Below are 144,179 nucleotides of genomic sequence, written 5' to 3' on the forward strand. Positions count from 1 at the left end.
ATTTTGACAAGCTGACCTGTGATAGAAGTGACCCTTTCATGGCTTGACAATCCCCTTCCTTTGCTGCTTTCTTTGCAGCTTGGTCAGCTAACTGGTTGCCTTTCATTATATGAGTTTCACCCTTTTGGTGGCCTGGGCGGTGCATTATGGCCACTTGTGAGGGCTTATGGACTGTTTCTAAGAGTGACAGGATTTCAGAAGCATGTTTTATGTCTTTATTGTTCAAAGTGAAGCACCCCCTTTCTTTCCAGATTGCCCCGTGAGCATGCACCATGGAGAGTGCATAGCAAGAGTCTGTGAATATATTTACTTGCCTGCCTTCAGTGAGAAGTAGGGCTCTTGTCAGAGCAATGATTTCTGCCTTCTGAGCTGAGCTCCCTGGGGGCAGGGCTTTTGCTTCAACAATCTTTTTAAGGGTTACCACCGCATACCCAACGTACCACTTACCTTGGGCCGTGAAGCTGCTTCCATCGGTGAACAGTTCCATGTTCTGGCTCGGCCAAGGGTTGTTAAGTCTGGTCTGCTAGAGTACATGAGCTCAATGACCCATAGGCAGTCCTGCTCTGGGGTCCTGCTCCCAGCATCAACTGGGAGCAATGCAGCAGGATTTAGGGCTGAAGTGACCTGAGGTCCTACATTGAGATTGTCTAAGAGAATGGCTTGGTACTTTCCCATTCTCCCAGAAGTCAGCCAATTGCCCCCTTTTTGTTCCAGTAAAGAAAGGACATGGTGAGGGACATACGCAGTGGTGGGTTGCCCCAGGGTAAACTGCTCAGCTTCCTGAAGTATGTCACAAGTAGCTGCTACAGCTCGAAGGCAAGGAGGCCATCCCTTAACAGTCTGTTCTAGTTGTTTCGAGAATTCCCCAGAGTTTGAATTAACACCCAGAGATTTATGCCTTGTCTCTCATGGACATAAAATTTGAAAGGTTTCTGTAAGTCTGGTAGTCCCAAAGCTGGGGCTGGGACTAACTTTGTTTTTATTATTTCAAAGGCTATTTGGCACTTTGTAGTCCAAGTAAGGGGCTCAAAATCATACCTCTTTTTTTTTTAATTAATCTATTTATTTTTATATTTATTTTTGGCTGTGTTGGGTCTTCGTTTCTGTGCGAGGGCTTTCTCTAGTTGCGGCAAGTGGAGGCCACTCTTCATCTTGGTGCACGGGCCTCTCACTGTCGCGGCCTCTCTTGTTGCGGAGCACAGGCTCCAGACGCGCAGGCTCAGTAGTTGTGGCTCACGGGCCTAGTTGCTCCATGGCATGTGGAATCTTCCCAGACCAGGGCTCGAACCCGTGTCCCCTGCATTGGCAGGCGGACTCTCAACCACTGCGCCACCAGGGAAGCCCTCATGCCTCTTTAAAGCTTCATAGGGGGGCTTTACTATGAGCCCATATTTCGGGATCCAAATCCGACAGATTCCTGCCATTCCCAGAAATCCCCTCAGTAGTCTGCGAGTCTTGGGTGTTCTCAAGCCTGCCATTGCCTGTTTTCTATCAGGCAAAAGACCCCGCTGTCCTTGGGAAAAGACAAAACGCAAATATGTGACTTGTTGCTTACATACTTGGGCCTTTTACTGGGAGAACTTATATCCACAAATGGGCAAATAATTCAGGGTTCTTATGGTATTTTGTAGACACTTATCATATGTAGGACTTGTTATGAGCAAATCGTCCACATATTGGAGTAAGAGTCCTTCATCCAATATTAAGTTTCTAAGGTCCCTAGCCAACATTTCCCCAGACAAAGTAGGGGAATTCTTAAATCCTTGAGGCAGGACTGTCCAACAATACTGTTGGACTACCTGTGCTTCTGGGTCCTGCCATTCAAAAGCAAACAGCTGCTGTGATTCTTCTGTGGTAGGAATGCAGAAAAAAGCATCCTTCAAGTCCAAAACTGAGAATCAGCTGTATTCTCCCAGAATAGTTGTAAGCAGAGTGTATGGATTAGGTGCCACAGGGTACAAATCTTGGACTATTTCATTAACAGCCCTCAGGTCTTGGACAAAGCAATACTCTGCTGAGTTTGGCTTTTTGACCGGGAGGATAGGGGAGTTACATGGGAACCTGCAAGGTATAATCACTCCTGTTTTAAACAACTTTTCAAGAATTGGCTGTATTCCCTTTTGGGCCTCTTGCCTTAGAGGGTATTGTTTTAGATTAGGTGTCCCAACATCCCTTTTTAAAAAATTAATTAATTAGGCTGCATTGGGTCTTAGTTGCGTCATGCAGGATCTTCATTGCGGCACGTGGGCTCTCTAGTTGTGGCTTGTGGGCTCAGTAGCTGCGGCATGCGGGCTTAGTTGCCCCGCGGCATGTGGGATCTTAGTTCCCTGACCAGGAATTGAACCCGTGTCCCCTGCTTAACCACTGGACCACCAGGGAAGTACCCCAACATGCTTTTTTAATGAGATTTGTATTGACCATGTGTTTTTGGCCTTCTCTGGGGTGCCATCAACCCACACTTCTGGCCTTACCTTTTCATAGACCTTGGAGGTTGGGGGAGAGCTCTGTCTCCTTTTCTGGGGCGTCCATGAGTGCCACATATAGGCTTATAGCATGCTCTGGTGGGAACCTGATGTCAAGCTGTCCTGGCAAAAAAGTTACTTGAACATTTAATTTACAAAGGAGGTCTCGGCCCAAAAGAGGGATTGGACACGCTGACATAGATAAGAAACTGTGTTTCAGGGTGAGGTCCCCTAGTTGGCATTCCAGAAGTGGTAAGAAATAACAATTTTGTATTTCTCCAGAAACTCCCATGACCAGGATGGATTGAGATGTTTTCCGTGCCACCTTGGTGTTTACCATGGAGTATGTTATACCCATATCTATCAGAAAGTCAATCAACTTGTCCCCCACTATCAAAAGTTACCCAGGGCTCCTGTGGGGAAATTGGAATTGGACACCTCAAGTCCAAAGGAGCCCCCAGGCCTCTTCATTCATCATGAGAGTGTTCCTCTTTTTCTAACATATGAGAGGTTCCCATCTTTCTTTTATTGTTTTCTTTCTTATTCTTTAGGCTAGGTCAATCATTTGTTCCAATGCCTGTCCTCCTTAGAGGAAGCACATTGGTCCCTCCATGATGATGGCTTACCTCTCTTTGGGTTACTTGCTTTCCCGGAATCCAGTGCTGATGCCAGAAAAGTGGCATTCCATCTTGCATCCTCTTGCTTCTGTCGTTGTTCCCTGTTAAGGTTGCTCCAACTGTTGTTGATCACTGTAAAAGCAACATCTACCAATTGAGAAGGGTTCATTCAAAATGCACCATCTAACTTTTGCAATTTTCTTCTTGTATCTGGGGGTGGTTTGCCCAGTGAAGGCCATATTTACCATTCTCATATTTTCTGGGAACTCAGAATCTGTATCAATGTAGCACCTATAAGCTTGATAAATTCTTTCTAGAGACTCTGATGGATCCTCACTGGGTTTTTGGTGTGTCTCCTGAATTTTGTTTAAGCTCTTTTGCCTAGGTACTCCTTTTCAAAGACCCGCTAAGATACACTTCCTATAATGTTTTAGGAGTGGCATATCTCCATTATTAGGATCCCAGTCAGGCTCAGCAATAAGAACTGCCAAATTTGCTTCTGGAGTTCCATCTGGATCTGCTAGATGAAGCTGGTATGCTTCCTCTCTCGCCTTGTCAATGATGATTCTTCTTTCATCCCCAGTAAGCATCATATTCATAAGAGTGTGAATGTCTGCCTAAGAGGGATGGTGAGTGGCAAAGACAGAAGTGAAAAGTTCAGTCATATGGAGGGGGACCTCTCAGTACGTAAGGTTATGGTTTTTCCAGTTAAACAGATCTGAAGTTGACAATGGCTTGTGCATCCATAGAAACCTAGCTGGTTGGCCATCTGCATTAAGGCCTCCCACAGGATATCAGCACAAGGGAAATTGCCCTGCTCCAGAAGTGAATCCCAGTCCAAATTGGATGCCCTGTTGGGTCTTATATGGTAAAACCAAACCAGGCCCCTGTGCCCCTGGGGTTAACATAGAAACTTCTAATTGATGCCCATAAGTAGGGGAAACAGGAGGCAGTGAATATGTTGGTGGCATGGGGGCGGTCGGAACAACTGCTGGTGCAGCCTGCTTGGCCAGTGGGGGAGTCTGGTTGGCTGGAGGGGGCGTTTTAAGTTTTGGAATAACATGTCCTCACTCTCACTTTCACCTTCTCCCTCTTGAAGAGCAGGTTTTCCCTTGGTTTTCCTTTCAGACTGCTGTACCATAAGGTGGGAGCCTTCTGACTTCTTTTCCTCCTGATGCAATAGCATAAATGCTTCTATGTAAGGAATCCCATCATTTTTACCTTCTCTTTCACAAAACAATTCTAATTGCAAGATTGTATAATAATTAAGTGAGCCATTCAAGGGCCATCAGTCTCCTCAACCTAACATATATTGGGCCCACACACAATTACAATAGAATATCCTCTCTTCCTTAGTCATAGGCCCACAGCTATATTTTGCCCATTTATTTAAGATACACCACAAAGCGCTTTCCTTAGGGACAGATGGAATATTTCCCATATTTATAAGTTCAAGAACAACAAAACACAAAAAGCACAAGCAAATTCCAATACCAAAAACACAAACAGATTCCATCATGAATGAACTCAAAACAAAAGCCAACAAACCGGTTTACAAATCAGGTAGAGTCCAACAATAATTCCCCCCTCCAACAGGGTACCCCAATCAAATGAACAAATTGGCTTTTCCCTTAAAGGAAAAGCCCTAACTGAGGAGAAAATATTCCCAGTTGGCAGTTCCCAGTACATACCGGAGTGACTTACCCTACTATATGGGGCCCATTGGCTCCCAAATGTTGATTCCTTGCTCCAACTGCCAAGCGCTGGGGGAGCTGGTGCCACTTCAGGGAATTTCAAAGGGAAAACCCTCAGGACAAGTGGTCCTGGCAGCTGCTAGGGCCTTACATGAAAATTCCCCAACTAGGGCTGGCAGGTCACAAGCAGCAGCGCTCCTGGCTGGCTTCGCCAAAATTTGTTACCAAGCTTGGGCTCAGTAACATTTTTATCCTCTTCATTTTTAAAGTCAGGATTTTGTATTCTTCTAATCTGATTTTATTGGAATTATTTATGCTCAGATGCTTTCTGAAAAGCTAAAACATATTTTTCAAACCTCCTTATGTTTTCAAGCATGTAAGTTACTTAGCTAGTATTCAACATTCCCATCACTTATGCTTGCTACTGACAGGAAGACAAACTTTGGTTTTTTTCTCTGCTTTCCATTGAACCAGTGCCATTATGTCCTATGAATTTTGGTTGATTAAGACCTCAAGATATGTATTATCGTATATCACATCACTTTTTAAAACTTGTCTCTTGAAATAGAAGTTAAGAGCATAGTCTTAGAGGTCAGATAGACCTCTGTGGCAGTGAACAAGTTACTGAAACTCTGTAGGCCTCAGTTACCTTGTCAGTAAAATAAGGATTATAACAGTTCCTACTGCATAGCACTGTTATGAAGATCAAATAAGAAAATGTGGGTTGACTGTTTACTAGATAGTAAACACTCAATAAGTGCTAGCTTTAGTTATTCTTATGATTACTTTTGTTAGATTGTAAGCTTCTTGAAATTAGGAACCATGTTTCAAATTTTAGTAAACAATGAGTGGTTAATACAAATTTATTATTATTCACTTATATAATAGTTATATTTAGTGATAAGAATTCCAGAAAATGAAACACACTGGAATTAAGATTACTAGATTTGATTCTGATTTCCTTATGTTACACTTCTTTATTTCCCCCCAAGTTGGTGGGTTGTTTTATTTCTTTCTTCTAATCTGACTTCTTTTTTTTGGCTGTCACTTATTTTATTTTTTTATAAAGTATTTTATTTTATTTATTTTTAAAATTTTGTTTATTTGTTTGCCTTAACTGCAGCAAGCGAGCTCCTTAGTTGTCACATGCGAACTCTTAGTTGCAGCACGCATGTGGGATCTACTTCCCTGACCAGGGATCGAACCCGGACCCCCTGCACTGAGAGGATGGAGTCTTAACTACTGCACCACCAGAGAAGTCCCTGACTTATTTTTTCCTTTTGGAAAAATATTACTCATTTCTAAATTTTCTTTTGTCTTTTCTCACTGTAGGGGGATTCACATTCAAATTCCATCAGTCTTTTAAGTATCAACTGGGCCAGGCTCTGTGCTATTTGCTTGAAGATACCTAGATTTTATCTCCATTTCATAGAGAAGAAAACCAAGGCTCAGAGAGTTCAGGTGAATGGTCCAAGATTGTACAGTTAGTAAGTAGTAGCTCAAGAATGACCAATTAGACTTGACCATAAACCATTGAAAAGAACTCTAGGAGGAATATGACTAAGTAGTTTGATGTACAGAGAGATAGAAATGTTTTTTTCTTCAAAAAGGGGTGAGGAGGAGAGTCAGGGAATTCTTTGTGAAGATGAAATTACTCTAAGAGATGGCCAGTCAATCCATGGACAATTGAGAGCTGACTAATCTGGAACAAAATTTTTTCTTTCACTCCTTCTATTCTCACTTTAGGTATACATAACAGAGTGTGTTTATGGCATATAAATGCTAAGTAGAGGGGTGGGATAGGGAGGGTGAGAGGGAGACGCAAGAGGAAGGAGATATGGGGATAAAGGTATATGTATAGCTGATTCACTTTGTTATAAAGCAGAAACTAACACACGATTGTAAAGCAATTATACTCCAATAAGGATGTAAAATAAATAAATAAATACATTCTAAGTAGATAAATTGCCATTATTTGGACGATAAAATGGTAAGCATGGGAGAAAAACATTTTATTTGATGGTATGTGGACCATAAGTAAATTCACAGTCTTTTAATATATAAAGAATAGATCTAGTAGAAGAAGATACCATATCAGTGTTGAAAATGATAGCACATATGTCCTTTCACCAAGTTTAGTTACAGTTCTCATAATATAAAACTAATCCTTGGAATGCTTGGTAAATATGCTGATTCTGGGTACAAATGAATCCTCCACTTCTGAAGGCTTGGTGTGGGCTCCGATTTAGGTCTCCAATACATGTCCAGCGATTTTTGGTGCCCTTTTGGGAAATACACCATTTGGCATGATCCTGATAAGAGCTGAAATAAGATTGTCTAGATAACTTAATTGCTTTGACATTGTAGACATGGTAAGGAAGGGAGCAGTTTGAAGGAAGCTCTTGTCTCTTTCGCTGCCAGGTTTCTGTTAGCAAGTGAGTCTTCAACCGTTGAGCCATCCAGGCTGCAAAGATGTCTAGAGTTTATAAAGAGAAAAATAGTGAGGTTAGTATTTAAACTTAGATAAATCCCTGAAAATATCTCAGGAATAGGATCATCACGCACCCCTGATATGTGGATGTCACAAGCACAATAATAACAACATGACTGAGAGAGTGGATAGGAGAACATTTTATAAACGCTAAAGTGATATGCAAATAAAAGTTATTATCACTATTACTAGGATGATATTGGTCTCTGAAAACGTCTTCTATTCCACACATACAAGAGAGCAATATAGGCTTTTGTCCTGAAAAGACCTTTGGAAAGAATAAGGATAGAGCAGTAACCAGAGGCCAGCATCTAGAGATCTTTATAAACCATGCCAAAGTGTTTGAATTTTCCTGAAATCAATGGGAAATTTGTTAAGGAGTGTTATTGGGGGATTAATAGAAACTGCTTTATGACCATAAATATCAATTGAGAAGCAATGTGCAGGATGAATTGGGAAGGCTACATTAGATTGGAGAGAGGAAAACCACCAGCTTGTCACAATAAGTGTGGTAACAAACACAGGTGTGAACCATGGCCATGGCAGAAAGTTTAGAGGGGGTAAGATAAATGTGAGTTATTAAGGACTGGGAACTGATTTAATTTGATGATTTGATAAGGGGGAAGAGAAAAAAAGAGGGATCAAGAGTTCTAGGGGACCATGCAGAATATGAGAAAAAGAGTGAGATATGTTAGGAATAATGATGAGATGAGTTTGGTGTGTTGAATTTTGTGTGGCTGTGCCACCCTGCGAGCAGAAATGTCCCACTCACTGATGAATACTTCTGTCAGAACAGAGGTCTAGGGTGGAGATCTAGACTTGGGAATCACCTAGGAGGAATATGTATATGCGATAAGGGTAAGTAGAGGACCACAGGGCAACCTAGTCACATAAGGAGTATGCAGAGGAGGAGGACCTGGCAGAAGAGACTTATAAGAAGTGGGAGGAAGACCAAAAGACTGTGTACTTCCAAAACTCAGGGAGGAGAATGTTTCAGAAAAGAAAGGGTTCCAACTGTGCCAAATTCTGCGGAAGCTATTTTTGTCCTGTTAATTTTGGGATCTCTAATGCCTAACACAGGCAAGTAGTAGGCATTCAGTAAATTTTATTCAATATTAAAGGAAAGAAGGAAGTTAGGAAGGAAAGAATGAATGAAGGAACGAATGAAGTAAGTTAGGAAGGAAGGAAGGTAAGAAGTTAGGAAGGAAGGAAGGGCGGAAGGAAGGAAGGAAGTTAGGAAGGAAGTTAGAAGGAAGGAAGGAAGGAAGGAAGACAGTGAGGTCAATTAAGATGGCCATTGGTGACTGGAGAGAGACTGTAAGGTCTACAGACAGAGAAGCAAGACTGTAGTCAAGGAGCAGTGAGCAAGTAAAGACCCTGAAGAGTTTTCTAAAAGTAAATTTAGAAGAAAAAAAAAACAGAGATATAGGGAATCTAGAATTGAGGGAGGGTTTTTAGGAATGTTTATATTCTAAGGGGCTTGTAGAGCAGGAGAGCTGAAGTAGAAGAGGGAGAACAGGTTGAGTTTATGAAAGCATTCTGAGGCTGGGATAGGTTCCAGGGCACGGAGTGCACTACTTCTGTTTGGATGAGAGAAAACTGGTAAAAAAAGAATGAAAATAGCTTAGATTGTTGAGGGTGGGGTGTGCTCTTGAAGTGGTTTCTTTCTGGTGATTTCTATTCTCTCTGTGAAGGAAAAGGTGAAGAGGCAGGACTTGAGGGTAAGGAAGGCTTAAAATAACTACTTAGGGAGTGAAAGAAAAAGGAGACAGCTTGGTTCTGTGCCCAGCTGAGGCTGGAGACTGAGTTTTTACTGGCCTCTGGCTAGATGGTTGTGAGATACTTTTGTGGTTGGATCAGCAACCCTTCTATTCAAGTGGCTAATATTTTAATTGGCCCTTGGTGTCCCTTCTCCCTTTCCTTTCTTTGTACTCCCTCCTTTTCTACTTCTACTCCCCTGAATAATCAGAATATTTCCTCTTTGCAATCCAAAGTGAGTCCAGCAGCAGTGTAATAGCATATTGTTTGATGATGGGCTTTCATACCGTCAAGAAAATAATCAGACTTTGCAAAATGGAGGAATTTTTGTCCCTGGGCTGACTGAAGTGTGGTGAGATGCCGGCCAGGGATCTCTGATGAGCTGGATCTGGCACACAGCTGGGGCATGTGAACGAGCTCCTGGTGAAAGGTTACTGGGATGGAACAGCTATAAATGTTTGGGTTGCAGACCAAGAGCTGAGAATCTGAATCAAGAAACAATAAAGAAAAGTTGAGAATTAAGACACAAATGGAAATGCTTGTTGGTATTTTAGGTCTCGTTGTGAATTAAAAAACTAAATAGAATGAAAAACAAAAGCAAAAGTATTCCCTTCTTTAAGCCAATAGCCTTCAAACTTTTGGTTAAAATAGTTGACACTCCCTACTTTCCAGGCATTATTATGTGGGTTTACTAATTTAATCAGAACAACCTTATTATTAGGTAAGTTCTTTTATCATTATCCTCATTTTATAGATAAATTAATGGAGAATTTATGTCACATGCCTAAGGTTATAAGCTTGTAACTGAAGGAGTTGGTATTAAAGCCCAGGCAGTCTGGTCTTGGAGGCCATGTGTTTTTTCTCCCATGTGTACACATACAAAAGTAGAGAACACCCATGTACTGATCATCCAGCTCCAAGAATGACCAACTCATCAGCATGCACACCTAATCTCTATGCTATTAAGCTCTCTAATCATTATAGGAACTCAGCTAGTTAGACTAGGGCTTAATTTGGGTGAGAGGCTCAATAATCCTTTCCATAAGATGGAAATTTGATAAAAAACAAAAATATTCTAAACCTCCTATATCCAGAGGCAAATAATCACTCTTTACTATTTAGCAGCTTCCTCAGTAAAAAGTGATTGGTAAAATACCATTCCTACTTCTCTTCCCTATTCCTACTCTGGATTTTCCAAATCCAAGTATTTTTGGCCCTTTGAGCTTGAGATCTTAAGGGAAGATCATCTGGTTTATGCTCCGAAGTGTCATGTTGGTGGCCTATAGGCAACATGAGGTCGACACAATTTAAAAAATAAATAAGATTGAGACCATATTTGAAAATCAAAGGATCTATCTCCCTCTTTCCTTCCCTCTCTTGTATTCTTACATCCTCCCCTAGGTTTCTGCTTCCTCTAAAAAATATGGAGATGTAGGTCTGTATTCCCACAGAACCACAGTATAATGAAGCTGAAGCTTTTGAGGGAAGCTAGGGGAGAGTCAACAACCCAGTTTGTCACTGTCCCCACTGCCCATGCAATGTCCACCTGTGTCACCCATTTTTGTTACCTGCCTGGCCCCTGTAGACATTTGAAACTACTGTCTCTGATCAAGTTCAAAGACTTCATTGGTGGACCAGGAAAGCAAGGTCCAGTAAGTGAGCCTGCCCGAGATCTCACCAAAGCCAATATTAGAATCTAGGTATCAGAGGGTTTATGAATAGAGAAGCAAATGAAGTGATAAATTTATTAATATATTTCCAAAGCCCTTCTTCAATATTGTTATCTCTCTTTCTCTCTCTCTCTCTCTTTTTTTACACACTCTAGTGTTACCTATTGCTTCATACTGGTTGTACTTGAAAGTTATGCAGATGCCAGTTTGTCCATTTCGTCTCCCTGTGGGTGGATACTCATAGCCTTCTTCAGGAATTGGAGGAAAATGGGGAATGGAATGAATCAACCAGAACCCCTGGATTCTGTTCCACAGAAGTAAACCTACCAAAGATACAGTAAATACAGATAAATTAGAAAAACAAAGCTCCTTTAAAAAAAACAGAGTTCAAAGCTACAACATTTAAGCCCTTTATACTTCAGGCTAATTTTTTATTAGGCTAATAATTACAAGGATCACGTTTTTTTTCAATAATTTCAGAACCAATTCAGGTACACATCATATTGCCCCATTACTGTTAATAACCCACCACAAAAGGGAGCTAGGGCAGCCACCCTGTGAAGAGTTGAGAGGCATTTCATGTTGAAACTACAAGGAAAATTTGTTTTGGCAGAATGCAAATTTGCTAAATTGGTATTTGACCTTGTTAGACTATGTAGTCACCTGGCAAGCTTCAGATAATGTCTTTACTGCTAAGCAGCTAAGCTATTTTCAAAAGCCAGCTAAAAAGCAGAGTTGAAAGAGAAAATATCAAATGAAAACATGTACTTGCAGTAATTTATTGTCAGAAACTGATGCTCATTTATGTGCAGAATTCACCCAGTTCCACAAGATTGAAAAAAGAGGCAGAGAGAAAAAAAACAGGGAAGCCATGTTCTAAAGCACCCCAGTTAATAGTATTTAGTAAAAATCTCTAGAGCAGACTAACATGAAAGCCAGAAAAGAAGAAAACAGAAAGATTTTCATCATCTTGTGACATGGCACAAAGAACCCTGTCCAACAGGCATCTATGACTATTTCTGTGTTTATAAATATATCAAGACAGTTTTGGTATGCTAACTAGACTTTCCAGTTTGCATACGACCATGGAGACATAAAAGTCATGTTTGCCTTAGTGTTAGAACAGAAACCAAATGCCTGCCAGTTATTTCTTTTTCAAAGAACACACTTTAAGGAAGCAGGGTATTTGTCAGTGGCTATGGAATCAATACCTGTGTCGAGATGGAAAATGTTCAAAGTTCAGTTGCCTCACAGAGCTGGATGATCTTCATGGACTCTCTTCAGCCCAGATGAGTATTGCTGTTTGTCTGAAATCCTAACTTCCTGGTACAAATGCCACAGGATGTCGGGACACCTGTTGGCAGGGAACTCCCCAATGTGACATCAGGTCCCACTCCTTTTCCAGCCTTTTTTCTAAACCCTTGTATCAACTAACAGGGTGGAGCGAAAATGGTGGTGGGCGGTTGGTAAAGGAGAGGTTGCAGAATGCGGCATGTTATAAAAATTGTTGGGTTCCATGCAAATAGGACCATCAAGAAGGCAACTTAGCTAAATCAAAGGCTTTCAATGCTCATGACATTTGACAGCCATTACAAATGATATTCTTAATCAGAGGTTGCAAACAGGCAGCCCACAGGCCAAATCTAGCCTGCAGATACATATTATTATGCTTGCAGAGTATTTTTTAAAACTTTGAATTTATTACCAACATTTAAAAACTGGGGAGATTTCCCACAACCTCTAATTTTCTCTGGAAAAATTGCATTCCCACAAGGCAAGCTGAATAGTAACTGCTTCCTTAGAGCAAGTATATACTCTCCAGTTCTCTAGTTACCTGCCAGTTCAGCCCCCTTGGCTTGCTGACATCACTTGCCTGCCTCTGAAGACATTTGAGTTTGGAACCTTCTGAAGAATACTTGTTGCCATGGAAAGTTATTCATGGTATATTAAGTTGAAAAAAGTTTGAAGTAGTCATTACAGTAGTTTTATAAAAATGTTTCAAAATATGTATCATAGAAAAAGTAGAAAGTATTAAGTGTAATTATCTAATGAGTATTAATTAGGATTACAGATTTTTTGTTTACTATCATTTTGAATTTTTCAATAACATATATATACATAGCTTATAAATTGAAAAATACCAAAAATCACTATAATAAAAATTATTATAATTATAGAACAAAATATATAACAACAAAAATTACTATAATATAAAAAATATTTTTAAATACTTTTTCAAAAATGTTTACTGTATTTCAAATGGAACTTGACACTAAGAAGGGTGAATTTTACTCTATGCAAATTATACCTCTATAAACCTGACTAAAATGTGTGTACAGTATACACACACACACACATATATATATAGTCTGGCTGGTATTCCCAGTAGTCAATATTGGATTTCTTCTTTAAAGTATATATTAAAAGATACATTAAGAAATAAAATGGAATTTGTGAGAAGCATATTGCAAAGTCAAAGTATATCATTATAACCTGTGATACAGAAATCACTCATTTTGATAACTCAGACCATTAAAAAGAAAAGCTATCTTTTTAGTATGGAGTATAAGACTACTGAAGATGGAATGTTTACAAAAATACTGATTTCCAGTAGGAAAGAGAAAATAAGAGCCTTTGTCATACCTTTGGTGTGTCCATACTTTCTGCTGTAATTCATGGATTTAGGGACTCCATCATTGTATATTAGATAGGCTGTGCTGTTATCCTGCAGGGACATTTTAGGGTTATAATGGCATAAATCTTTCACTCATAAATGCTCACAACATTTCTACCAGCTACCCGGCCTGCAATACAGAACTTTCATTAATACACATGAGAAGTCATCCGTTCTAATAGGCAGCTTTCCCATCGATATGAATTCTGTGACATGCAAGACAAGGGACAAGAAGTCCATTCTCAACCACACATGGTCTTGTCTTGTGTGACAGGAGCCCTGTGCATTGTGATGTGTGTGTGAGGGCAATATTCCTATTTCAGTTATTTTGGACCCATGTTTCTGATCTGGCAACTAGTGTATGATAAAGGGGTACTTAAATATTCATTCAGGAAATGCCGTAGGAACAACCAGCCAAGGATTACAGCTAAGTTTTCTCCATTGATATTATAGGCACAATGCGGAATTGGCTGTCAGGGTCTGATTTCCTCTGCCTACTTTGTGTTTCACTGCTTGGTCATAGCTTCCTGTTTAATCAGGTTTCCTCATTCTCTGCTTCTACTAGCTCCCTGATAGGGGAGGATTTTTCTTCAATCCATTTCTCCTGTCACTTCACCTTTTCAACTTGACATTTTCCTGCTTAAAAAAAGTGGTATAGTTGAATGTGATAATGGATTTCCTCTGGTAAGGCAACATGCGAGTACATTCCCCAAACAGTTGGTCAAATCTCTGAGTCAAAGTGAAGCTATTATTTTGATAGTATCTCTTTGTCATGTTTTGGAAACTTGCTTATATTTTTTCTGTGTCGTTCCATTTCAATTGTGTCATGATGCAGTGACTTTTAATGAAGCCAATGATGTCAATATTAAAAAGTCTCAGTGACATAATTAAAAGCAGGAAAGGACAACCCATCCCCTTAAAAAAAGACCCTTTCTTGTCTCTTAGAAAAAAAAAATCAATAACTGAGTTTCTTACAGTTGCTTCATTAGTCGATATAATCTAAAACCATTTTTTAAAAAAGGCACAACATAGTCTCTACAGCATTCTTGGCTACTATGTTTAGGAATATTTAGGAAATTAAGCTGTTTTCTTACCTGCATTTTCTGTAATTGACCATCGCTACCGTTGGCGTTCAGATTCTCCACTGGAGAACTCTGACAGTTATCCTGTGAGCCTGTATGGAATGCGGTAACAAGGCCATTGTGTGCCTTTGGGGTACAATGTGGAAGGCCTCTGGGAAAATTCAGTAAGGAACTTAATTCTTCTAATAGATGAAGTTTAACATTCTAACCAGAGGTATAACAGCCAGCTAAGGTAAATGGGATGTAGCTCTAGTGAAAAGAAGCTCTCTCATAAAGCGAAAAAATCATGACCTAAGAATAGGACCTGGAGATTATCATACTAAGTGAAGTAAGTCAGGCAGAGAAAGACAATATCATACGATACCGCTTATATGCAGAATCTAAAAAAATTGATACTAATGAACTTATTTACAAAACAGAAACAGACTCACAGACTTAGAGAACAAACTTATGGTTACCAGTGGGGGAAGGATAGTGGGGAGGGATAGATTGGGAGTTTGGGATTGACATGTACACACTGCTATACTTAAGATAGATAACCAACAAGGACCTACTGTGTAGCACAGGGAACTCTGCTCAATATTCTGTAATAACCTAAATGGGAGAAGAATTTGAAAAAGGATGCATGTATATGTATAACTGAATCACTTTGCGGTACACCTGAAACTAACACAATATTGCTAGTCAACTATGGTCCAATATAAAATTAAAATTAAAAAAGAAGAATAGGCAGACCTAGGCTTGTGCCTCTAGACCTTTTTTTTTTTTTTTTTTTTTGGCCTCGTGGCTTGCAGGATCTTAGTTCCCCACCAGGGGTTGGGGTCCAACCCAGGCCCCCAGCAGTGGAAGCATGGAATCCTAACCACTGGACCACCAGCAAATTCCCAGGACATCTTTATTCCTTTAACACTTATGTTGGGTATTATTTTGACTACTGGATGTTGAATAAGAAGGGTACGGTCTCTGACCCCAGTCTAGCAGGGAATAGTCAGGTAAATATAGGCAACTGTGATATAGTTTGATAAGTGTTATTATCAAGGTATATGGAAGGTTCTCATTTACAAAGGCAAAGAAGGGATATTTTCCAACATAACCCCAATATTGGCATAACTTGACATTTGAGATTTAAAACCAGTTGGTCTGATCTTGCATTCTACTCTCTGTCAGAAGTTCAATTCCAGATCAGAAGGTGGGGAAGTTGTGTTCTCATGGTCACTTCTGGCACATAGTTCCAACTTCCAGAGAACACTCAGTCTTCTTGGTTGTTCTTCTTTGGGCTCCATGCCAATCAGACATGGAAATCAGCCCCTTTACTGCCATTTTCTTCCCAGAATCCACCACTCAAGACATTGCGTGTGAGCAGGTTTTACAGAAGGTATGAAACATTGAATGGTTTTACATCACCAAGCTGACCTGCCTCCAATCTCCCTCCATGTTCTGTATACTTTTATTTCCTAGCTCCCATCTACTCCTTCTTTATTTTGTAGAGCAGTTTAGCTCTCACGCCCTCCTAGGCTCTGGGGCTACTTTTGCACTTCCAAAGATCATTATTATAGTTTGCCAAACGAAGACCCATCTTCCCCAAATAAGATAAATGACAGAGGCTGCAATGTTGCTCTTGCCTTTCTCTTCTTGGACAGTCTGCAATTGGGAGGGGAAGAATGTGTTTATTTTCTCACTGATGGGTTATACTCCAGGCTTTCCATCCCCAACCTTGGAAAGCAGAAGCAGCTATAGGTAGTTTTGCTTTTATACAATAATCGACTAATTCAAAGCAGGGATGTTGCTGAGAATGAACAATTTCTAAAAGCCTCTAGGACAGTGTTTGGAACATCACATGTACTCAAACAGCTTACAAATAAGTTTTGACTTTGTAACTTGGCTCCGATGGCTGGTCTTAATGACAGGTGAATAAAGTGGATATTTGTGCACAAGGTGACAGCTCTCTGCATATTTTCAGTAAATGTTCAAATAGTGGTGCTAGAGTCTAACTCAGTATTGTTGTGGGGATTAAATTAGTTGACATATGTAAAGACCCAGCACGTTGTAAGTGCTGAGTTATTTTACATATTTACTTCTCTATAAATTATTGTTAGGAAATGCATAGATGAGTATAATTGGATGTTAATTATTGTTCGATTTTACTTGTCACCCCTGGTTGAAAAGCAGTATCTTGTCACTGAACAGCAGATGGTGCCTGGAATGTTGGGAGACTGCCCACACTGAGGTAGTTAACTCATTGCCTGATGGAGTCCAGATAGCAGGTTTAAGCTCCATATTCAGGCAAGTTAGTTCCAGGGCCTTGAACTAGAGCCCTAGCTCTCAACCTACTATTTTGAAAATGATTAATTAAAAGGAAGACCAAGTGGAACCCTTTACTTTTCCCACCAAACTCATCCCACCATGGCTTAAACAACCCATAACTCATGGCATATTGATCACAGATCTATATTGCATTGTAATAGGAGAGGGCTCTTCTCTCTATTTCCATTAAAGGAGTAAGATAGCAAGTACTGAGCACATTGGCAGAGTTTGGCAGCCAAAAGATTTCAATATGTAATTAGTTCACACTTTGCCCAGTGATGCCATTGGACATAGTGCCGAACATATCAACAATTTGGCATTGCTATGGAGTATGTTGATGTATTCCCTAAGGTCTTAGTTAGATTGATTCAGATTCTGAGCTAGCTTACTTCCAGTTGCTAGGATTGGGCACTGGGTAGACAAGGAGTTAAAATCTTTTGGAAGCCTTGGAGTCTGTATATGATTCAAATAAATGATAACTATAACATACCTCGGAAGCATATGCTTCATATAGCTGTTGTAATGTCCTTCCCAAAACACTCTTGGTGGTATTCATTAGTTGCTTACTCCTTCTCCAGCTTCTGGTTGCAGAGTCTAGGTATAGGTACTCTACCCCAGTCTCTCTACTTTCCTTGTCTTGCCTTTTAGGCAACTTATAAAATGTAAACCTAACAAAAGAAATAATTATGAATTACTAACATTTCCTAACTCTTTCCCTGATGGCAGCCACTGTGTCAAGCACTTAAACGTATCATTTCACTTATGTTTCACAGAAGGCCTCTAAGTCTAAGGAAGGGGATTTGCGCAAGCTCTCTGCCTCTCTTTCCACCCTTACTGTTGCTCCTTCCCAGTGAAGGAAATGCAAATCTGACTGTACGTGTTCTAAAAACATTTACTGGCCTGGGTGGTGGGATCCCCATAGTAGAAGTTCGCACACTTTGAGAATGGCTTCTCTGTTCTTTCCTTTCCTTTCTCTTCTCTGTTTTTCTCTGCTGCCTTAGGTGCTTGGCATGCTCATCTCTTTGTAGTGGGCTGGCTGGGTCTGAGGTTTGGGTTTAGTCATCAGAGTCAGTGGAGGCTTTCTTGAGCCTCTGGCCTAAGCCACATTCTTCAGCTCAGTTTATCAGAATGCTCTGCATTGAGGATTCAGGTCCAAGACCAGCCAATTGAGTAAATGCCTTGCTTTCTTTACTGTTGTCTCCTATCTGTATATCTCCTTTGGTTATCTCACAGGGAGGTGAGGTTGTTAGACCCGCATGGCATTCAGCCATTCTTGGATCATCTAACCCAGGGTTTCTCAGTGTGCTGTATTCACATTTTGGGCCCCATTATTCTCTGGGAGCCTGTTCTGTGCATTGTAGTATCCCTGGCCTCTTCCTATTAGATGTCAACAGTACTCCCCAAGTCGTGCCAATCAAAAATGTCTCCAGACATTGTCAAAAGTACCTGGAAGGCAAAATTGACCAGTTCTAGCCAAACACCCTTTAATAGCACAAACCCCACAATTAACCCTCAAATACTCACACTGGACCAAACATTGTAATGCATTCACTATTACCCCACAACAGTGTCTCACACTGCTGAGAAAAGCTTCAACGGTCACTTGGTTCTCATCAGTCTCATGCTTCCATTTATGCTCTTTCCTGCCCTGTCCAGGCTTTCTTACTCTCAGGGCCAGGTCCTCACACATGGCAGGAAACATGAAATTATTCTTTGATGCTGACCTCACGTTCCTCTGCCCTTTAACTCTTGCAGGTAGTTGTAGCAGCTCGAGATTGTGCCTCCCTGTCTGCTTAGCACAGCATTCTCTCTGACAGATATTGCTAAGTAATATGTCCATTCGGTTGTGGCAAAAATAAATTTTATATATTGATCACAATTTGGTGGCCCACCAGTGAAATGTTTGTCAGCTATCATGGCATACCAATTAAGGACTAGTGCTTTTAAACATTTTCCTTGGGTGACTATCTCCAATTATAATCTGAAGATTTCTGAATCTATTTCTAGCCCAGATCTCTATGCTGAGGTCTAGATAAGCCCAAATACAAAGATGTCTCAGAGACCTCCAACTCCATATCTTCGAAACCAAGTTCACAATATTTTGCGACAACTCTACTCATCCCCTGCTCTTAGGGAACACATCCACACAGTCACAGAAGCCAGCAACCTGCAAGTCTTTCTTAACTTCTTCCTCTCTCCTACTCCCCTGTGCCTATCCATTACCAAGTCCTCTCAGCGTGTTCCTCCTCTCTATTTCCTCTTCTTTAACTTGGGTCCATACTTCTTCTCACCTGTAACACTGGTGAAGTCCTATTGGTTTCCATGACTCTAGACTAGTCCCCAGCCAGCTGGCCTTCAGAGTACTGCCAGTGGGCTTTCTAAAATGCAAATATGACTTTATCAAGTCCCCATCTGAAGTCTGTCAGTAGCTCCCTTTCATGGTCAAGTTCAGACTCAGCAGTTCAGCACATGAAGCCCCTCATGACCTGGCTCTCACCTATCTCTCTAAGCTCCCCTCTCCCCTCCTGCCATTTCCCCACGTTCTCCCGAAGCGCCAACTTTACTTAACTGCTTCCAAACTCTCCCCATTGCTTATTGCCTCTGGACCTCCTCATTGCTTCTTCATTGACCTGAGGTGCCCTTGCATCTCCCTTGTTTTTATAACTAACTCATAATTCTTCTCAAAACTTAGCTCAAAACTATTGGGTTGGCCAAAAAATTTGTTCAGGTTTTTCCATGCGATGGTATGGAAAAACCCGAACAAACTTTTTGGCCAGCCCAATACTTCCCCAGAGAAGTCTTCTGGGCTCTATCCTCCCCAATGCCCCATCTAATGCCCCATATATGCCTTTACCACATAACGATGAGCTCCTCGAGGGTAAGAACTATGTTTTGTTCATATTTGTATTTTCAAAACTCAGCACAGGGCTGGTGTGAGCTCAGTAACTGTTTGCTGAGAGACTGATTGAGTGGATCTATGTTCTCTAGCCTGAAGTTTACACAAAGCTTGATGCCAACCATAAAGGCTAACCTAAACACCCTAATTAAAGAGTGAAAAAGTGATCAAAGCTTTCGGAGAATCCATGACTGTAACTCAAAGCTGTGTTTCATCTCTTTGACACTGCAGGAGACTGGTGACCTACCACCCACTCCAACAGCTGTCTGTGCTGTCCAATAAATAAGGTTAACCAAACAGTGCTCTGTACCATCAAGCCCTCTTTCTCCTTCACATAAGGAGACGCTCCAGTGTCAGGGAAAAATTAACCTCTCTCCTTCATCAACTCTAAAAGGATGTTGGAAGGGTTCTGTTAGGAAAGCCACAATGCAATTAAAGGAAATTGCCAACTGAGAGAAGCTGTCAGCTCTAATGCACCTCTGTGGCCACCAGCCTTGCCCTGCTGAGAGCATGAATCAGGCCCATGAGGGGCTGCTAAGCTCTTTCTCAAAGGGAAGCTCTCTCATTCAGAAGCCTACCCCTATCTGGATACGTGGCTCATTTATACACTTCAACTTGCTTTCTTTTTAAGGGGAGAGGTGGAGTGGAAGTCTCCTGAACTTCACAGTGCACCAGTTAGCCACCAGTACTCTGGCTTTCTATCTGCACGCACCAAGCCTTACATTTCATTTACCTACCAATCCACAGCTTCACCTTCCTCGTTTCTGCACGATATTGTTGTCGCCTTCAGGATCCCAAAGAGGCCAAGGAAGAGCAAAGCCAGGGGTGTTCTTAGAAGTCTTGCTGTCATTTTCTATCTGGCACCTTTATTCCATGGCACAGCAGGAAACTTTCCCCATGGATCGTGGAGTCTGAGTTTCAAGTCTCTCAGACTGTGCTGGCTCTGACATTTGATTCCATTTGCTTCTGCCATTTGCTGTTTAGGCATTTTCAGAATGGGACGAATCCCATGTAATTGTGTGATTCTGTCACAACATGCCGGCGTGACTCTGAATGCCTTTGTGCTGAACTGTTGACTGCTGAATAGTTTGCAACGTCATCAAAAAGTCCTGGCAAGAAAAAAGGGATGTATCGTTAACTCTTGGGAGTAAACATCATGTAGTATGAAATTCAGTGGACAGGAGGACTCTGTATTGATAAATAGATGTTGAATAAAATCTGTTTCATGGTTTTTCCCTTATGATTGTCTCTCTGTGAGTGAGAGCAAATGTTTGTGGTTCAGACATTACACAAAAATGACAAAACTTTATATCTTAGTAATAATTAGGATCTATCACCTGTAATATTCTCTATCTTAAGGAAACATTTCCTAAAGGGTACTTCAAAGGCTTGCTTCAAAGAAAGAGCAAATTCAGTTGTATTTTACTGAAGATGTTTACATAGCCTCTCCACCTCCTGGTTTTAGCCACTCAGCATGGTGCTTGACTCCAAAGAGGCCTTGGTGTCCAACTGGTTGCAATGCAATCAGGTAAACATATTGACCGCTCATGCTTCAGATCAAATAAAAATGTTACAAGCATCTGTTTTGCCCAAATTATTCTTTCCCATTCTTGAAACTGAATCTGAAGTTGAAGGCAAAGGGAAAATGGCTCCTTTCCATGACTATACAAAGGTGAGACCATTCTCTTTTTGGAGGAGGGAAGAAGTAGATAGGCATATGAAAACATTTCTTTAAGTGCATGATGCCTTTGAATCAATTATTAAAGATGCTATAATAATAAATAGCAGTTTACTTTATGCCTGAAAGTCATTATGGCTCTGATCTGTCCCTTTGCTTATGGATCCAGATCAGAGTCACTTAGGGATTCAGACTAAATTGGACCCTTGCAAACTGGATCACTTCTATGGTTGAGCTGGTGTTGTTCAGGATCCTTGGGGTTCATAAAAGCGAAGGGCTTAGAGCTCTTTCTCCTAAAACAGAATTTTGTGAGGAATGTTATGGGCCACCTGCCCACATTTTCCTGTGGTGCTGGCAAAAAGGGACCTCAACCCAAACCTGCTAACTAAGAATTCTTCCAGTTGGGCTCAAGAATCTACATTATTTACAAGTTTTTTGGTGATGCTGCGGCACCCTAAACTTTGAGACTTAATGCCCTGAGGCCAACGTTGTGCTGTATCTGGTTTCACAACCTACCGAACTGGTACACAGAGAAGCATTTTTCTGACCATTCCTCCATGGGTATCATTTTATTTAATGTATGTGTTTACTGCACTCAGAAAAAAAGGATTTCAGCAACCCCAAAATTTCATCAGTTTTTAAAAAAATTTCATAGCATGAAGTTTACTTTTCTAAGTTAAAGTGGAATAAATTTAATTTTATCTTGTGATAACTTTTGGTATTATAATGATAACAGGTGAGTACACTAGGCTTAGGATTCATTAATTCATATACAGAATGCAAGCAACTTGTTTTCATTTATGTAGGCTAAAGAACATTTGTTGACTAGGATATAAAATAATTCTCATTTTCTCCTCATTACACGCTTAGCACAGTGCCTGGCAAATAATAAATGATCCATAAGTGTTAGCTAAGATTATTTTTACTACAACCTGAGCCCTTCCTGTGATTGAGCTGCAGGATATGTGTATTAGGATGGTTTTGCTAAAGTCAATTTTATTTCAAGATCTGGAAAAATGCAATTAGGTTCTTTCCTTTCAGGTGTCACTTTCAATAAGCTTTCTTATCTCTCGTTGTTGCTGAACTGGTCATGCTGATGGTCAGTCAACAACCTTCCTTATGCAATCACTAGGTGTCAAACACTGTACCGGTGGTTGAGGGGTTCCAAGGATTTCAACATTACCCTAAAGCCTAGATTCCAGTCCTGGGTTTTTACTAAAATCAGCAAAGCAATGTCGTGGAAGGAAGCACAGTGAATTCGGTGGATGGAGAAAACACAAACTGAGCAGAATGTTTTTCACATTACCCACTTTTGAAGCCCAATTGGTACAATATTATGAAAATATCACGTCTCCTTCACAATATGATTACCTCTATATAGTAGAACTAGTAGAAAATCCCTTCATTGTAATTTGGCCAAGTATAGTGAACAAAGACGAGTACTTTACTTGGTAATGAGCTTCTTTTTTAATGGTTGAAAGTTTGCATTCATTCATCCAATAATCCTAGAAAATCTCAGTCTTTTTTTAAAATTTAATTAGAGTTTACAGTGTTGTGTTAATTACTGCTGTACAGCAAAGTAATTCAGTTATACATACATATTCTTTTCTTTTATAGGCTTTTCCATTATGGTTTATCATAGGATAGTGAATATAGTTCTCTGTGCTATACAGTGGGACCTTGTTGTTTATCCATTCTCTATATAAAAGCTTACATCTGCTAACCCAAACCTCCCACTCTATCCCTCCCTCAACCGTCTCCCCCTTGGCAAGCACCAGTCTGTTCTCTATGTCCATGCTTCTGTTTCCATTTCATAGATAGGTTCATTTGTATCATATTTTAGATTCCACATATATAAGTGATATCATATGGCATTTGCCTTTCTCTTTCTGACTTACTTCGCTTAGTATGATAATCTCTAGTTGTGAAAATCTCAGTCCTGATCTCTTCAAATTTTGCCTCTTCCACATTCTCTCTATCGTATGTTTCTAGTACATTTTTAATACTATTCTTTAAATTTTTCTTTTAATTGTAGTTGATTTACAATGTTGTGTTAGTTTCAGGTGCACTGTAAAGAATATATATATATATCCTTTTTTTAACATCTTTATTGGAGTATAATTGCTTTACAATGTTGTGTTAGTTTCAGCTCTATGTATACATATAACCCCATATTCCCTCCCTCTTGCGTTTCCCTCCCACCCTCCCTATCCCACCCCTCTATGTGACCACAAAGCACCAAGCTGAACTCCCTGTGCTATGCAGCTGCTTCCCACTAGCTATCTATTTTACAATTGGTAGTGTATATATGTCCATGCCATTCTCTCACTTTGTCCCAGCTTACCCTTCCCCCTCCCCGTGTCCTCAAGTCCATTCTCTACATCTGCATCTTTATTCCCGTCTTGCCCCTAGGTTCTTCATGATTTTTTTTCCCCTTAGATTCCATATATATGTGTTAGCATACGGTATTTGTTTTTCTCTTTCTGACTTACTTCATTCTGTATGACAGACTCTAGATCCGTCCATCTCACTACAAATAACTCAATTTTGTTTCATTTTATGGCTGAGTAATATGCCATTGTATATATGTGCCACATCTTCTTTATCCATTCATCTGTCGATGGACACTTAGGTTGCTTCCATGTCCTGGCTACTGTAAGTAGTGCTGCAGTGAACATTGTGGTACATGTCTCTTTTTGAATTATGGTTTTCTCAGCGTACAACATGGACCTACTGTATAGCACAGGGAACTCTACTCAATATTTTGTACTAACCTACATTGGAAAAGAATCTGAAAAAGAATATATATATTCTGATCCAGATAAAAGTCAATGTTCAACTCAAAAGTAGCTGAATATATATATTCTTTTTCAGATTATTTTCCTGTGTAGGTTATATTACAAAATATTGAGTAGAGTTCCTGTGCTATACAACAGGTCCTTGTTGTTTATCTATTTTATATACAGTAGTGTATATATGTTACTCCCAAATTCCTAATTTATCCCTCTCCCCAACCTTTCTGCTTTGGTAACCATAAGTTTGTTTTCTATGTCTTTGAGTCTGTTTCTGTTTGGTAAATAAGTTCATTTCTAGTACATTTTATGTCTCTTTCATATATTCTATCTCATGTGTGTCTGCATTAATCCCCGATTCTTTATTTGGATCAATTTCCCAGTTCTCTAATTCTCTCTTTGGCAAGATTAATCTGTTACTTTACCTCTTACAAATAACTAGTTCTTTCTTCAGTTGTGTTCAATCTGTTTCTTAATCCACTTATTAGTGCATTTCTAGAAGTTCTGTTGGGTTATTTTCCAAATTTTCTTTGTCTTTTTTTATAGTGCCTTATTTCTTGCTCCAGAGAAGCTATTCAAACTTCTCTTTCATTTGTGCAAAAATATTAAATATATGACTTTTATTTTGTGTCTGATAATTCCAATCTTTGCTGGTCAGACTTTGCTACCTGTTATTTCTATGACTCTCTCTCATGATACTTTGCTACCATGTGTACCTTTGATTTTTGATTATGAGTTCATGTTCCTTAAAGCTTTATGTGTGAGAATTTGAGGTTGAAATAAAGTTGGGTTTCTCCAGACCCTGGTCTGTGCTGGCTTCATCAAAGTGCAGTCATCCTGTGAGGTCTCCTGGGAGTTAGACTGTTGGTTTTATTTATTTATCCTCAATAACTTTTTGAGGTATGGTTTACATACCATAAAATTTTCATATTTAAGTTCAACTTTATTTTTGTTCAAACTGTTAAAAGACTGTTAATATACAGAGTAAAATCTAGAATGTGACAGAAAGTTGAATGCTTGTTGCATCATTATTTTAATGAAATGAGATGAGACAAACAAAATGACTCAGGCATTTGTAAAATAAAGAATTGTTCATGAAAAATGTGGTTAAAGGGAAATATAAGTAGAATAAGTGGAAGAGGACCAGACAGTTTTATTTGGTTAATTCCTACTCATCACTTAGGGGGCTTTGTGGATACCAGTTCCTCCTGGAAGCCATCCCCCATCTCTCTCAATCCAGCTTAGGTGTCCCTTACAATATAGTCCCAAAACCCACTGTATTTTTTCAATTAGAGTAATTATCACAATGTGTTCTAAATACTTGGTTTCTTTTCTGAAGTTCCTCTAGAAAGCAGAGGTCAGCAAACTCCTGTGGGTCAAATCTGGCCCACTGTCTGTTCCTGTAAATAAAGTTTTATTGGAATACAGTCACACTCATTCATTTATGTACTATGTATAGCTACTTTATGCCATAATGGCAGAGCTAAGTAGTTGCAACAGAGATCATACAGCCTGTAAAACCTAAAATACTCTTTGATTCTTTACCAGAAAAGTTTATTCTACTCTAAAGTTTGTTCTACTCTCTATCAGGGCAGAATAGTGACTGCCTTGTTTGCTGTTTATCTCCAGCACTTACCACGGTGCTTGTCACTAGAAGGAATTAAATAAATAGAGATGAATGTATGGATTGAATGAAAAAGGTTTCAGAGACTTCAGTTTTGGGGTTATGCAGATTTTAGAATGAATTAAACCTAATCAGAGAAACAAATAAATGTGGGGATGTAGGTAAAATCCCATTATAAAGAACTTCACTATAATGTTATATCAGGGAGATAGCTGAGTATCATAAAAATAATCAGGCAAACCTGGGTTCCATGCCTGGTCCTACCTCTCATTAACCATGCAGTTTTGACCAAACTATTTAAGCTCATGAGTGTCAGCTTCCTTTTCTGAAGGTGGGACTCATGAGCTGCACCTTTACAAAATGCTATCAGGATTCGGTGAGATGCTGTGTACATAGCCTCCAGCACGTAACTGGTGCTCATTAAATGTTGGTTCCTTCTTACCTTGTTTCTTTTCTATCATGATGCAGTTACTTCTTTGTCCTTGCAGATGGACTGAAAACAGTCCTTTAGTGATATGGTTCTACTGACTACAAAGAAACCTCCATTACTCGTGTTTTCAATGGTGCTGATCCAGAAAAAAGTCAATGTTCAACTCAATAGTGGTGCCACATTGTTGAAGGCACGAAGCTGAATTTTAATCCTGCCCCAGAGGGGAAGCACCCTTCTTTCCTTCCCCTATTTCACAGTTTAAACAAACCTGCAAAAAACACAGAATTCATCTGAGCTTAGAATTTATCTGTAATTTAGAAAAATGACTGAAGTGCTAGAAAAACCAATGGTTTGAGCAGGGGGCATCTCCCAGTTTTGGGTAAGTTCTGCCTAGTATAGTGTAGGTAGAATAACACTGTTCAGTCTCAGTAGGGCCCTTTACACTATACCAGTCTGCCTGTCAGCTGTGTGACTTTGGGAAGCTCACTTAACATCACTGATCTAGTTTATATTAAAATAAGTGTCCTTCCCACCGAATCACAGGGTTTTGTGAGGAATAGATAAGATAATATAGGTCTTTACTGGATAGAAAATTTTTAAATGGTATAGAAATGCAAGTTTCTGCAATAGCCTGCCTACTTCCCTCCTTCTGGGCGGGATCAGAATGCTTCCTTTCTCTCCCTAATGAGTGTAGGGACTCTGACATAGTGAGAAAGAGCGTCACTTTGGGGCAAATGGTCGAGGTACTCCTCCTCCCTCTGTCACCCAGGAACTGTGTGACCTTGGCAAGTTACCTAACCCTAGTGTCTTCCTTTGTAAAACTTGGTTAAGGATATCTGCTTCACAGGGTTCTTGTAAAGGGTTAGAGGAACTCATATATAGAAATTTCCCATCAAACCCTCACTAAATTGTTGCTACTATTATTTTTATTTTCAAGTCTTATACATTAGGAAAGAGAAATATTTCAGGGTATGCATTTCAGTAGAATTTCCTTCCAACTGCATGTTTGGAGGTCTCCATCAATTCTTCGTTGTGAGGTTTTCTGCTCCTATTCCTAGAGGCTCCTGAGACCTTGTTCCAGTTCCCTGCCCTAAGGCTCTTGGTACTATGGAGAGGCTGGCAAGAAGAAAATTAGCATTTCCCTTGGCATTTAGTGATGAGTCTCTCATCCTTTGTAATAGGCAGAAGTATGAAAATAACGGACCACCTGTAGATGGAGTCTTCATTAGGTGACAGATCGCCCTTTCTGCAATAATTATGCATATGAGTCGTTATATTATGCTTGAAACATCTGCTTGACAAGTCCCTTTGGAGCCACACTTTGAACAAAACTCAAGGCATATCCCCCCTTGATAGTAAAAATAAGCCACTCTACAGCCTAAAGCAACATGACATTTGCTAGCAGATATCAATATTTTTCCATCTGAGATTTAGTTGATCCTAAGCAGCCAAAAAATACCAGATGCCTCTAAGATTATTATTCATCATTATTGTTCTTATCTTTATGTATTATTAAGATCCAACAAAGTGATATTAAGATGGTTCATATGAGTGCCCCTTTTTCTCATATTAGTTCAGCGTTTTTCTCAGAAGTCTTCTTGTTCACAAATGTCCAAGAAAATAGCCGGGCAAAGGAAAAATCTAGGTGGAAAATTGAAAGGACTTCTCTAGCACATTCCAAAGATAGAGAGGGAGGCATGTCTCCACGCATAGTTCTTCCATCTATCGCTGCACACTGCAACTGAATTGATGTTTAAATATGTGTGATGGGTCCAAAATAGCTAGCACTTCTGTATTTCCCTCTGTTATGGAGGGTAGAGATATGCTTACAAAAGCTCTTCTAATACTTGAGAGAAAATTCTAGTCATTTTAAAATTAAAATTTAAAAAATTTTCCCTTATCTTTCCTAATATTTTTTCCACCTCAAATCCATCCACTGGGCCTTATAGAGCTTAAGAGACTCCAGGCTAAGAACTCCTAGACCTGTAGTGACAACCTACATCACTTTCAATATGACGTGGAAATAAGAGAACACTCAGTATCTAAGCGAAAATGCGTAAGATTCATTTAAAATCTCTGAGAGTTCTCTCCTACATTACTTGCAGGCAATCGATGATTCTCTATCCCTTTATATTTCAAGACATGTCTAAGAAAAGGGAATTTTTCTTGTGTAGAGCCAAGTATAGATTTACTCCTACTGACATTTACAAGTCCAGAGTATTACTCTAGGAAATTGTTTCCTTTTATGACTTTGTTCCCTCAAGCCACACAAGCCTGAGGAAAGACAACCAAAGTATGAAGGCAGAAGTAGGCCATATCATAGCAGCAGTCTTTGATTTTAGCCACCCTAGCTCTGGATTGGTGTACAGTCTGACTATTGCTCTCTAACAGTAACTGGAAGGACCCTTTGATGGAAAATATGACATATAATTATTATTTATCAATGATAATCATAGCTACATTTATTGAACATTTCTAATTTGCCAGGCACTTTTCTAAGTGCTTTATGTTTTTATGTCCTGTAATCCTCACAGCAATCCTGCTAGATGGGCACTACTATTAGTAATTTTATAAATGAAGAAATTTGCGGCCATTCACAGAGCTAATAGGTGGTGGAAGAGAGACTCACACTTGGCTTGTCTGACTCCATCCTCTCAGCTACCCGCCCACCCTCCAGATGAGAGCAACCTTGGGATTTTACTGTAGGGTTATCTTGGACATGGATCCCTGCCCTACACTGTGTGTTATTCACAATAGGATTCTGGCACCTACTTCCGGTTTCTCAGACTGCAGAACTGGGGAGGTCTTATTGAGGAGAACAGCCTCAGTCTGGCCTGGGCCATTATCTGTTCTGTCAGGTCCTGCTGAGGGACTCTTGGGTGTGTCCCACACCGTTCTTGTTCCATCCTGCTCCAGTCTCAGATGGTCATGTCCTCTTTATTCTTTTTTTTTTTTTTTTTTTTTTTTTTGCGGTACGCGGGCCTCTCACTGTTGTGGCCTCTCCCGTTGCGGAGCACAGGCTCCGGACGCGCAGGCTCAGCGGCCATGGCTCACGGGCCCAGCAGCTCCGCGGCATGTGGAATCTTCCCGGACCGGGGCACGAACCCGTGTCCCCTGCATCGGCAGGCGGACTCTCAACAACTGCGCCACCAGGGAAGCCCTGTCCTCTTTATTCTGACTCTTTTCTCAGTACACATGATTACTCAGCCTTTGCCAGAGCGTCACAGTCCAGGCGGGAGCTTGCTAAAGAGTGCTGACCTCTCCCACGTGTGTCATGCATGAACCCCAGGATAGCTGCACGGTGCTAGAATGCTCTGTCTTATTAGCAATGTGAACACTTTGTGCTGTGTCACTAACTTTGTCTACCTGCAATTCTCCCCTTCCTGGCCCTTTATTCTCCAGCCAGCTGTGCCTGTGATCTCCAGGCTGTGGTGACCAGAGGGCAGAAGTTGCTTTCCTCACTTTCCCAGGAAGAGGAACTTACTGATTGGGGTCTGAGCCGAAGCAGCTTTTCCTGTAATGCAATCTTTGGGGGATTTTCATGAACTATTCCATGTCACTACACAAGAGGTGCAGGTGTTGGGGCAGCATTCGGTCATTCATGATACATTTATTAAGCACCAATTGTGTTCCAAGCATTCTGCTGAGCACTGGGGTTGCCATGGCGACCAAGATAGAAATTGTTTCTGCTTTCATAGTTTACTATTTTTGAACAAATCAGACCCATGAAGAGGCTATTGTAATGTGATTTGATAAAGACTCTGATAAGGCAATAACAGAACATTCTGAGAGCACATAGAAGGGGCACCTACTCCAGACTTGAAGGGCTGGGGCAAATTACCTAGTGTAAGTGACATCTGAGACTCAAAAAAGTTGAGTCAGAAGAAGTTAGGCAGGTAAAGAGATTGGTATAGTTGGGTAGCAAGGAAGAGAAAGAATGTTCAAGAAAGAGGTAATAGCAAATTCAAAGGCCTACAGGCAAAGAAGAACACATGCAGGGCCTGGGTGGCGACAATTAGCTCAGGATAGCTGAAGTGGAGTTTGAAATAGGGTGTGGCAAGATATGAAGCTGAACTGATGAGCAGGGGTTGGGAAATGAAGGGTAGCTATCATTTAATCTTACTCTGTATCTCATGGGTACCACTTGCTTTCAACAGACTAACTTACTTGGGTATTTAGTAGCAGGGGATGGGACTGAGGAGTAATATTTGTTAAGTCCTGCTGTGTGCCGAGGATGATGGAAGGTCTCAGAGACCTTTGGTCTGGGACCTCAGCCCATACCATCCAGGGACCCCAAGCCAGCCAACTGCCTCCCTGGCCCGGGTAGAATCCCTTGCGGTTCGAGACATGCCAGAGTCTTCCTTCTGCTGTTTCCAGCAGTGCTCCCCACTCTAAAAACTAGTGCCCTTAATCAAGTTCCCCTCTGTTATCTCTTCTGCTGCTACATCCACAGCCAGGCCTGACATGGCCACTCTTACTGGGGTTGACCTCACTGTACCACCAGGTACCAGGGACTGAGCCAGCCCTTTCACATTCACTCTAACTTGTAGGGGCAGTTATCTCCATTTGTACAAAGCAGGAAACTGAGGCTCAGGGACATCAAATTATTTGTCACAAGCCACAAAGCTATAAGTGGTAAGGCAGAATTTGGACCTGGTCTGATTTCAAAGCCACTACAATCACACAGCTGTGCCTCTTTCCCTGTCAGCATTATACTTCTTATTAGGATCCTTTAAGTCTGCTCTTTAGGTTTTCTTATTGATACTTTTCTGGAAGATGAGTCCCCCATCTTGGGTCAGATGCATCCAAGGGGCCTCTCCAAGAGTTGTCCCTTACATGTGTCCCTCGTACAGAGGAAGCACTGAATTCAGACACCACAGACCTTCAGGGTATGTTCAATAACCAAGAGCAGCATGCCCTACCAGGCTCTATCCCCAAGATTTAAGACAACCTTCACTACCCCACTTTGATTAAGAATATGACAATAATTTCTGATGTTGGCTAGCATTTTTAAATTCCTCCCAAGGGATTTGGTGATTTTTTTATGCGGGTAGATATTTAGGCAACCCTTGGCCTATCTGAGCATATCGCCTGCATGGGATTCGCAGACGAGGTTTCTTCTTTGTGACCCTCCCCAGATTCTCACTGCATGTTGTTTTTGGTTTACTTTTATTTTTGTCACCTTTTCTCGTTACCATTTTAATGTTAATTTTCATGCTAAATAAAATAGGTTTTCCTGTCCCTCTGCTCCCTCCTGCCTCTTCTCTCAAACACCAATAAAGCCCAGGGACAAGTCTTACAGAGTCTAGCAGTGGAGATGGACGTATTCACTAGCGAGGGCTCCAGCTTCAGACAGGGATACTAATGAATCAGTCACAGGCTTTTATTAAGTGTTTCTTCACTAAAAGCATAGCTTTCCTTGCAGCGATTTGGCTCTGGCTCTGTACTGCTGAAGGTACTCTAGACCCTGTCACTAATTACTCTTCTTCCTGGCAGCAAGTAGAAAAAGCAATTTTCAAATTGTTTTTATTGCTCACAGGGCAGTTTCTCCAGAATACTACTCTCTATAAAAAAGGGGATATAATTATTTCCAGTTAACATAGTCAAAAGATTTTATAGACGAAGGCAGTTTATGTAGTAGTTAGAAGTACACAATTTGAAGTCAACAGACCTGAGGGTGAATTCTTGGCTCTATCCTTTACTAACTGGGGTAAGTCACTTAAATTCTTTGAACCTCAGTTTCTCCCTCTGCAAAATGGGAATAATATTAGTTCATAGGGCTGATATAAGGATTAAGTTAGTAGAGATTAAATAAGAGTAAATAGTTTGGCTCAGGAGGTATGGTTATTATTGTTGTTGCTTATTATTATCAAGAAAGCCATCTACCTGTCTGTCTTCAGGCCAATCTGATATATTTTCATCTTTTCCTTGTGATTCTCTTTTCTCCATACAAATTCTCATTCTCCTTCAAAGGTAGGGCATGACCTTTCTTTCAGGAATACTCTGACTCCTACCTTTCATGATTACATGATAAAATTCAGGTTTAAAGAAATTGCAGTTGACTTTTTGTTTTCATTTAGCCTTCTTCATTAAGATGACTGTTTTCATTGCAGAATGATGAGTTGGATCTTGTCCGAACTGGCTATGGGAAGGATATGGTAAAAGTTCTCCATATTCAGCGAGATGGAAAATATCACAGCATTAAAGAAGTGTCAACTTCAGTGCAACTTACTCTGAACTCCAAAAAAGATTACCTGCATGGAGACAATTCAGACCTCATCCCTACAGACACCATCAAGAACACAGTTCATGTCCTGGCAAAGTTCAAAGGCGTATGTGTCATTCTACTTCTTAGCTGCTGCCCATCTGGATGCAGAAATCACCGTACTATATTATGAGGATACTACTTGCTTATTTCAAGTTCCCTGTACTTTTTAACCCTATTTTTACATTTAAACCATTGAAAAAAATTCCTTTTCTAATTCTAAAAGTCTCAGCTTTACAGAAAATCTTGCTTTTTTTTTGAAACTCACCTCTTTATTCTCTTTTCTTCTTTTTTCCCCATTTGTTCTCTTTTCTTGTTTCTCAACTCACTACAACGTCTTTTAGGCAGAGAATCCTACTTGACAAATTTACATGTTATCTCTTAATTAGGATCATTGGCAAATCAAGGCCCTGAGAAGATTTCCAAATAGAATTTTACACATTTTTGTCATGCAATTATTTGAGTCCTATTATTTTTTTCTTTTAGAATGGTGTGCATTTATAGAAGAAAGTACCATTTCTCTTCTTGGTATTACTCTAGAAGAAAATCAAGTATAAGATACATTTCGAGATCTGTCCAACATTTAATACCTTCCTGATTTTCCCAACTCCGTGACCACTTAGCATCCACATTTGGTGGTAGTTGTACTTTTCAGAAGGGTCTTGGAACGGATAGACTCTAATCTCTTAGCACTTTTACCTCAGGTTTCTCTAAGTGTGAGTGAAACTGTGCTGGACGACCAGCAGATTTCTGGGCAATTCAAGATAATTCTTTTATTTGCTAAGAAGTCTAGAAAGGCAAGAAATGTAGACTGGAAAGCTTCTTTTCTCATGCTTTTGTGTGAAATTCATACCCATATTACACAAAATGAGCAAGCTAATTTTTTTTTTAGAAATTTATTTATTTATGGCTGCATTGCATCTTCGTTGCTGCATGTGGCTTTCTCTAGTTGCGGCGAGTGGGGTCTACTCTTCGTTGCAGTGCGTGAGCTTCTCATTGTGGTGGCTTCTCTTGTTGCGGAGCATGAGCTCTAGGCACGCGGGCTTCAGTAGTTATGGCTCACGGGCTCTAGAGCACAGGCTCAGTAGTTGTGGCACACAGGCTTAGTTGCTCCACAGCATGTGGGATCTTCCCAGGCCAGGGCTCGAACCTGTTTCCCCTAAATTGGCAGGCGGATTCTTAACAACTGTGCCACCAGGGAAGCCCGAACAAACTAATTGAAATATTATTTCTGCAAGGTCTGTCTACACCCTGAACCTTTCTCTTGCTAATCAGAATGGCCCAGCAAGTATAGGCAAGGCTATGGAAAAAGGCATTGCTTTCTTTAAAAATGAATTGACAATAAGCTCTGTACTGTGTTAGAGAAGAGGGTCTCTATATAACACAAATTCTTATATTTCCTGTACTATGTGAGAAGTTCAGAAAGAATGGACCTGGATGTTAAAAACAATTTAAATTTATTCATTGTAGATAGAGTGACTGCATAATTTCTTATCCAAACCAGGATACTTTTCAGAGTGAAATAGGATGCTTGTTAATAATTATTCTGAGACAACAGGTATAAAACAAAACTATCCTTGGGAAACCTATACAGTCTACCTTAGTTATAGGCAAAGCCATAAATAATCTTTAGACTGTACTAGGACCATAAAACATTGCCTAGAGATTAACCTGAAGAATTTGGATGGAAGTAGGGAGCTGCTTTATGGGGGTGGAGAGCTGGGGATGGTCAATAGAAGGCCTGTTTGCAAGGCAAGGAAGTTGAAGTGACCCTTCATTAACATTTTTCTTTGGGAAACTGGGAGGTCTGTTTCCCAGCCTCATGAAGAGAGCAGAGTGTTTTGAAGTATCCTGCAGTACTTTAGCTGGCATGGGTGTTGATTGAGCTCACCATGAGGAGAATCTGAACGTTAAGTTCCTTTTTGCTCGTCCACTGATGGATAGACACATCCTCTCCTGCACACAGTTTTCTTTCAAAAACAGGATAGTCTCACCTGGTGATGGTGATCCATTAACTACACTTAGGAGCCCTTGTGAAAAATTGGGATTAGGACCAATTCATCTCTAATTCTTTCTAATTCTTTGTTTCTCTGATTCTAAAAAACACTTTATCAGGAAAAAGAGTCCCATGGATATTTAAAAATGATTTTTAAGTAGGACAAGTATTTCTGATCATTTCACATTTATTTCTTTTTACAGATCAAAAGCATAGAAACTTTTGCTGTGAATATCTGTGAGCATTTCCTTTCTTCTTTTAACCATGTTATTCGAGTTCAAGTCTATGTGGAAGAAGTCCCTTGGAAGCGTTTTGAAAAGGTTACCTCACTTATTCGTGCTCTCAGTTTAATTAAAGAAATTGGCTTTATGACATATGTTGAAATTTTACTGGAAATATTTTTTTTTCTAATTTTCAGAATGGAGTTAAGCATGTCCATGCATTTATTCATACTCCCACTGGAACACACTTCTGTGAGGTTGAACAGTTGAGGAGTGGTGAGAAAATGTTTTTCATGTTTTGATTCTGCAATAGCAATTTCAGGGTTTTTTTTTTTCTTCTAAACAACTCTGTTTACTAACACCCAGGAAAACTGTAGAGAATTTTGAAGTCTTTTAAATCTGAGATGGGAATGAACAGTGTGACCTTGGATTACATTAAAGAACTATCTGCTTTTTATCTTAAAAATATAAAAATGAAATAATACCCTTTGCAACAAATCTGTGGGTTGAGTGGGGTAGATCATTTTTATTGCATGATTTTGAAGTGAGGGAAAAAAGGGCACAGGCTGACAAAAGCTCAAATCTCTGAATTTTCTGACCAGTAATTTTTGTACCATACCATGCTTTGATTATAATAACCTTTATAGGAAATACCTAGAAAATAACAATCACATTTCCTTGAAATTTTGTCATAATAATAAAACCACTGATATTATTATAGTTACCATAAAATAAACCTCATTTAAAAATAGCAGTGACAATTATATAATTCTTTCTATTTACCAAGAAATCTAAAAATTAACTGTGGAACATAATTACAATATAGACCTTATTAGTACTGATTATTGAACTTAGCAAAGTGTGTCTTCCACTGATTTGTTGAGGTTGTCAGAGCAGAGTTCAATAATTGACTAAGACTTAGACTAGAAGACCTCTAAGAACCATAGAACCACCATGGTAGAAATGTCTCTATCCTAATAAAAAATAAACTTTAATGATCATTATAAATTGAGAGTGTGGACTCTGAAATTTTTTCTTTTCTATTTTCCTTTTCTCTTTTTTCTTCTCCTTTCCTTCCCTTTCCTGCTTGTTTCTTTCATTTTATTTCTTTTCCTTTCTGTATCTCTTTTTCTTTCTTCTCTAGCTCTCTTTAGTAAGAATTTGAGGTGACATCTCATAAATGTCAGAAATTTTAAAAGGTTAATAAAATATAAGTTCTTCTCATTCTAAGTTCTATTGGATAATGCCTTCCCTTAGGAAGTCCTAGTGTTTTAGCTATCATTTAATATTTTTCCCTATCTGTATTAAATTCTAGACACAGCCAGGGCCTTTTCAGTGTTTGATTAACAGTTATGAAATTGTTATTATATAAAGGAGACTGAATAACTAGTTGTTAAGTTGAAAAGATAATGATTTTTTTAATCCTCCAAATATGTAGTCATGTGATATATTAACTTGTTTACTGAGCTGTTTGTTAGTTAAAATGTAACTTCCTTTCTTTCCTTCCTTCTTTCTTGCTTTATGTATGTGACTTTGGAGGAGAGAGGTTCCTGATTCCCCAGGCCAGTGTTTTCCTACCCAAATCACAGTGAATACCCCTGTAAAATTATAAACTTTAAACTGGCATTTCCCAGCAGAAATATAATGCAAGCCACATATCTAATTTTAAAATTTCCTAGTAGTCACATTAGAAAAGTAGAAACAAATTAATGTTAACAATACTTTTTATTTAACCTAATATATCCCAAATGCCACTTACATATGTAATAAATATAAAAATTATTAATGAAATAGTTAATATTTGAATTTATGTGTTTATTTTATATTTACAGGACGTCTCATTTCCCATTTACCATATTCCAAGGGCTTCATAGCCACATGTGGCTAGTGGCTGCCATATTGGTTAGCTTTAAACCATTTTGAGTGATTTTTGCAATACTTAACATGTTTCTCATTCCACTTTTAATTATGTAAAATAATAGCAGGGGCTAGAATTAGATTTCAGGAGAACTAACTAAAAAGATAAGAGTCTGTATAAAATATATTTATGTCATTGATTGAAATACTATTCATTCAATAATGATTTTGAGGACCTGTTAGGTATACTAGTGGTGGTAGATTCAGACGTGAATAAGACATTCTCTGACCCTCGTGAGTTCACAGTAGATGAATAGTAGGAGATAGACTTATAAATAGATTTATTGCAATATGAGGGGCTAAAGACCACTTTGAAGGAATTAAAGGTATGCTGTGGGAGTAAAGAGGTGCAGAAAACTAACTCTTTCTAGGGCAGTCTGGAAGGCTTGATGGGGGAGGAGGAAATATTCCAACTGACTTTTGAAAAATGATTCAGAATGTGCTGGACATAGAAAGGGGAAAGGAAATTACAGGCAGAAGAAACAGAATGTACATGGGTAGGAGTCATAAAGAGTGGAAGAGGGAAACAAATATTTCGAGCATCTGCCTTATGTAGATCACCATACTAGGCAAATGATTTTAGTGTTGAAAGGGCAAAGAATTTGAGCAACGGTAGTAGGGTTGAAGGGTTCAGTTTTTAGAATGTAAGGAGCAGAGATGAGGATGAAGAGCTTGGTTTGGGCCTAATGTACCATACTAGCAAGATTGGCCTAACTAGGGAATTCCTGGCGGTCCAGTGGTTAGGACTCTTCACTTTCACTGTTGAGGGCCCGGGTTTGATCTCTGGTCAGGGGACTAAGATCTTGCAAGCCATGCAGGATGGCCAAAAAAAAAAAAAAGTTGGTGTAACTAGGAGGCAGTTTTTGCATGGTAGTTAAGTCCATAGGTCTTGTCAGACTAGACTGTTTTCATTTTGTTTTTGTTTTTTTTTCCTGCTTTGCTATTTTTATTAACAGATTTTTTTAAACCTTTTTTTAAATTGAAGTATAGTTAATTTACAATGCTGTGTTAGTTTCAGGTGTACAGTAAAGTGATTCAGTTATACACACACACACATACATACATGTATATGTATATATATATATTCTTTTTCAGATTCTTTTCCACTAGAGATTATTACAAGATACTGAATATAGTTCCATGTACTATACAGTAGGTCCTTGTTGTTTATTTATTTTATATATAGTAGTGTGTATATGTTAATCCCAAATTCCCAATTTATCTCCCCCGCAACTCATTCTATCCCCTTTGGTAACCATACGTTTGTTTCCTATTTCTGTGGGTCTATTTCTATTTTGTAAATAAGTCCATTTGTATCATTTTTTTTAGATTCCACATGTAAGTGATATCATATGATATTTGTCTTTCTCTATCTGATTTACTTCACTTAATATGATAATCTCTAGGTCCATCCATATTGCTGAAGATGTCATTATTTCACACTTTTTTATGGCTGAGTAATATTCTTTATCCATTCATCTGTTGATGGACATTTAGGTTGATTCCATGTCTTGGCTACTGTAAACAGTGTGGCTGTGAACATTGAGATGCATGTATCTTTTCAAATCAGAATTTTCTCTGGATACATGCCCAGGAGTGGGATTGCAGGATCATATGATTAACTCTATTTTTAGTATTTTTAGTTTTTTAAGGAACCTCCATACTGTTCTCCATAGTGGCTGCACTAAATTACATTCCCACCAACAGTGCAGGAAGGTTCCTTTTTCTCCACACCCTCTCCATCTTTTAGTATTAATAGACATTTTAATAATGGCCATTCTGACCTGTGAGAGTGATACCTCATTGTAGTTTTGATTTGCATTTCTCTAATAATTAGCAATATTGAGCATCTGTTCAAGTGTCTGTTGGCCATTTGTATGTCTTCTCTGGAGAAATGTCTATTTAAGTCTTCTGCCCATTTTTTTTATTGGGTTCTTTGTTTTTTTGATATTAAGCTGTATGAGCTGTTTGTACATTTTGGAAATTAATCCCTCATCAGTAGCATTGTTTGCAAATATTTTCTCCCAGTCCATAGGTTGTCTATTCATTTTGTTTATGGTTTATTTTGCTATGCAAAACTTTTAAGTTTAGTTAGGTCCCATTTGTTTATTTCTGGTTTTATTTCTATTACTCTAGGAGGTGAATCCATAAAAGTATTTCTGCGATTTGTGTCAAACAGTGTTCTGCCAATGTTTTCCTCTAGGAGTTTTATACTATCCAGTCTTACATTTATGTCTTTAATCCATTTTGAGTTTATTTTTGTATATGGTATTAGAGAATGTTCTATGTTCATTCTTTTACATGTAGCTGTCCTCTTTTCCCAGCACCACTTATTGAAGAGACTGTCTTTTCTCCATTGTAAATTCTTGCCTCTTTGTCATAGATTAATTGACCATAAGTGCATGGGTTTATTTCTGGGCTTTCTATCCTGTAACATTGATCTATATGTCTGTTTTTGTGCTAGTACCATGCTGTTTTGATTACTGTAGCTTTGTAGTGTAGTCTGAAGTCAGGGAGCATGATGTCTCCAGCTCTGTTCTTCTTTCTCAAGATTGCTTTTGCTATCCAGGGTCTTTTGTGTTTCCATACGAATTAAAATTTTTTTTGCTCTATTTCTGTGAAAAATGCCATTGGTAATTTGATAGGGATTGTATTGAATCTGTAGATTGCCTTGGGTAGTATGGTCATCTTAACAATATTGATTCTTCCAATCCAAGAACATGGTATATGTTTCCATCTGTTTGTGTCATCTTGAAGTTCTTTCATCAGTGTCTTACAGTTTTTGAATTACAGGTCTTCTGCCTCCTTAGGTAGGTTTATTTCTAGGTATTTTATTCCTTTTGATGCGATGGTAAATGGGATTGTTCCTTAATTTCTCTTTCCGATCTTTCATTGTTAGTGTATAGAAATGCAACAGATTTCTGTGTATTAATTTTGTATCCAGCAACTTTACCAAACTCATTGATGAGCTTAATAGTTTTCTGGCAGCATCTTTAGGATGTTCTATGTATAGCATCATGTCATCGGCAAACAGTGACAGTTTTACTTCTTTTCCAATTTGGATTCCTTTTATTTATTTTGCTTCTCTGATTTCTGTGGCTAGGACTTCCAGAACTATGTTGAATAAAAGTGGCTAGAGTGAGCATCCTTGTCTTGTTCCTGATCTTGGAGGAAATGCTTTCAGCTTCTCACCATTGAGCATGATGTTAGCTGTGGGTTTGTCATATATGGCCTTTATTATGTTGAGGTATGTTCTCTCTTTCTGGAGAGTTTTTATCATAAATGGATGTTGAATTTTATCAAAAGCTTTTTCTGCATCAATTGAGATGACCATATGGTTTTTATTCTTCAATTTGTTAATGTGGTGTATCACACTGATGGATTTGTGGATTTTGAAAAGTCCTTGCATCCCTGGGATAAATCCCACTTGATTATGTTGTATGAGCCTTTAAATGTACTGTTGGATTCAGTTTGCTAGTATTTTGTTGAAGACTTTTGCATTTATATTCATCAGTGTTATTGACCTATAATTTTCTTTCTTTGTGGTATCTTTGTCTGGTTTTGGTATCAGGGTGATGGTGGCCTTATAGAACGAATTTGGAAGTGTTCCTTCCTCTGCAATTTTTTGGAATAGTTTCAGAAGGGTAGGTGTTAACTCTTCTCTAAATGTTTCATAGAATTCACCTGTGATGCCATCTGGTCCAGCAATTTTATTCATTGGGAGTTTTTAAATTACTGATTCCATTTCACTACTGTTAATTGTCCTGTGCATATTTTCTATTTCTCCCTGGTTCGGTCTTGGGAGATTGTACCTTTCTAAGAATTTGTCCATTTCGTCTAGGTTGTCCAATTTATTGGCATATTGTATTTCTGTGGTGTCAGTTGTAACTTCTCCTTCTTCATTTCTGATTTTGATTTGGGCCCTCTATCTTTTTTTCTTCATGAATCTGGCTAAAGGTTTATCAATTTTGTTTATCTTTTCAAGGAACCAGTTTTAGTTTCATTGATCTTTTCTATTTTTTTTAGTCTCTATTTCATTTATTTCTGCTCTGATATTTATGATTTTTTTCCTTCTACTAACTTTGGGTTTTGTTTATTCTTCTTTCTCTAGTTGCTTTATGCATAGGATTAGGTTGTTTATTTGAGATTTTTCTTGTTTCCTGAGGTAAGCTTGTATTGCTATAAACGTCCCTCTTTAGAACTTCTTTTTCTGTGTCCCATAGGTTTTGGATCATTGTGTTTTCATTTTCACTTGTCTCTAGGTATTTTTTGATTTCCTCTTTGACTTCTTCAGTGATCCATTGGCTGTTTAGCAACATATTGTTTAGCCTCCACGTGTTTGTGTTTTTTTGCAATTTTTTTCTTGTAGTTGATTTCTAGCCTCATAGTGCTGCGGTTGGAAAAGATCTTGATATGATTTCAATTTTCTTAAATTTACCAAGGCTTGCTTTGTTGCTCAGTGTGTGATCTATCCTGGAGAATGTTCCATGTGCACTTGAAAAGAATGTGTATTCTGCTGCTTTCAGATGGAATGTTCTATAAATATCAAGTAAGGCCAGCTGATCTAATGTATCATTTAAGGTCTGTGTTTCCTTATTGATTTTCTATCTGGATGATCTGTCCATTGATGTAATGGAGAGCTAATGTCCCCCACTATTATTATGTTACTGTCAATTTCTCTTTTTATGTCTGTTAACATTTGCCTTATATATTAAGGTGCTCCCATGTTGGGTGCATATATATTTACAATTGTTATATCTTCTTTTCGGATTGATCCTTTGATTATTATGGAGTGTCCTTTGTCTCTTGTGACAGTCGTTATTTTAAAATCTATTTTGTCTGATATAAGTATTGCTACTTCAGCTTTCTTTTGATTTCCATTTGCATGGAATACCTTTTTCTATCCCCTCACTTTCAGTCTTGTGTGTCTCTAGGTCTGAAGTGAGTCTCTTGTAGGCAGCACATATATGGATGCTGCTTTTTTATCCATTAACCAGTCTATGTCTTTTGGTTGAACCATTTAGTCCATTTATGTTTAGGATAATTATCAATATGTATGTTCCTATTGTCATTTTGTTAATGTTTTGGATTTGTTTTGGTAGTTCTTCTTTTTTCCCCTTTCTTCTTTTGTTCCCTTCTCTTGTGATTTGATGACTATCTTTAGTATTATGTTTGGATTTCTTTTTCTTTTTTGTGGGTATTTTTGTTTTGTGTTTACCATGAGGTTTTTGTATAGCAATCTCTCTATATATAGATACCTTGCATTTGTACTCTGCTCCCTTCATGATTACTGTTTTTGATATTATATTTTACATCTAATTGTTCTGTGTATCTCTTAACGGCTTATCGTGGATACAAATGAATTGACTACTTTTGTCTTTTAACCTCCCTACTAGCATTGCATGTGGATGATTTCCTAACTTTATTGTATGAATACTGAACTGTTTTTGAATTTGAGCTTCTCTACTTAATAACTTTGTGACTGTGAGCACATTAAATATACTACTTCAGTGTTTTTTTTTTTATTTCTAACATGAGAATAACAGTGCCTACCTCAGCAATTACCCAGAGAATGAAAGGAGATAAATGTTAATTTAACATTTAGCACAGTACCTGGCACATAAGAAGCACTCCTTGAAAGAAAGCTGTTATTATTATTATTTTGAATGATAATAGAGATCCAGGAAAGGTCTTTATGTGTATGTGTGTACTGTTTAGTAATTCTGACCAAGGTTATGGTAAACTGGCTGGAGAAACAGGCAGTAGTGAGACATTTGGAGACTTGTTGCAGAGATGAAGAAATGATGGAGTCTGAACTAAGGCAGAAGAGGTAGAGATGAAAAGACTACAGAAGTTGGGGAGAGACATTATGTGAGGCATTTCTGAAGTGTGCTTATAAGTCTGAGTATTTGAGTAAGGATGGAAGGTTAGAGAGAAGGAGGGGTTAAAGTTATCCTAAAGTCAGGGACTTGTGGGTGTTGACTAAGAATAATACATATAATGAGGAAGTTTCCAGAGGAAGCTGGTAAGTTTGGGAATAAGGGATGGATTTGGAGACTATCTATTTCCAAATTGGTTGGTGAAGCCATGGTGAAGAAGGAACAATCCAGAAAAACATATAAAGTGAGAAGAGCAAAGATGAGAGGGCCTGGGGGAAAATTCCCCAGTTTAAGTGTTGGACAGTTTAAAGAATGAGAGAGAAGAATGGTCAGAGGGACAGGCGGAGGCTTGGAGACAGTGGTGCCATGGAAGCAAAGGGAAAATACATTTCAAGAAATGAGGGATAGTTATTGAGATAATAGAATGCATAATAAGTAGGCTTATATGTAGTGGCTTCACACATGAAGTTTACAGCTTTTTGTAAAAGTCAAGTTCAGAGTGTGTGTGTGTGTGTGTGTGTGTGTGTGTGTGTTGGGAGGATGCTCCTCTCCGGGAAGTTATTCAGGAATCCAGGTTGATGCAACCAGACAGTTTTGATCCTCACTTTCTGGGATCACCTTCAGAGTAGATTCCGCATACCAGACAACGAGGAGAAGAAAAGACCTTCAAGAAAAAAAGGAGGAGGCGAAACTGCTCAAGGCCTGAAGTAGCACAGAGCACATCAAATGAAGAGAACCCAATCACACAGCCACACCTAACTGCAAGGAAGGCCAGGAAATGTAGTCTAGCCGGGGACCCAGGAGGAAGAGGACCTGCTAGTGGTCTCTGCCACAGGAAGGTTAAGAAGTTTGGTTTAAAAGAAGACTGAAGAGAGTGTGCAGTTTGGCAAGTAGGCATCATTGGTGACCTCCCTCTGCAAGAATATTTAGCAGACCCCTGGAGGTGGAAGTGCAGTGGCCAAATATAGGGCTCAGCTGATCATAGGAAGAAAACAGGCTGTTCTTCACACCCTTGTTCTTTCCAGGAATTACCAGGAGCTATCATCAGCCTGAATTCTAGTCACCTGGCTGCTACCGGGAGGAAACTAATCAACAGAATCAGGCCAAAGCTTTTTCTTTCTGCAGAAAACTTCAGGGTGTTGCGATCACTGTGGCAGTGTTCCCAGAGCTCCAGCTTGACTTGTCTGGAGTCCAGCACCTCCCCCCTCCCATAGCATGCGGGGGCTGGCAGGGGTCAGCAGGGAAGCAGGCATCTGCTGCCTTGGGTGTGTGCGGTATGTGTGCGCACGTTCCTGAGTGTGTGTATCTTCCTGTGTTGTCTATTTGAAGATGACATTTGTACTCTGTCCCTCTTTGAAGAGTAGGGGTCTATGCCGTTTTTTTTTTGGTAACAAAGTTTAATTCTTAATTTGCTTATTTTCCAGGAGCTAAAACTGCAGATATCATGAGGTGATTCAGTGTACAATCACTGTCATAAAAAATGCCCTTGCATAGGCTTAACTAAAGAAAATAATCATCTTACACAAACACACACACCCCAATTTACATGCTGAAGGCTGTTGTTACAAACCTCTAAGTAGGGCTTTTTGTGGGGGGCTGGCTAGGATAGTGAGAATTCTGCCCCCTCAAACACATGTACTTAATCACCCATTCAGCCTGCAAATTTTCCCAGCAGGATATGTAACTGGGTTTCTCCTGGTGGACTGGATTCATTCTTATTAATTGAACAAACATTTATAGAAAGCCTACTGAATCTGAAGCACCCACTTTAGGCCCTGAGAATTGCTATAAAACTCCCATTACACTATTTTTTCCTAGGGTATCTTTTTAAGCTACATCATTAAGTGTTCTTTTAGCTGTTTCAAAGTCTGCTAGTTCCATGGGAGAATCTGGAAGAGAGAGAGAAATTTTTTCACCAAAGGGATGAGGGCTGGTGTTATTTTTGTGATTTCCCCAGCTCCGAGAGGAGAGCTAGGCTCTGCGTGTGCGGTACAGGCTGTTGATGTAGGTGTTATATGGAACCTCGATCTTCCAAACTGTTTCTCTGTGAGTCTTTGTGAACTACAAGCTTAGCCAAGCCTTGAAGTCGCTGGGATGGTTGAGTCACTAATTTAAACTAGTTGAACTAAGCAGAGAATCTCCCCAACACCCGCCCCCCAAATACACACACACAATTAGAATTATAATTCATAATTCTTTAAGCATCAAATTTCTCTCAATCTGACACTAATTATAAAAATTCAACTAAAGCATAACCAAATAGAGGAATGGAAGATAGAGAAGAGGTTTCAAATAAGAGATACTGTCTTGTAGTGGTGAAAAAAAAATCTATTGACATGGAGACTAGTAGGGGTAGGAGGAAGATTTTAGGAAGGGGATTGATAAAACTAAAGTCCTGGAGGAGAAGAGATTTAAGAGGTGTCAAGCAGGGCAGATGGAAGAAATGAGATGGGGAAAGTGGGAGACTCAGGACAGAGATGGCCACTGCCAAGAAGGCTGCTTGTGTCATTTTGATATCAAGACTAAGACACTCTTCAGCTATTCCAAAATAAAAGTTCTTGGCAAGCACAAGATCTTTTAAAAATCATCTTGATCATCACCTCATTGTACAAAAACCCAGTTAACTTCCTTCCATCTGGGTGACATCATCTCTCCCCATCCAGAATTGCACACAGGGAGCTTTCAACCTACCTCCATGAGCTAAATGGACTCTCAAAGGCAAATGATATTTAATTGATCTTCACTTTTTCTAGCACTTTACAAATTTGAGGTTTTCTACTAGAATGATTTAATATAGTTTTAAAATATCCTCCTTTTAGCTATTTGTGTCCTTTTTGGAGGTGTTAAGTGTGGAAGCAATTATCCCCTTCATGACAGGATTTTTTTTTCTTGGCTCGGTAAAGCTTTGTGCTTTGTGACACCTGATGCGTAGGTAAGGAATCAGGCTTAGTTTCTATTAATTTGCAGTTTCTTAGAGACCTGAAGGGGTAGGATGTATGCTTCTCTGAGAGATAAACCACAGTCTGTTAAGTGTGTAGGAGGACACTGAAAGTTAGAAAAGATTATGTTCTAGCAAAGTAAAATGTGAAAATCTTCCTTTTGCGTTACTCCATAACCATGGCAGAAAGGCAAAAAAGAGCTGATTAAGTGGTTTCATAGGAAGTAACCTAGAAAAGGACAGTCTTTTGGGTTGAATTACTTCTTGTTAGTCTAAACTGGAATCTTTTTTTAAGAGTGTGTGAAGCATCGTATTTTTAGTTGATGGGCCCATGAATTTGAAAGGCTCAGGTTCCTACCAGTGTTCAGAAAGCTGGGGCACCGCCAACAGAGAAGATAAAATAAGCTCCCAGATTTCATCCAGGGTGTCTGATGCGTGCCAAGAAAATGTATTTTTCAAATTCAAAGAGAATAGGTTTTTGTCGTTGTTCATAGAATGATGAGCACACCAGAGTAGATGTTTTGCGTTCTGCCTAAACTGTGGCAGTAGTGAACTGTCTTTGAGAACGTGAGATGTTTTATTCCACGTGAAACTGAGGTCAAAACACATTAGAAAATGCAACTGCTTTCTCCATTTTCAGATTCTAGCAAGAAAGTAGATCATTTCAAAGTTACCTAGCAGACTGACACTCCCCAAAGATCAATAAATCTCATCACAGGGCTGGAGGTGGATAGGGATGGCATGTCAGAAGGAGTTTTCAGAACCCAATGAACTTTTGTGAAACATGGGAAGTATTTACAGGGAGTTGATGTCAATAAGAAAAGGTCAATTAGGGCAAAATCATCATAATAATTTTATAGAGCATTTCCTCCTGGACAGCCATTTTACTAAGTTACTAAGTCCTTTATGTGTATCATCTTAGACATCTATCATCTCTAGGAAATAGTTATGATTATCATCTCCTGCAGATGAGAAAATTAAGGTAGAGAGAGGTTAAGTCATTCTATCAAGGAAATACTGCCCATAAATAGGGGAGGAGAGGCATGGAGAGTACTGAGGCTGATTTCAAGGAACCTGAGTCCCAAGACTATGGACTCAAACATATGTAACCCTGCATCTGGAAATCCTTTTATGATTGAGACAACTGAGGATTCAAAGTCTGGTTGGCTCACATAGATGCTGATGATCAAGGCCAGCTGTATAGGAAAAGCAGAAATAGATAAAGTTTGCCTTTGGTTTCCCTTGACTTCTCTTTATCCTCCTTCGAGGATTCCCACTACTTGTTCTAACCCCACTTCTGATTACAAATTCAAGTTTCATTTCTATAGGATTTTTTTTTCTAGAAGGGATTACTGTTGGAAGTAAATTATGATATTAGTTTATAAAGGCTTAAGGAGTCACTCCTCTAAGGGGTCTTGGTATTTCAATAGGAAATTTTAAAATGATAAAATGTTTTCAAGACACATGGGGTCATTTCTAAAAGTGATGCTTCAATCTTCATTTCAAACCAACGGGGATGATATTTTTCAACTGGGGCCTCTGTCTGAGCCCTGAATGCACATCGCGGAATGGTGGTGGCAACTTTCTTGTCTCTTGGAAAGTCCTCTTTTATTACAGAAATGGGAAGAGAGAGTTAAAGGAAGGAGGAAACATTTTGAGGATGGGCAGTGATCCAAAAAAGGGGGAAGAAAAGCATGAAATCTCGTAATGGGGTGCTGAGTTCAAACTCCACCTCTGCCAGTGTCTAGCCATACGACTAGAACGCATGCTGGCAGTCAGGACCTTCTCATTCAGTGTTGATGCCCTCCCCTTCTCCCCCTGTCACACTGTCTGTGTGTGAGGGTTGAGGGGAGGGGGCAGATCAGGAAGGGAAATGGTAAAGATTGATGGAGGAGAACTGTCTAGAAGAAAACGACACTAAGTTGTAAGGCTAAGTTGTTAAGGTGAGTCAATTTTACTGCACTCATTCATTCATTTAACGGACACTTATTGATTGCTTCTGCAATTCTCTTGGGTCTGAGACTTAAGACTCACTTGGGTCAGCTTTACACTGTTAGAAATGCCAATTTTGCAGAATTGTGTCTTGATAACACTTAGAATCTGATAAACCCAGCCAACCTAAGGCATGAAATCATTGCTGGTATCTTTCTCTTGATCCTGATTCAGATATAGCTTCCAATGAGAACTTCAGTATTTTCCAATTGAGAAAATACCATTTTCTCTCTTACCACATTATCCTAGAACACTGTGACCAGAAAACCTTATTTAATCAGCACATATTTAATCAGCAAATCTACCACTAACTATGGCCACTGCTCTCTCTGGCAGGTACACACATGTGGTTGGGAAAATATCAGAATATAGTCATTATTTACCTACTTCTGAAAGTCCACAACTCCTGAGTTAACCACAGCAATAGAAATCACACAGGATGATGTAAACCATTGGATTATTAAGAGCTGCCCTGGATTTTAATTGAGGATTGTGGGTTGCATTCTTATTCTTCAACTAAGACCATGTATAACATAGTGATGCCTGATACCTCCAGCTCTTGGCTTGAGATTCAACAGGTCAAAAAGCACAGATATTAGTCTGGACTAATTTCAAGACTGAAAAGAGGTGATCTAAGTCATTCTGCCTTGACTATGCTTTTGGGAGTTTGTACCCAAGTGCCCCCTGAGTGTCCTGGCCTCACCAGCCTGCACATACAAATAAGGCCATGGTGAAGTTAATTCCCGAATTTCCCTGACCTTGTTGCTCTCTTATTACAAAACTGCTGTACCTCTCCAGCCAAACTTTCCTACCTTCTCCCAGCCTGGAGGGCTGTCTCACACGTGCTCAGGGAGAAGTTTGCATCCACTGAGTACAACTGCTGCCTCACTGGCTCTGCCCAGCATTTGCTGTGCCAGTTGCCACTCCTCCTTGGGAAGAAGGCCGCTTTCCACAGACATTGTACCCTGGGGCTTCCCAGTGTGTCACCTGGTGCCATGTGTTCTTCAGGCTTCACCAAACTGCTGGAACTACAGTGTGTTCCACATAGAAAAAGAAAGATAGAATCTTCCCCTCACTAACTCGGTACCCTACCTGTCATCTGGGCCCTGACCTAGAACTGCCAGGCATAAGTAAACAGCTTTTTCAGATTGATTATGCCTCTCTCCCCTCCACCTCCCTGATGCACCTCATGAGGTAATGTAGGGACGGCCGGAGAGCCATGTCATCTCCTCCATTGTTTTCAACTCTGCCCACCCTGCCCAGGTCCCCACAAGCCAACTTTGCGCCTTCTCAGTTCAGCCAAAAAACAAAGGCCTTTATGAGAATCCACATAGGCAATCTATACCTCATGGGTCACTGACCTCATCTTCCCAGTCTCTATTTAGGCTCATCCACGCCCATGATGCTACCTATTCATGAATTTTTCTGGTGTTGCTGAGTTCATAAACGCAAGGGAACTGAGGGGTCTGGTGGTGATTGGAGCCATCAGCAGTGTAGACAGTCCGCATGAGGACCACCCCCAGTAAAGGGCGTCACAAGAGCAGACAGAGGAGCTGCTTTTGAGTTTATTAACTCATTCCAGCATGACTGCCTGCTGAATGAGATGGAGCTCAAAATGTGGAAGGTAATTGGCCTAGAAGATACCTCTGCACATAGCTGAGAAAAAGGTGTTTGTTCCTGTGGGCTTCAACACAGCATGGACGTTTAGTCTCTGACCATAAGTTCTCCTAGGGCATGAGAAGGCAGGGAGTTGTGGAATTCAGAGAGAAGGAAAGGCACACCGTCTTCATCATGTGGACTTCAGAGGAGGCAGGGAGAGAGAAAACACAGGCAGTGATGTAGCTCTTTGTACAAATGGAGTGTGCCGTGTTTTAATGACCAGGATCCTCAGGGCTAGGCAGTAACAAGGCACTGTTTTCTTTATGACCTCATCCCCTCTTACCTTTTGACATAAAACAGGACCTCCAGTCATTAATTCTGGAATCAAAGACCTCAAAGTCTTGAAAACAACCCAGTCCGGATTTGAAGGATTCATCAGGGACCAGTTCACCACCCTCCCTGAGGTGAAGGACCGGTGCTTTGCCACCCAAGTGTACTGCAAGTGGCGCTACCACCAGGACAGAGACGTGGACTTCGAGGCCACCTGGTACGAACGAGTGCTAGGGCCTGGCGCTGGTGGAGGTAGTGTCCACCCTCTTTTCCAGGGGCCCAGAGTTCATGGAGTCTTCCATCTGAAAGGGAAACTTGGAAGCCATTCAGTTCCGCCTCCCCATTGTAAGACATCCCTTCTGATGGATAACAGGAAGAATACTGGTCTTACTTTGAGTTAGTAAATCTGCACTATTAGCTAAGATGCTATTAGCTATAATGACCTTGAGCAGACCACCTGATTTCCCTGATCCTCTGTTTTTTAATTGACTAAATCAGTAGTACTCAAACATGATTGTGTATCAGAATCACCTGGAGGGCTTATTAAACTGCAGATCACTGAGCCCAACCGCAAAGGTTCTAATTCTATGGCCCGGAATGGGGCCTGAGAACGTGCATTTCTAACAAACTCCCAGGTGATGCTCATGCTGCTGGACCAAAGGGCACACTTTAAGAAACACGGGATCAAATGAGGATAATGGCCTTGTTACTTCATGGCAGATGCAGAGAGGGCTAAACCAGGCTGACCAACTTGTCCCAGTTTGTCAAGGACTTTCCTGATTTTAACACTGAAAGTCCTATGTCCTAGGAAACCCCTTGGTCCCAGGCAAACTGGGACAAGCGGCCACCCTAGGCTAAACTCAAAATGAGATGAAGTTACAGAAGCATTTTATAAGTGATAAATGCTTTAGCATTGTAAGGTGTGACTCTTATTTTAACATCCTCAACAAGCAGTGATTAGGCCTCTGAATCCCAGTTTGCTTTTTGAGCAGGTATCTCATTCCTTTGCTGAAGCTCTAATTGTTAGAAACTTCTACCCTGTGATAAGCTGGAATCTGCCCCCTGGTAGCTTCCTCCCACAGGCAGAGTGTTACTCTGCTCCTTTTATTATGTGATAGGTTGGAAATGCTTGAAGAGAACCTCACCTCAATCTTTTTTTCTCCTTTTTTCAAGTGTTCCCCATGGGCAGCAGTCTGATGTATTTATGTTGAAAAGAGCACGAAATTGAGCCAGTCGGGGTACAAGCTGGGCCTCCCACTAAGGAGGGGGACTGAGTAGATCATTTAACTTTTAGCTCAGATTCCTCATCTCTAAACTGGAGATAATAATAGTACCTGCCTCTGGTATATTGAGAGAATTTAATGAAGTAATTACATAAAATAGTTAGCACACAGCCTGACACGGTAATACCCCTGAAAATGCAGCAATTCAAGCAACGGGCCAAACCAAGCAGATTAGAATACTAGGAAGTCCTCTTCAAAAATTCTTCCAGCATGGAGGGAAACACCCTGGAAGGCCCACTGGGCCCTGGTGCCAGATTATGAAGATAACCTAGTTATGCTCAATAGGTTTATTGACTTGTGTGTGTGTGTGTGTAGGGAAATGGGAAGTTAGGGTTTTTTTTATTTTTTCTTTTTGGCGTTACAGGATATTAATCCTCTCTAAAACCAGCAATAAAATTGTTTTCGGGGAGACAGAGAGGGTACCGCTTCTTAGCTTCATAATATGTTCCCCAAAGACCACCCTGTGAGGGCCCTCAGTTCTCTTTTCTGTGTCTTAGGGACACTGTTAGGGACGTTGTTCTGAAGAAATTTGCTGGACCCTATGACAAAGGCGAGTACTCGCCCTCTATCCAGAAGACCCTCTATGACATCCAGGTGCTCTCCCTGAACCAGGTTCCTGAGGTAGGTTTTGTCACTTGCCATTCCGAGGACTGAGAGAACTTGTGTCTCCTGTCAGCTCTGAGAAAGAGAGTTAAAATAAGAAAGTGGAAGACACATGAAAAATGACATCTGTTGTTGCTCAAAAGCTTGTTATAGAAAGTGAGAAGAGAATAAAAAAAAGTAAAAATCTGTCTGACCTGAAAACACAGGCCACTGCTGTAGTTCTTTAGTTTTGTTGAAAATTCTGAGTCTCTTCAACCTGCTACAATTTAGGACACTCAAATGCCCCGAAGGAGGGGTAATTATCCCAAGGGTCTATGTTTCAGGAGAGCCAGAGAATGAAGGATAAATGCAGAGAGATTTCATCCATCCATCCATTCGATATTATTGAATGGTTATTATGTCTCTGTCAGCACATGAGGAAATCAGAGATAAATTAGACATCCTCCCTACCCTCAAAGAGTTCATCATTAAGTAAAGGAAGAAAATAATTAAACTTACAGTTCAATAGAGAATAGAATATTATGGAAATTCAGAGGAAGTCACCTAACTCCAGTGTAAGGGATAGTGCAAGCCAGGCTTTCTGGAGGAAGAGGTATTTGAGCTGAGTCTTAAGGGACAGGTAGGGGTTATCTGAGTTCATACTCAAGGGTGAGGGAGGGGGTAGGGATGGAGACAGGAGGCAACATGGAACAGTCATTTACTGCTGAGGCTCTGCCACAAGTGAAGCTCCAGGAGCAAAAGTCTTTCCATGTGCCTAGAGATGAGTTGGGAAGCAGATTGGGAAGCCCTTTGTGGGCTTCTCTGTAGAGTCTGTATTTTACCCTGAAAACTCTTAGGAGCCACTGAGGGATCTAAGCAAGGTGTGGCACTACCAGATTTTCACTCTACAAAGACCACTCTGAAAGACATGTGATAGATTAAAGGGATGATGGGCCATAGACAAGGAGACCTGTTGGGAGGCTGTTGCAGAAAACTGGCAATGAGGATGTGAACTAAGGCCATGATGGGATGGAGAGGAACAGTGCCATCCTTAGACCTGGGCACAAGGGACTCCTGCCACGGCCCACACACCCCCTCCAAGCCCTCCTTTAGCTACGCCTCTCTCCGCTGGATGAGGAGTTGGTGGGACCAAGGCAACAAACACTTCAGGAGCCCGTGCTTCCCCTTCTAGACCATTCTCTGGATGTTTACATCCCAGAATGTCCTGCCCAAATAACCCTGAGACTACTCCCAGAACCTGTGTAAGCCTGTTCCCCAGATTTATCCCCTAGAGTGCAGGTCATGCCATCAGTGTACCCTTAAGCCCGAGAGTGAGAAAAGGGGCAGATGTTTGCTAGAGGTATGAATGGGCCTTGACATGCAAGCTGGGGTAACCACCCACATGAGTCCAAGAGAGAAGATGGGATGGCCAGGGCTGAGGGCTGGCTCTTCCCATGATGCCAGGTCCTGGCATGATGCTACAAGGAATCAGAGAATTTTAAATTCGATCCTGACCTTCCAGATTGTGATGAAGGACTATTTGTCAAGTTAGAGGGACAGAATATATTTCACTTGAAAGTGTTTTAGCTTGATTCATAACTTTTAAGTCTTTAAACATCTGGTATGGGGACGTCCAATTATACTCTTACTCCAGGACCTGCAAATGTTAGGGACAAGCCTGGAGAGGAGGGAATGGATGGAGAGGGAATTTAAGAGGCTGACAAGCCAGCACCAGGAGGCCAGTTGGATGCTGCACGTGTCCCAGGTTTCTGACCCAAGGAGATTTTACTTTTCTGAGAAACGGATTTCATACACAGAGAGAAGAGTGGGTCCATCATTTAATAATAGTACTAGCAGGAGAGAATAGTGTCAAGCAGTAGAGGAACATCAGAGGAACATCTCAGAGACAGGTAGAATCTGAGTAATGAGCTAGTGGGTAGTTGTGGGGAAGGAGTAACGGAGACAGATTCACAGTTTCCCCATGTAATGCATATTGTTGTGGATTTCAGATAGAAGCTATGGAAATCAGCCTGCCAAATATTCACTACTTTACCATAGACATGTCCCAAATGGGACTGATCAACAGGGAAGAGGTAAGAGAACTTCAAACATATTTAAAGCACGTTTCCCCCCACTCAGTCTTTACCCCTCTTTACCCCTCTTTATAAACTTGGGATGATACTATCCCCAACAGCTCTTGCTTTTGGAACATTTATAGTTGCCACTGTTCAGAGCCCTCTTAGAATCTGGCCTTTCACTATCTGAGGCTGGAGCATGCTAGAAGTGGATGAATACTTCTAAAGGAAGGTTGGAAATTGCAGAGAGTAAAAGACAAAGAAAGAACAGTGTGCCCAAGGAAATAGCTTTGAGGTCTACTTCTCTGAAAATTGCCACAGAAGGTCACAGCTCCATTATTCTTCTATCATGAAGCAATGAGGAGGAAAGAAAGATTCTATGTTCATTTTCTTCTATCATCTTTAACTTTTAAGTAGTCAATTTAAGTGGAATACATTATACACACAAAAAATGAAGATATTTGTGTTTCTAGTTGCCATTACAGCAGGCAAGATGAGGAAGCTCATTTTTTGAAAGGAAACCTTGCCTTGAAAAAAGCACTTACCCTGACTTGTTTTCAGCCATGCAAAAGGCTGAGCCAAGTCAGTGTGTCTGACTAGCCAGCCTGAAGTCCCTACAGGTAGCCTGCTGTGTCAGTCCTGGGAGATCAGAACTGTCCCTTCCCCAGCTGGACCACTCTCAGAATGGCAGGTTTTCTCTATCTGATCCATCTTCCCATGGGCTTCTAGAATGCTAAAAAAACCACCATTCTATTGGCTGCTTTTAGTGTCTAGGGGGAGTGAGATAGGAAGGGACTATCTATTACCATGGCCCTGCTGCTCATATCCTTTGGTGGATAAAGGCCAATGAAGGGAGTCCAAAAGGTCCTACATTCTGGGCCTGCTGATCCAGGAGCCTTATTAGTCACAGCCCCTCTGGCCAGGTACCTTGTTTCTGTTCTGCAAATTATGTTGATGGCTCCATTGGGCTCTGTACCATTACAGCTGGAGCTGGAGGCTGGGGAGCAGTGCTGGGTACCTAAGGTCATGCTCGGGTGCCAGGTGTAGCTGGTATAGGGCCCTGAGTTAAAGAGGAGTGCAATCTTGATCCCACTTGCTGTCCACTCAGCTGAAGGAGAGGCAGCACTATTTACTTCAGAGGAAGGAGAGGATGTAGATTCCCAGAATGCCGTTAATTAGAATGTAAAGACTTTTTTGACTGATTACTTTTTTTTTTTTTGTACCACTATACATTTCCAGAACTTTTTTTTTTCTTGTGTTGGGTCTTCATTGCTGCACATGTGCTTTCTCTAGTTGCGGTGAGCGGGCTTCTCATTGCAGTGGCTTCTCTTGTTGCTGAGCACGGGCTCTAGCCACGCCGGCTTCAGTAGTTGCAGCACGGGGCCCCAGAGCACGTGGGCTTCAGTAGTTGTGGTGCAGGGGCCCAGTAGTTTTGACTCGCGGGCTCTAGAGAGCAGGCTCAGTAGTTGTGGCGCATGGGTTTTGTCGCTCCATAGCATGTGGGATCTTCCCAGACCAGGGCTTGAACCTGTGTCCCCTGCTTTGGCAGGTGGATCCCCAGGGAAGTCCCGACTGATTACTTTCTAAAGGGCAGGAAAGGGACCTGGCCATGTTCAACAAAGGTGAAACCAATGAGCCCCAAACAGAGAAAGGGTCAGGCATCATGACTAGAGCAGTGCTTAGCTCAGGAGCCCCGATGGAGAGAGAAGGGTCTCCCAGAGCCCCCTGATGCCTCGGGCCTGCAGTGATCCTAGCTCGAAGCTGTGCCAGCAGACTGAGGCCACAGTGTCTTTTGCTCAAGAAGTAAGACACGAAGCTTCCTCTGGAGACCTGGAGACAGGAAGGCCCGAGTCCCTTTGGGCCAGGGCTCCGCATAAAGGCACCCGAGTGGCTGAACAAGCTGTCCCCACGTCTGTGTCTGCTCTCTGGGGATGGCCGGAGCCACTCCCGGGCCCTCACTCAGCAGGTGTGTACATAGTGAGGGCAACATATGAGAAGCCCTCAGTGAGTCAGGACACACTGAGAACAGCAGAGAAGTGACAAATGACAGGGTGGGAAGACAGAAGAACTGTAAATGCACAGCTGTCTGGAGCCATTTAGCATTGGGCTAAGAGCCCTGAGGACCTCAAATGTTCCTGAGGGCACGGCAGTATTTAGCATTGACAATGATTGGCGTTCAGAGCGAGTCATTAAGCAAAGGCCATATTATGTTCACCACACTCTGTTTAAAAAGCAGGGAAATGTAATGAATTTGAGAAACATTTATATCCTGATGATTAAAATTTTTCAAACAACTCTTTAATTTTCTGGAAAATCGCCTCATGTCTCAACTATTGCCAGAAAAGTAAGGTATTACCTTGTTTGAAGTAACTACTGTAGGGCCTATACAGTTTCCTGCTTAGCAAGTTGTTTTTTGTTGTGATTTCATATTGATTTGTAGAAAAAAGGGTAGGTCTGTTTTAATGCCTCTGAATTTGCCATGTGGTTTTTCTACAGGTCTTGCTACCATTAGACAATCCATATGGCAGAATTACTGGTACAGTCAAGAGGAAGCTGACTTCAAAGCTGTAACACTGTGGCCACCAGTGGGAGTCCATTCTCAGTTGAGGCATTCCTTAAGCCACTTGTGATGCTGGAAATCATAGTGTGTAGACCTGCAAAATTTCAACTAGTATGTTGCTTTATAGCGTTCATTTCATGCCTACATGAAAGAATTCTTCTATACTAGCTCAGCAAGGTGTTTCAGAATGAGTAATTATAACATGCTTTGTGGACACAGTTTACTTCACAAATGCTGAGCAGTATTAGAATAATCATAAATCAATATTTCAGTGGTCTTGTTCCTTCCTATCTTAGAGAAGTTTTAAAATCCATTCATTAAGAAGATAATCATGAATCAATGGAGGTGTGATACCAGTTAATTTTGTGCACAAATTTAAGAAGTCAGCATTGTTTTCATCTACTGATGCTAAAACTTGCTCCTTGGTAATGCAGAAAATGTAATGATAATATCATATTTTGAAAAATATCACCATTGTGACTTCAATTAGACTAAATACTTAAGCTCTTAAGAATGCTCTAGCATATGTATCATTGGGAGTATATTTCCACTCTAAAAGTACTTTTGTAATCTTAATGTATTGGTTTTATGACTTTTACAACCCTTAAAGAATATTTAGTATACACTGAGGCACTGAAAAAAGTGTAAATGGTTTGTCTTTGAAGAATGCATCACTTTGGCACAAAGAGCCACATTTAATAAGTGGTAAGTCAATACCCAGGTGGCTGAATATACATCTAGAAAGACTAGAGACTATATTTATGAAAATATCAGCAACGATGATTTCTGGATGGTGGGATTATGAGTGATTTTTATTTTTTTTGTCATGTGATTTTCACATTTATTAATTTTATAATCAGGGTAATAAATTTAACTGATGGTTTAAAGATGTATGCAGATCTGAGTGGTGGTTATCTTTGTATCAGTTATCTAACACTACTGTTGTATATATACCGTAAAGCTTCATAAACTATAATTTTAGCAATCCATGACAAACACTTGTGCACATGAACATTCTAGATAACCTTCCTCCATTTAAAAATCTCTATTTATTTAAACTTTTTGTCTCCATTTTTTTTTTTTTTTTGCGGTACGCGGGCCTCTCACCGTTGTGGCCTCTCCCGTTGCGGAGCACAGGCACCGGATGCGCAGGCTCAGCGGCCATGGCTCATGGGCCCAGCCGCTCCACAGCACATGAGATCCTCCCGGACCGGGGCACGAACCCGTGTCCCCTGCATCGGCAGGCGGACTCTCAACCACTGCACCACCAGGGAAGTCCTTTGTCTTCATTTTTAAGAAATACTTACCTAAGAGTATTTAGTATTATTTGATAATTCTGCATTCACCTTTATGATACTGCTACTTAAGGTGGTATGGTGCCGTGTTTGATTGCACAAACTCATTTAAATCCTGGCTCCATCTCTTACTAGTTCTGTGACAAGATTCCTCATCTGTAAAATGGATATGAAAATAGAACCTACCTCATAGGTGTTTTTGAGGATTGAATGAATTAATGTTTGTAAAGAGCAATGGTAGTATTTATGCCCGACACATAGAAATTTCTGTGTTTGTTAAATGAAAAATCCTGCCTTCTTTTCATTTGTTGTTAGACCTACATGGAAAGTCATCACTGGACTTTATGGGTGAGATGAGAGATGGGAGGTCTGAGAGCAGCAAACCGTAGGAGGTGCCACAGGCCATTCTCGAGCTGCTGCCTACTTGCAAAGAACATGAGATAAGAAGGATGAAGTAATGTGATAAGGAATGTTTTGTGCTATATTGACTACTCATGTTACAAAATGTGCTTCCACATCATGTAACTTGCATGGCCAAATGGCTAGTACATTTTATTCCTCTGCTGATTTGATAATTCTCTGCAAAGAGGAATTTAGACTCTAACATGATTTTTCCTAAAAGAAAAACAAAAAAAGAAAAAACTTAATTAGGCCCTTTTTACTCGATATGCTTTGGTCATATAAATTTTAGAAACACTGTATTTGTTTCAGAGAAGAAGAGCAGAATTCTTAGAAATTGTGGCTTATTTTATACATATATGCATTTCGCTTCTCCTGAGTTCTTAAAACATTTATTGTAATGAGTTGCAAATGAGCTATTGGAAATTATATCCTAGGTGTGTGGCAGGAAAGCCTGTAGTCTGTGAAAATTTCAAGGACCAGGTTACTGTTTTGTGAAGGATGTTGTATGGTCAGGCCACTCAAGATGGCTGTTCTCTCGCTCTCTGTGCATCCACTGCTCTACCAGTCCCTGCTTCACTCACATGACTATCCAATCCTCTGAATCATAAGGCTTAATCAGTAACTGCCTATGTGCTTGCGCCCTGCCCCAGCTGCTGGTTTCCCTGGTAACTGATGAGCCAACCTGATGTCAATTCCGCCTATAAATGGTAGCCTTCTCCTCCCCCAAGTAGTAGTGAGGGTGGTTGCCATGTCCTGTCGGCCATCTGCCAGACATGGTAGGGTGTTGCTCCAGGACCCTTTGTTTTGGATGTGTAAGAGCTCCTACCCAATAAGCCATTGATGTCTCTGTCTCTGTTGCTGGGCTCTTTCTTTGGTCTCAAGCCTGGGCAACTACAAGGCTTGCAGTCCTGCTGGTGCAGCCCAACAATTGGCGAGTCAGCCAAGAGGCCAAGGAGACTCCTGTGAGCACCAAGATGTCAGGAACTAAGGGCAGGAAACGGAAAGTTGAGGGGGTACCCCGGAGGTGGCTGACCGCTAGCATGCGGGGCCCTGTGGCAGCCGACCACCATGAGAGACGTCTTTCTCTTCCATTACATTGACGATACTTCCAGCCCCGTGCTCATGGCTCATCTGACTGCATGGGGGTGGCTGGTGAACACAGACAAAATGCAACGACCTGGATTATCTACAAAACACAAGCAAACCCCCGACCCCCCACTCCTAAACAGTTACAGACAGAGGCTTTACTCGGGGACAGGCTTGTGAAATGGACGTGGCCAGTTACCTGGAAGGGTTTGGTTGGGGCCTGTGGCAACGGCAAAACAATAGGTGCCCTTGGACTTCCGGCCCCAGCTCTGGAAGGGGGCAGAGCCAGGATACAGCAGATGGAACGGCAGCCATATGCGGCCTACAGTGCCTTACAACCGGTGGGAGACGTTACAAAAGGCCTACCCAAGTCATCAACGAGAAAAACCGCTTTTTGTGGTCTAAAACAGCCATGAACGCTATACAGGATGCCCGTGGACATTGAGAGTGACCAAGGAACCCACTTTACTGGCCATGAAGTTCAGAAATGGGCTGATAAAAACACCATACACTGGCGTTTCCACCTGCCTTAAGACCCCACTGCTGCCGGGCTAATCGAAAGGAGGAATGGGCGACTTCAACAACAATTGAGGCTCCCAACACAGGGACACACCCCAGGAGCAATTGTCCCAGTGCCTCCGCCATGTTAACCCAGAGGCAATTAGTCCACATCATCCAAGTTCAACTGATGACCATGGAAGGACCACCGCCAGCTATTGGTCAGGACAATAACTCGCTTCTGCCCTGGCCACAGGATCTACGCCCAGGGGAGCCCACCACGGAAAGGCCCTGGGACTGGCAGGTAAGCCCCCGGTGGTTTGAGTTTGCCACCCTGTGGGCAACAGGATTAGGAAGGACTTGCCGGTTTCCCCTGTCTTCTGCCTGGCCCCAGTCGAGATTACTGAGGTAAGTAACCCGGGCCCTACTGAGAAAGGCACTGCTGTGTTAACCCTGTGGTCTGCTGTTACACCACCCCTCCCAGCCTCGGCACCGGCTGTGGGCACTGAGGGCGGACAGACGGGATGGCGCTGCCAGCCAGGACAAGAGCACAGGCAGGGGTGGTGTCGTCTAGAACGCTGTTACTGCTTGTAGGTCGCTTAACGGTCACGATCTTCCCGGTATCGTGCCTGTTAAACATCTCACATTTCGTCCCTAGTCTGAGCGGAGGGAATCTGTTCCTACTGGGCAGCAGTGGTGGCCTCACTGAAAACGAGTCTGATTTCTGGGTCGACAGTGAGACGCTGTTGTCGTCCTCCTCTGGACTTCAGGGACACCTGACATAAGTGCCAGGCTTCCTGTGGATACTCCTTAGCTGCTGGCGTGTGTGCTGCATTTGCGGCATCTGGTTGCAGTGCACCTCTACACACCTGATCCCAGGGGTACTGCAGAAGAGGGGCAGACCCAGATGGTTAGGGCCATGCAGGGTGCGTGGGGATGGAGCGTGTGGTCAGCCCCTCCAGATGGCTGTTCTCTTGCTCTCTGTGCGTCCCCTGCTCAGCCAGTCCCTGCTTCACTCCCGTGACCATCCAATCCTATGAATCATAGGGCTTAATCAGTAACTGCTTACATGCTTGCCCCCTGCCCCAGCTGCTGGTTTCCCAGGTAAGTGATGAGCCAACCTGACGTCAATTCCCCCTATAAACGGTAGCCTCCTTCTCCCCCAAGAAGCGAAGATCGCCGCCATGTCCTGCCTGCCATCTGCCGGACGCGGTGGACCCTTTGTTTTGGACGTGTAAGACCCCCTATCCCCTACCCAATAAGCCACTGATGCCTCTGTCACTGTCTCCCGGCTCTTTCCTCAGTCTCAAGGCCGGGCAATTACAAGGCTTGCAGGCCTGCAGGGTGCAGCCCAATAGATGTCTTTTGGTGGTTAGAATTGTAAATTATATGCAGAAAACCAGGTTTCCTGTTTCACCTGCTCCTCTCAGCACTGGCAGAGGAGCAGGCTGTCCTGAGCTGCAAACACCTGTGAGGTAATTTGTATCAAAACACTTTGTAATTTCGTTGTGGAGGGTCACATGGACTCTATTCCAATTTTCTGGGAAGCAGAGCTGCTCTCACAGCACTTTTCCCTCTCATCGCCACGTTTAGCCCAACCCCTCAAGTACTTTCATAGAGGAATACAGCAGGCGATTCTAGCCCATTCACTACCTGGGAGGCAGTCTGCATGGTCTCGGTGGAGCAGCTGTCACATGGGGCTTGGGGTTTTGGCAGCCAACATTCTGGCTAAGACTTATTCCAAATCCTCTAAATCTCATCTCATAGGTTTTCATAGAGACAGGCTCAGAAAATGTCCCTTCCTTTCCTTTTTACAGTTAGACTTAAGTTCATACCATTCTTTACTCTTAGTAACCCGCTTTTTCTCCCTTTTTCCCCCCAGTATAATAGAAATAACTATTGAGACAACATTTTACTTTGTCATTGAAACAGAATATACCCTTTTCAATCACCTGCGAGATTCAACTGCAAAAATCTGAATTTCTCTAACCACCTAACCCTCTATTCAGAGAAAGCACTCTCTTTCCTTTGGACTTGGGGCTGTCTGGACTTCTCGTTTTGTAGTCTCCTTTATGAAACCTTTGTAACTCCTGCTTCCTCACCTGCATGTATGAGGAAACCAAAGCTTATTTCTAAAGACATGGATTTCCAGTCTTCTGACCAGACGCACTGGGTTATTCCTGCTTCCAAATACTAGAATCTTTTATTTTTTATAGTCTTTGTTCTTGCTTCTCCCAGAGCTCAGGTGCCTCTCATTCTTCCATTTGCCCAACTCTTTCTCAGAAATTCTTAATGTTCTTTGGATTCTATGGAGACCCTATTGTACATATAATGGCTATGGACCTTCTTCTCAGCAAAACATTCATTCACATCTCTACAGATGCTCAACATCTGTTAAGGAAAAAGTTTACACTCTGTCTTTAAAGTATAAAGGATTCCATTAGAAATTTACCACATAAGGAATATATTCAATCAAATGTAGAAGAAAGGCATACTGATTACCTTTATATGAGAAAGGATATATGTGTGTTTAGAATAAAAGAATGGTCGCAGATGTATTAATTTACAGATGCTACTGTAACAAAGTAACACAAACTTCGTGGTGTACCTAACAATAGAAATTTATTCCCTTATTGTTCTGGAGGCCTGAAGTCCAAAATCAAGGTGTTGACAGGGTTGTGCTCTCTAAAGGTGCTAAGAGGAGATGGTCTTGACTCTTTTAGCTTTGGGTACCTTTAGGGATTCCTTGGTTGAGGCTGCATCACTCCAAGCTCTGCCTTCTTAATTACATCACCTCTCCTGTCAGTCTCCACTGTTTGACCTTTATAAGGACACTTGTCATTGGATTTAGGGCCCACACAGACAACCCAACGTGTTCTCATCATCTCAAGATCCTTAACTTAATGACCACTACAGAGGTCCACATAAGGTCATACTTATAGGTTCTGGCAATTAGGTTGTAGACACAGGATTTTGGAGCCACCACTCAGGGAAGAGTAAGCTTCCTGAGGGCAGCTTTTCTGGTAAATATTGAATCTTTAGCTCCACACAGGCTACTGTTCCTTTCAGATCTGGGGATGTCACATCCCCTTCCCAGTTTGATCACATAGATGTTTTGAAAATGGAAAAGAGCATGGACTTTGGATTTAGATAGTGTGATATTTTAGACTAGGCTCCACCAATTTCTAAGCTGTGTGACCTTGGAGAAGTTACCCTAAACTTTAATTCTCTAATTTTGAAATGGGAGTAACAATACCTACTTCAGAGTAACTGAGGATTAACTGAGATAATGCGTGGATTAGAATGCTTTTGGTTGCCAGCAACTGAATACCTTACAGTGTCTTAAACGGAAAGGCCTTCTTATTAAGTTTAGAGATAAGCTATCCAGGATTGATTTGGCAACTCGGGCTCATGTCATCTTTTGCTCTGCTGTCTCCAGTGTGTGGTAATGGTTCCCCCATGGACACAAAATGGGTGATAAAGCTCCTATTAAAGATGCTGTGGTATATTACCCACCCAGGTCTCCCTTGGGACCAAAGCACTCAGATGGCAGAAGTGTTGGTCTCTGATGGCCTATAGTTGGCTCCCTCTGCAGGAATTGCCCTTGGCTGAAGGAGGTTGTCTCACCCAAGTTTAGAGCCACTCCCCGGGAGCAGCTCATATCCAGTGCTGGTCAATGTGGGAGAAACAAAATCTTCATTTTGTTTGCCTCAATTGAGACAACCTCAATTGAGACAACCCATCAGGGGCATTCCAGCTCTATAACTCCTGACTGGCTGAGGCTTCAGCAAATGCATCATAGCTCAAATTCTCCCTCTGCTCAATCCTGCTTCCCTGTCTGCTCACAGGCATTGTTCTGGAGAGCACTCCTCACTAAACGTCCTGCATGAAAATCTCAGGGTCTCACTATGTGTTTCATGGGCAAGACTATCTGTGATAGCAGGGTATAGGAAGGGGTCTGTAAAATGGGATTTTAGGAGCTGGGACACCCATTGGCCAGCTGGCAGTGAGCCCCTGGAATGTTGTAGTCATGCCATTGTGACAACTTTTACCAGAGTTGAATTGGGATGTGATACTAGAGGCCAGGAATATACTGGCAGGGGCAATATATCAGATGTTGCTGATACAGCCAGATGGCAGAAAAAGTTAGGACCGGGCCCAGGACTTAACTAAGAAAAGCAGAGCTCCAAGAAAGATTGAGTTTTCAACCCTGACAGGTCTGCCACCCCAAGGTTAGGGTCCTGAGTGATGCATCTGAAATCTTGAATCCTCAGATCTCCCTCAACTCTCTGGACCTGCAGAAGTGACCTAATCCTCCCTGTTAAAAGCTAGCACTGCACTCCTTGCCTGAAGACAAGGCTGAGGCTTCTGCCTGGCAAGGAAACATGTGCCCCCTTGAGATGTATCCCCACCTCCCCTCCAGGCTACCAGACCTATAAGTAGGATCAATTCACATCGTACACTACCCAGAGACATGCTGGGCCTGCTGCAGGAGGAAAGGGACTATAGGCCAAAAGAGTAGCAAAGACTCGATCAATATATACAGGATCTGGAGGATTATACATGGGACTTGATACTGAGGGTGCTGATGGGATAAAACCTATCCGACTTTCAATCAAGGAAGAAGAGAAGTGGTTTCCATTTGCATGGGATGGATCATTGTATACGTTTATGGTTTTGCCCTAGGACTACATTAACTCTCTTACTATTTGTATATGTGACCTGGACCATCTGGACATTCCTCAGAACATCACATTGGTCCATTGTATCCATAATATCATGTTAATTGGACTGGAAGAGCAAAAGTGACATTTGTTCTCTGGAGAATGGTAGAGAAACCCATCGCAGGCCTACCATATTAGTGAAGTTTTTAGCAGTCCAGTGGTCTAGGGCAAATCTGTCCCACAACCTAGTTTTGTAAGTTTTAATTGGAACACAGTCATGCCCATTTCCTTATATATTGTCGTGGTGGCTTTTGTGCTACAATGGCAGAGTTGGGTAGTTATAACAGGCTGTTTGGCCCACAAAGCCTGAAATATTTACTCTGGCCCTATATAGAAAATGTTTTTGATCCCTAGTCTTGGGCATTCCAGGACATCCCTTCCAAAATAAAGGACACATTACTGCATTTCAAATTTTCTAACACGAAGAAGAAAACACTGTGCCTAGTAGTCTCTCCAGGTTTCAGAGGCGTCATGTTCCACTGGGATATCCCAATGGGAATATTCACCCAACCCATTTACTGAGTGACATGAGGGCTTCCAGTTTTGTGTGGGCCCAGAGCAGTAAAAGGTTCTGCAACAGGTCCAGGCTGGGTACGAATATTCCTGCTACTTGGGCCATATGAGTCAGCAGAGCTTATGCTATTAGAGGTGTCTCTGATTGTGGAAGATATGGGATTTATGGTAAGTCCCAGTAGGAAAATTATAAGACAGACTCCTAGGATTCTAGAGAAAGTCTATACTATCTGTAGCAGAGAATTACTGACCATTTGAAAAATAGCTCCCAGTGTGTTATTGGGTTTTGGTAAAGACAAATGTCTGACTAAGGGGAAGCAAGGGATTCTGTGGTGGAGCTGGTTTCTATCAAACCTATCAAGTATTACCGCCTGGCGGCCTAGCAGCAATCCATTGTAAGATGGAGGTGATAGATCCAGGACTAGGCACAAGTAGGGCTACAGGACACAAGAAAGGCATATGGCCCCAATCTCCATGTCATACACCACTGCTTCAGCACCTCTCGTGGCTGTAAGAGCCACACTCTTCTTATGACAGTGGTGATGGGAAATCCTTCTAACGAATAAAGCTTCAGGAAATGCCCCAAAGGGTCATCTACTTTGGGGGAAAAAAGTGGTTTTAGATAATATATAAACTCATGGGCAGTGGCAAATGCCCTGATTGGTTGGTAAGGATTCTGAAAAGAGAAAGATTGGAAGGCTGGGGAGAAAAAAAGAGGTTTGTAAATGGATCTGTGTATATTAATCATGTTTTTAATTTTCTGTATTTTATGTTTTGACATCTTGGGGGCCTTAAAGACCCAGGGAGAGATTGCTCCTCCCACAGGTAGCTAGTACCTAAAGAGAGAAAACAACTTACTTGACAGCATGCCTCTCATATGCAAGTCAACCACCTCCTTATTGAACAATCAAACACCAAGCCAATACTTCCCCTGCCCTATGTCAACCCAAGGCCAGGAACCAGAGAGCTAGAGATAGCCCCTATGCCCCAAAAGCCTGCTGGAATTATTCAAACCAGACAACCTTAAACTATTTACTCTGCCCTGCCTGGTCTTTACAGCGGTTACCCCAACAAAACCTAGGCTTTCCCCGAGCTTCTGCTTCTGTCTCCTAACCAAAACCTTATGCTTCCATTGTGGCCCTGCATGGCATGGCTTGCCCCCTTTTCTCAGGAAATGTAGGTAATAAATTTTTTTAAGTTAAAACCTGGGCACAAGTTTCTGTGGGAGTGGTCATTAAATGTGAATATTTTTGTATTGCATAACATCTACCAAAGGGCATCAACCATGGAAGAGGCACTGGCCAATCAAGTAGACAGAATGACTTGGCCAGTTGATGTCAGTCGGCCTCTGTCATTGGCAATCCCAGTGCTGGCACAATGAGTTCATGAATAGAGTAGTCATGGTGGCAGGGACAGAGGCTATGCATGGACCCAAAAGCATGGAATCCTGCTTTCCACTACTGATCATAACTGTTGCTAACAAATATCCAACTTTCTAGTGGTAGAGACCAATATCAAGTGAGATCTTTATGGCACAAATCCTTGAGAAGACTAATCAGCTACTTGGCAGCAAATTGAATACATAGATTCTTTTCACTCTGAAAGGATCAGTGACTCATCTTAACTAGAATTGATATATATTTTGGATATAAGTTTCCCTTTCCTGCCAGTGGGGACTCAGCCAGCAGCACTGTCCAAGGGCTTACACATTAATCTTGCATAACATTACTCAGACTAAGGGACCAAAATACCTATTTTAAAGGAGATGTGGCAGTTTGTAAATGACCATATGATCCACTTGTCCTAGCACATACTGCACCATCCAGAAGCTGCTGGCCTGATAGTGATGGAGTGGTTTTTTAAAGGCATAACTGGGGCTCCAGGTTCGGGATGATACTATGTGATGATGGGGTATCATCCCCCAGGATGTAGTACATTCCCTAAACACTTGATTCTTATATGGTGCTATGTCTCCCAAAAGTAGAACACGTGGATCTGGTAAACAAAGTGTAAAACTAGAAATGGCCCCACTTACCATCATCCTAGTGACCCACTTGGGAAGTTTGTGCCTTCCCATCCTCTCAACTCCAGGCTCTGTTTGTGTAGAGGTCCTGTTCATAGAGACGAGATACTTCCACCATGGATTTAAAGTGAGAGTAGTTTAAAGCGAAAGCTACGGGGTTGTACAATAAGCAAATTTGACAATTCTCAAGAAAGGCAGCTGTTTCCAGCCCACTACACAGCCAAGAGAGAATCATAATCAGACTGAAACCACAGAACATTTATGAAGGGGAAATGACATTGTAAAATGTGACAATGCTGTGAGTTTTAATCGAATGGTGGAGAGAAGCAGTGACACATATAAATCAAATAATTGGATTCTTAGAAAATCAAAGACGTTGAATGCTGAAATAAACTTCTAGTTGAACCTTTTATTTTACATGGGAGGCAGTTGAAGCAAGAGAGGTTAAGAGGCTCGTACAAGGTCTTATATAGATAAGTCGGCAGTGGATCCAGGACTAGAACACAGGTCTCCTGACCCCTAGGTCCAGTGCTCCCTTCCTCTTCTGTGGATTCAAATCTCCAGTTTTCCCTTTTAACTATGTGTGAATTAGGCCAATGTTAACTTATTCTGCATTCTACATGCACACCATACAGAAGGCTGATGAATAGCCTACAGACGTTCTGGTGGCTGGGAGAAGTCACGTTAGCATTAAAAATTCATTATAAAATCAGCCCAAATAGACAATTAGACAAACTGATGTCAACCTAATTGGCTCAAATTAATGCAGATCTACTGAGATTTTTAAAAATTTTATTAAAAAAATTTTTTTTGCTGTTTATTATTGACCCACACGTCTTCATTAAAATCACAAAGGTATCAGAGGTCTCCCTTTCCTTTGTCTCACAAAACCATTTTGAATGTCATTGAATGTTCATTTTGGATTAGGAAGAGGATGTATTTAGAATGCACCAAATGCCTCAAACTAACTTCCCTATGTCTTTGGGGACCAATAAAAGCTTATATACATTTTGCTGAGCACATTTTCCTTAACTCAGCATAACAATTTTTCATGGCGCTTAAATTATGCAAGTTTTTTCCTTTTATGTGCCTTTATGAAGATAAAGCATCTAGAACCACCCAATATCCAAGGACCTAAGAAAGTAATTGTTTTATATTTCAGTAATCTTAGGGTGTACCAGATGAACAATACATTGGAGTTTAGCATGTGTTTGTTAATTCTGGGACTGGGCTGGGTTTAAAATGGAGTGAGATCATAGTAATAAAACCACACTTTAAAGCACTCGTCATGTAATACTAATGACTGTACAATGTACTCTCAATCAATCCTCCATCAACCTTATGAGATTGGTACTATGGAAGGATTGCTAGCTTCCCCCCAGTATCCATCCTTCTGTCCTTGTTTAGCTGAATACTTGGCTGCCTGAAAGAAAGACTAGATTTCCCAGCCTTCCTAGCAGCTAGGTATGGCCAAATTGACTAAGTTCTGGTTAAAGAGGTGCAAGTGGAAATGCTGTATGAAACTTCTCATAATAGGTATCTTTCTCTCCTCCACCTCCTTCTTGGCTAGAATACAATTGTGATACTGAAGCTTAAGCAGCCATCATGGACCACATAGGAAGCTATGTGTTGAGGATAGTAGAGCAAAATTCTAGAAGACTGGGACCCAACGATTATGGAGTAGCCATACCAACTCTTATCTGCTTACCTTGAGACCTCATATATACTGTAGAGAAATTCTGTCTTGTCTAAGTCACTGTTATTTGGGTTGTCAACTGAAACGAATCCTAACTGATACACTGAGGCTGTCTGTCCTGAGATGTACTGTAAGTATAAAATACACAGTGGATTTTGAAGACCTGAAGTCTTCAAATTGCGTATGTGGCTCATGTTTATATTTTTATTGGACAGTGCCAGGCTAGTGCTGCTTTGCTCTCTGTATCTGCACTAGAGAATAGGTGAGGTACCTGAGGCTAAGAGGAGCCGTACAACTTACCCAAGTTCCCATGTCAAGTCAATGATGGGGCTGGATTCATGCTCAGAACTCTCTGGAGCAGCCCCAGTGCTTCCACCATTGTACCACAGTGCTTTTCAACTGGTGTCACTGGGTTCTGGCACAGCAGAGAGGATACTGGCCCGAACATTCTTTTTTTTTTTAAATAAATTTATTTATTTATTTTTGGCTGTGTTGGGTCTTCATTGCTGCGTGCAGGGTTTCTCTAGTTGCCGCGAGTGAGGGCTACTCTTCTTTGCAGTGCGTGGGCTTCTCATTGCGGTGGCTTCTCGTTGCAGAGCATGGGCTCTAGCCACGTGGGCTCAGTAGTTGTGGCTCGCGGGCTCTAGAGCACAGGCTCAGTAGTTGTAGTGCACGGGGCTTAGTCGCTCCGCGGTATGTGGGATCTTCCCAGACCAGGGATCGAACCCGTGTCCCCTGCATTGGCAGGCGGATTCTCAACCACTGCACCACCAAACATTCTGAAGCCCCAAACATTCATTCTTAAAGGCAGGAACTGCTGGTTGTTTGAAGAGTGTTACTGAGTTTTCCTCAAAATACATTTATATTCTGATAAATTTTATAGTCTTATTTTCAAATTGTCTATTTCCCAGTATATAAAATAGAGTATAATCCACTTTACTTATTCTGTGGAAGAAGGACATATTTTTTATTTGGAGATTGCCTGGTATCCTCAGCTTTTGTGATTTCTCCCTAAAGACAACTGTAAACAGGAACACCCGGTCCAACTAAGGTAAAGAGACATCAACCTAGCTACCTATTGTGGGTAGCCAAAAACTGCTCTTGCTTTGCTCACAGGGTCCTCCATTATTCTGCCCCTCTGTTAGACTAGACACTATTTTCTTGAGGTTCACAAAGACACGGCAGCCACAGTCACCAAATAAGCCTGGATGTGATCATTTTAATCTCTTTCTCTCTGTATAGAACTGCCAGTACTGGCCAGAAATGGTACACAAAATACTTAATTGCCTACAGAGCTACAGCATGAAGCTAACAAGCTGCTCATTAATGCACCCATTGCATGCTCTCTCCTTCCTGTAGATTCTGTTCCTGGTTTAGAAGCAGAATTAACAAGTTTTTTTCTAAGAGGCACATCAGTCCTATAGCAGTCAGGTATTTGAACATTTAACTTCATCTTGCAAATCATTACAGAAAACACTTAATGGCTCTCTGCCCAGACCTGACCCCTGCAGATCCCATTTGTAATGACCGTCAAAGACAGATGGTTCACCATCAGCAAGTACTTTTTGCATTCGGCTTCTAAATATGGGAGTGGTTGGGCAACTCTAGGTCGTTAGACTTTCAAATTAAATACCTTCAAAGATATATTTCACTAATGCAATAGAAGGACACTGTGTGCCTCTGACAGTGGATGCTAAGCTCAGAGGGACAAATTCCTGCTCACATAGGATATTTGTTGAGGACAAAATGAAAAGACTGCTACCAACTGGTCTCTTTTTCATTGTCATCCTATCCACTAGGTATCAAAAAATGATGCTTAAGCCTGCTGCACATTCCAATGCAATATGCCAGCATGTTTTCTTTTCAGCTAAATCTACATGCAATTTCTACTTCCTGAATTAACTTACTCTAAGGAGGCTCTTTGTGTGTGTTCTTTGTTTTAGATCAGAGTCCAGTTAGTGTAAAAGGGCGCAGCTGCTGGTTGCAAGATATTAGGGAAGTAAAGAGACTGTAATAAATTGGAGCTTTCGGCCTCACTTAGAAGAACACAGATGTAGTTGTAAAAACATACACATACTGCACTGGCCAAAGGAAAACACGTCAGCTTAGATTCTACTGAAAAGCAACCGGTTTGTGACCTTGCCTATAAATCAATTCATTAAATGTCCTTTGTAGAGTCTGGATCTGAGGTTCAAATGTGGGGAAGGGAGGTGGAGTGGCAATTGCTTTTTAAAATCCCTCGTGATTCCGATATCCTGTCTGCGCCTCTGGTTGAGAATAATCAAATTCATCATTAAACAGTTCTCACATAAAATATATTGCCTTCAAGGCAAGCTCATTCCCACTTATACTTATACATTGCTTCCTTATGTAGCATGCGTTTTTGCTGTTTGTTGCAGACCCAGATCACATTAATAGAAATCCAGTGTGATCTGAAAAGAAATCAGACATCTCTGGTTTTACAGCTGTCTGGAGACAAAGGCTGCCTACCTGCTGAATTTCAAGTACTTCCAGCCTCTCTCTATGGCCTATTTTGATCACACTGCTTTTCCCTGGATGGGGTGGGGGAAGGAGGGAGGGAGGAAAGCACCTTCAGATATTGCCAAGGCACTCAGGCCTGCCTGTCATAGGCCTTTATTCTGGGTATAAGAAAGGCAGACTATCTTTAATTTGCTAATTTTGCCTGAAAGCTGTCAACAGAGACTGAGGAATGATTTGATTATTTTTCAGTTTGCTTTTCAATTAAGATATTTTCCTGTCCTTTTTTTTTTTTTTTTTTTCTGACAAGCATTTATAGAGTAGTCCAGGTCTAATGATTAGTTGAGTTAGGTTGGGAGTAGTGAACAAGGCTTCCAACAGCTGTGAAAGGTAACTGTGATAAAAAATATCCAGAGACTGAAGGGAATGTGAGCCCAAGTTCAAATCTAGAGAAAAATACAATGCATAGAGAAGATACATAGAGAAAAATACACACTTTCAGTGTCATTTTCCCCAGTGTTCAACAGCCGGCTGACAGTGTTAACAGGAAATTGTCCCCTAATACCCCTTTTCCTTTGTCTACAGAATAATGGGAGTTTTGAATTTTAGTTGGGCCCACCGGCTCTAAGAAACAAGCTTCTCTTGCAGCTTAGGTATGGGAATGTGACTGAATTTTGGATAGCAAAATATAAGAGGAAGTAATACTACTTCTTACTACAATTTCTTGGAAGTGTTCTTAAAGGAAGGAGGTATGTTCCTTTTCTCTTTTCTTCTCCCCACTAGTTGGAATTCAAGTGGTGATGGTGAGAGCTGAAGCAGCCATCTTGGGCTGTGAAATGATTCTGGGAATGAATAGCTGCATGATGGAGCAAAAAGATAGGAGGAACTTACTTCCCTAACATCATGGAGGGCCTTACTGTCCTTAGCCCCTCTATCTGGACATTTACATAAAGAAAAGCAAGCTTCTGTTTTGTTTACATTACCTGGTGGGGTAGTGAGGGAGGCAATTTTTTTTTATCATTCACAGCCAAATCTTTTCCAAACTAATACAGAAGGAATCAGGTAGACGCACAGAAGCAGGGCTCGGACATTCCTCATGCTATCCTTTTGAAGTAGAGAGGGCTCAAACATCATCACTATTTCACTTGTGGGAAACTCCTTCAGAGAGGTTAAGTCCTTCCTTCCATCTTCTTTCTGTCCTTCCTTCCATCTTCTTTCTGTCTGATCTTCTGTCCCTTCTTTCCAACCCAGGTCTCCAGCAGGTGTAGTCCTCCTGTTTTGCCACTATCACACCTCACAGTACTTTACTATATTCTGCCTTTTGGTCTTATGTGTTTTGTAGACTGTGGAAAGTTGGGGATGGAGAATGTCTCTTTTGTAAATCCTTCTCCCACTTATGCAAAACAAAGCATTCCTTAAGTTTCAGGGAATTCCCTGGCAGTCCAGTGGTTAGGACGCCGCACTTTCACTTTCACTGGGATCAATCCCTAGTTGGGGAAAAATGTGAATTAATTTGGAATACATTTCTGAACCCCACTCACTATACCATTTCCTCTGTTTCTTTTCACTCTCATCTTTTTAGACTTTCTTTTCTTTAGAGAAAATATCTCCACAGGGGACTGAATTATAACACTCTCTAAAATAAGGACTATTAACTTGAGGGGGGCAAAGAGGGAACTCTGGGGAGTCCATCAACTCTGCAAAGTTTTGTATGTGGGAATATGAGCTTTCATCTGGAGGGAGGGTCCAAAGCTTTCATCAGAATTTCAAAAAAACCCCACAACACCCCTTCCCCCACTGGCCTACAGCAAAAAAAAAAAAAAACTGGCTAAAATGACACCTAAACTTGGTTGTTGGATGGGGGTAAGGAATAAGGCCTAATAGACAATTCAGTTCATAAAGAAGATAAATCTACATATAGATCTATATGTTTTCAATATCTAACGTTTATTTTTTAAAGAAGGCTTAACTTTCTCTCCATGGTTTCAAGGAGTTACCTTAATCCTTAAGCCCAACCAAAGAGGCAACCAAACTGAAAAGATCAAAAATAAATACACTAGGAATAAACTGAAGCAATGCTTTATTGTGACCACAAAGCACCAATTCAACAAGGCATTGACACACAGAGATTGAACAAATGTCTCTTTGAACAGAGATGTAGCAAGCCCACTTTTTCAAGTTCTTAAAAACAAGTACTCAAATTGGAAATCAAACAAAGCATCAGAGCAATTAAAAAAATATTACACCATCATGAAGGAATATATATATAAAAATATTCTGTACTAGTAACAAGGCTTTTCAATCTATAACTCTTGGCAAATTTCTTCAGAAACAAATTATTATAAATACAAACCATAAAGTGAAAAAAAAATGCTTTCTTCAGAAACAAAGAACCAATTTTAAAGCAGATCTATGCAGAAAATACCATTACCCCCATGAAAGCTAGCTGAAGATGGATGGATGTCCCCAAAATACAACAGAATTTCTCTTTTCAGAGCTACAGTCTGCTCCTGAAGGGGCCATGATGCATGTCCGTTTCAAACAGCGCAGTATATCCCAGTGAAACCTTAATAAGGTCAAGTGGAGGACCCTCTACAAAAAAGGGTGTCGGCAATTCCATCCAAATAACACAAGCTCTAAGGAGCAGAGGAATTCAAGGGAGGCACAATCCCTTTCTCTTTCTCCCCCTCCCCAAGTTCTTGCTTTTGATCTTCCCACATCTGTAACTGAAAGATGCTCATACCATTCGATTCTTTTTTCAGGAATTTGGGAAAGCAAACTATGAAGAAAATCCTCTTTGTGGGGAGGGCTGTCTAATCTCATCAAAGATCATTCTATTTGACAAACTCCACAAGGTAAACCATCCTGTCCACATGTCCTCGCTCCTCCTGGCTGAGTTCAGGTCAGCCGATGGATTGCCTAGTCTATCCAATAGGATAACGTTTCATTTGATTGAGATTCTTTACATATACACATGTATGTATTCTGTTTACAAAGTTTCATCACATGAAACTAAATTATGTCATTATGTATTTTTTGAGGTCCAAGACCCCAATTTGACTATACTATGAAGAGTTGTTCTTTAAATGCTTTGTCTGCAGAGGTTTTACGTGATACTCATAGATTTTCAGAGCAGGCCCCAATTTTAACTGAAGTCCTGTCAACACATCATTTCTTGTCATCAGTAGCAGGGATTTTCCATCAATTTCCTATAATGGAAGCAGAGGGTAAAGCTCAAGGATAATGAAGAAAAAAAGCAAGGTCAAAGGAAGAAGTCGTATTGCTTGTCTCCATGCTAAAAACATTATTTTTTTAATAGTGCCAAAAATGGAATCTTCTACTTTTATCTTCCACCTTTTACATTTATTTTGGAGTTAAATATAATCTATAGCTGATCTTGTTTTCAAGATCACATCACAAATGTCACATCTTAAGAAACTGACAGTAAGCTTGGAGTATGTACCCTGAACGATCAAAGATGCTGCTTCTGAAAGGAATAATGACACTTTCCACTTGTAAAATCTGTTGAAGTTTACGCAGAATTTTTGTCTAATTCCAAAACAAACCCTATAAATTAGGACAGGCAGGGATTGCCATCTTAATTTTATAGGCAAACCAAGGATCAAGGCAAGAAGTTAGCCTGCCCGAGAAGTTAGGAAAGGGTGGCACAGAATTTGAACTCCCATCTGCCTATGGCCAAAGCCGATGTTCTTTTCATAACTCACTTCTGTTTCTCTTGACACTTAGAAGTAAATATGTGTTGTCTCGATGGACCAATGGGAACCAGAGCCTTGGGTTTTCTGAAACCTTTTCAATCGTTAACAATGGACACTGGAAAAATGACTTACTCTCTGTGAACTTCTTTCCTGTCCTTTAAAAGGAGAACCATTCTGCCTCAACCTGAATATCAAGTCTCATGCTACCCCACTTCCTCTCAGTGGAGCCTCAAGATTCCAAAGAAGGTAGCGAGGGGCAGAGCTGTGCCCACCACAGATTCCCTCCCCTATTCTCCTTGCAGTCCACTCCGCACTCCTCTCAAGTCCCCAACCAGGTGGACTTCACTCCAGGTACCCTGGAGACTACAAACCTTTGGAATGAAATAAAAATAGGCTTCTCGTGAAAGGGATAAGGACCCCAAATATAGAAAGTCTACAGTTTGAAAACCTTTGGAAAGGATGCACTGAGAAGAATGCCGAATACCACCTTCTTTTTGTTATTGTTTGTTGTGGGGAGAATCTGAGCTGGTTCTTAGGAAACCTGGGTTCAAGAGATGGACCAGCTGCACATGCTCAGTAAGCCTCGACACAGCTGTTCATGATTTTACCCACCTCCCCCACTGATGGACAGACAAGGAGGCACTGTGTGCAACTGCAGCTACATAAAACTGTGACTCCCTCCTACACTGTCCCCAAGAGGGCCATTCCTCCAGAGTCTCTCATGTATTTTGCCAGGCTGTGAGGAAGATGTGCTCTGAATGTCTGAGTATGTGGGAGGTACAGCACCGGGCTAGGGGCTGAAGAAACACCCATTTTGTGACCTTAGGCAAGTCCCTTCCTCCTCTGTCTCCTCGGTTGATAATATGGGATATTGGGTTTTGACAGGATTTCATGAGATACCACCTTTGCAAGTGCTCCCTGAGCTTTGTGTTACACAATCACATGTCAGTATTCCGGGACAGACTGCAGCCCTCATTTTACAATTATTTAAGGACAAAGGAATTGACTTTTCAATCCTAAAGTATCTTGTTCTATTTCGGCAGCTAGTAATCCCAAAGACTGTCCATCAGTAAAACCTGCAAGTATGAGAGTTGGAGAGGAGCCCTGACACCTGGAAACCACTGCAGCAGCTCTGAAGGCATTGTGAGGTCACAGGAATCTGAATCGCAGGTTACATCAAAGCTCATGCTCTATCTTACACACTGAGATGAATAGTGATTCACTTGGGCTGCTTCCAAAAACAGCAAAGCCCTTCCTGCTCTCCATCTTTCCTTTGCTGTTGTTTGCTCATATTTAACTTACCACATATTTTAAACGGGGGCCAGGAGGAGATGCCACTGCTTTCATTTCTATACAAGAAAACTTCCTTGACTAACTGCAAATGAATTTTTTTTACATCTTTGTTGGCAAAAAGTCCTTCTACAACTCAGCATTTCTGTCAAAAGCCAAGTACGTCTGTGAAAAATGCTGAAATTTGGATTTTATTTAAGACAAAATGGAAAATCATGTTTCATGCTCCAATTTGATTTTCCTTTGTTTGGTAGCTACACTGCCGTTCACCTCAGATGAGGGTTGGTAAAAGAAAGCTCCATCTGGAATTCCTCATTTAAAAATTTTTGAAGTGAATATAATTCATATATACAACAAAACTCTCCTCTGAAACCATGACTATGGCAGCTCAGATGAATGGGAGTGGAGATGGCATAATGGAAATGGGAGCTTCCAGGTCAAACAAACTGCAGTCTGAACCCTGTCTCCACAACTTATTGTGTGGCTCTGGGTAAGGGACGTAACTTCCCTGAGCCTCAGTTTCCAAACTTGTAAAATGGAAATAACCCCCTGAAGAACTTTGGAGGTTAAAAATGATTAGTTCATATCCCGCACCTAGCACCGTGTCTGACATATAGGACGTTCTCAATGACTACTAAGTGGAAATGTGTAGGCTTTGAAAGAACTGGGATGTGTTCCAATTCCAAATCCATCTTCTGTTTCTTTTCTGGAAGTATGTCCCCTGCCTGAAAGCTACCCTTTGCCAGACGGATGCAGGTATATTCTTGTTCAAGTTCAGAAAATTCACTGAGATTAAAAAAGTTCAAAGACGACATAAAAATGTGTCTCATAAAAATCACAAACATAGGAAAGTTCCTTGATTAAGAAAGCTAATCATTTGTTATGTTATTTCTAGAAAAGCTTGCAAGGCAAATGAAATCCAACTTTTGCCAGTCAGCATGGTATACTAGGATGCGCGTGAGACTGGAAATTGGGAGACAGAGGTTCTAACGCAGACTCCATCAGTAACTTTCCACAAGGAACCACTCCTCTGGAGCCTAGTCTGTGTATAAATGAAGGAGTTGGAGTGTGACCGGATCCAGTTAAACAAACAAATGAAAAAAATCCCATGATTTTGCATTAACAATCCAAAATTCAAAACAAAAATATAATTCACATCTTGGGATTTTGTTTACATTTCTGTGTTAAGGGATAATTGTTTGTTAGTTTCAGTGAAACTTTTTACATTGCTTCTGTCTTCTGTCTTCATGTTCGAATAACCAAGTGCCTGCTGGGCAATAATACTCAAAATGCTTGCCTACTTAAGTTCCCGCAAGTACTCATGCATGGAAGTAAGGTTTAGAGATGACAGGTGTAAATTTCCAATGAGGCCAAGACCCTAGATCTAAAAATAAATGAGTAGAATCCTTAGATGTTATAGCTCAGGAGATAAGCATGTGTTTCAGAGTAAAACACTATGTTATTGCTTATTAGGCGGGGCCTGAGGCAAGTTACTTAATCTCTCTAAACCTCATTTCCTTATCTATATGGGGGGGGGAAGTAGCTACTGTATCTCACTGCTGAAAAGATCATTGAGATAACACATGAAGTAGAATTCCTTACTTCTACTGAGCAGTCGATAAATCCTAGCTATTTTTAAAAGTATATTTAAAAATCTTAACCCATTTACTTTTCACTCTTTCTCTGACAACTTTATACAATTAGGTGACTCTTTCAATTAAGCTTAACTATGATATGGTCCATTGGAAATGGGGAAAAAGAAGAGGTGGGGAGAGAAGAAGCAAAGAGAAAGAGGCTAGGAAGAGAAAAAGGGCCATCAAGAAAGAGGCAATGGATAATAACAAGGTAGGGCGGGAAAAAAAAAGGAAGAGGAGTCAGTGGGATTTATAATGGTAGGGCCCTGCAAATGTCTCAGAAGGCCATATCTGTGGTGGTCTCTACTGTCCCAGATAGAGTACAGGAGAAAAGAAGGCTCAATTTAGAATCAGAAGACTTGGGCTGGAAGCCAAACTCTGCTGCTTCCTAGTTCCTATGGAGCATCTGGCCCATTATTCCCTCCCTCTGTGAAATGAGAAATTTGTATTAAGCTGACCCCTGTCCATTCCAGTTCAACACACTCTCAGATTCCAATTCTGTCTTTGATAAGCATCAGACTCACCAGCCTCACAGCAAAGTCTCCCCGTGGAAGAACACGGCAGCAACTCCTTACCAGTGACATGGAGGAATCAGATGAAACAGGCGTTCTTTTCCCACTTCAGTCTTCCGCCTCACATATTCTAGAACTTTCTAACAACTTCCTTGCCATTCACTATCTGGCTACAAGTGGTGACCAGTTTGAAGTTTCCCATTCCACTGCTTATAAAAGGTATAAATGTCACAGAGGAAGGGGAATTTGGTTCAGAGCCCAGGGATAAAAAAGTGGAAAATCCTGTGTCCAGTATGGGGGTCACATAAAAAAAGGAGGAGTGGAACCTCCTGGTCCTACCCACACAGCCACTGGGAAAACAGTCTCCTGAGAAGGGCTCTTTATCTTTGAAGACATTTTGAAAGCCACAGTGTGGCCTCTCAAACCACAGTTCCTCCTTCAAATCATCCTTGTCCCTGCCATCTCCTGTTTTCCCTTTTGATGCAATTCCTTCTGGACTTGTCATAGTTGTTGCGTTTCTCGGCATCAGACAAAACGGCATAGGCCTCTGCCACTTGATTGAACTTCTCCTTAGCTGCCTCCCTGTTTTCTGGGTTCTTGTCTGCGTGGACCCCAAGAGCTAACTGGTGGTAAGCCTTCTTAATATCAGAGGAGGAAGCATTTTGTGGCATCCCCAGTACTTTGTAGTAATTCACCATGTTTCTTGAAAGGACTTTTCCTCACCAAGACACAGAGTTTATTTTCTGAAGAATTTCCAGGTAACTTTGGAAAGGAAGATGGCGGACTACTCAAGTCTACAGCAAGACCTTTTGAATCATATCACATGATTCTTGGGACAAAGGCTCTTCTGGGGGAGAAATTCCTATTTGGGGCTGGTATCCTCTACAATGTCCCCACCCCTTCCCTGACCTCTGCAGCTCATTGTGGGTGGAGTGACTATGAGCTCAACACTATCATCCAATGACTATCAGCTGATGCTGTGCTTGCCTTGCAATCCTATTGGTGGAAAATTGGGGGTGGATAATATACATCTTGGAGGACAGAAACTATCTGTGTGGCTCAAAAAGAAGTCTTTACCTCATTTGTTAAAGTAACAATTGGAAGCAACATGGGTCTTGCATTTATATCAGACACAAAATCCATTTCTGCTCATTATACAGGCTCATGCCTTCAGTAATGTAATGGGTATCTCCCTGTGGATATCTGCTGCGGGCACGAAATGGGTGATAAAGGGGCTCTATTCCAAAAAAATCACGCACACATTTCTGATAAAGGAAAGAGACTGAAACTCATGTCATCAAATGAGGAAACTAGGTTACAGAGAATTCTGCCTAGATAAGAAAGAAAGAATAGATTGAAGGAATAGAATTAGAAGTGAAGGCTTCCCATGTATGGTCAGATAAGGCTTCTTCACTTCAATTGATCTCTTAAAGTTAGTCTTTTTGAAATTTATCTCTGGACTTAAAGATAGAACTAAGTAGCAGTGTCACATCAGCCAATGCTTTAAAGAATGGCTTTAAAACTCAAGTGTAGCAAGGCTGCTCTTTTTCCAGGACACACAACTACACATTTCCCAGACTTCCTTGCAATTCGGTGTGGCCGTGTGACCACATAGTGGCCAGCGACATGTGAAGGGATGACGTGCACCTCTCTCCAGCCTGGCCCATAAAACCACCATGTGTGCTCCTTCTTGCACTTTATCCTTACACCAACTGGATGTCAGTGCCCAAGTGATCTTGAAAGCATACAGCTGAAGATGACAGAGCTTCCATCAGCCTGGGACCTTGAATTACAGTGGAGCAGAACACCTCCACCCACAACCTTGGACTATTTATATTAAGCAACTTCTACTATAGTTAAGCCATTATATCTATTTTCATCTACTTGTGACAGCAGTTGATGTCTACTCTAATACACCAACCATTTCTACAACTTCACCTTCCTTATTAGAACCTAATTTTATAATGTCATCAACCAGAAAAGTCCCACCTCTGCCACGCTGGAAGTCCAATATCCTAGTCTATCTCTCACTCCTCCCTCCCATTATACCCACTTTTTCATTTCAACTCCTCTTTCTCCAGGGTAATGAGTCCCCGGCAGACTCCTCTTTTGTATCAAATCTGCACCCACTTGTTGGCCCTTGGAACCATTCTTTTACATGCTCTCCCGAATCACCCTCTTAGGCTATTAGCCCTCTACTGTGCCCATGCCATAAACACTCCAACCAGGAGCAGTCTAGCAATCAATCCAGCTTCTCTGATTCCTATACCTGGTGAAGTGGGAGAAAAAAATCAAGAAACCAAGAAGATGAACACTAAACATGTGCAGTGTACCAGTCTCGGCTGGGTCAGGAGAATATATCAACAGTTCTTTTATTTACTGTTGCTCAGCTCTCTCTCCCATTCCCCTGGGTGGCCATTCTTAACCTTCACTGCTCTCCTCTAGCTCCTTAGTAAACTTCTACCCATCCTGTCCACTCCAAGCAGAGGAGCTTGCCTCTTGGTTAGCAAAGAAAATAGAAACTGTCAGGAACTCCCTGAATGTCCCTTAGGACAAGGGCCATCTCAGCTGTATCTGCACACATCCTTACCTATGCTCCCAGAGCACAGGAAGGACAGAGGAAGAGGTCCCTGTCTTGCTCAGAACTAATTCCCAATATATTTTTTTATATTGACCAAATTGAATCTTCATGTATATTACCTGACATTACATTTTATTGCAGTAAAATATATATAACATAAAATAGGCCATTTTAACTGTTTGTAAGTGTACAATTCAGTGGCATTAGTGATATTCACAATGTTGTACAATTATTGCCACTGTTTTTTAAACTCTTCCATCACCAAACAGAAACCCCATGAAGCAATAGCACCCTCCTCTCCACTAGCCCTTTATAACCTCTAATCTGCTTTGTGTCTCTATGAATTTGCCTATTTTAGATATCTCATATAAATGGAATCATATAATATTTGACTGGCTCATTTCACTGAGCATAATATTTTCAAGGTTCATCTATCCTGTAGCTTGTATCAGAACTTCATTCCTTCTTATGGCTGAATAACATTCCATTGCATATTAGGTACCACATTTTATTTATCCATTCATCTGTTCGTGGATACTTGGGTTGTTTCCACCTTTTGGTTATTGTGAATAATGCTACAATGAACATTTGTGTACAAGTATCTGTTTGAGTCCCTCTTTTCAATTCTTTTGTGTGGAATTGCTGGGTCATTTGGTAATTTTATGCTTAACCTTTTGAAGAACTGCCGAACAGTTTTCTATAGTGGCCACACTATTTTATATCCCTACCAGCAATGTATGAGGGTTCAAATTTCTCCATGTCCTTGCCCCTCCACACTCTTTTGATCTCATCCCTTTCCTTGTCCTCAGGGATTTTGCTTCATTGAACTCTTCTCAATTTCATTCAATTTTAACTTGTCCAATTCTTCTGGCTACTTTCCTGCATGTAAATAAGTTTGAGCATCTCCTCTCTTAGAAAAGAGCTCTCACGTCTTCACGACCCTCCTACTGCTGGAGCCCCCTCCACTTGCTTCCCACTCACTCCTCAACTTGGAGGAAAGAGTCCTCCACCTTCCAGTCCACCCCCAGCTCCAGTGAAACTCCACTGTCATTGGCAGACCCCATTGGGCTTCACCTTTTTGAGGTATTTGACCTTGTTGATCATTTCACTTTTTTTGAAACTCTTCCTGTCATTGGTTTCTAGACAACCTTTCACACTGAGTATTTCTCAGATGCTTTTGCCAGTTCCCTTTCTTCTCCTAACAATTGAAACCTGGGTGCTCCCTAGGGTGCTGTCCTTGGCCTTTTTCTTTTCCCCTTTTAAATGCCTGTCTCATCCTCACCCCTTCCTATGACTGCTGATGACTCTCATGTCTCTCTTTCTAGGCCTCGCCCTTCCCATGGGCTGTCTTCTAGATATAGCCACTAGATGCCTACATGCTCTCAAACTGAACGTGCCACAAACTGTACTCATTCCATCTCTCTTAAAACTGACCTCTCGGGGCTCCCCTGGTGGCACAGTGTTTGAGAATCTGCCTGCTAGTGCAGGGGACACAGGTTCGAGCCCTGGTCTGGGAGGATCCCACATGCCGCGGAGCAACTAGGCCCGTGAGCCACAACTACTGAGCCTGCGCGTCTGGAGCCTGTGCTCCGCAACAAGAGGCTGCGACAGTGAGAGACCCGCACACCGCGATGAAGAGTGGCCCCTGCTTGCCGCAACTAGAGAAAGCCCTCGCACAGAAACGAAGACCCAACACAGCCAAAAATAAATAAACAAACAAATAAATTTAAAAACAAACCAAAACAAAACTGACCTCTCACTAAAGTCCTGGTTAATGACACTTCTTTGCAACTAACAAATCCAGACATCTAGCAGTCATCACCCAAGCCTCCTCCCTCTCCCACACTGAGCAGTGAGCTCAGTCCTGGGGCTAAGGTAGAGAACTGAGACAGGACAAATCTTCACCCTCCATTGCCAATGATCCACTAAATTCTCTTGACCATCTTCCCCAGATGGTCTTTCTAATCCATCTCTTCCTTTCCATCCCCAATGGAATGATTATATCAGTTTTCCTGCCTTCTGTCTCCTTGTCTTCCAAGCCACTCTCCACATTGTCACGAGACTGATCGTTCAGAAACACAAATCTCACCCTGGCACTCCCCACTCAATATCCTTCAGTGGTTTCCTAGTCCCTCTCACCCAAACAGACTATCTGTTATCCGGACCCCTGTTTATCTTTCAGTCTTATCCTTAGGCATTCCCTGCTCCACACCTCTTATGCCAAGGTACTGGGAGTTCTCAAGATAAATCATGTTTTTTCATGCCCCCATGCCTTTGTATCTAATCCCCCTTCTGCCCAGAATCTTCCGTGCTTCCTTCAAACAATTCTCATACCTACAATAGTTTCAGGTGGCCTTATTAAAGTAAAATAATACTTGTAATAATGATCATTATTTTACTTTAATAGTTTCGTTTATTTTATTTTTGGCTGCATTGGGTCTTTGTTGGTGAGCACGGGCTTTTCTCTAGTTGCGGCGAGCAGGGGCTACTCTTCGTTGCGGCGCGCAGGCTTCTCACTGCAGTGGCTTCTCTTATTGTGCAGCACAGCCTCTAGGTGCATGGGCTCAGTAGTTGTGGCTTGCAGGCTCTAGAGCGCAGAGCTCAGTAGTTGTGGCACACAGGCTTAGTTGCTCCACCGCATGTGGGATCTTCCCGGACCAGGGCTTGAACCCGTGTCCCCTGAATTGGCAGGTGGACTCCTAACCACTGTGCTACCAGGGAAGTTCCAACTTTAATAGTTTTATATTTATTTTCATAAGTGTTAGAAAAAGCTGTAACAGCTATGGAAACAAATGAACAAGTGAATAAGCCAAAGAAGCACCACATACATGGCTATCTTATAATGTATTATAACTTCTCATTTCACATGAATGATTTAAACAACAATTTGGGGGTTTGGTCTATAGAAATCTATTCTATTTCAATCAAAAAATTCAAAATGTTCTTTCCTTATCAGTTTTGCTTCCATTCTCTTTGCTGTTTTCTTATTGCTAGCATTACCCATTTGTTTTTTAACTCTTTTCTAAATTTTTGTGGGCTAAAAGGACACATCAGCAGAGTCTAAGTTGCCACTTCCCCTGTTCATTATGCCACAAAATCTTTTAAGCATTTCAGACTGTTAAGAAATATCAGGTGTCAAATCACCTCATATATTTCCAGTACTTGGTATTATAATATGCTGAAAAGGTAATAAAAGTTATGGTCAATTTGTGGGATTTTAACTGGTCTAATTCAGAGCTGGATTTATTTATTTATTTGTTTGTTTGTTTATTTATTTATTTTTGGCTGCATTGGGTCTTCCTTGCTGTGCGCAGGCTTTCTCTAGTTGCGGCGAGCAGGCTTCTCATTGTCAAGGTGGCTTCTCTTGTTGCGGAACATGGGCTCTAGGCGCGCAGGCTTCAGTAGCTGTAGCTGTGGCACGTGAGCTCAGTAGTTGTGGCTCGAGGGCTCTAGAGCACAGGCTCAGTAGTTGTGGCACACGGGCTTAGTTGCTCCATGGCACGTGGGATCTTCCCAGACCAGGGCTTGAACCTGTGTCCCCTGCATTGGCAGGCAGATTCTTAACCACTGCGCCACCAAGGAAGTCCCAGAGCTGGATTTACCATGAAGTTAATGAAGCTTAATTTTTGCCTTAGCAATTTTGTATCATGATTTTGTACTTTTATTCCAAAGGAAGGCTCTTAAAATTGTATGATTTTAATCTCCCTCTCTCCCCCAACCTCTGCAAACCTGGATTTGTCCCGGGTCTAATTAGAACTATCCATCTAGAGTCACTACAGTTGAAGTCCATCCAACTATAACTTAGGACCATGCTCGTGGTTACTCTGACTGGCCTTCCCACTTTACTACTCCATTTGAGGAGGTTAGTGTTACTTGGCAATTTGTAACAATAAAATATTTTATTTATAGTTACTAAGTCAGTGGCCTCAGAAACGTATCAAAAGTTAGCAATAAGCCATCTGAAAAGAAATGTCAGTCTTGGAATTTCAGGCAAACAGCTTAAACAACCAGTTGGACATTTCAGAGTAAAATACTGTTCTTATTCATGTGGTTTAGGGGAAGTGAGGCGATATGGAGTAAAATTAATTTGTCACCATGAGTTGCATATTATTTTGTCATGATACTCTGAGAAAAAAATTCTCAGTGATTCATATTGTTCTAGAAACAGATGCACTGATGTCGCTCACTTGTGAGTTCGAGGATTTGAACAATATGAATTAAGTGACCTTCATTGAATGGCCCCTCTCCATGTCCATCTTCTTCACATACATTCTGAGTGAATGAGTCAGATAGTGAAGAAATGAAGTGACTACCCTACAATGGGCACACTGTCTTTGCGACCTGCAGTTAGGGTCTTTCTCTAGTTGTGGTGAGTGGGGGCTACTCTTCATTGCGGTGCATGGACTTCTCATCGCAGTGGCTTCTCTTGTTGAGAAGCATGGGCTCTGGGTGTGTGGGCTTCAGTACTTGTGGTTCATGGGCTCAGTAGTTGTGGCATGTGGGCTCTAGAGTGCAGGCTCAGTAGCTGTGGCTCACGGGCTTAGTTGTTCTGCAGCATGTGGGATCTTCCTGGACCAGGGCTCAAACCCATGTCCCCTGCATTGGCAGGCAGATTCTTAACCACTACACCACCAGGGAAGCCCCTGGGTCTTCCCTCCTGATAAGTCTTTTGGTTTGCACCTGTGGCTCACACAGAGGCTCAAAAGAGGTTGGCCAGAAGAAAACCTGATGGAGATAATTGCACTAGTGGGAAACTTAATGGAGATAATTGTTAGATGTCAGTGTGCCTGCATAGACAAAAGGAGGTTATACAAAGATCCCCCAGTTGATTCAGCTGCCCCTCCATACCACAGGAACATGGGACACTCCTGCACTTTGGACAAACCTCGCTCAATGGCCTGACATCTTCCAAGGGAGCGTGTTGCTAGAAATCCATCTCTGAGTCTGGTTGCTACAACAAGAGAATATCCAGTAATGTACTGTGAGATCATACCAAGAAGACAGACACTCTCCTGAAAGTTGGTACATGGGATGGTGGACATGTCCGATGTCAGTGTTAGTGTCTTAGTCAGCTTAGGCTGCTATAACAAGACACCATGGATTAGGAGGCTTAAACAACAGAAATTTATTACTCACAGTCTGGAGGCTGGAAGTCCAAGATCACAGTGCCAACATGTGGCTCTTGGTAGGGCCCTCTTCCTACCATGCAGATGGCTGCCCTTGTGCCATATCCTCACATGGCACAGAGGGAAAGAGAAGCTCTCTGGTCCCTTCTTTTCAGGGCACTAATCCCATCGTGAGGGTTCCAGCCTCATGACCTCATCTATCTCCCAAAGGCCCCAAACACCGTCACACTGGGAGTTAGGGCTTTAACTTTAACGTGAATTTTGGGGGGACACAAATATTACATCCATAACAGCCAAGAAATTAAGCTCTCACATCAACTGAGACATGCTACCCTTGGCAACCCTTTCTGAACCTGCCCTTTTCTAAGGTGGTTTAGGGGATGTTCACATCCCTGCCATGCTTCCATCAGATGGCAAGGCAAAGCCTCCCCTAAGGAGACTTCAGGATGTGACCATTCTTATTGTTTCTCAGCTGCTGTGACCTAGAAGATGTGCCTAAAAGGGTCATGTGTTTGGCCTGGGGGTGGCCTGCAGTCTTCCCATCTGGGATGATTGGTGAGTGACAGCTGACTGCTTGAGGTCCATTGCCGGGAAGATCCTTGGAGGTGAAAGACTGAAGGCCTCTGAATCATGAAATGGAAGAGGTAGGTTAACATAGTAGAGGATCTTGATCCTCAGTCCTCATGAAAATCATAGCAGCTGCTTGTCATATCAGCCTAAGCCTGGCCAGTGGTTCCCTCCTTGCCCTCTACCTCCTTTAATGAGAAGAGGAAAGACAATGAGAATTTCAAAGCAGGAGGAAGATTTGGATCACTTCCAGAGAATAATTCAAGGCAGACTCTTTTCCCCGCCCAATTGCCTTTCCACAAGAATGAAGAACTTGAGCTTGTAGATGATGCTTGCAAAATTCCAGTCCCCTGGGAATTCATTTCTCAGGCTCCAGAGTTGGAGAAGCAAGATGGTGCTCCTTTCCTCCCTTGAAGGACTTCTGAATGAGATGCCTTGGGAAACTGTGTTCCCTTTTGCCTCCCACTGTCACTGGTGCCAGAGTGATGTCATCCTTGGGAGAAAGTACCTGCTCCTGGGCCGAGCTCAGAGCTGGTCGGTTCCATTCCAGAATCTGGAAGGCCCAAAGAACATCCCCACCCCCAATCTGGGACATCTGCCCCAGAGGAGTCTGAGCAAAAGCTCATTCTGAAAAATGCTTTTGGACAGCAGGGAATCTGGCCAAGAGACCTTTTAGCTAAGTCCCTTTTTTTGTTAACCTTTCACAATATTCTTTAAATTTAATTTTAGAAGTGAGTTAACTCAACTACAATGACACAAATGGACACTATATTAAACCATTAAACCAAAATAAAATATGTTCCAGCTGATCAGCCTTCCACTTTCCAACCTGAGCTACTTCCCCCCACAATTTTATTACAAAAATTTTCAAACATAAAGTCGTAAGAATATTATAGGGAACACCCATACTCCCACCACCTAGATTCTACAATGAACATTTTCCATGCTTACTTTATCATATGTCTATCCAACTACTCATCCCTCTAGCCAACTATCAATCCATATTTTGATGCATTTCCAAGTAAGTTGCAAAATCAGTATACTTCTCCCCTGAATACTTCAGTTTGCATACCATTAATTGTTTTATTTTCTTACAGTTCTTTTCATTTTGAGGAAAAACTTATTGGCTATGTAATACACAAATCTGAATTGTTTGCATATACCTGTGCATATGTGGTGACCAATGCACATACCCATAACACAAACCCTTATCAAGACACAAAACGCTACCATCACTCAGAATGTTCCCTCATGCTCCTTCCCGGTCATTCCCCTCTCCCACCTATCCAGAGGCAACCACTGTCTGATTTTTTTCTACCACTAGTGCATTTTCCTGTTCTCATCGTTTATCTGAATGGAACTGCTGTGGTCTATTTGTGTCCCCCCAAAATTCATATGTTGAAACCTAACCCCCAATGGGTCTTAGGGATATTAGTAATCGTATTAAGAGGTGGGCCCTTTGGGATGTAATTAGATCACGAGGGCAGAGGCCTCGTGAATATTTGTGCCTTTATAAAAGCAGCCCCAGAGACCTCTCTCATCCCTTCCTCCATGTGAGGACACAGTGAAATGACAGCTGTCTCGGAAGCAGGCCCTCACCAGATACCCAATCTGATAGTGCCTTGATCTTGGACTCCCTACCTGCAAAATCATGAGAAATAAATGTTTGTTGTTTATAAGCCACACAGTTTATGGTATTTTTGTTATAGCAGCCTGTATGGACTAAGACAGAAGCCATTCAGAATAAGCTCTTTTAGGTAAGGCTTCTTTCACTTAGCATAATGTTTTGAGACTCATCCAAACTATTGTATATATCAGTACTTCATTTTTCTTTATTCCACTGTATGAGTAGACCAGAGTTTGTATATTCACTCTCCTATTGATGGACACTTAGGCTTCCAGTTTTGGACTACTATGAATAAAGCTATTTGAACAATGTTGCACCAATCTTTGGTGGACATATGCTTTCATTTCCCTTGGGGAATGAAGTTGTTGATCATGGGGTAGATGTATGAGTGTTTATTTTACACTCCCACCAACAACGTAGGAGAGTGCGGTTGCTCTACATCCTCACGAACATTTGCAATCAGTCCTTCTAATTTTAGCTATCCTGGTGGCTGTGAAGTGATTTAAACTGTTATTTTGGCAAATTTTCCAAATTAACAAAAGACACATATGCATAGGGATCAGGTTGAAGGAAATACTGATTGAAGGAAATCTAGAGATTGGAATATATGATATTAGAAAAGTGCACTTACCCAAACCCAGCTTGAGAGAGTAAGAAATGGCTAAAGGGATGTGCAAGAAGCAGCCAAACACATTGCTCGCTTTATAATTCTCTCAATTATATTACAACATTAGAGAAGTAAACGTAATGCTTAGGAGACTGCAGACTTCATTGACAGGGAGATGGGAACTCTGTGTTTTCCTACAGAGCTGGTCTGGTGTGGACCACGTGTACCCCGATTTGCTTCCTCATGGTCAAAGCCCTTTGAGCACCATCTCTACAAAGCTGGCCCAGCCTGGAAAATGGAATCGGGACTCACCCAGACAATTGGGAAGGACCCCCTGCTCCTCCTTTCCTCTCTCCAGTACCAACCCTGGACCTGAGCGAGGGAATTAACTTTTGGGGGCATCAACGTTGGGCCAGCACCTATCCTAGGCACTGTGCCTTCGCTGTCCTTTAATCCTCACGGCACCACCCTACCAAGTTAGGCATTGAGAGCCTCCTCTTACAGAGGTGAAACCAAGACTCAGAGAGTCATAGTAACCTGTCTGGGGTCACATAGAGTTACAAGAACCAGGATCTGAGTCTATCTGAGTCTAGTGTCCTCTTTCCACTAGACTTTGCTCAGCACCCGGCAAGCAAACTGGAGGAGACTTGATTAACAGCTCAGGTGGTGCCAAGCCCAGGAGCAGACGAGGCTGCATGTCTCTCAGCCAGATTGGTCCCTCCTTTTTCTCTCTTTTCTGCTTTCTAGTGTGTTTGTGTGGAAGGTAGGGCTGTGCCGTCTTTCAGAAGATGCAGATGTTGAGGAGACTGAGCCCTCCTCTCTGCAGCTGCGACTGTGTCTCCTCTCCTCTCCGGGCTTGGGTTTTTCTCTTGCAGGAAGGAATCGGTAGCTTGTCACTCCTGTCCTGCCCTCCCCCACCCCCTCAGTTTCTCAGGGGCTGGGATGGTCGGGAGCCTCACTCAGCCTTCACCAGAGGGAGGTGATCATGTTCATCATGTGTTTCTCTAGACCGAGTTACCTGTTCCTGAAACGCACTAGCTTGCTCTTCGAATCCTGCGGTCCGGAAGTAATTGACGACATCCATCACGGCCCAGTCTGCAGGATCGGGTGGCCTCCCATTCTCCATGGAACTGCAAAATAACAATCAAGATGGCTGTCAGGGCAGAACATGCAAGTGTGTGCGGCTAGGCTCTCCACTCAGCCTCTCAGGGGCAGGCCTGGCCCCGCTCACTGCAACCAGAGGCCCAGATCCCAGTGTATCTGCCTCAGAACCAGAATCACTCATGCGTCTCTTGGGCTCAGAAGATCACTGCTCTCACTGGCTCAGTCACTCCTTTCTCTATGAACCTTTAATATAAAGTATTTCCTCATGTATTGTTTTTTAATCCAGAGATATTAAGAGGGGTCCAGGGCTTCCCTGGTGGCGCAGTGGTTGAGAGTCCGCCTGCCAATGCAGGGGACGCGGGTTCGTGCCCCGGTCTGGGAGGATCCCGCACGCTGCGGAGCGGCTGGGCCCGTGAGCCATGGCCGCTGAGCCTGCGCATCCGGAGCCTGTGCTCTGCAACAGGAGAGGCCACAACAGTGAGAGGCTCACGTACCGCAAAAAAAAAAAAAAAAAAGAGTGGTCCAGTGATTTCTGGCGGCCCACAATATGGTATTCATACCCCTGAGCTAAGAATACCAGACCTCTTACAATGTGGCCCCAACATGTTATCACTTTTCCCAACCCCAACCCCGCACATCCAGGGCTAAAGCCATTCCCCAACACACCATGCCCTTCACATGCTGTTCCAGCCACTGAATGCCCCCTCATTTTCCAACAAAATCCTACCCTTCCTACCAGTTCAAATGCCACCATCTCTGTAAGGCATTTTCTGGCTGCACCTGGGTGTTTGTTATAACATCCTCTGAGTTCAAGACCTCCATTCTAACTCCAACTGCAGCACTTTTCCCACTGGATTATACTCTGCTTATTAGACAGTCTCTAGGAGACTGTCTAATCTTTCTACGGAGATGTGGGCTGAAGAGGTACATTTGAACCTGGACCATTTCTCACTTTATTATCCCTTGTGTCAAGTACATAGTTAGGAATTCAATCAATGTTCAGACGACTACATGTTGATCAAGCATTAGTTTGAGAGGGTCTCTGGGTAACCTCCTCAATGGATTTAGAGAGGAGGGGAGGAAAGGTGGAAGAGAGAAAGAGTGGCAAGGACCTGCAGTTACTGTGACTCTTATTTCTGTGTTTCAAGAGTATTTGTCTAGATTTCTCTATGCCTCATCCGCGGTGATTCTTCCAGAGTGTGCATCCCATCACATTGTTCCCCTGCTTCCAATTCTTCAAAGACTTCTTCCCATTGCCCTTTGGATAAATTCCAAATAGTTTCACTTGGCTCAGGAGGTCCTTCAGGACAAAACCCCCTCCTAGCCCTCCAGCTGGGAATATATTGGTGAGTAAAACAGAAGGGTCATTACTCTTGTGAATACACAGCTCTTTTGGGGTAGACACTGATCGGTAATCATACGACTAAATGTACAGCCACACAATGTAGCTGAAGGATAGGCACTCTGTTCTATGGCAGTTTGAGGGGCTAGGAGAGGCTTTCTTGCGGAAGTTTCTTTTGAGGTAAGGTCTAGAGAGCAGCCAAAGGTTAACCGTATAAAGAAGTCAGCTGAAGATTATTCCAGGCTCTGTAGCAGGACTATACAGCCCAGGGAGCCACGCTGGTGTTGGAGGCCACATCAAGGATTCTGGGTTTTTATCTATGAGCAATGGGGCTTGTGAAATGGTCTGATGTAATGGGTGTGACCTGATCTGATTCAAATTTCTAAAAAGAGGGTATTGGAGACGAGCCAGAAGAGAAGAAGGGACCAAGCAAGAGATCATGGTGACTGAGACTATGGTGGAAAAGGAGAGAAGCATGTGGATTTCAAAAATATTTAACCAATAGAATCAGCATGACCTAGTGGTGGACTAGACATGATAACAAAGGAGATCGAAGTGTCCTGGAACTGGATGGATGGTGGTAACTGCACTTAGACTGCATCCCCAGGTTTGGTTGGACACGCTGAATGTGGGGTACCATCTATATCGAAGTTGAGATTTAATGTGGAACATGGGTCTGGAGCTCAAAGCAGATGGGGGGGCTAGAGGTACATAGCGGGGAGCCAGAAGCGTTTAGATGGCGTGTGAAACCTTGGGAGGGGACGAGAGGAGAACTGGGCCTAGAATCAAGCTTGGGAAGGTTCAACATTTAGTGCAAGTTGAAAAGATTCATGTTACTTTTAATGGAAATGAAATTGCCCAGACTTTGGGGATTCCTGAAAGTCTTCAAACATCCAAAAGTCAAGGGTTGACCTGTGCCTCTGTCTTGTTCCCAGGATAATGTTTTGCTCATAGTAGGAACTTAAAATATTTGATTAAAAAAACAAACTGCTCTCCTAGTTAAAGAAAAGGGAGTCACTAATCAATGGCACATGTGATCAACTACTTATCAACATAGCACTTAATTTAAAAACATTTAGAGCCAATGCTTGCTAGTTATAAGTATTTTCCCTTTTGGGCATAGAGATTGTGAATCTATAAATACTGCCCATGTACATACACACTCACGTACATGCTCACTCACACACGGCATGTGCCCCCCTGCCACCCTCCTACCATTTAACAATCAATATACATGGGGAAAAACTATTTTTTACTCTAGCATTGTTAAACATTAACACGTACTTTCAAATCAAGGCTAAATGTGTTTTTAAAAAATTATACACATGCTGGGATTTTCCATCATCTCTTTAACGTAAGCAATCATAAGCTGACACAGGGGACTCTCTTTTAGGTACCATTTTCCTTCCCGCTCTTGCTTAAGTTGGGCTTGAAAAATGTTTGGAAAGGATTCATTGTTTTAACAAATCTTTTAAGTTTTCTAGTCAGCTCGCTTCTAGCAGTGTGCACAGCACCCCATCAGATGCACTTTTAAGTGCCCCAGAAAACATCTGAACTCACTCTCCCTGTGGCTGACTTCAATTAGCTGCCTTTCTTCATAAAGAATTGTTATCTAATTATGATAAAAAAAAAAACTATGCTACATTGTAATTTTAGGATGGGAGGCTTTCCTGATTCTTATTCTGCTGGGATATGACATCATCACTTCCTCAGTTCTGAAATATTCTTGAGTACTAGCATTGCAGCAGAGAACAAAGGCTTTGCAAAACCGCTGGCAGCGTACCATGAAGAGCACCAGTAATGAGGAATGTCTCATACTTAGGGTGAGGGGATACACAGAAGAAGCCAGTGTTAGACCACTCACATCCTGAGAGGAGAAACTATCTGTCTCCATCTCTGCCTCCCTACAGCTCACAGCACAGGTTGGACTGGTGTGTACAGTTGATACATGGCAAAGATCTGTTACATTAATGTAATAACAACCAGAGAGCATTTAGAGTCTACAATGTGCTTTTCACGCATAATCTATTATCAGCCTCCCAGCTCCTTGTGAACTGGCTACTATAACCTGTTTTTAGGAAACTAAGGCTCAGAAAGGTTAAGAACTCATCCCAAATCACATAGTGTATAAAGCCAGGATTGGGTTCCACATATGCTTGCCTCCAAATCTATGCTTTTTTTCACTCCATACTCATTGATACAACAGATATTTACTAAAAGCCTACTGTCTTCTCAGTATTGTGCTAGAGGCAGGGTTACCAGGATAGGAATGCATATCCTTCAAGGAGCTGGCACTCTGGTGAGGGGAAGCAGCATACTCTAAGTATTAGAACTGGGGGGGTGAACTGGTGCTACTGGGGATGCACGCACTGGAGGGCCCAGATAATTCTGCCTGACCAGCACACTTGAAGATTTTTAATGCAATTCTGAAAGGCATCAATTGCTTCAAACACACACTAAGTTCCTCCCTGAGAGGGGATGGCTTGCAGAAGCAGAAACATGCAGGCACACGTTGTCACTTCTAGGTTATGTTAAAGAATGATGGATGATTTTGCTGGACCCGTCCAGTGGTTTCAGCAACAGTTTAAACAAGAAACCTGGAGATTATCCAAGGCCACATGATGGTGGGTGTTGGGGAGGCCAGAGTGCCAAAGCCAGATAAAACTATGAGGACATTTCAGAGGATGGATTTAAGCGTCACCTTTCCCCACTGGTAAAGCCAGTATGTCTCCTCAAGGACTGTTATTTGTGGCCAAACTGAGATGCTTTGTTCCCTTTTAAAGGGACCATTCTCTCCAAATCTTTTCTTATAACTCATACGTGTCAAATTCCAGGAGGAATTTAAATGGTGCTGTTTAAAACACCTCCCAGAGGGTGGTTCCCACTGTGCCTGCTAATTTTGCACTGATGAAATGAGATGGCAGATATAAACATTCCATTATCATTTGATACTTATTATTCATTATTGTCATAGCAAAATATTTCCTAGAATATAAGGTATAAAGATGATAAATTCACGAATATTTTTCCAAGCATGGAGGCTTTAAAAATATATATGTATGTTACCTTATTACAAAAAACTAGCAAGAAATGAAGGGCAGAATTTGTCTCCAATCGCATCACTTAATCAAATCAATGTTTCCATTTAACATAGTCACCTTTCAGTCCCTGTGCATATGGTTGGGTACATCATGTATGGATAAAAATTACATAATGTGTGAATAATTCACACTAGGAACTGATTATCCCTTAATTAAACAATCACCTCACTTTTAAAGAGAGCTAAAGAGACACAATCATGAGGACAGAAATGCAATAAGTAACAAATTTGGCAGATACATGCAGATCGAGACCTTATGATAAACGTTTTCATGTTGGCACATGATAATTTTAAGGGCTGGTGGCAAAAGTCTCCATTTCCCCTTTATATATTAGTGGAGGCAGATGAAAAATAGTTGAAACCCTTTCTCAGAATTCAGCGTGTGTATGTTTTATGGTATTTATGATATTATAGATTCTGAGGGTTGATCAGACCAAAAGGAAACTCTGGATAAATACAGCCCATATGTGATTTCAAAACCCCATTATACTTATTAATTGCATTTCTACTTTAAAGTTCGGAGCAAAAGTTACCTCCTACTAGTTAATTATGGTGATATATTTATGTATCATGCTACTCTTATAAAGCTAATTCTCAATGTTACTTGTGTTTCCACTCAGAAATGCACTCTAACTTTGTACTTCCTTGATCTTTATAACTTATTTTCAAAATTAAATTAACCTGCTCTTTGCCCATATCTTAAATCAGCCTTTGGCTAAAAACAATGTAATTCTGATTGTAATAAATTAACATTGATCTCTCGGCCTATGACATAGCTAAGAATGAAGAGACCAAATGAGCTTTAGTTTTATCTCCATTTTTTTCTCCCTCTCCCGTCATCCTAACAAGCAGGGATCTGGCTGAAAGACAGTTGGAGAAAGAGAAAGGATGATTCAAAGTTTCTTGACAGGACATTTTTTCATTTTTTAATATCCAGCTAAATAAGAGTTGACTGCATTTGGCTGCAGCATACCCAAGCAACGAAAGTATTGAAAAAGCAAATAATTCTTCTGTATATTTCAAATTCTTTAGCTTGGCATTCAGGGATTTAATTCAAACATAACTTTCCAGGCTTCTTTCCAATTCCAAGTTTGTACTGAAATCCAACCAGTCAACATCCTGGACTTTCCCATATCCACAGCTTTGGTTATGCTACTCAAAGCCCTGTCTGTTCAACTGCCAAGGATTAGAACCCTACTCATTTTTAAAAGATACTGGTTAAATGTCTCCTTCCTAATAACCCCAATCAATCTTCCATTCCAATAATGAATTAATTTTAACATGCCCACAATGAGCCGGGTACTTGATAAGCCTTGGGAACTAATCTAGTGAAAAGGAAAATCTCAAGCCAACTGCATGATGGAGATGGTCATATGTGTTCCCTGCCTTCATTATTTGTAGTGAGGTGGATGGACCTAGAGTCTGTCATACAGAGTGAAGTAAGTCAGAAAGAGAAAAACAAATACCGTATGCTAACACATATATATGGAATTTAAGGAAAGAAAAAAAAAGTTCATGAAGAACCTAGGGGTAAGACGGGAATAAAGACACAGACCTACTAGAGAATGGACTTGAGGATATGGGGAGGGGGAAGGGTAAGTTGTGACAAAGTGAGAGAGTGGCATGGACATATAGACACTACCAAACGTAAAATAGATAGCTAGTGGGAAGCAGCCGCATAGCACAGGGAGATCAGCTCAGTGCTTTGTGACCACCTACCGGGGTGGGATAGGGTGGGAGGGAGGGAGACGCAAGAGGGAAGAGATATGGGAACATATGTATATGTATAACTGATTCACTTTGTTATAAAGCAGAAACTAACACACCATTGTAAAGCAATTATACTCCAATAAAATGTTAAAAAAAATAAAATGAAAAAAAAAAGCAAGTAAAGAACAGAAGGACTAGCTAGATGGAGGAAGGAGGGCAGTATGAGTCAGGCTGTGCTAGGTGTATGGAGCCCTGAAACAGTAGCAACACCATGATCAGGTCCCAAGAACAGACGAGCCATCTTCCTGCATCATTTCTTTCCTCTGTAACAGGCATCTTGCCTCAGGCTCATGGCTTTCCTCCGAAATCACATGGCACTCTGTCCTTGGCATATCTCTGCTGCGAATGTCTTCTGAACACCCCACCCCATCTTTCTGAAAACAAATCTGCCTCTTTCCTCACCTGCTCTCAGCTTTCTAGTATAAAGACCTCTGAACTAGTGTAAATAAGGACACTCCTCTCAAGAGGACTCATGAATTTCTGTTTTTCATTTACTATCAGATGCAATTCATGCCCACATTCATAATAAACAAAAACATATGCACATTTCATATCCCGATCATTAATACTAAAGACAACTGCATACAGATTGCCGGAAGAACTTTCCTTCCCTGCTCTGAGCCATGGCACAATGGTCACTATTCCAAAGAACTTAGTGTGGCTTTAATGCTGAGACAAACTCAGGTTTCCTTCAATAGGGATATCAGTAACACACCAGAATCTATGTAGAAAACAGCAACCCTTCAGAACTTCTAATGTATGGAAGATACGTAATGCATGTTTGTGAATTCTGCTGGCATCAATTGGAACTCCTGTTGTTTTCACACTTAAAATATGATGATATGCTTAGCTGATTCTATAGTTTTACTCATTTTACTCTTTTGAAATGTACACTTCCTTAAGTCAGTTATTTACAATGGACAAAATTGTACAAGTCAAAAAAGTGAACAGACTCAATTCTTAACCCAAGTCATCATTTAATTTAAGGGAATAACCAAACATAACCAAACTTTTAGCATAAGACCATATGATAAGACTGAATTGTGTCCCCTCCACTCCCAAAATTCATATGTTGAAGCCCTAACCCTCAGTGTGATTCTATTTGGGACTAGGGCTTTTAGGACATAGGGCAATTAAGGTTAAATGAGGTCATAAGGGTGGGGTCCTAATCCAATAGGATCGGTAGCCTTATAAGATCTGCATGCATGCAGTGAGGCAAGTCCATGTGAAGACATAATGAGAAGGCAACCATCTACAAGCCAGGAAGAGAGCTCTCTCCAGGTAATGAATCAGTCAGTATCTTGATCTTGGGCTTCCCAGCCTCCAGAACTCTGAGAAATATGTTTATGATGTTTAAGCCACCCAGTCTATGGCATTTTGCTAGGGCAGTCGAGTAGACTAATACACCATATATCAGAATGAGCAGACAGCCATAAAATACTAAGGAATTAATTTTGGCTTCACTAAGAAAAATTAAAATGCACCAATTAAAAGTAGCACTATTGGGCTTCCCTGGTGGCGCAGTGGTTGAGAGTCCGCCTGCTGATGCAGGGGACACGGGTTCGTGGCCTGGTCCAGGAAGATCCCACATGCCGCGGAGCGGCTGGGCCCGTGAGCCATGGCCACTGAGCCTGTGCGTCTGGAGCCTGTGCTCCACAACAGGAGAGGCCACAGCAGTGAGAGGCCTGCGTACCGCAAAAAAAAAAAAAAAAAAAAAAAGTATCACTATTCACTATCATATATTCTCTGTATGGCATATGGCACTCTGACTTATTCCACTAAACATATCTGCAGAAGGGTTATGACATCAGATCCTGATTCGAAAGGTCATTTTTCAGGTTTGAATTAGTGGCTCAGTTTACTCCCCTCCTTTCTTCTCCTTTTCTCTCCCTCTCTCTTTTCTTCCTCCTTTTTTCCTCCCTTCCTCCCTCCCTCCCTCCCTTCTTTTCTTCCTAACAAACTATCTGTTAAGAAGTATTTGGTATTTAGCCACTTATACTGTCTTGGGAGTTCTATTTTTCCATGCTTTTACTATAGTGGTATCTTACATCATGATCACTCCCTGTTCCAGATTGCTGTTTCCTGGAAAGAACAGCATCCCAGGAACCATCACTCACTGTGTTCAGGTAGAATTGGGCAGTGTGGTTGTGGGGTTTGGGAAAGGTGTATGAAACAGAACACTCAGGAACTACCTAGCAAGCTGGTTACAATCTCCTCGTGGCTTTCAAAGAACATACATCTAAGGACTGCTGATCATTTACTTGACAACACAAAAGGACAGAAATATGAGTAAATGAACAAAAGCTGAAGCCAGTGATCAGACACACAATTACTTCTAACAGTTTCCTCTTCCTCCTTCCCTAAGGAGCCTGGCAAGACTTCTAGGCAAATAAATAAATATCCTGTGAAGTTATTTATTTAACCCTAGATGTGACCACTTCCCTTAGAGTTAGACCCCTGGCTGATGTGTGGGTTGCTGTATGTGTAAACACTGTTGGATTCTTTATTATGAGGTAGTAATAGTAGCCATTGTTATTTTTGTTATATAAGAATTCTCTTTGATAATTCTACAATGAAGTCAGTGTTTTGAAATTCTAGCAATACAAATAATAATTTCTAACTCTACCCTAACATTTTACTTCTATCATTCACCTCCTAATCCTCTAATTCACATGGGCAAAAATGACAACCTCTTTAAATTAATAATTATCTTAATATTTAATAGTTAACAGCCTTCAGAGAGGGCTATTCCAAAAGTTAGTGTTAATGCATATATGGCCAATTAATTTATGACAAATGAGCTGAGAATATACAATGAGGAAAGGACAGTCTCTTCAATAAATGGTGCTGGAAAAACAAGAGAGCCATGTGTAAGAGAATGAAACTGGACCACCACCTTACACCATACACAAAAATTAACTCAAAGTGGATCAAAGATTTGAATGTAAGACCGTAAGACCTGAAACCATAAAACTTGTAGAAGAAAACATAAGTGGTAAGCTCTTTGACATCAGCTTGGCAATGATTGTTTTTTGGACCTGACTCCAAAAGCAAAGGCAACAAAAGCAAAATTAAACAAGTGGGACTGCATCAGACTAAAAATCTTCAGCACAGCAAAGGAAATCATCAACAAAATGAAAAGGCAAGATACTGAATAGGAGAAAATATTTGCAAATCCAAAATATATAAAGAATACATATAACTCAACAGCAAAAAATAAACAATCTAATTAAAAAATGGGCAGAGGATTTGAATATACATTTTTTCCAAAGATATGCAGATGGCCAACAGATATATGAAAAGATGCTCTACACCATTAATCATCAGGGAAATACAAACCAAAACCACAAGGAGATATCACCTCTTGCCCTTCAGAATGGCTATTATCAAAACAAACAAGAAATAACAAGTGTTGGCAACGATGTGGAGAAAAGGGAACACTTGTGCACTGTTGGTAGGAGTGTAAATTGGTGCACTCAGTATGGAAAACAGTAGGGAGGTTCCTGAAAAAAATTAAAAGTAGAACTACCATACAATCCAGCAACTCCACTTCTGGGTATCTATCTGAAGGAAGAAACCACTAAATCAAAAAGATGTATGGACGCCCCCCCACATTCATTACAGCATTATTTACAATAGCCAAGACATGAAAGCAACCTGAGTGACCATCAATGGATAAATGGATAAAAAAATGTGGTATATATACACAATGGAATAGTATTCAGCCATAAAAAGGAAGGAAGTCTTTCCATTTTTGACTACATGAATGGACCTTGAGGGCATTATGCAGGGGGAATAAGTCAGAGAAAGACAAAAATATATAATCTCACTTATATGTGGAATCTAAAAACAAAAAATTTAAAAAAAAACATTTTAAACCCCAAATCATAAATACAGAGAACAGATTGGGGGTTGCCAGAGGTAGGGGTTGGGGGTACACAAAATGGGTGAAAGTGGTGAAAAGGTACAAACTTCCAGTTATAAAATAAAAGTCATGGGGATGTGACATACAGCACAGTGACTATAATTAATAATACCGCATTGTATATTTGAAAGTTGTTAAAGGTAGTAGATCTTAAAAATTCTCATCACAAGAAAAAAAAATTTGTAACTCTATATGGTGATGGATGTTAACTACACTTATCAAGGTGAACGTTTCACAGTATACAGAAATAATGAATCATTATGTTGTACATCTGAAACTAATATGCTGTATGTCAACTGTATCTCAATATTTAAAGTTAGTATTTTAATATTAAAGTGAATTTAAAACTTTCCAACATTCATTACTAAGAAAAGTATCACTTGACTGATTTTAAAAGAAATGTTATTTCCAAAATTAAAAGAGTCTTTGCTTCATAATAAAACAACAAACTGAACACAAAGGCAGAGGAAGATGGTGAGATACATGTGCAAGAAAAGGCATGGTTTTAATACGAAAGAGCTTCTTTTGAAAGTCGCTAAACTTTGTTGCTGTGAACTTTCTCTTGCAGTAGAGCTTCTCCACTGAGGGGTGAGGGGCATGGTGGTGGTGGGGAGATAAACCACTTGCTGTTGAGAAGCTGCTAACTTACTATTAGCATCTATTGTGTGGGAACATTGGTTCCTACTCCATCCTAGGAGAAAAGGGAAGAAGGGAAAAAAGACCAACTGATGAAAAAGGGAGTAAGATTAAGTGAATGGGAAAAAAAAATTCACATTGTATACTTGTAAGTTGTACAGATATGAACATACATGTGAAACACCTAGAATTTTTTTTTAGAATTTATTGAAAATTCTAACATGGATCTAACATGGCTAAACATAGATCAATGGTAAGAGTGTCGTGTACCAAGGTTTTGATTAATCCAAAAATCTGTGTATCTGAAAACCACAAAAAGAGAACACTATGATCCCATTTGTTCAGTAAAGGTTTATGTGTACTTTATATACATATACATATGGATACAGAGAGTATTTGTACAGAAACCGTCTAGAAGGACACATTCCAAACTATTAAGATGGTTCCCTCATAGATATTTAGTTATTTTTAAACTTAATAAACACTATGAATCCACCAGGCAAAATAAAACCTATAATCTTGACAATAATTATATCTATCCCATGCCTGTGTCCCCCACCTGAGGTAATCATCCTCAACCTTATATTCATTTAACCTTTCTCCCTCTGCACATGTGCAAGAGCTTGTCTTGGCTATATACCTATATACCTGTGCAGTATGGTAGCCTCTAATCACATGTGGCTGTTGAGCATTAAAAATTTGACTAAGAAACTGGGTTTTTAATTTTCTTTAATTAGTTTAAATTTAAAATTTGAACTGGTATAAATTATGTTTCTGATAAACATAACTTCATCGTTTTGGTGTAACAACATTTCACTTTAACCACTGAATCACCCAGGATACTACTGTTGAATTGACGTTCTATCAGATGCAAGTCTCCTCTCTAGTTTTACACATAAACACATGGCAATCTAGTTGGTGTCCACACATTGACTCAGGTCAAATGATCTTTTCTATGCACCCATGTAATATTGTAATGTGTTTGATGCAGACAGCGCAAGTTATGAAAATCTTTTCATGTGCTGTACTGGTAATTAATAGTCTTACTATTTTAATTTTAATATAATTAAATATTTTTTAATTAAAAATAAGTATGTATAAATTTTAAAATTTAAAAAGGAGGCATAGGAGGAGTCAAGATGGCAGAATAGGAGGATGCAGAATTTGTCTCTCCTCACAAGTACATCAAGAGTACATCTGCAAATGGAACGATTCTCACAGAGCACCTGCTGAACATTAGCGGAAGACTTTGGACACCTGAAAGGACAAGAAAAATCCCCTCAAAACTGGGTAGGACAAAAGAAGGAAAAACAGAAAAGAGGAATCGAAAAAGGGACCTACAACCCTGGGGCATTTGTGGGAAGTGGGAGGGGCACCCATCTGAGCAGGCTTGCCCACCCCTCAAGCCAAGGTCTCCTTGACCTGCATAGGCTCCAGGGTCTTGAGCACCACCCATTCCAAAGCCTCCTTGGGAAACAGACCTGGGCATCCCTACCTGAGACAGGAATCCACCAGTGCTGGTGGGGGCTGAGTGCTAAAGCATGAGGTTAAGAGAGCAGATCCAGGGAGAGGAATGCTGTTGGCTGTGCAGATACAACAGAGGGGATGGGAGTAAGGGGCTCTGAGGCTGGGAATGCCCCTAGCAGAAGTGTGGTCTGCCTAGGAAATGAGGTGCCATTGTTGAGTGGCATGCAGTGGGTGGGGCCACCACCAGCCTCACATGCCAGCCCCTGCCTCCGTGCACACTGGGAAGGACTCCACCAGAGCGAGCGTGCCCCAGTCTGTTGCAACTGCCTGCTGGTCTCTGCCACCACAGGCACTTGGTGCATACCCCAGTTGTGGCTGCCACACCCCTCCCTGGCCTGAGTAAGTGTGCCCCAAACAGCCACCGCTTTTTCTCCCTCTCACCTGGGTGGGGAACAGACGCCTGAGGGTGGTGCACATGGAGAGGTGGGGCCAAAACAAAAGCTGAGCTCCAGGGGCAGTGTGACTACACAGGCCATGGATTAAACCTCTGTGATCGGCTTGGTAAATCCTGCGTATGGGAATATATGAATAGACAATGAGTGTTCCCACAACTGAGACCAGTCTAACTTTAGCAGCAGTGGACTCTGGGTGCAGGTACATGAAGTACTTTGGTCAGGTGAGAGTCTGAGTGCCCCACTGGGCCCACAGCAGGTCCAGAGACCTACCTAGAGGTACTGGAGAGCCTCCTGGGGAGGCAGGGGTTGGCTGTGGCTCACTGTGGGAGCAAGGACACTGACAGAGGAGGCACCAGGAAAATATTCTTATTACTATTATTCCTTTTTAGTTTGCTTCATTTTGTTCAGTTGTTGGTGTTCTTGTTTTCATTATTTATTTTTATTTTCAATATTTTTTATTTTTCTATTTTTACTTTTGTGTGTTTTTTTCCTGTTTTTGATTTTTTTTGGATCGTTTTTATGTGTTGGTTTTATGTTTTCTTTGCCATTTTTAAAAATATTAGTTTGCTTTCAGTTTTGTTTTGTTTTTCATTTTTTGTTTTCATTAGTGTAGTCCTTATTGATTGTTCTCATTTTTGAGTTATTTTGTTTGTCTGTTCTCTTGTTTTTCGTTTTCTATGTTTTGTTTTTGTTTTTTCTGTCTGCTTCTTTATTTCTTTCCGGTTGTTTGGTTTTCTTTTTACCATTTGTCTTGGGCTTGGTTTGTCTGTTTTCTTCTTTTTGTGTGTGTGTGGGTTGTTGTTGCTGTTTGTTTGTTTTTGCTACTTGTCTTGGGGTTTTTTTGTCTGTTTTATTTTCCTTTCTTTTTTCTCTGGTTATGCTACGTAGTTTGCAGGCTCTTGGTTCCCCGGCCAGGGGTTGGACCTGGGCTTCTGGGGTTGGAGCACCGAGTCCAGGATGCTGGACCACCAGAGAATTCCAGAGCCCAGGGAATACTAATCACTGTGCACTCTCCTGGAGGTATCCATCGCCACACCAAGACCTGGCTCCACCCAACTCCCTGCAGGCTCCCATGCTGGAAACCTCATGCCATACAAAAGAAAGGAACACAGCCCCACCCATCAGCAGACAGGATGCCTAAAGTCATACTATGCTCACAGACACCTCAAAACACACCACCCGATGTGGCCCTGCCCATCAGAGGGAAAAGACTCAGCTCCACCCACCAGAGCACAGGTACCAGTCCCTCCCACCAGGAAACCTACATAAGCCCCTGGACCAAACTCACCCACCAGGGGGAAGACAAGAGAAACAATGGGAACTATGACACTGCCACCTGCAAAAAGGAGACCATACACACGGTAAATTCAACAAAACGAGACAACAGAGCAATATGTTGCAGAGGAAGGAGCAAGGTAAAAACCCGCAAGACCAAATAAATGAAGAGGAAATAGGCAATCTACCTGAAAAAGAATTCAGAGTAATGATAGTAAAGATGATCCAAGATCTCAGAAATAGAATGGAGGCACGGATTGAGAAGATACAAGAAATGTTTAACAAAGACCTAGAAGAACTAAAGAACAAACAACCAGTGATGAACAACACAATAAGTGAAATGAAAAATACACTAGAAGGAATCAATACCAGAATAACTGAGGCAGAAGAATGGTTAAGTGAGCTGGAAGATAAAATGGTGGATATAACTGCCAGGGAGCAGAATAAAGAAAAAAGAATGAAAAGAATTGAGGACAGTCTCAGAGACCTCTGGGACAACAGTAAACACACCAACATTTGAATTATAGGGGACCCAGAAAAGAAGAGAAAGAGAAAGGGTCTGATAAAATATTTGAAGAGATTATAGTTGAAAACTTCTCTAACATGGGGAAGAAAATAGTCACCGAAGTCCAGGAAGCACAGAGAGTCCCATACAGGATAAACCCAAGGAGAAACATGCCCAGACACATATTAATCAAACTAACAAAAACTATATACAAAGAAAAAATTTTAAAAGCAGCAGGGGAAACAACAAATAATATAAAAGGGAATCCTTGTAAGGTTATCAGCTGATGTTTCAGCAGAAACTCTGCAGGCCAGAAGGGAGTGTCAGGATACATTTAAATTGATGAAAGCGAAAAACCTACAACCAAGATTACTCTACCCAGCAAGGATCTTATTCAGATTTGATGGAGAAATCAAAAGTTTTACAGACAAGCAAAAGCTAAGAGAATTCAAAACCACCAAACCAGCTTTAAAACAAATGCTAAAGGAACTTCTCTAGGTGGGAAACACAAGAGAAGAAAAAGACCTACAAAAACAAACCCAAAACAATTAAGGAAATGCTAATAGAAACATACATATCGATAATTACCTTAAATGTAAATGGATTAAATGCTCCAACCAAAAGACATGGACTGGCTGAATGGATAAGAAAAGACCCATATATATGCTGTCTACAAGAGACCCACGTCAGACCTAGGAACACATACAGACTAAAAGTGAGGGGATGGAAAAAGATATTCCATGAAAATGTAAATCAAAAGAAAGCTGGAGTAGCAATACTCATATCAGACAAAATAGACTTTAAAATAAAGACTATTACAAGAGACAAAGAAGGACACTACATAATGATCAAGGGATCAATCCGAGAAGAAGATGTAACAACTGTAAATATTTATGCACCCAACATAGGAGCACCTCAATACGTAAGGCAAATGCTAACAGCCATAAAGGGGGAAATCGACAGTAACACAATAATAGTGGGGTGCTTTAACACACCACTTACACCAATGGACAGATCATCCAGACAGAAAATTAATAAGGAAATGCAAGCCTTAAATGAGACATTAGACCAGATAGACTTAATTGATATGTTTAAGACATTCCATCTGAAAGCAGCAAAACAAAATTTCTTCTCAGAATATTCTCCAGGAACATTCTCCAGGATAGATCACATCTTGGGTCACAAATCAAGCCTCGGTAAGGTTAAGAAAATTGAAATTGTATCAAGCATCTTTTCTGACCACAGTGCTATGAGATTAGAAATCAATTAAAGGAAAATAACTGTAAAAAACGCAAACACATGGAGGCTGAACACTATGCTACTAAATAACCAAGAGATCACTGGAGAAATCAAAGAGGAAATCAAAAAATACATACAAACAAATGACAATGAAAATATGATGACTGAAAACCTATGGAAGGCAGCAAAAGCAGTTCTAAGAGTCAAGTTTATAGCAATACAATCCTATCTCAAGAAACAAGAAAAATCTCAAATAAACAGCCTAAACTTACACCTAAAGCAACTAGAGAAAGAAGAACAAAAAAAACCCCCAAAGTTAGTAGAAGGAAAGAAATCATAAAGATCAGAGCAGAAATAAATGAAATAGAAATGAAGAAAACAATAGCAAAGATCAATGAAATTAAAAGCTGGTTCTGGTTCTGTGAGAAGATAAACAAAATCGATAAATCTTTAGCCAGACTCATCAAGAAAAAGAGGGAGAGGACTCAAATCAATAAAATTAGAAATGAAAAAGGACAGATTATAACTGATACTGCAGAAATACAAAGGATCATGAGAGACTACTACAAGCAACTGTATGCCAATAAAATGGCAACCTGGAAGAAATGGACAAATTCTTAGAAAAGTACAACCTTCCAAGACAGAACCGGGAAGAAATAGAAAATATGAACAGACCAGTCACAAGTAATAAAATTGAACTGTGATTAAAAATCTTCCAACAAACAAAAGTCCAGGACCAGATGGCTTCACAGGTGAATTTTATCAAACATTTAGAGAAGAGCTAACATCTATCCTTCTCAAACTCTTCCAAAATATTTCAGAGGGAGGAACACTCCCAAGCTCATTCTATGAGGTCACCATTACCCTGATACCAAAACCAGACAAAGACATCACAGAAAAAGAAAATTACAGGTCAATTATCATGGATGAACACAGATGCAAAATCCTCAACAAAATATTAGCAAACTGAAACCAACAACACATTAAAAGGATCATACACCATTATCTAGTGGGATTTATCCCAGGGATGCAAAGATTCTTCAATATATGCAATTTAAACAATGTGATACACCATATCAACAAATTGAAGAATAAAAACCATATGGTCATCTGAATAGATGTAGAGAAATCTTTTGACAAATTTAACACCCATTTATGATAAAAACTCTCCAGAAAGTGGGCATAGAGGGAACCTACCTCAACATAATAAAGGCCATATATGACAAACCCACAACCAACATCGTTCTCAATGGTGAAAAACTGAAACCATTTCCTCTAAGATCAGGAACGAATCAAGGTTGCCCATTCTCACCACTATTATTCAACATAGTTTTCGAAGTTTTAGCCAGGACAATCAGAGAAGAAAAAGAAATAAAAGGAGTCCAAATCGGAAAAGAAGTAAATCTATCACTGTTTGCAGATGACATGATACTACACATAGAGAATCCTAAAGACGCTATCAGAAAACTACTAGAGCTGATCAACGAATTTAGTAAAGTTGCAGGATACAAAATAAATGCACATAAATCTCTTGCATTCTTATACATTAACTATGCAAGATCAGAAAGAGAAATGAAGGAAACAATCCCATTTACCATCACATTCAAAAGAACAAAAAACCTAGGAATAAACCTACCTAAGGAGGCAAAAGACCTATATGCTGAAAACTATAAGATATTGATGAAGGAAATCAAGGACGACACAAACAGATGGAGAGATATACCATGTTCTTGGATTGGAAGAATCAATATTGTGCTCTATCAAATTACCAATGACATTTTTCACAGAACTAGAACAAAAAATTTTACAATTTGTATGGAAACACAAAAGACTCCGAATGGCCAAAGCAGCCTTGAGAAAGAAAAATGAAGCTGGAGGAATCAGGCTCCCAGAGTTCAGACTATACTACAAAGCTACAGTAATCAAGATAGTATGGTACTGGCACAAAAACAGAAATATAGATCAAGGGATCAGGATGGAAAGACCAGAGATAAACCCACACACCTATGGTCACCTAATCTATGACAAAGGAGGCAAGAATATACAATGGAGAAAAGACAGTCTCTTTAATAAGTGGTGATGGGAAAACTGGACAGCTATATGTAAAAGAATGGAATTAGAACACTCCTTAACACCATACACAAAAATAAACTCAGAATGGATTGAAGACCTAAATGTAAGGCCAGACACTATGAAACTCTGAGAGGAAAACATAGGCAGAACACTCTGACATAAATTGCAGCAAGACCGTTTTTGACCCACCTCCTAACAAATGGGTCTTAATGAAACTTAAAAGCTTTTGCACAGCCAAGGAAACCATAAACAAGACGAAAAGACAACCTTCAGATTGGGAGAAAATATTTGCAAATGAAGCAACTGACACAGGATTAATCTCCAAAATATACAAACAGCCCATGCAGCTCAATATCAAAAAAACAAACAACACAACAAAAATGGGTGAAGACTTAAATAGACATTTCTCCAAAGAAGACATACAGATGGCCAACAAACACATGAAAAGATGCTCAATATCACTGATTATTAGAGAAATGCAAATCAAAACTACAATGAGATATCATATCACACCAGTCAGAATGGCCATCATTAAAAAATCTACAAACAATAAATGGTGGAGAGGGTGTGGAGAAAAGGCAACAGTCTTACACTGTTGGTGGGAATGTAAATTGACAAAGCCACTATGGAGAACAGTATGGACATTCTTAAAAAACTAAAAATAGAACTACTATATGATCCAACAATCGCACTTCTGGGCATATACCCAGAGAAAACCATAATTCAAAAAGACATATGCACCCAAATGTTCATTGCAGCACTATTTAAAACAGCCAGGACATGGAAGCAACCTAAATGTCCATCAACAGAGAAACAGCTAAAGAAGATGTGATACATATATAGAATGGAATATTACTCAGTCATAAAAAGGAACGAAATTGTGTTATTTCCAGAGACCTGGGTGGACCTAGAGACTGTCATTCAGAGTGAGGTCAGAAAGAGAAAAACAAATATAGTATATTCACACTTATATGTGGAATCTAGAAAAATGGTTTAGATGATCTTATTTGCAAAGCAGAAATAGAGACACAGTTGTAGAGAACGAGTGTATGGATACCAAGAGGGAAGGGGGTGGTGGGATGAATTGGCACACGGGGATTGACATATATACCCCACTATGTATAAAATAGGTAACTAATGAGAACCTACTGTATAGCACAGGGAACTCTACTAAGTGCCTTGTGGTGACCTATATAGCAAGGAAATCCAAAAACGAGGGGATATATATATATATATACATATGGCTGATTCACTTTGCTGTACAGCAGAAACTGACACAGCAGTGTAAAGCAACTATAATCCAATAAAAATAAAATGAAATAAAATAATGAAAAGGAGGCATATTACTGATGCAGAATCAAAAGGAGATGCAGAAAGTAGCACTAGAACCAGAATAGTAAAGAAAAAGGAGCCTGGCTAAAAGTATGTCGGAAATTTCATGACGAACAGCAATTGCAATTTGTTGGAGCAGAGCAAAAGGAAAAAAGCTGTTTGTTTGTTGTGTAAAAAATGGACAATATTAAGAGACATTTTTAGCAAAGACATAGTGAATTTGGTAACTTGCTTCTCAACAGTCAAAAAGAATTGATGACATTAGTCACCTGTAATCAAAATTAAATGTACAATGAAACATTTTGAAGTGATTTTAAACAGAATCTGAGCTGATTCTGTATCTGTATGATACTAATGTTCAGTCTTCTAAAGCAGATTCCTGAAAAGTGTCATGTATACCATTGTTAAATCATTCAGTAAATATTTGCAAATGCTATGGATCAATGCCAGACAATGGAATTCTTAAAAGAAATAGAACACAATACATTTAATATCTGTGTTCTTTGCCTGTACTTGTTGGTTAAGTCATGGAAGAAATATACAAAGATTTATTGTATTGTTAAGTCCAATTCAAGATTTCATTAAAACAAAAAAATGCTTTCCAAATATTCAATAATTAAAGACAACAAATACTTAAAGACAAAAAAATGGCAGAGTAATTTATATTTTCTCATTGATATCAGACTACATGTAAATGAGCTTAATTTGAAGCTCTTAAAAAAAAAGGAAATGCTGATTTGTAGCCTAGCTAACCTAGCTAAACAGGCACAAAATTTCGTGTTAAAATTGAAACTTTTCGGAGTACAATACAATGAAATTAATTTTACACATTTTCTAACATAAATCAATTTTAAGAAAAAGTTGAAGAGTGATTTGCTGACATTGATAAATTTATAGTTGCTTATAAATTTATGCAATACCCTTTTGAATTTAATGTTAAAAATATGACTTAAGTATCAGTAAACTTATTTAACTTGGACAGAGGTAGTTTTGAAACTAATGCTATTGCTTCAAAGTCAAATCAAATCTTCTAAAAAAAAGAAGAACCAGTTGTGTTAATGTACATGCATACATTAAGAGAAAATAATTTTTTGGTACGTGATTAATTTATTGGGACTTTTAGGTATGTTTGGAATTATTAGGGTATGTGATTCTGCTTTTTCGATTGCAAATTTTATGAAATCTAATAGAGATCAAGCATTTCTAATAAAAATTTGGCATCCAAATTGAGACATACTCTAAGTATAAAATACATAGTGGATTTATAAAATTTAGCATGAAAAATGTAAACTATCTCATTCATAAGATGCTATATTGATTACAGTTCAAAATGATAACATCTTGGGTATTTTCAGTCAAATATAAAATATACTAAAATTAATTTCATCTGTTTAAATATGACCACTAGAAAATTTTAAATTACATACATGTCTCAAATAGCGTTTCTACTGAGCAGCACTTGTATATATCCAGAAACAGAATGGCTGAGTTATAAAATATTTTATGGTTCTACACTTGAAAATAATGCCAAATTGTTTTCCAAAGTCTCTGGATTATCAGCATCAACATCACCAGAGAACATGTTAAAATGCAAATTCCCAGGCTGAATCAGAAACTCTGGAGATGTGGCCCAGCAATCTGTATTTCCAAGTGACACAAACTCAAGTTTAAGAAATCACTGTCCTAATACTTAGAACAGACTTTAAAATACTCTGTACTTAGAAGAAATATGCCATTTTGGAAAGGGAAGTCCTGTCTTTGTTATGGTCATATTTTTGAATGTTTGCAACATCTACAAATCTTGGAGACAAAAATAGGCTTCTATAGCCTCCTGGTAGTGAGAGCCATGCCTCTGGTGAAAGTGACTGAAAGCCACCTTTAAACAACCTAGTCACCCTAGTGCAGAAGAAAGGACTCAGGCTTCAGAACCTGAATACCAGCACCAGCACTCCTTAGCTCTGAACTCTTACAAGGTCTTTTACCTCCTGGAGCTTTGGTATTCTCCACTATAAAGTGGGAATTATAGCACATACCTCAAAATATGGTTGTGAGGATTAACAAGGCTCACACAAAGTGCTAGACACAGAAAAGGGACACCATAAGTAGTAGCCTTATAAAACTAAAGCTCTGATCAGGAGCATGTGGCCAGTGAATAAGAGCCATTACCCTAGGCTTCTTTGGAAATGACCCTTTGTGAAGTACATTCCCTAGTAAAGCAACTATATTTTCCATATCTGGAAAACAAAATGGAAGCAACTGTGAGCCCCAGTTTGGGCAGATCTCAGAAAGAGCCTTAAAACTCTATGTTTAGGAATTCTGTATTATAATCTAACTCTACCCTGCCCAACATGTTAGCCGATAGCCACTTGGCTATATAAATTAACTGCAACTTCTATTTCTGATCAAGATGGAGTAACGGGGCCCAGATTTACCCTTCTGCCTAAAACAACTAAAAAAATAGACAAGATGTATGAGAATGGCACTCAAGGCATTCACTGGACATAGGCAATAAAGAACAGTGACCCCTGAGGGATGGGAAACAAGCAAGGTAAGCCGTATCCACTTTCTCCCTGAAGAGAGATTTTAGGCTGTGCCCGGGAAAGAGTTCTAGAGAGGAGAGAGCTACACAGAGAGAACTCTGGAGAGGTGTAGAGGCTTCCCGTCAAGTGCTCAGCAGAGTACTGATTATCACATACACATGAGGAAACAGGCTGGGGAAAGAACCACGAAAAAGAGAAACAATCCTTAGAGATCACACAGAGATGGGAATGGTGCCTGTTTCCATCTGCCAGAGAGGAAAATCTCATCATTCAGGAGCATTGGTTAGAGCACAAAGATGGGTCTTACTTCAATAAAAGGGGAAAAATACCCTTAAATACAGCTCTAGTCCTGCACAGCAATGCTTAAAAGAATCAAATTGTTTGTTTCCAAGTAATTTAGGCACATCCCAGGACAAAGATCAGGAATATTTATAGGAATACAAAAATATCCAACACCTAACAAAGTAAAATTCACAATACCTGACTTACAATAAAAAATTACCAGGCATGCAAAGAAGCAGAAGAATATGACCCATGATGAAGAGAAAAGCCAATCAACTGAAGCTGACTGAGAAATGATAGAATTAGTAGACAAGGATGTTGAAACAATTATTATGAATATATTTCATATGTTCAGAAGCTAGAGGGAAGAACATGTTAAGTGAAGACATGGAAGATATAAAAAAAAGACCAAGTTGAACTTCTAGAGATGAAAACTACATCATCTGAAATGAAAAATGCATTGGGTGGGATTAACAAGAGATTATACATTTCAGAAGAAAAGATTAGTGAACTTGAAGGGGAGGCAGTAGAAACTATCCAAAATGAAACACAGAAGAAAGACTGGAAAAAAATTAACAGGGCATCAGTGAATTGTTGGACAATATCAAACGATTAAATAAACCTATAACTGGAGTCCCCAAAGGAGAAGTGGAGGGGGACTAAAAAAAATAATGGTTGAAAACTTCTAAACTAAGTCCACAAATCCAAAACACGAAACAAACTTCAAACACAAGAAAGATAAAGAAAACTACACGGAGACTCATAATCAAATTGCTCAAAAATAAACGATAAAGAGAAAATTTTAAAAGCAGACAGAAAAGAAAGACACATTTATACAGAAGAACAAAGACAAGAAAAAGAGTAAACGTTTTCTCTTAACATCAGGAACAAAATTAGGATGTCTAATCTCACCACTTCTATTCAGCTTTTTAGTGGAGGTCCTATTCAGTGCAATAAGGTAGGAAAAAGAAATGAAAGGCATCCACACTGGGAAGGAAAAAGTAAAACTGTCTTTACTCACAAGACATAACTGTCTATGTTAAATATCTGATAGAATCTATGAAAAAGCCACTAGAAGTAATAAATGAGTTTAGCAAGGTTGTAGGATACAAGGTCAATATAAAAAAAATCAATTGTATTTCTATATACTACAACAAACAACTGGAAATTTAAATTTAAAAAGCACTACCATTAATAATAGCATAAAAATATGAAACATGTAGGGATATAGACAAAAGATGTGTAAGACCTGCACACTGAAAACGATAAAACATTGCTAAGAGAAATTAAAGAAGACCTAAGTTAACAGAGAAAAATGCTATGTTAATGAGTTGGAAAACATGATATTGCTAAGATGTCAATTCTCCTTAAATTGATCTATAATTCAATGCAATGCCAATCAAATCACCAGCAGGCATCTTTCTGGTAGAAATTGACAAGCTGATTCTAAAATTTATATGGAAATTCAAAGGACTAGGAGTGCCAAAACTAGTTCCAAAAAGAACAAGTTGGATGGCTAATACTACCTGATTTCAAGGTATATTATAAAGCTATAGTTATCCAAACAGTGTTGTATTGGCATAAATATATACAAAAATATCATTTGAATAAACTAGAGTCCAGAAATAGATCTACACATATATGATCAATTATTTTTCAACAAAGTTGCACAGACAATTCAACAAATGGTGCTGGAACAACTGGATATCCACAGGCAAAAAAAACAACCACTGTGACCACCACCAAAAGAAAGACTTTAATCCTTATCCCATACCATGCACAAAAATTAACTCAAAAATCATAGTCCCAAATCTAAGAAAACATAAGAGAAAATCTTTGTGACCTTGGGTGAGGCAAATATTTCTTAGATGTGACACCAAAAGCACTATCCATAAAATAAAAAATTGATAAACTGGACTTCATCAAAATTTAAAACTTCTGCTCTTTGAAAGGCACTGTAGAGAGAATGAAAAAAAAATCACACACCACAAGAAAATATTTTCAAATCATGTACATGATAAAGGATTTGTATCCAGAATATATAAAAACTCTACGCAATAATATATTAAAAAACCAGCCCAATAAGAAATGGACAAAAGATTTGAACAGTACTTAAGAAGTCTATGGATAAAATAAGCACATGAAAAAATGCTCAATATCATCGGTCATTAGGGAAATGAAAATTAAAACCATACCTAATGACATAAAGAGCAGTGATCACACCAAGTTCCTGAGCATATAGAACAACTGGAATGCTCACACTGCTGGTGGGAATGTAAAATGGGACAACTAGTTTGGAAAACAGTTTGGCAATTTCTTACAAAGTTTAACATACACCTACCACACAGCCCAGCCACTTCATTCCCAGAGATTTATCCAAGAGAAATGAGTATGTCCACACATAGACCTGTACACAAGTGACCAAAGTGGCTTTAATTGTAATCCCTAAAAAAAATGGAAACGATCCAAATGTCCATCAACAAGTGGGTGGATAAACAGTGAACAAAGTATTGTATATCCATACAATAAAATACTACTCAGTAATAAAAAGCAAAAAACTATTGATACACACTATAACATGAATAAATCCCAAATTAATTATTCTGGGTGAAAGGAATCAGATCCATTCCCTCCTCCCAAAAAAGTACATTATGAATAATTCCACTTATATAAAAATCTAGAAAAAGTAAACTAATCTACAGTGATAGCTTATCAGTGGTTGCCTGGGGATATGACGGAAGGGAAGGGCAGAAAGGAGAAATTACAAAGGTTTATGAGGAAACTTTGTGGGTGATAGATATGTTTATCCTAATTTTGGTAATGGTTTCATGGCTGTATACAAATGTCAAAACTTATCAAATTTTATACTTTAAACACATGCAGTTTATTATATGTCAGTTATATTTCAATGAAGCTGTTAACTTTTAAAGTTGATTTAAACTGAGTAAAATTAAAAGTTCAGTTCATCAGTTACACTAGTCATACTTCAAGTCTTTAATTGCCACATGCAGGTCATGGCTATCATTGTGGACAGTACAAGTGTAGGGCATTTTCATCACTGCTCAGAGCAGCTTATCTAACTAACACATTGAAAAAGCATCTGTTTCTTTCATTCCTCCTCCATCTACCTACCCCAAACTTCAAAACTGGAAATAAGCATGGCAGCATGGCACTGATATATAAATTACGGGAGAAGTTTTTTTTTTTGTTTTTTGGGGTTTTTTTGTGGTACGCGGGCCTCTCACTGTTGTGGCCTCTTCCGTTGCGGAGCACAGGCTCTGGACGCGCAGGCTCAGCGGCCATGGCTCACGGGCCCAGCCGCTCCGCGACACGTGGGATCTTCCCGGACCGGGTTACGAACCCGTGTCCCCTGCATCGGCAGGCGGACTCTCAACCACTGCGCCACCAGGGAAGCCCACGGGAGAAGTTTTAAAAGCAGATTTTATTAAGTTTAATGTAAGTTTAATGTAAAATACACCTTCTATTCATAAACATATATAGCACACTATATCCTCACTTAGGTATCACAGCTTCTATGGATTACATTTAATTAGTTTCTTCCAAAGCTCAAGTTGAAGGCAATTTTAAACTGACATGGGAAAAATGAAACAGACAGCACTGTCTCGAAACATACTTTTACCTTGTAAGCAAAGTGGTTATAGCTAAAATATAACTCATAAAAGAGAATATACATTTTTTCATATACTTACAGATATTTTGAGTTACTCTGAAATACGTAGCGTGTTTCAGAATACGCTACATAATGCAACTAAATTTTCTTATTTAAAAGAATCAAGCATATAACTCACAATAAATATAAACACAAGTTTCAACTGTAAGAACAGATGTAAAAAGAGAAGACTATGGTATATATGGAAATGTTTCACATTCAAGTTCATAAAATTAGGACAGAGAAGTCGTTAAACTTAATATTCTTACTGACGCTTTTTTCCTTCTCTCCCTATAGCTTTCAGTTTTGAGAGGGGTGATTTTATTAAAAAAGACTCAAACTCTCTTTTCTGTTTCCTCCTACCACCACCTCACCCCTCCGTGTAGCCTGTGGACTTGGGAGGCAGAGTGTATGTTTGCTCTGTGTTTTTGTTTCAGTATACAGAACTCAGGGCTGGAATCTTCAACCCGCCCTGTTCCAAAGGCTGATACAGTAAACCTTGATGCACAGTTTGATGTCTGAGTCATCTCTGTCTTAGAAATGGATACAGAAAAAGGCAATTGGAGCTGGGGGGAGAGGGGAGGTTGGTGGCCAGTGTAGACCAATCAACCAAGACAACCCCCAAACAGTGTATTGTACTCGATAAGCAAGAAGTATAAAAATAGAACCCAAGTCCCTCTGTTGTTTGTAGAAGCAGAACTCACAAGCCAGTTTCACTTACTTTTTTACACCGACAGAGCCATTTTCCTTGTTTTCCATGTCAACAGATAGCATGGGGAGGCTGCAGGTTTCCTTTACTTCAGCAACTAATCAATAAGGGAGAAAAGCTTGTGTTTAATTCTTAGAAGGTGAGAGAAGAATATATATTCTGAATCGGAAACATAATGGCCCCTTTTACAGCCTCACACCAGTTCATGTATGTTTGCTTACATCTCTAGTTCCCTCAGCGACTGGAGAGACGTGATTAAACCTAAAGAACTGGAGGAGATTATTGGGGTGTGCTTTCATCTGTACTGGTACTCCCTGCCTTGACAATAAGCATTTGCAAATGAAATTGAATCCTCGTTCAAAACAAGTGCTGAGTGAACTGGCACAGCTTCCTCCAGGTGCCAAGCTCTCACTTAAGACACTGTAACTTATAAATGAGTCAAAGTCGAGAAAAACAATCCCCCTTTTCCTCCCCTTCCCACCACGGGCTATGATTTCTTCTTTTCTTACTGTATTTGTTTTTCTGTCCACTCCCACTGCTCCTCTGTTTTTTCATTGCGATGCAAAAGAGCACTTAAAGCTTTCGTCAGCAAGTATTCCCCTACCTCACATATTCTCAATGAAAACCTCAAAAACCCGTCTGTGAGATGGCCACACTGTGGTCAATCTGGAAGCTCACAAAAATGTCAGATAGCCCTTAGCACAGAAAGGTGGTACTGGTGTGTGTGTGTGTGTGTGTGTGTAAGACAGGGTAGGCAACTCGTTAGATTTATATAAAAATCATCAAAACATTCAAGGAGATACAGTAGCATCCATCACTTTGTCTTTTTGTTTAGTAGGAAGAGGACTGAAAAAATAAAATCCCTCCACAATTAATATGCAATTAGCAAGATGAAAAATCTATGAACAAAACTGCTGGAAAAAAAAAAAAAACTAGTTCTGAAACATGCTTGTTCTTCTGCAGCTGAAGCCATAAATTAAATACATTTCCTCTCAAATCACTTTATACTTCGGCACTCCTTCCCCTAGGGATTACTCTGACATGACAAGTGCATCATTCATTTAGTATATTCACAAGATTTTATCACTGTTAGAGAAGTAGATGATTAACAAATAATACTGTTAAGTGTGGGATTATCTTCACTGCTGATACATACACACGCGCACACACACACACACACACACACACACACACACAAACTTCCAGTCGCTAAACCACTTAGATCATCCATAGAGAAATCCAACATTTAAGATACATATAGATATTAACATACATCCACACACCGTTACAGAGTAGACAGAAGATAGTGCAGCTTACTCCATGCCAAAAGAATGATTTCACTTCAGTTGGAAACTGTTACACATTCACCATTTTCTAAGCATCTCAGAAACAAAACAAAACAAAACACTCACAATGATACTCTGCAACACCACACTACATTGTCTTATTATTATTTTCTTTTTTTGTGGAAGAGTAAAAAGAAAACCTACCTAGAAGCAACTAAAACATGTCATTTTTTATAGGCTTATCAAGAACAGCCAAAGAAACCCCAATGTTTTCTTTCACAAAGTAGGCTGGCAAAGGAATTCAATAAGGAGGTACAATTTGACACAGTGAAATAAAACCAGGCTGGCTCTCAGCCAACATGACGTTAGGAATCACACACAAGCTGCACCAACTGCCTTCTGGTTCATGGCTGACTTTTTAAAGCTACAGTGTGCCTGTTCACTTTTGCTAACTACCTTCAGCACAATTAGTGGAAGTGAATGAATCATGAGTCTCCAAACTGCAGAATTCTCCCTGCACCTGTCTTGTTCAAAGAAAAACAAGCTATATCAAGAGCCTCTTATTTTCTCCCTCCCCTTCATTGTTTCTGCATATGTCTTTGCTGCTGTTCTGAGCATGAATGCCATGTGTCAAACTATTTCTTTTTCTTTCCTGTAGGAGAAAAGAGAAAATAAGAGAAAGCCTGGTGCTTAGGCGCTATACCCAGTGAACACCCAGAAGCTGCAGTCCTGTTACCCTTTCTTCCTAGTTGAGACTTGCCAACAAAGTTTCCAGGGCTGGCTTTTAAGTAATCTCTTTGTGAGAATAAGGAAAGCACTGCCTAGATGAAAATCCTTTTATTTCATTATGCAGGAAGTAACATATTTCAGAGAGGATGCAAAGTAGATGACCAGATCTCCTGAGAATGCCCACATTCTTCAATTTTGGCATTCATCCTACCAGATGAAGTCAGCAAAAAATTCAAAATAAAACAAACCTTATTCTACAAAACAAAAACAATTAGTCTGGGAGGTTTCATTATAACTGTTTATCCCAGTTGCGTAAAAAGCATAATTCAACAGATTCAACACTTATTTTCTATGAGCACCTGGTACTATATTAGTTACATATGAAAAAGAAGATCTTGTGCCAGCCCCCAAATTCATAGCATCTTCCACCACCATCCTAGGTCCCAGTTCTGGTAAGTGGGAGATGGAGTAGGGGCTGGGCACGATCTTTTGATTAAGTTACCCCGGTCAACCTCACAGTTCTCTTGCTTGCTTGGCTGGGAACTAGTGCTCAAGGGAAACATTCCCATTCCACAAATGTGCTATACATACACTAGAAACATAAATGGTTGTCAGTGAAATAAACACCAATCAATATTTGCACACTTTTAGGTCAAGATGTCAACAAAACCTCTCAAGGTAGGGCAGAGAATTACAGGTTCTCAAGAACGATCCTAGAAAAACTCATCTGCTGCTGTAATCGTGTGTAGACTTCAGGCAGAATTGAGGAGAAAGCTGCTGGTCTCCCTTTTCTTTAGTACTTTTTAAGAGTACTAGAAGATCAGCAACTATGATCCAAATTTGCAACCTGAATTTCAAAGTCAAGTTTTTCCCCTTACTTATTGCAGAAATTATACTAGAAATTTTCAACTTCTTGAAAGATCGTCGCTGAGAAAAATTTCAAGGGCTGTCTCTGCCCATCTTTGCCATTGCCCCCTTGAAAGAGCAAATAATAATAATTTAGGAAAGAATTCTAAATGTTCTTATATTTTTGAGTAACGTTTTTTAAGCACGGCTCAAACAGGTGGGGTTTTTTTGTTTGTTTTACCACCACTGATCAAAATGATGAACTCTTCTGGAGATAGAGCACTCTTTCACCAACAGATTCCATAATGCTTTTGGGTTTGATCTGAAATTTCTCAACTGTTCTACAACTAAATTCAAATGGAAGGGCGCTGGGCTGTGAGTCCTGAGGGCAAGGGATAGAGAACAGGGTGTCCTGACAGCACTGTCATGCCACTGCTCAGAAAAAAATCAGGTTCAGCACGCCACTCTTGAAAGGAAAGAGGCAAAGAAAATGTAGTTATGCTGACTCTTCCTTAGACACACTCACAGGAGAAAGGATTCTGTGAAGTTTCTCCAGGAATTTCTTCCTACATATAAAAATGGACATCCCTTCCTGTCTTGCCTGCTGTGATCAAAAGTTTGCCTGTTACACAAGGGTATGGGTTTCAGGAGGTGTTGTGAAAAATCAATCCCATTTTATACAAAATGAGCCACAAATTCTGACAACAGGAGGTTTCACTCATCAGCTAGTTTCTAACTTCGGAATAAACTGACATTTGTGGGTATAAGTATATATACTAGTACTCAACCACTTCCTCTTCACTCCCTCCACCAAACTGTTTGATATTAACCCTCTGCTAATAAAAATTGTGTATTTGTGTGTACTGTGGTGTCTGGTTGTGTGTGGTGCATAGCATAAAGGCAATGTGTGTGATGAGTGTATGTGTACGCTGTGTAATATGTGAGTGTTTGTGGTGTGTGTAGTGTGTGGTATTTGTGTGTTGGCAGAATGTGTAGTGTGCACGGTGTTTGTGTGTATGTGTGTCTGTAGTGTGTAAGCGTAGAATGAGAGATACACATGCAAACCGACAAGACCTTCTGATCCAGGATATCATGGGATGTGCTAAAATAACTTCGGAGATCCTTGTGCTAGGATTCTGGAGCAGAACTTTCCTGGACACTTGGGAATGGGCTCAGATAGCAGGGGAGATGGGTCAGAAAGGACGGGAAACTGGCGCCTCGATCGGCTGCTTTTATTGATCCGCACTCATCCCCCAGAGACCCAGTGCCCTCCCCCAGGAACCTCCCGCCGGCCTTGTCTCCAGGAGTGGGCCCACAGGCGCATCCAGCCCGCGTCCCAGAGCGCAGACCTGGGTGCACAGGGCTGCAGAAGTAATCTCGAGAAGCCGCCCGAGGGCACGGCCGAGCTCAACGGGTCCCCAAGGGCATCTCAAGGAAAACTAAGGAGGGCCTGGAGAGGGGGTAGTGGGGGCAGAACAGAGGGTAGCAGAGGAAATGCCAGAGAGTCTCTTGGACCAGCCGGTCCCGTCCGATAGCCAAACGACTCGCTTGTGGCACTGGTGACAGAGGGGAAAGTTTCTGGCTAAGACTTTCCAGAAGAAACCGTTCGTCCTTGAGACTGGGGACTCCCCGGGGGAGCTCGTCTTTGGAAAGGGAGTAGGGGGGTGTGGCGCTCGCTGTGCGCCCAGCCGAGCCGTGCCACCTCCCGGTCCCATCCTGCGAGCTCTGCTCCGCAGCCCGCGGTGAGCCGCAGCTCTCCGCGGAGCCGGGCACGCTTCTGCCCCCAGTTCCACTCCAGGGTGACAGATTCCACGCTCGGGGGTGCAACAAGCTGTAGGAGCACCGGACACACAGCAGAGACGAGGGAGGGCAGGGCGGTTTTTATTGTGGCTTTCTTCGTTTCCTTCCATCCTGGAGAGGGGGGAAGACGGGCGCGTTCCCAGCGCGCTCGCAGCACGAGCGGATCACTTACCTCCCCGCATGGCCGGCGCCGGGAGGCTTTACCCCGCACAGAGCTCGCCGGCCGCCACGCGCCCAGCCCCAATGCAGCCGGCCGGGCGCGCTGGGCACGCCGGGACTTGTAGTCTCCGCGGGCGGGGTAGGGGTCCAAGGGCTGGGGCGGCTCGGAAGCCGAGAGGCCCGGAAGGGAAGGGACGAGGCCGGGGCGTTGAGAAGGTAAGGGAGGACATTTGCAAGAACTTAAAACCTCCTGGGAGCTGGAGGTGGGAAACACTCCTAGAGAGACTTTTAAATTGGGGGTCTTCAGGCTGGTACCATTTTTTCTTCCCGTCTGACTCGCACGTGGCAACTCTGATGAAGTTTTTAGCTGGGTTTTGGCAGTTATGACAAGTAGAGATTTCCCGGGCCAAGCCCATATTGTTTAGGGCCTTACTCTGCCTTCACCCCGAACGTACACGTGGCATGGAACACCTATTCTGTGGCTTACTCAGTTGAAGCCCTGGGCATGCAAAGGGAGAGTGAATAATTGCACCTTGCGTTTGTAGAGCACACTGCAGTTTAGAAAGCACTTTTTATGTACTTGGTTCATTATATTAGAACCATAGGCTTTTAAAACCCAGGGATTTTACCAGAGTGATTTTGCTTGTCCCAGTGATTTCGGATGGGGAACTACCGGAATGTAGTTGGTAGGGCCAAAGACACTAGACATCTTGCAATGCCCAGGGCAGTCCTGCCCAGCAAAGAATTATCCCACATCCTGTGTGACTTGACTGTCCCACTGCTCATTCACGTGGATGAAAAACCTGATTATATTTACCTGAGCCTAGAATCTATTTTATATATAAACATAAACTTTTTCACACAGTGAAATGGCAATGCCATTCCTGGAATTTGAGTCACCAATACAGTCCATTTTGTGCTGCCCATTTCATGGTGACTCTACAGATTGGATGCAAGAGTCTGACTACTTCATTGCGTCTTTTAGCTTAGGGGTGCCTGAGCAGTTCCATGTTGAATCATATGTTTACTTTTTTCTTTATATTACAGTGAAGGCATTGCTTTGAATTGTTTAAAAATTACATGTGTAGGTACCTTATGACTTTCCCTTCATAAAGGTAAAGAGTTTATTAACTCATAGTTGTTGTTCAAAGGGGCATTAGGTTTGACAAGGCTGTGGACCATTTATTCAGTCAACAAATATCTTTTGAGTGCCTACTACGTACTAGGCACCATTCTAGATACTTGAGATACATCAATAAATAAAACAAAAAGTTTACTGCACTTAGGGAGCTTGCATTCTAATGTGAGTGTGGGAGAGGCAGGCAATAAATAGTAAATATAAACTAAATAAGTAAATTCTATATATTAGAAAGTGGCAAATGTTATGAAAAAATAAAGCAGATAAAAGAAATTGGGAATGCAGGAGAGTGCTAAATATAGTAAATTTTATTGAAATGGTGACATTCAAGGAAAAGAACGGGAGTTGGTAAAAGAGTGGCCTTGTGGATTTCTGAGGGAAGAACATTCTAGGGAGAGAGAAGAGTTAGGCATAGGCCACAAGGTGAGTATGTGCTTGGAGTTTTCAAGGAACAGCAAGGATGCCAGTGTGGCTGGTTTAGAGAGAGTTGGGGGTGAGAAGCAGGATGACTGAGGATGACCACTGGGTTGGAACAGGGGATGTAGGGCTTGGAGGACATTACAACAACTTTGCCTTTCATGATGAATTAAATGGGAAGCTACTGGAGAGTTTTGAGCAGAGCAATAACATTCAGGCATATTTTTGAAGGATTATTCTGGCTGATCTCTCTGGGATAGATCACAGATAGCAATGGTGGAAACCAAATAGGCCAGAAGCTATTGCAGTAATAGAGGCAAGAAATAATAGTGGGTTGAACCAGAGGGGTAGTGATGAAAAGTGATGTGGGAGAGGACTCATGAATTCCAGAGGGCACTGTGGGAGAGTTTCAGGAATTGGGGAAGCTGGAAGATGGAGACAGATTAGGGGATGTTCAGAGCCTTGTGGTAATGAGACTTCAGGTGGGACCTGGGAGTCTGGGACTTCTTGTGGTGATTGACATAGACAGGGATAAAGGGGATATTGTAATCAGTCCCAGAGGAGTCAAAATATAAAATGGTGGGAAGGCTGTGAGTATAGGGAGTAGGAATGAGTGTTGGGCTCCCTGACTCTGTGGATGGAGGCAAAAAGTTGTGAGAATCAGGTGGATTCTTGATCCATTTTGGTGGAATGTTGAAGGCCTGTGGAGGGGAGGACTCAGCCCTGGTGCAGTGCTCATTCCTGGGTCCTGCCAGGAGAGACACTGACTTATTATATTCATAGGGCATAGTCTCCTCCCCCTCTGCCCTTGATCTTTTTGATGGAGTTAACCCTTTTGATGGAGTTGAGGATTTGAGGGCAAGTTGGTAATTACTCTAAGCACAAAGCCTTGTAAACAATATTGATTCAGTAGAAATTGAATGTCTAGAAGAGGTGGATTTGTAATTGCAGAAATGGAGGATGAGGTAGAGAATTTTGGCAAAGATGGCCAGGAGGAATCTGGGCTCTTAATGTGAAGGGATGCTCTAGGCTTGGGGATAGGAGACAACTGTTTGTAGGATGAAGTGAAGAAGCCATTAGAGGCAGAAACATGGAAGTTCAGAGCAGAGGGGATAATTGATGGACTGACATTCCAGAGAAGATGGAACTATGAGACGTTCATCCTTGGAAGGGAGGTGAGACAGTTCTTCCCATAAGAAAGGAAAGAAAGACAATGGAATTATTCAAGAGTATTCTAAAGAGGAGAAGGAACATTTTAAAATTTTATTTATTTGTTATGAAAGCAAACTATGTGGTAAAAATTAAAACAATCAGAAATTAATAATATAAAGTGAATATTCCCAATGAATCCATTCCTAGAATAATTCCTATTAAATGTTTGGTATATATTGTCTCATTTTTTCTTCTGTGCGTATGCTTTCGCTTTGTAAATGTTACATGGGTATCTAAAATATTTGTATTTTTTCTTTCCTGCTATTGATTGTAATATGTGCTATGTAACAGATGCTCAATAAATACTTATATAAAATATAAATTAAGTATTTACTGAGCATCTGTTATGTAGCATATATTACCATCAGTCTTTTTAATCATGTATTCACATTCTCAATATCCGTACGTACTTTTTTTCTTGATTTTTCAACAGTTTAAAAAAATTCACTGAAATCACCTAACATTTTATTTTTTCTCTTATTTCTTGAAGTTTTGCTTTATGTATTTAAGGTTATAGTATTTGGTACATGAAGATTCATACTAGCAGTAACTATTGTGAGCTGTATCCTTTGCCATTTTAAAGTGACTCTCTTTGTCCCATTTAATCATTTTTTGGAATAGTTTATTTTATTCTACTTGAAATTATTTTAGTTAGGCATGTTTAATCTTATCTGTTATGTTTGGTTCCATTTTGAATCTTTATTGTTCCTTTGTTTTCTCTTTGCTTTATGAACTGTGTTTTCTTTGTTTTTGTTTTGTTTTGGTTTTATTTTTATCTTCCTCTGTGTATTAGTTATCTATTGCTGTGTAACAAACTACCCCAAAACTTAGCAGCTTAAGACAACACATATTTTTTAGCTCATACTTTCTGTGGGTCAAGAATCTTGGCATGGTTTTAGCTGAGTCCCCTGCTTCAGGGTTTTCACTGCTCCAGTTTTCACAGATGTTGAACTGGGCTTCATTCTCAGCTGAAGGCTTGACTTGGGCTGGATCTGCTTTCAAGCTCACCCCTGTGGTTGTTGTCAGGATTTAGTTTCTTATGGGCTCCTGAGAGCCTCAGTTTCCTGCCCCTTGGACTTCTCCATAGGGCAATTCACAACATGGTAGCTGGCTTTATGAAAGAAGCATGCGAGAAGAGTCAGAGAAAGATTGTAAGCAAGACAGAAGTCACAGTCTTTAATAGCCTAATTTCAGAAGCACTTCTGAATGAATTCATCATTTTGCCACATTTTCTTTGTTACAGGCATGTCATTATGTTCAGCCTACACATAAGGGCATGGATACCAGGAAGTGGGGACCACTGGGAGCCCCTTTTGAAGGTCACCTACCACACTGGCAATTTGGAAGTTGTAAAGTGTATTAAATAGTATGCTTACATTTATATTTCTCAATTTACCTTAGAAATGAAATGATGAAAGACAATGAAACTAATCTACTTAGACTGTCTTCTTTTCTTCCCGTTTTCTATTAGTTTGGAGAGCAAATATGATTCTTGTTTCAGTCTATTATCATCGAAATATTATTCTTTACATTATGTAATTTTTCTTTTAGGCATTATAACAATTATATTTCATTTTTATGACATAGAATACTGGGTTATTTAAATATAATTTATGTATAAATAGATTCAAAGCTCATCACCAAACCTTTTGTACCCCATGACTTTCTCATTCATGAATTCATTATTGTTACTCATCTATTCATTGTCTTGAACTTTTTTCCTGATAAATTTTTCAGAAGTGCATAAATGTTATGTTTCTTGAGTTCTTGTATATTTGAAAATTTCTTTCTCTTACCATTATACATGGAAAGTGGTTAGACCAGGTATAGAACTTTTTTTCCACTTTAATATTCATTAACCACTGTTCCATTTTCTTCTAGCATCTAACATTGCTTGGAATATGTCTAATTTCTTTGTTTTTGAAGATGACCTTTCTTCCTCTGCCTAGATGACTGTAGAATTTTTTTTTTCAATCCTTGAAGTTCTAGAAAAAAGCTTTTATTAAATTTTCTTGGAATATGATGAGCCCTTTCAAAGTGTAATTTTAAGATCTGCTTTATTTCAGAAAATTCTTCTATTATGTAAACTTTTACAGTTCCATTTACTCATTCACATCTTCAAAGACAACAGTCATTCATATGTCAGTTCTCCCTTGTCTGTTGTTCATATCTTTCGTCTTCTCTGTGATCACCTGTATTCTATTCACCTATATTCATGTTCTGCTAAATTCTATGTGATTTTTTTTCAATAGCTTGCCCTCCATGTTCAGTTTTCTTCAGTTTAAGTTCTACTCCTTGGTGCTTTTAGTGTGATTTTTCAGTGATTTATTTTCTTTTCCTTGTTTATTTCCTCTGCTTTTTAAAATTTCTTTTACCTTTTACTTTTGCATGGGTCCTGTGCTATTTTTATTTGGGATTTTTTTTTTTAATCTTTGAAGGAAGTCAGTGAGATCAAATTTATTGCTCAAGAATAAAGTGAGTCATTTTCTTGCCTCCCTCTCTCTGTTTACCTGTGTACTGTTTGAATCATCCACTTAAAATATAAACTGGAATATAGAATGTTCCAGTTATAGATGGCTCATAGTCTTCAATCAGTCATTCAGTGATGGATCAGCTGGAACAATAGGAAAATCTGCAGTGAATGACAAGGAGAGAGAAAGAAAGAAAGAGAGAGGCAGAGGGAGGGAAAGGGAGATTTACTTCTTTTTTCTTCTACCTATTACATACATTTTTTAACAAAGTATTCAAGTGACTGGTAATAATATCAATACAAGAAGCAATTTTTAAAAATTATTTAACATCCAAATGAAAATAAAATATCAACACCAAAGGAGAAATAAAAATACACATATGTAGCTGCAGCATCCTCAGAGTTATTAATATTAAGTTATGGCTGAAGTTTTAAGCTTCCTGAAGTTATTAATATTAAGTTATGGCTGAAGTTTCAGGCTTCCTGGTAACCAAAGCAAGAAAAAATTCCACATAATTAGATATATGATTCCCACTGACTCTAAAAGAAAACCTGCAAGTTAGTCAAAGGGAAAATTTTTATAACACTGAGTTCTGAAAAAAAAAATCAAATGGGGCAGGGTTCTTAATGCATTTGATTAGTAAATACAATTGTGGCACTCTCTTAAGCTATTTCTTATAGCATTGCTTAATGAAAAGTGAAAACCTGGCATCCAAAATAGTCCAGAGAAGGCAAATTCCTGTGGTTCTAAGACAGTGTGATTCAAGCCTCTTTGGAAGGTAAAATGTTTTCTTTGGAGGAATAAATACTGTTATCGGGCTGAATTGTGTCCCTGCAAAAGGTATGTTGAAGTCCTAACCTCCAACACCTTAGAACGTGACATATTTGGAAATAAAGTAATTGCAGGTGTAATTTGTTAAGATGAGGTCCTCCTGGAGTAGGAGGAGGGCGCTAGTCCTATAAGAATGGTGTCCTTGTAAGAAGTAAGACATAGAGAGGGAGAGGCTATGTGAAGACACAGAGACATACAGAGGGAAGAGGGGGGTGAAGATGGGAGTTGTGCTGCCTCAAGCCAAGGAACATCTGAGGCTACAAGAAGCTGGAAGAGGCAAGAAAGGAACCTCCACCAGAGGGTACTTGACTCTGCCAACACTTGATATATGAAAGAATACATTTCTCTTGTTTTAATAAATTTTGTGGTACTTTATTATGTCAGCCTTAAGAAACTAATACAGATAAACTGCATTTCTTTCAACAATTTTTAAAATTTATTTAATTTATTTTATTGAAGTATAGTTGATTTACAATGTTGTGTCAATTTCTGCTGTACAGCAAAGTGATTCAGTTATACTTATATATACTCTTTTTCATATTCCTTTCCATTATGGTTTATTATAGGATATTGAATATAGTTCCCTGTGCTATACAGTAGGACCTTGTTGTTTATCCATCCTATATGTAATAGTTTGCATCTGCTAATCCCAACTCCCAATCCATCCCTCCCCACACTCCCACCCCTGGCAACCACAAATCTGTTCTTTATCTGTGAATCTTTCTGTTTCAGAGATAAGTTCATTCAACAATGTTTTATAAATATTTGTTCCTCAATCAAGATTTGCTATGTGATGTTGTATGGTCAGGCCACCCTAGATGGCTGTTCTCTTGCTCTGTGTACATCCCCTGCTCAACCGGTTCCTGCTTCACCTACACCCTACTGCCAAGACTGACCTTTCCTCTCAATCATAGGGCCTAATCAGTAAATGCCTGTGTACTTGCTCCCGGCGCCAGCTGGCAATTGTTCTAATCTTTAGATCAGAACTATCTCCACTTTGATAGTCTATCAAAGGAGCGGTGAGGGGCGTGTTTCTCTGCTGGTTTCCCTGGTAACCAGTGAGCCAACCTGATGTCAGTTCCCCCTATAACTGGTAACTTCCCTCCCCCTGCCACTTTAGACATGTATGATCCCCTATCCATAAAACCACTGATGTCTCTGACTCCAGGCTCTTTCTTTGGTCTTGAGGCTGGGCAAGTACAGGACTTGCAGGCCTGCAGGTTGCAGCGCAACAGTTGGACAGTAGAAGGTTAGATAAGGGACTAATGTAGTTTTCATGTGCTGATACTGAAGATGGATCCATATACTTTACAGGAAAAACCTGTAAATACTAGTAAGCTAAACACTCCTTGTGAACATTGCCATACCTAAGATTCACACCTGTATTGCTGGCCATCACACCGGTAGGAAGTGTCAAGAGTATACTTGAGAACAAGTCCAGAATTTTTGTTTTTGTTTTTAACAGTGTGAGATCTGTTTTTCCGCATGAAATGAATGAACATTGCTGATATTATTTAGTCTAGAAAGTTTACAAAAGAGGTGATACCTGTCTCTGACTGCAAGAATTGGACTGACACATGATAAACCATAAATCAGTTAGAAAATGCGGGTTAATTTTAGTATAGTTGATAAGCCAGGATTTATAACAATGAGTAGATAGCAGTTCTGCTGTCTGTTGAAACTACCCACAATCATGGAAACTCATCATCGGAATACAGGATACCTGCCCTGACATTCTCTATAGTGGGAAGGACATATATACAGATTTTCCAAAAATTGTCTTCCTTCCTTCCTCTCTTTATTTCTTCCCATCCAGAGATGTTTATTCCCAGGCAGATGGTATTAAGCAACAAAAGTTTGTACAATCTCATCTCCTTAACCAAAGATCAAACTTTTGGACTTTCTCCAAAACACAGCAGTTGTTTAGAGATATGAAAAGGAGGAGGTAGGTCTCTGAGAGAAATAGTCATAGATCCCTGAATCTAGGGCTAACTGGAGACAGACTCAGCAACAGGAGAAAGACCTGAACAGCAGACACAGGATGATATTGGTTTACCTACAATAATGGATGTTGTATAGTGAGAGCTGGGCCCATAGTGATAACTGAACCCAGAACCAGACATCTAGGGGCAGGGAAGGATCCAGTGGTAATGTAAGTTTGTTATATCCTAAGGCATAAGCAATTAGAAATAATAAAAATATTAAGTTAAAATATATAGAGGACTTCTCTTACTCTGAAGCACTTAACATGAGTGATAAAATATATCATCGTTTAAATGCATGGATAAATGTAAAAGTAAATGAGTGTGTTTAATATGGAAATGGCATTGCAGATAAGTGTAATTGGCATTGCGACAATTGGTTACCCACGTGGGCGGAAAATATAATACACTTGGATCTTTGCCTTACATCATATCAAAAAACATCTACTTCAGGCAGATTAAAGACATCAAGATGAAAGGAAAAACCTTAAAATTTTTGACCGAAAATATAGGAGACTTTATGCCAACAGGATAAGAAAGAATTTTCTTAAAAAAGACACAAAAATGTAATTTATAAAGAAAAATATTGAAGAAATTTGAGCACAATAAAATTAGAAACTTTGGTACATCAGAACGTACCACAAATACTTGTAGCACATTTAACTGACAAAATACTAATATCCAGAAGAAGAAAGACTCTACAAATTTCAAGAAAAAAAGCTCACAACCAAATGGATAAACAGGCATTTCACAGAAGAGGAAACCCATATGGCCAAAAAAAAATATTGATATTCAATCTCAATATTAGGAAAATAGAAATTCAAACCCTGAGAAGCAGTTTTACACCCAACAGATTGGCAAAATGTTAATAGTTTGAGGAGATGTGTTGTGAGGTGTGGGACAATCAGAACTCTTATTTTTCTGGAGTGTAAATTAGTGTGATTATTTTGGAAGATAATTTGACATTATCATGTAAAGTTGAAGATCCATATACTCTGTTACTCAGCAATTCCACACCTAGGTTTATACTGTGGTAGACAGAATAACACCCTCTACCCCAGGATGTCTGTCCACATCCTAATCCCAAGAACCTGTGAATATGTTAGGTTACATGGCAAAGGAGAATTAAGTTTGCAGATACAATTAAGGTTGCCAAATCAGTTAATCTTAAAATAAGGAGATTATCCAGGTGGGCCCAATTATCACAAGGAACCTTAACAGTGGAAGATGGAGGCAGGAGAGTCAAAACTAGAGAGATGACACCTAAAAAAGACTTGACCAGCCACTCTTGGCTTTGAAGATTGAAGGGGCAACAAGCCAAGGAATGTGGGCAGTCTCTAGAGGCTAGAAAAGTCTAGAGCTTCCAGAAAGGAGTGCAGCTCTGCCGACACCTCGATTTTATCCCAGTGAGACCCATTTCAGATTTCTGACATCCAGATCATTAAGGTAATAAATTTCTGTTGTTCTAAGCCACTGGACATCTAAATTTGAGATAATTTGTTACAACAGCAATAGGAAACTAATACAAGACTAGCTTAGTCGTTCAGGCTGCTATAACAAAATACCATAAATTGGGTAGCTTATAAACAATGTACATTTATTTCTCACAGTTCTGGAGACTGGAAGTCCAGGATCAATATGCTGGCAGAGTTGGTGTCTGGAAAGGGCTCATTCCTGGTTCTTTTCATTATGTTCTCACATGGCAGAGGGACAGGCCCTCTCTGAAACCTCCTTATAAGTACCCTAATCCCTTTCAAGAGGGTTCCACCCTCATGACCTAATCATCTCCCAAAGATCCTACCTCCGAAATAGCATTACTTTGGGGGTTAGGACATATGAATTTGGAGGACCATAGCAGGCACATAGGGATTCTCAGTGCAGTGCTCCAGAATAGTGATTTCACTGGGCTTGTCATGATGCTTTGTAACATACATATTACATATATTATTTTGTAAGCACTGAATATTTCATATATTAAGAAATAGATGGGAGTAGAAAGAAAAAAAAAACAAACCCTAAGTATGATAATGTAGATTTGTCCTGTGGTGCTTGAAATAATTAACTGAGCTGTGTGAAGCATTACAATTTACTTGGTGCTCGAGTGAGTATTAAAAATGCTATTTTTACATAAAATGAGTAACTGGGAGTTACTGTCACGCATGTGGCTTAACTGACAGCTAATCTGTGTCCATAGGATCAGAGCCAAGAAGTCAATGAAGGTGACTGTCTCATGGAGAGTGACTTGGAGGCCAAAGAGCCTGCCTCGCACCACCTCCACCCCTAACTACTGGTCAACACTAACGAGTGCTTGCTCTGTCCAGCACTGTTCTAACCATGAACAATCCTCACAGCTGCTGTTTGAGGCAGGCACTATTATTATTCCTGTTTTACAGATGGGCAAAACGAGATCCACAAATACCTTGCTCAAGATCTCACAGCTAGGAAGTGGCAGGGACTTGTTTCAAACACAGTTTGCGTCCAGAGCCTATACTCTTATCCATCACTCGATACTGCATCTCAATTGTTCCCCAAATTTATTGTCGATAAGATTTACACTGAGGCACTAAATTAGAATGCGAGTTCTTATGACATTGTAGCTCTGAAATAGGTGTCTCTAAATGAGCCCTGGATTTTACATTGTCAGCTGGCACTTAAGCATTTGCCACTAGTTTGACTTCTGTCCAATTTACCCCTTCCACAAATACGATCATACTTCTATACTAAAAACTCTTCCATGTCTCTCCCCAGCATCAAGACTCTCTTAGCTTCTTAGTTCAACCCTCTTAGCTTAGCACATGGCCCTTGGTGCTTTGGCCCCTGACCGTCCTCTTTGGGTCACAGCCACCCCCTTAATCCTTTCTTTACTTCCATGGACCTTCTTCCAAAACTGTGCATAATGGCATTTCACGCCTCCGTGTCTTAGTACATGCTGCTTTCCCTGCCCAGAAACACTCTGCCTACCTCTTTACCTAGCTAACTCCTACCCATCCATCAAAATTCTGAAACTTCACTTTACAGCTTTGCCCAATATTGATTTAGAAACCTCCCCTCTGCTCTCTGAAATATCATATAAATATATCGTGGTGCAAAATAGCACTACATTGTCAACTTCAGTGTACTCAGATGTCTCCTCCTTTAACAGTCTGTAATAATAGTAATAAATGCCACTTACGGAGCAGTTGTAGGCAATTTACATATTATTTCTAATTCCCCATCCAGCTCTATCTTCAGCTGTATTTTAAGGTTGAGGACACTGAGGCTTAGAGAGTGAGTTCATGGTCAGACCATTGTAGTGGCAGTACCACACTCACATCTGGTCCCACAATGTCTTTGACTCTTTCTCCCCAGTACCTGGCATTGGTGCTGACACCTTCCCGGTTAGATGAATGTAGATAGATGGTTGGCCTGGGTTTCCACAGATCCAGGTTTACAAGAAAGACAAACAAAGCCAAATTTGAAGCAGAGTGTGAAGGCTCTTGCTTGGGTTCTGCCTCTGCCTCTACCTAGCTGCTAAGATAGGAGAGTTCCCGAATGCTGAGCATGTCCAGTATGGCAAGCAAGCGTTCTCTGGCTGGGAAAGAACTCAGCACTAGAGGCTGCAGATCAATGGGGAGGGCAGAAAGAGTCTTAACCCAGAGGCAGAGTGCCCACTGGCACAAGTTTGCTTTGTGGAAGAACTATACTGTCATGCAGTCTTTATCTTAGTTCCTCAGATGGGACAGAGCGATTTGCTATCTCTGTGCACAGCTGTGACCAGAGATTGCTGTGGGCTTGGTCTCAGGGCCGGTGCCTGCATACTGCCTGCCTTTTGGTTTGTGTCCAAGGCTGCTGTTTTCTGAAAATAGAAGCTGATACTGCCTCTGACTCAGTCCCTTTCACCTCGTGCTCTTTCTGGTACATTTGTCCTAAAAGTATTGACCCGTCTCTGATTCCTTGCTACCTGCCAGGTTTGCAAAATTTGCGAGTTAGTACTGAGAGATTTACACTTTCTTTTATTAATTCCTGGAAGCTGGTGTCTTGTGAATCAGAGGAAATATATATCTTTTTTATGTTACCTCTCTAATAATATACAAGGTCATGGGGCCTCCTTTCTGCTGAGTCCTTTGAATAAGGTAACAGGTTTTTTTTAAAGCCACTCTCTTGGGGTCTGCCCCACCTCCGTTAGTGGGGAGTGAGGTTCTGCCTCTGGATTAGCCTTCTTAACTTGCTCTGACTTGCTGACCCCCTCTTAACTCCCTCTCCAAGGCTCCTCTCCACCCTCACTCCTTTAATGTCTTCTCCATGTGACTGGAAGTGGAAATGCTCAAGTTTTCAGCACCTGCACAGGCTCGCTCTGTGATCTAGCCAGTGGGCCCCCCTCTCCATTCTGTACGTCTACAGAGAAGCCCCGGGTAGGTTTCTGCTTCCCTATCCGCCACCCCCACCACCTTCCTCCCCAACAAACTGTGAGACTGAAGCAGAGATGACTGCTTTCAGCTCTTTTTGTATTTTCATCAACTGGTTAGACTCTGCACATTTAATTCCCTATGATGCAAACTCTTTTAGCTGTATGTAACTAAGTCTGTCTATTTCTCCCTGACACTTTCAGTCTTATATCATCCCAGATCTACCATCTACTGGTTGGGTAACCTTGAGCCCATTACTTTGCCTTTCTAAACTGCAGCTCTGTCCTGTACATGGACGCCCTTGGGCTTGCTCTCCTCAGCCTCTCCCTGTGGCCCCCAGACTCATGCCAGGAGTGGAAGATGGAAGTCCAGGAAGCAATGATTCCCACTGCTCTGATGCAGGTCCCTGCAGATGCAGAGGACGGTACTCCTCCTGGGCGACAAACATGACCACATCCTTGGAGGCCACCTGAAGGCAGCATCTTGGAGTCCATCTTCTTTTACCTGGGCCTGGTCTTAGGGAGCCGATGCTGAGCTTTCATTTAATTGGATGCACTTTTGAGGGTAGGGAAAGAGCTACCCAGACTGTAAATCATTGATCAAGTGTCTCTCTCAACAACGAGCAGCTCAGGAACTCCCCCACCCCATTTCTGGGACTGAGGCTGCTCTTCCTTCCAGAAATTCTCAGAGTTATGCATCATTATTTCAAACTTATGCTTCAGAAACCCTAACACACTGGTGCCCACAGGTGGGGTTTTCTTAAACATTCCTGGGCCCTACCACTGAGACTGAATCAGTAGATCTGGGGAAAGGCCCAGGAATCTATACATTTTAAAGCAACACACCTGATTTTACAATCAAACAGATTTGGGAAGGACAAACATATAACTCTTCCTGCATAATTTTCGTTGTTTAACTTTACCTTTCCAAAGGATGGCAGCTGGGTGAGTGTCGGCTTCTTTCCTGCAGCATAAATCACCAGCCCTCCCCAGGTATGCTTAACAGACAAGTGTGTCCAAGTCCCTCCCCAACTTTTACCAAAGTCAGTTATTTTTATTCCTAAGAGAGGTCTACGATGGAATGTTCTTCCTAAGTAGGGGGAGATCTAGGTTTTGTTGGTCCCGAAGATTATACAATTTGCAGAATCCTTCTTTAAGGAAAGGAAGATCAAAGTACGAATACAAAATTAAAGACAGAGCCTTGGAAGAGACCTATGCACGTGAAAAACCCAAAAGCTTAAACTTCATCACCTACATAGCAGTTCTGCCTCTGAACTGCTTTCTCTTTCTGGAGCAAATCAAAAGAACACTGTTGCTCAAATTGTCTACACCTTCCATATGTATTAGATGACCTGTATTTATGGAAATGAAAAGGAGGAAAAAAAAGAACCCCACAGAAATAGATCGTTTTGGCCTAGAAGAGTCTGGAGCTGAGTTTTTAACCACAACATAGCAACCTAGGCTTGGTTGGTGAGTTTACTTATTATTCCCTATATTCCCTGAAGTTGGAGAAAGAGCCACATGGTTCCTTACCACCCACCTCCCATTACTTTCTGACCACATCTCCTACTACTTTCCTCCTTGCTTCTCCTCTTCAACTACACTGGTCATCCTGGAGCAGACCGGGCTCAGTCTCGCCTTTGGGCCTCTGCATTGGGGGTCCTCTTTCTGAAATGGTGTCTCCATGTTACAGGGAAAGACACATGGGCTCAGAAAAGCTCAATGCTTTGACCAAGTGATTAAAACCCATGAAAACATGCATAATGTTTTCCCAACAGTCTTATTTTTTTTTAAATTGAAGTATAGTTGATTTACAATATTATATTAGTTTCAGGTATACAACTTAATGATTCAATATTTTTATAGATTATACTCCATTTAAAGTTATTATAAAATATTGGCTATATTCCCTTTGCTGTACAATGTATCCTTATAGCTTATTTATTTTATACATAGTAGTTTGTACCATTTAATCCCTACCCCTGTCTTGCCCCTCCCCACTTCCGTCTCCCCACTGGTAACCACCAGTTTGTTCTCTATATCTGTGAATCTGTTTCTATTTTGTTATATTCATTTGTTTGTTTCTTTTTTTAGATTCCACATATGAGTGATAACACAGAGTATTTGTCTTTCTCTTTCTGACTTATTTCACTAAGCACAATACCCTGTAGGTCCATCCATATTGTTGCAAATGGCAACAAGTTGTTGCAAATGGCAGAATTTCATTCTTTTATATGGCTGAGTAATATTCCATTGTCACATTCTCTATATGTCACACATCTTCTTTATCCATTCATCTGTTGATAGCTTGCTTCCATATCTTTGCTGTTGCAATAATGCTGCTATGAACATTGGGGTGCATGTATTATATATTGAAATTATAATATTTTGAATATATTTGATATATAAAATATATTATTAAAAATAATTTCACAAGTTTCTTTTCACTTTTTTCGTGTGGCTAAGAGAAAACTTAAAATGACATATGTAGCTCACATTTCTGGCTTGAATTATATTTATAATTTATATCAGACAGCACTAGTCTACATTATCTGGTCCCTCCCTAAAACCTTTCCTCATCTTGTCTTCTGCTCACTCCAGTTCTTGCTCACTGCAATCCAGCTACACTGGCTTCCTTGCTAGTCTTCGAACATAGAAACATACCATGCACCCTCCTGCCTCAGGGCCTTTGTACTTGCTGTTTTTACTCCTAGAAAGCTTTCCCTCCAATTATTTGGATGATTTGTTCTTTAACTTTCTCTGGACTTTATTCAAACTTCACCTTTCCAATGAAGCTTTCTCTGACCACCCTGCTGAAATTAAATTCCTCATCCACCTCCACTCCTGTATTCACTGAGCCCCTTCCCTAATTTATTTTCTTCTGTAGAATCCATGCGGGTGGGGAATCTTGTTTAAAGCTGTGATCTTAGCATCGAGAACTATGCTTGGAACATAGTAGGTGCTCAACAAATATTTGTTAAATGAAATACTGAATGAATTTTAATCAACCACTTAATTATACAGGTGAAGAAACTGAGAATAAGTGGCTTTTTCAGGGTCTCACGGAGAGTTAAGGGCAGAGTAGAGACACTCTCTGTATATCAAATGCTAATGACCAGAAATGCAGATGCCACCACCCAGATCTCAGCCCTTTACTTAACGTTTGTGTTACTCCATTGGACTCTGCCCACAATTTCATGCCTCTTTTAGGACTCGCACTTAAGAAGAAAAGAATCTACTCCAGAAATATATTCTATCTCAGTCATTACACCCAGGAGATGACCTCTGACATTCTTTTGCTCCAAGGATAAGAGATTTTTGAGATTTTTTTTCTAGACAGGAATTGTATTTCTATCTGGATCTATGAAAACCAGTGACATTTTACCAGGAAAAAAAAAATTGCTTGAAGGAAGTCAATACCTTTGATTATATAGTTGGTCCTCTGTATCTGCAGATGAGGAACCTGTGGATTCAGAGGGCAACTATACTGCACCATTTTATATAAGGGACCTGAGCATCTGAGGATTTTGGTATCTGTGAGGGTCCTGCAACCAATCCCCCGCAGATACTGAGGGGCGACTGTATAGTGAAATATTCAAGTTGTAACCTGAAGAGTTTAGACTAGTTCATTTATTTGACTAACCAACACATATTTAGTGATATGTGCCAGGCATTATTTTAGGTCCTGGGGACAGTTAAATGTGACAGGATCTTCAAGGAGTTAACGGTCTACTGTGTATGGGGCAGGGGGGCGGAGGGCAGGATAAATAAAGAAATACAGGATGTGTTAGTTTTCTATAGCTGCTGTAACAAATGACCACAAATTTAGAGGCTTAAAATAATACACATTTGTTCTCTTACTCTTCTGGAGATCAGAAATCCAAAATGGATCTTATTTGGCTAAACTCAGGTGCCAGGAGGCCACATCCTTCTGGAAGCTCTAGAGAAGTATCTGTCTTCTTGCCTTTTTTAGGTTTTAGTGGCTGACGTCTTCCTGGCTTGTGGCCCCTTCCGCCATCTTCAAAGCCCATCAGTGTCTGCTTCCATGGTCACATCATCTTTTCTCCTCACTCTGACCCCTCTTGGGTCCCTCTTATATGGGTCTCTATGATGATCTCCAGGTAACCCATGAAATCCAGATAGTCCAGGAAAACTCCCCATCTCAAGATCCTTAACTTAATCACATATGCAAAGTCCCTCTTGCCATATAAGGTAACATTTATAGGTGCTGGCGATTAGGATGTTGACATCATGGGGGGACCATTATTCAGTCCACCACAGAGGACAATGTGACAAGGGTCACAGTGGAGTTAAGTACCAGATGCTGTGTAAACACAAATGACAGTGCAGACAGGGTGTGGAAGAGGAGCGGGACAGCTTTATAGAGTGAGTGACTTTTTAGCTGAGGCTTGCATGGTGGCAATGGATGGATGGTATATATCATGTATAAAGGAATGTACAAGAGAAAGGAGGTTTAAATGAAGATGATTTTTGTATTATCTATTGCTGAATAAAAAATTACTCTGAAACTTAGCAGCTTACAATAGTAAGTATCTGAGATCTCACATAGTTGCTGAGAGTCATGAATCTGGGAGAATCTTAATTGGATGGTCCTGCCTTATGGTGTGTCATGAGGTTGCTCTCAAGTGTTGGCTGGGACTGTGGTCATCTGAAGGGGCTGGAGAAGCAGTCTCCAAGCTCACTCACGTGACTGTCAGCAGGAGGTTTCAGTTCCTCACCATGGCCTCTCTATAGCATTACTCACATGACATGGCAGCTGGCTTTCCATAGGGCAAGTAATCCAAGAGAAAGACAGTCCAAGATAGAAGCCTTTGTCATTATAACCTAATCTCAGGAGTGATTAGGTTATTATCATTCTGCCATTCTGTTGGTCACCCAGACCAACTTTGGTACAAAGTGGGAGAAGACTACACAAGGTCATGAACACCAGGAGGTGGGGATCATTGGGGACCATCTTGGAGTCTGGACCCTACAATATTCTTGAGATTATAAGAGGAATGTTCGACAATCATGAAAGATTGGCAGGGATGAGGTTGGCGTGGGAAGGGAGGGTTAGAGCGTGGAGGACCTGTACACTTGGCCAGGAGTTTGCAGATAATCCTTTTATTGGTAGGGAGTTATTGCAGGGGCTTAGTCAGAGAAGTGACACCAATCAAATTGCTTTTTAGAATGATCATGTGTGTGGTAAGGATGTATGGAGGGTGGAGCAGAGAGCAAAGAGATTAGAGAGGAGGAGTGGCTAAGAGGTTATTGCAGTAGTACAGGAGAGAGGGGATGAGGCTTCGAATAAGGCAGTGATGATATGGAAGGTCTGAGAATGATGGATTCAAGGCATATTCAGGAGGTGAAAGATTAGGGAGGCAGAGGGTTGGGGAAGGTCTCAGGGTGACTCTCAGGCTGCTGGTTTGCAGGAGGCATAGGTAACATTAAAATACTACAGAAAGAAGGACATGGTTGACATGACAGTCAAAAAGAGTTAAGATGCCTAAATTTAAATACATTGAATCTGAGCTGCCTGTGGGACATACAGGTATAAAGACAACTGATGGGTAGTTAGAGCAGAATAAACTTAGTTTAGACTAACTACAGCAAGGCCTTTTAGGCATTTTTCAAGAGAAACTGTATTCTGGCTAGAGGAGAGCTCTTCTCACTCTGTGTTGGTATGTCCTAACCTAAACTGCAAGTCATTTTCTCAATGCCATCCTCTTATTGTCATTATCCTTGTAACTACCGTTTTTTGAATGCCTGCTATATACCACACTCCGTGCTATGCACCTTGTGTTCTTTATTTCATCTTCACACTAACCCAGGGAGAAACATAATGTTATTATTTCCTTTTAATAGATGAGGAAACTGAAGTAAGTACTACTATTATCCCATTTTTCAGATGAGAAATCAGGCTTCGCTAGTGTAAATAACATCACTCGAAGTTATATAATGAGTACGTGATGGACACAGGTCCCAAATGGAGATCTTTTGACTGCAGACCCTGTGCCTTTAATTGAACAGTCACCTACAGTGTTCTTTCTAGAGTCAGAGGCACTTTCCAGCAGGGCTGGGGTTCAGCGGAGTGATGATTTACCACCTGCTGTACAAGAGACAACAAGTAAGAAATGCAGGGGCAAGGTCAGAAATTCACATACGCAGTGGTGTGGAGAAAAGGTCAAACACCCTCTTCCTGTTAAATATGAAGAGACTTTGGCCTATTGGCAATGTTTGCTAGCTCTTTCCTAGGATTCTCTTCCAGTTTTTTGCTATATCTCAAAAAAATGTGAGGAATTACTTTCATTCACTTAAAAAAAAATGTTCATTTTCTTGCCACAGGAAAGTACAGTGTCCTGTGTTAGCCAGATGGCCTTTGGAGCCTAAGATTGATGCAGAGGGAGTTTCACCACAGCACATTTTTCATTAGAAAAGAGAAAGGGGAGTGGGTGTATGAAGGATGTTAGACAGATTATGTCTTTTCCTTAAAGAGGGTTCCCATAACAGCAGATAAATTGGTCTGGAAATAGCTTCCAAGCTATTTCTTTATGTAAAACTTAAATTAAAAAAAGAAAGAAAGAAAAAAAGGTTCCATATCTAAGGTTGTACTGTGGAATTTAGGAGGCGATAAAGGGACTGGCGGTCATGCCCAGTTTAGTAAATGGCTCCTAGACTAATCCCTGTCGTAGAGAAGAGCCGACCTCTGGACCTGCTTCCTGCAGATCAGAGTGTGAGAGCACAAGGTCCCACCAACTGGCACGAGAAGCTTCATAGCTTCTCTGCAGCTGTCTGGAATTTCCCCGAGAAAGCAAAAGACAAGGCTGAATATAGGCTTTCACCTTGAAATACCATAAAGGTAATAAAACAGGGCATGGTGGGTTATGACAGGTTGCTTTGCAATGCTCCCACTTCACATTTTATGTGAGTTTCCAAGCAACATGCTTATTGAAACTAGGGAAGTGGGGAAGTGAGTGATGAGTTCAGAGAACTCAGCCGTGGAAGTGCCCAGACAACTTTGGACATAAGAGAACTGCTTTTCCCATATCCCTAACCTGACCCCTTCCTCACCCCAGTACCCCCAGAACCTGGTGAAATCCTAGCACACAAGAGCTGTTCAATTAGGACTCATGCCCTTGCCTTTATTGATACCTGACTGTATGTCAGACCTTTCTGTATTTATCTAGCAATCATCAACGTTAGCAGGAAAACAGGTTCCATCCTATTTTCTTTAGATATTTGTTAGTTAGGTAAATAAAGCAGCTCAGTATTTGGCGGAGCCCTAGGTCATTATTCAACTTCTGGGACACAACTCTCCCCGTTGTGTATAACCCATACGCCTTAACAGAATGTTCTAGTTTTGGGTTTCAAAATATTAGCACTTAAGTAAAATTAATTTAATTAAAACTTAACTGAGTTTTCTTTCTAACTAATTTAACACATAAAGCTTTTTCCTTCTAACTTTTATTTTTCTGTACAATGAAATGTATATTAAATAAAATAAATAAAATTATGTAACTTCTCCGGTCTGGGTTAACAATTAATATGGCGCTTAGGTGCCTATCCATATACTTCTTTGTACGAACATAGTAAAAAGGCACAGCTTCGCACAAATGGGCTAAGGAAAGCAAAAACTATGTAAAGGCTGCCTAACAGGAAATGAATCCACACCCCAGGAGGTCCACAATAATAAAGTCAGGGCTGAATATATGAAGATTTATATGACATGTTAACACATTATTACCACAAATTATATTACTAAGTCAGTCATGGGAAATCGGTTCAGGGCCAGGAGGAAGTCAGTCCATGGTCAAATTCAGCCTTTAGTTTGAAACTCTTCCATCTGCCATGATCACAGAAACCTGGCCATCCAGTGCCTACTGGACATAAGATCAGGACATTAGCAAATGCTGACTGTGTAAGCCCTTAGAAACAATTTTCTGTTTGCACAACTGTCAAGAGTTTTCTATAATTGTCTTTCTAATTCTACTCTTATAAACTGTGCCTGTTGAAGAAGTCATTTTATGATATTACTGAAATGGACATTGTCTGAGAGGTTTCCAGAGAACTGAAATTCCATAAATGTATTTCTGGTGTCATCCGTTGTGTTTGGTATTCTCCCCCTTCTCAGGGACACATGTAGCTGTCTCTAGGGAGAGGAAGTACCCCATACCCATATGTGACAGGAGTACTCAGACTGGGGCTCTGTGCTTCTGAGGTACAAATGGAACCAGCCATAGAAGCCCCGGCACCTCACTCTGACTCTAATTTAACTCTTATCTTTCCCCCCCAATTTGTCATCTTGTTAGTTCTTCCAATTTGGTGATTCTATTCCAACTGATGGGCTTCCTTCTTCTTCCTTCTTGTATATCCTCTGTTTTCTCAGATCTATTCTTTGATCTGGTGCTTGTTTCAAACACCATCTTGGTACCGCTCCTACTCAGTCCAGGGTCACTCCCAAAATATGGCCCCGGCGGGCGCTGCTGCATTGGGCTGCTGGGCCCGCCCTGTGAGGCCCACCTCAGTGTATCAGGGAGACCTCAGCCAGCTCCTGGGTTTCTTTAAAGACTTTATTTTTTTAGAGTAGTTTTGAGTTCATAGCAAAATTGAGAGGGAGGTAAAGAGATTTTCCATATATCTTCCTTCCCCCACACATGCATAGCCTCCCTGCATCATCAACATCTCCCACCAGAGGGCTACATTTGTTGAAATTGGTAAATCTGCACTGACACATCATAATCACTCAAAGTCCATAGTTTCCATTGGTGTTGTACGGTGTACAGGTTCAGACAAATGTATAATGGCATGTATCATACAGTGTTTTCACTCCCCTAAAGATCGTCTGTGATCCACCTATTAATCCCTCTCTTTTCACTAACCCCTGGCAAATACCATATCCATAGTTTTTCTATTCCAGAATGTCATATAGTTGGAATCATGTAGTATGTATCCTTCTCAGATTGGCATCTTTTAGTTAGTGATATGCGTTTAAGTTTCCTCTGTGTCTTTTCATGGCTTGATAGCTCATTTCTTTTCAGTGTTGAATAATATTCCATTGTCTGGATGTACTTCAGTTTATTTATCCATTCACCTACTGAAACAACATCTTGGTTGTTTCCAAGTTTGGGCAATTATGAGAAAAGCTGCCGTAAACATCCATATGAAGGTTTTTGTGTGGACATAAGTTTTCAGTTTCTTTGGGTAAATACCAAGGAGCACAATTGCTGGATCATGTGTTAAGAGTATGTTTAGTTTTGTAAGAAACTGCCAAAGTGTGTTCCAAAGTGGCTGTACATTTTACATTCCCACCAACAATGTATGAGAGTTCCTGTTGCTCAACATCCTCCCAGCATTTGCCAGCGTTGTGGATTTTGGCCATTTTACTGGGTGTGTAGTGGAATCTCACTGTGTTTTTTTTTTTTGTTCGTTTTCTTTTTTGCAGTACGCGAGCCTCTCACTGTTGTGGCCTCTCCCGTTGCGGAGCACAGGCTCCGGATACTCAGGCTCAGCGGCCATGGCTCACGGGCCCAGCCGCTCCGCGGTATGTGGGATCCTCCCGGACCGGGGCACGAACCCGTGTTCCCTGCATCGGCAGGCGACTCTCAACCACTGCACCACCAGGGAAGACCTCTCACTGTGGTTTTAATTTGCATTTCCCTGATGACATGTGATGTGGAATATCTTTTCTTTTCAATACAGGGCTTTTACTGTATCTTTAAAGTATCACAAATATGTCTTGGGAATCATTCAGCATCTTGTTTCGGTAGCTGGACATCTTAAAACTTTTTCAGCAGGCTGCTGAACTGTTCCTTTTTCAGAGACGTAGATACTACCCAGAAATTTTCTGATATCCTTGTTTTTAACTGTTGTGGCCTGCTGAAAAAAAGCAGCTAAATTTGATTTAAGTCCACTGCTGTTTCCTTCAAGAATTAACGCATCTTTCTGGGCTTGAGATACGGAGCAAGCAACTCCTGGCCTCATCCAACCTTTGTGGATCTATTTTTCACCCAAGAAATTTTGGATTTCAACAAGAGGCACATTCTTCTGAATAATGGCATTGATGGGGAAGTGAGCATACACAGCCTCATCTTGTGATGGAAGCCCAGGGTGACACTCTTGGTCGTGCACTGTACGTGACTACAGATAGTGCTAGAGGTACCAGTCCCTTTCTATTTCCCCAACATTTGTCAGCCTGGAGCCTCTTCTTTTCTTTCCAAGGAAACTGAGTTCTACTTTGATGTGACTGAAATCCTTCTTCAGGATTCCTCAGGGGCCCTTCATAATAACTGTGTGTTCTTTCAGAGTAATGTCAATATTTTCGAGAATGTGGACAGCCTGATTGCTGAGAATGGTCTTCATTCTTGCAGTAGACATGACAAAGACTTCATATGTTTATTTGCCATCTGTATATCTTATTTGGTGAGTCTCATTAGGTCTTTGGCCCATTTTTATTGGTTTGTTCATTTCCTTATTGTTGGGTTTTAAGAGTTCTTTGTATATTTTGGATAACATCCTTTATCAGATGTGTCTTTTGCAAGACATTCTCCCAGTCTCTGGGTTGTCTTCTCATTCTCTTGACATTGTCTTTTTTTTTTTAAAACATCTTTATTGGAATATAATTGCTTTACAGTGTTGAGTTATTTTCTGCTGTATAACAAAGTGAATCAGCTATAAGCATACGTATATCCCCATATCCCCTCTCTCTTGCATCTCCCTCCCACCCTCCCTATCCCACCCATCTAGGTAGTCACAAAGCACCGAGCTGATCTCCCTGTGCTATGTAGCTGCTTCCCACTAGCTATCTATTTTACATTTGATAGTGTACATATGTCAATGCTATGCTTTCACCTCGTCCCAGCTTACCATTCCACCTCCCCATGTACTCAAGTCCATTCTCTTGGTCTATGTCTTTATTCCTGTCCTGCCCCTAGGTTCATCAGAACCATTTTTTTTTTTAGATTCCATATATATGTGTTCACATACAGTATTTGTTTTTCTTGTTCTCACTTACTTCACTCTGTATGAAAGACTCTAGGTCCATCTACCTCACTACAAATAACTCAATTTCGTTTCTTTTTATGGCTGAGTAATATTCCATTGTATATATGTGCCACATCTTTATCCATTCAACTGTTGATGGACACTTAGGTTGCTTCCATGTACTGGCTATTGTAAATAGAGCTGCAGTGAACATTGTGGTGCTTGAATTTTTCTGAATTATGGTTTTCTCAGAGTATATGCCGAGTAGTGGATTTGCTGGGCCTTATGGTAGTTCTATTTTTAGTTTTTCAAGGAACCTCCATACTGTTCTCCATA

General features: G+C 40.7%; 3 protein-coding genes and 2 pseudogenes across 5 annotated transcripts; 1 reads left to right on the plus strand and 4 right to left on the minus strand.

Moving 5' to 3' along the window:
* Window positions 1-6,908: 6,908 nt before the first annotated feature.
* On the minus strand, window positions 6,909-20,498 carry DNASE2B (deoxyribonuclease 2 beta). Of its 2 annotated transcripts, none has more exons than XM_060142513.1 (6): window positions 20,386-20,498; window positions 17,243-17,420; window positions 13,336-13,417; window positions 10,854-10,949; window positions 9,310-9,507; window positions 6,909-7,249 (listed from the first exon to the last, which is right to left on the minus strand). In XM_060142513.1, the coding sequence occupies exons 1-6, from the start codon at window positions 20,496-20,498 to the stop codon at window positions 6,909-6,911; spliced, it is 1,008 nt and encodes a 335-aa protein (XP_059998496.1). The 2 variants fall into 2 exon arrangements, with proteins under 2 accessions (XP_059998496.1, XP_059998495.1); XM_060142512.1 differs by having other exon boundaries at window positions 10,854-11,015.
* A 624-nt stretch (window positions 20,499-21,122) lies between these two features.
* Window positions 21,123-55,992, plus strand: LOC132515516 (uricase). Its single transcript, XM_060141920.1, has 8 exons — window positions 21,123-21,320; window positions 32,286-32,504; window positions 34,637-34,753; window positions 34,852-34,930; window positions 49,340-49,526; window positions 51,090-51,213; window positions 53,184-53,267; window positions 55,746-55,992. Exons 1-8 carry the CDS (start codon window positions 21,123-21,125, stop codon window positions 55,818-55,820), a joined length of 1,083 nt encoding a protein of 360 aa, XP_059997903.1. The 3' UTR covers window positions 55,821-55,992.
* Window positions 55,993-73,589: 17,597 nt separating this feature from the next.
* Window positions 73,590-120,507, minus strand: SAMD13 (sterile alpha motif domain containing 13). Of its 2 annotated transcripts, XM_060142515.1 has the most exons (4): window positions 120,442-120,507; window positions 115,621-115,705; window positions 89,203-89,314; window positions 73,590-73,733 (listed from the first exon to the last, which is right to left on the minus strand). In XM_060142515.1, exons 1-4 carry the CDS (start codon window positions 120,449-120,451, stop codon window positions 73,590-73,592), a joined length of 351 nt encoding a protein of 116 aa, XP_059998498.1. In that variant the 5' UTR covers window positions 120,452-120,507. The 2 variants fall into 2 exon arrangements, 1 of the variants encoding a protein (XP_059998498.1); XR_009539257.1 differs by lacking the exons at window positions 73,590-73,733; window positions 89,203-89,314; window positions 120,442-120,507 and adding exons at window positions 99,985-100,116; window positions 117,099-117,181.
* Window positions 77,736-78,374, minus strand: LOC132516451 (dnaJ homolog subfamily B member 3-like; annotated as a pseudogene).
* Window positions 120,508-142,610: 22,103 nt separating the features above from the next.
* On the minus strand, window positions 142,611-143,222 carry LOC132515517 (large ribosomal subunit protein uL6-like; annotated as a pseudogene).
* Window positions 143,223-144,179: the final 957 nt, after the last annotated feature.

The sequence above is a fragment of the Lagenorhynchus albirostris genome, chromosome 2, assembly GCF_949774975.1.
Source record: "Lagenorhynchus albirostris chromosome 2, mLagAlb1.1, whole genome shotgun sequence".
Taxonomy (NCBI): Eukaryota; Metazoa; Chordata; class Mammalia; order Artiodactyla; family Delphinidae; genus Lagenorhynchus; species Lagenorhynchus albirostris.

Bases quoted from the DNA above. Each gene is read 5' to 3' on its own strand.
- DNASE2B (XM_060142512.1), bottom strand. From the start codon at position 20,498: ATGACAGCAAGACTTCTAAGAACACCCCTGGCTTTGCTCTTCCTTGGC. The intron at 17,421-20,385 runs GTAGGTAAATGA...TTCTTTTGTTAG, and splicing joins GAAGGTGAAGCTGTGGATTG to GTTTACATTTTATAAGTTGC. The intron at 11,016-13,335 runs GTATGACAAAGG...TATCTTTGGTAG, and splicing joins AAAGTATGGACACACCAAAG to GTTTACTTCTGTGGAACAGA.
- LOC132515516 (XM_060141920.1), top strand. From the start codon at position 21,123: ATGGTGCTTGACTCCAAAGAGGCCTTGGTGTCCAACTGGTTGCAATGC. The intron at 34,754-34,851 runs GTTACCTCACTT...TCTAATTTTCAG, and splicing joins CTTGGAAGCGTTTTGAAAAG to AATGGAGTTAAGCATGTCCA. The intron at 51,214-53,183 runs GTAGGTTTTGTC...TGTGGATTTCAG, and splicing joins CCCTGAACCAGGTTCCTGAG to ATAGAAGCTATGGAAATCAG.
- SAMD13 (XM_060142515.1), bottom strand. The intron at 89,315-115,620 runs GTAAGTGAAACT...GTTATTTTGCAG, and splicing joins GGCTCTGTCGGTGTAAAAAA to TTCCATGGAGAATGGGAGGC. The intron at 73,734-89,202 runs GTAACTCGGTCT...CTTCCATTATAG, and splicing joins CTAGTGCGTTTCAGGAACAG to GAAATTGATGGAAAATCCCT.